Source organism: Uloborus diversus, chromosome 2, assembly GCF_026930045.1.
Source record: "Uloborus diversus isolate 005 chromosome 2, Udiv.v.3.1, whole genome shotgun sequence".
NCBI classification, from domain to species: Eukaryota; Metazoa; Arthropoda; class Arachnida; order Araneae; family Uloboridae; genus Uloborus; species Uloborus diversus.
The window spans coordinates 181,973,870-182,118,048 of NC_072732.1; the positions used below are offsets into that span (position 1 = coordinate 181,973,870).

Here is a 144,179-nt window from a genome sequence, read left to right on the forward strand (position 1 = left end):
GTAGATGTCATCTCACTGAAGTTGAGAGAATCAACAAAGAGGAGATAAAGTGAATTTATCTCACCAGCGAGTGTCTGCAGCATGGTGCGGTTCAAGTGGCAAATGCAATATTTAGAGCAGACTAACTGTACATATAAGCTATTCTCTCTTAATTGTAATGCGCAACATATTTATATTAAAACAAAAAGTCAATAACCTTTTTTTTAAAAAATAAGGATAAGTAACAGGAAACTATGTTTTAAATTTCAAAAATCTTCTCCTTAAATAAATTTCAAAATCAAAATATAGTAAAGCAAAATATTAAAAATGTTTTTGTTTTTTTTTTTGTTCATTCTAAAGACTAATTCTATAAGCTTGATTCGCAATAAAAAATCTTTACTAATAATAAAGCTGAAAGTCTCTCTGTCCGGAGGATGTCTGGATATCTGGATGTCTGTAGGATGTCTGTGACGCACATAGCGCCTAAACCGTTCAGTCGATTTTCATGAAATTTGGCACAAAGTTAGTATGTAGCATGGGGGTGTGCACCTCGAAGCGAATTTTCGAAAATTTGATGTGGTTCTTTTTTTATTCCAATTTTAAGAAAAAAAATATCATAAGATGGACGAGTAAATTACGAAATTATCATAACGTGGAACCGCAACATGGGCACAAGCCAATCGGCGAGATACGAAATTATCATAACGTGGAACCGTAAGATGGGTACAAGCCAACTGGCGAGAAAATTCACCATACATTATTTGTAAACATACAGGCGAACCAAAAGACCTTTTTATTTTTCTATTACGGGAAAAGCCGTGCGGGTATCACTAGTATGAAATAAAACGTGATTTCATGATCACAACTCTCACAGAGGGAAGTTATTTTTAATATCTCCATATTTAGGATAATTCCAAAACAGCAAAACAAAAAAAAATACAAATTTGAAAAAAAAAGAAATAAGCGGCATACAAAAAAGAACGAATAGTTTTTACTACACCGCATACATTTCTTAATCTCTCAATTTTTAATGAAAGCAAATTTTAAACAAATTTTCTTACTCTATGCAAACGGCAGTGAAACAAAAGTTAATAAATCAAAAAAGCATCTTTTAGTCCACACATTTTCTAAAGCACAAATTACTCTTCTTCGCCATTGTTTTAAAACTCCCTCCCGTTTTTGTGTAGAGGACGTGATACATTTCATTTGATTGTTTTTGAAATTTTCAGTGCTGCCATCTCTGTCACAAAATAAAAGGTTTTATGTATTCGGAATTATTGAGCGAATAGGGAACGGAAAAGTTGTCGTGAACGAGAAAGGTGAAAAGTGATAAAATTTTCAATCAAAAAAAATTATATTTTAGCTTTTCGAACTTTAGAATACTATCCTACAGAAGTGGATTCTGAGGAACCGCCGACAGGATTTATGGGCTCCACTGCAACTTTTTTTTGGACCACTTACTTTATACACTTTTTCACCAAAAATATTGGGACGCTTTCAAAACTTCACCTTTTTACGTATTTCTTGAGAAATAAGAGACCGATTTATCTGTAATTTTTGTCACATTAAAGGCATGCTCCAACTGTCAGTTTTCAGTAAGAGTTAAGTCATCCATGTGTTCTGGAGCCAGTATCAAATTGAGAAAATAAAAAAAGGGTTGAATCATCCGCCCTCGTAAAAAGCTGGGAATAAGCTATAAATTTCATAAATAAGTTTACGAACTATGTAGAATTTATTTTTGTATTTTCGGGCGATTCTGGAAAAAATGTCCCGTGCGTAACGCTAAGTTTTTTATTTTATTCATGTAACTATTAATTAAAAATAGAATTAACTTTTATGCTTTGATATTATATTAAAGCATGTATTATTCCCCAACAGCATTACTTTTTAAAGGGTTTGGTTAGCTGGAAAAAATGAAAAACTTTGCGTTAAGCACGGGACATTTTTTCGAGAATTACCCTTTAGTGAAATTATCACTTATATTCACAAAGATATAAGCATTTCTTTTAAAAATACAAATTTCGCTCGCAGGCTTATAACTTGCAGAGTTTTTCATCAAACCTTAACCAACTTTCGGAAAATTTGGCAGCGTACAAAAGAAGTATAATACTGAAAGTTGAAATACACTGGCCTCAAAAAGTTAAGGTACAACCGGCTTTTTGCGTCTAATTTGCAAATGAATGAATGCAGAAACAAAAAAATGGAGGATGTTATGTTCTGGTTCGAAATGAATATACTTGCAAAACACAATGTGGACTGTATAAAAGTTAAACCAACACACTTTATTAGTCGGAGCCACTACTCCTAATTAACTTCTAATAATACATATGAAGCCACTACTTCAAAATAAACAACGCACGAAGCCACTACTTCATTAGATGCAACAACACTTTTGCAATAAGAAAGAAAAAGAGAACACAACAATTATCAAAACTGTTGCCATAGAAAACAATTAAAAAATTAAACTTTTCACGAGGTAACATTTTCTGGAGGAAGTACCAAACATACCGCTCCCCTTGAAATCTCATTAGGTTTCAACATATATTTTTTTATGGAATAATTTTTTTTTAGAAATAATAAATGGCAACAACTAAATTACAAACTACAACAAAGAATTTAAATAAATAAATAGTTAAGTTGAAATTGGAAGTAAATAAACCTTATTTATGCCTCTTTTAAAATGTCCGTATTTAGTATACACAGTCACTACTCGGACGCTTCCATCAGCTCCGGGAAAAAGTTCAACAATCCGACCAAGAGTCCACTCTAGTGGCGCGGCATTTTCTCTGTGAACTAGAACAATGTCCCCAACCTTCAAATTTGGCTGCCCCTTCCACCACTTGGAGCGAGGTTGAAGGGTATGAAGATAATCTCTTGACCAGCGGTTCCAGAAATCCAGGCGAAGTCTCTGAATGAGCTTCCATCTCTCAGAGAGAGAAGAAGCTCTAGATGAAGTACTTGGCTCAGGAAATTGGTGAATGGGACCCCCAACAAGAAAATGAGCTGGAGTCAGGGCACTGAGGTCTGATGGGTCGGATGATAATGCGGTAAGAGGTCTGGAGTTGAGACAGGCTTCTATTTGAAGAAGGAGCGTGTAAAACTCCTCAAAGTTGAGAAGCGCAGAACCGGACACTTTCACTAGCAATTGTTTAGTACTTTTAATAGCAGCTTCCCACAGTCCTCCGAAATGAGGTGCATATGGAGGAATGAAGGACCATTCTATTCCTTTCATTGAACTGAAATCTTGCACTTCTGCTTCACGGCACAATTGGTATAACCTTTTGAGAACTCTTGAAGTTCCCTTGAAATTTGATCCATTATCTGATAGTATTTTACTTGGACATCCTCTTCTGGATATAAATCTGCGCAATGTTGCTAGAAATGCAGCAGTCGATAATTCTGAGACAAGTTCTAGGTGTACTGCCTTGGTTGCTGAACAAATGAAAAGACAAATGTAAGACTTAAACTTGGTAACTGATCTTTTATGAGCACATTTTGTGTAAAATGGTCCAGCAAAATCAATTCCAACAATTTCAAAAGGACGAGTTTGCTCAATCCTTGACGCCGGAAGATCTCCCATCACTTGAGGAGCCGATTTCAAACTCAACTTGAAGCACTTCAAGCATTTCTTAAGTTGTTTTCTAACAACTGATCTACCATCAACAAACCAGAATTTTTGTCTTATTAAAGACAACGTTTGCTGCGGTCCAGCATGGATATAAGTTGTGTGATAGTAATCTATGACCTTCTCTGTAAAACTGTGATTTTTCGGTAACAGCATGGGATGCTTTTGATCGTACGATAAGGATTGATGTTTGGAAAGTCTGCCTCCTACACGAAGAATGCCGTCAGAGTCAAGAAACACATTTAGAGGAAGCAATTTACTATTACGCGGTAATGGCATTCCTTTAGTTAGCAATTTTCTCTCGGACGTGAACTCATTTTCTTGAATTGTTCGCACCACACAAAGCACTGAGTTATGAAGTTCTTTGGATGTCAAACAACCAGAGATTTTGGTACGACTGGAACAGCTATTGTTCAAATATCTCAAAACCCATGCACAAACACGTATCAATTTTGTAAACGAAGATATTTTTGCCACGAATTCAGGAACAGATTTTAATTTAGATGCGCACGTAATGATTTTTTGCTTCTCTTCTACAGCACATTCAGGAAGAGAATATGTCTCTGTAACGTCTAATGGTATGAAACTACTCATAGGTTGACTTAACCAGTTTGGACCTCGTAACCACATGTCATTGCTGATTAATTGAGACGGAAGTAAACCTCTGGTTCCTAGATCCGATGGATTTTCAGTTCCACGGACGTGAAACCACTTGACTGATGGGATGGTTGTCTGAATTTTAGACACTCTGTTTGCAACAAATGCTTGCCATTTATATGGTTCAGTTGCAAGCCATGCGAGAGTTATTTTGGAATCAGTCCATGCTACAGTATTCTGAACTGGAACTTGAATATTTTTCAAAACAGCAGCTAACAAATCAGCTAGCAACAATGCTGAGCACAGTTCCAAACGAGGCAGAGACTGAGTTTTCAACGGTGCTACCTTTGTTTTCGCAGTTAGCAAAGACACACGAAAATCCGAATTCGGTAATAAACATCTCACATAAATTGCTGCACAGTACGCTTTTTCTGAAGCATCACAAAATGCGTGCAACTCTATATCTGCATGCGAAGAAGTTAGAACTAATCTTGGAATTTTCATTTGTTCAAGGAGATGCAGTTCTTCACAAAATGATATCCAATTCCTATTTAATTCTTCGGGAATGATTTGATCCCAAGAAAGCTTATACTTCCACAATTCTTGAAGTAACACTTTCATAAACACTACACAAGGGGAAAGCAATCCCAAAGGATCAAATACACGGGAAATCTCAGACAGTATTTCCCTCTTGGAGTATTCTAGCTTTTGTTTCACAGACTCAATGCTAAAACTAAAATAATCAGCTTTTGGACACCACTGGATACCAAGAACCTTAACTTCAGTTTCTAAGTTTGCAGCCTCTTCTTCATCTAGGAATTCTTTAATCACGTTGGTGTTATTAGATTTCCACTTACGAAGATTAAATCCTCCCTTTGCCATCATAGTCTTTAACTGCTTCACAAGCTCAGATGCTTCTTCTTCCGATGACGCACCACTTAAAAGGTCATCAACGTAAAAATGATTCAATGTAGCGTTTGAAGCAAGGGGATAGCTATCCTTCTCGTCTAAGGCAAGCTGAAGTATTGTTCTCGTGGAGAGAAATGGCGCACTTGCAGTTCCATACGTTACCGTGAGCAATCTGTATTCTTTTACCGGTTCTTCTAAATTACTTCTCCACAAAATTCTCTGCCAATCTACGTCTTCAGGATGTACCCTTATTTGTCGAAACATTTTCTCCACATCGGCACAGACTGCAACTGGAAATGTTCTGAATCGAAGTAGAATGGGATACAATTCCAACTGCAAGCGTGGGCCCACCATCAATAGATCATTTAGGGAGTATCCTGATGATGATTTGGACGATGCATCAAACACCACCCTCAATTTCGTTGTTGTACTAGACTCTCTCAAAACTGGAAAATGAGGAATGTAATATGCTTCACTCTTTGCATAATCAGTTTCGGGAACTGGTTGCATGTGTTTCAGTTCAAGATATTCCTTCATAAAATCCTGGTACTGTTTATATTTTGCCGGGTTTGAGCTTAAGGAACGTTCAACTGCATTCAACCTGCGTAAAGCATGCTGTCTAGATTCACCTAATTCTGTTGGAGAGGTGTGGAAAGGCAATTTTACTATGTATTTTCCATCTTCAGCCCTAGAATGAGTATTTTTGAAATGTTCCTCACAAGCCTTCTCAGCACTTGATAGAAAACTAACAGATGGCACCGAGTCCAACTCCCAAAACTTAGAAATAAGTTCATTAGTATCAATATCTATATTATTTAACACAAGTGGAACATTATCCCTAAATAAATTGACAGATCCTGAAATGATCCAGCCAAAAGAAGAACGAACTGCTGAGGGATAACCATCACCTCCGTTGCTAATTTCACCTTTTAACACTTGAAGGAAAATATCTATACCAAGCAAAATGTCAATTCGAGCTGACTTATGAAAAGAGGGGTCTGCGAGTACTAGATCCTTGAAGGCTTCTTGAATTCTAACATCAATTGATGTGTGCGGTAGATTTCCCACAATTTTATTCATTACAAATGCTGAACTTTTAAGCTTTGGCTTAGAATCGAAATGCGGAGAAAACTCCAAGTCTACAAGACCATTAGTACGAGCGGCAGTAGCGCCAAGGCATGACACCGCTATGTTTGCCTTTTTTCTACCTAATCCAAGTCGATTAACACAATCTTCAGTAATAAAATTAGCTTGACTACCAGGGTCTAATAAGGCACGACATAACTGAAACCTCCCAGAAGAATCTAAAGCCTTGATAAGAACTGTACATAGCAATACTTCTTTATTTTCACCTCTAGATACTCTTTCTTCCACTTGAAGAGAAGTAGTACCTGTGTAGATGCTAGGAAGGTCACCGGAAAGCCTAGCGTTATTTTTACTTTCATCAGAATTGCACATTTTTCCTGGAGTAAAAGATTCAGCTTCAATAGAGAGGGTACTAGAGATTTGTTTATTGTCCGAATTCACTGCACTCATACCTTTATCACCCCTATCAATATGCAGTATAGAATTATGCGATTTTCCGCACTCTTTGCATTTTTGAGGACATTTACAGAATTTTAACAGGTGAGAGGAAGAAAGACAACAAAAACACAGATTATTAAACTTGACAAAATTAATTCTTTTCTGAACAGGCACATTTTTAAATTTAAAACATTTCACCAATGCATGATTACCTTTACAAAATGTACAATCTACTTTTGCTTCAGTCAACAAAGATGTGACTTTGCAATTAGAATTTTTCTTTTCGTTAAAAGAATTTTTACTGTTCTGTAAAGTACGAGCTTGTACACGAAGAAATGAGAATAATTGCTCCAAGGTACCTAATTCATCTTTTTTTAATTCCCGTTCCCACCAACTTCTCGTATTTTTGTCCAATTTTTCAACTAATGCGTAAACAACCATAACTTCAGCAAATTCTTCAATTTTATGACCTATAACAGCCAAAGAGCTCACAAATTCATTAGCTGAATCAATTAAATTAAGAATTGCCTGAGGCGATTCATTAATTCTTTGTAAATTAAACAATTTTCTAATAAGTGCATTTACTAGTTCTCGCTTATCAGAAAACCTATCTTCAAGTAGTTGCCAAGCAACCGAATAGTTTGCATTTGAAATCGGCATAGAATTTATAATTCTTAACGCTTCATCTTTACAACTAGCCTTCAAATATTGCAATTTCATTGCATCTGAAATGCTTTTATTTTCATGAACACTAGTCGTGAATAAATCCTTAAAAGTTAGCCACTCTTCAATTTTCCCCGAAAAAATGGGAAGAGAAAGAACAGGTAATTTAACTTGTGCGAAATTGTCGCCATTTTCTTGTAGAACAAGTTTTTCGGTTTTCACACTCACACTATCTTTTGCGCGATTAATTTTTAAAGCAAGGTCGTCAATTATATCTTGCAGTAAATAATTTTCATTCATAAATTCCTCGATTTCAGTTTCCTTACACATTCCATAAATTGCATCAAAAATGGAATTTATCTCTACCGATAATTGATTTGTCTTGGTTTCAAATAACTTGAGTTCCACCAAATCGGCTTTTTCAACAGAATTCTCTACTTTTTCATTATGGCGATTTAATGCCGCCTTGGCGACAAATAATTTTATTTTCAATTCATCCATAGTTTGACGAAATAAAGTGAACAATAATTCTAAATGACTCACCGGCTAATTACTCAAAGCTCCGGTCTCTGGAGGACCATTTCTATGTTACGTTCTGGTTCGAAATGAATATACTTGCAAAACACAATGTGGACTGTATAAAAGTTAAACCAACACACTTTATTAGTCGGAGCCACTACTCCTAATTAACTTCTAATAATACATATGAAGCCACTACTTCAAAATAAACAACGCACGAAGCCACTACTTCATTAGATGCAACAACACTTTTGCAATAAGAAAGAAAAAGAGAACACAACAATTATCAAAACTGTTGCCATAGAAAACAATTAAAAAATTAAACTTTTCACGAGGTAACATTTTCTGGAGGAAGTACCAAACAGAGGATATGTGCATTAAATAGTTTTTTGTTGAATGCGTCATAAAAATTTGCATTAGTGTATTGAAAAAATGACTTATAACAAAAAAAAAAGCAACCTTTGCGGAAAAGTCCATTCTTGAAGAAAGCAGAACATCACAGTGTTATGTAGTAAAAAATGTCATAGAAACAATACAAAAATCGGTTCTACTTAGGAATCTGTCCCCTCTAACTTGAATGCATTGGCGGTATAGATTTTTCATGCTGTTTATTAAATTTGCGGACACCGGAATAGGAAGTGAAGACCAGACACAGAGTAAGCATTGTTCCAGCTGATTTAACGACCTTGGAGGAGGGTTTAAAGCAGCAACCTGTCTGCCAAGATAGTCCCAAAGACATTCTATCGTAATCAGGTCTGGAGATCGAGCTGGCCATTCTTTCGTTCCAAACTGTGGTCTTCAAGATACTCTTCAACAATCCTTTTTCGGTGAGGTCGTGCATTACCATCCATCAGAATGAAGTCATTACCAATAGCACCAGAATATGGGCGGACATATGGATCAAGGATCTTATCCCGATATTTCAGACCAGTCAGAGTTCCTAAATGGAACATATGCAGGTCAGTGTGACAAACGAGCGAGATCCCTGCCCAAACCATGATTGCACAATCTCTATCTGTGCCTTTCAACAGTGTTGGATTGATGGTATCTAGTGCGCTGTTCCCGCCAGATCAGTAGACGCCATGAATCACTCTCCAATGCAAATTTGGACTCGTCTGTGAACAGCACAGAAGCCCATGGCTGCTGGGTCCAGAAGACATGTTCTCTTGCCCAGCATAAGCTGATCCTTCGCTGTGGTCCGTTGAGCGGAACACACACAACTGGTCGTCTTGCATAGAGACCTGCATTGTGAAGACGCTTTTCTTCCTGGCTGCGAGCACAGTAAGTGGTTCTTCTCTTTCGGGCTGAAAGAACTAGAAAACTGTCTTCTACACGTGTTGTAGCTCGTGGTCGGCCTGGAGCAGGTCTTCTGGACACTGAATCTTCTGATTGGTATTCATCCCAAAGTCGCTGAACAACATTACGAGACATTGAGACGTCTAGCAGCACCAACCTGAGACAATCTCATTTCCATCCATCCAACTGCCCGTCACCTTAACAAATTCGGCAAACGACGACTCTGAAACATTTTCTAAACTCTATTGACTATTGTCACCGAAAATGCCAACAACAGTTGAAAATCAACACAATTAACACACAAAAGTACGAAAGCTGTATATTTGCATATTTTTTTCTCATTCATAAAGTTATGTTCTTTTCTAGAAAATAAAAGTGGCAGCTATCGTTTTTTGATAAATCGTTTTAAAGTTCGTTATTAACATGCATACAAACTATGCATTTTGTTGTTACTTCCATTTTTTTAATGGTGAGCTTTGAAAAACATGTTGTACCTTAACTTTTTGAGGCCAGTGTATTAAAATTTTGATCAAATATGAACGGTTAAAGCAATTATTTTTTCACTGCGCATGCGCCAAAGATAGCAATTTATTATCTTCATAATAAAAGCCCAAGAAGATACCCCAACTCATAGGGAAATTCTAGTTCAGTATTCTAAAAAAATCAGGAAGATATCAGCGATCTATGAGCCAAATTTTGATAATTCATGGACAAGCGCAGGAAACGAGTCGTGAGAGATCGTTCGCAAAAAATCTGTTTTTATTATGAATCACACTGAACGATTGCAGGCATGTTGCAAATTTGCGAACGACTCCTTACGATTAATCTCGTATTTCTCAAGAAATCCGCAAAAATGTCAATTTTTGAAACTATCCCGGTGCTTTTGGTGATATAGTGCACCTTAACTTCCTCCTCTGTTCTCAGTTTTCACATAAATATTGCAAATATGATCAATAGATATATATCAAAAAAAAAACTTTTAAATTAAAGTCCAGCTTTGATGTCGTTAGATGAATAGAAGGAGTTCAGAAATCTCTACTGTATTTTTCTTTTAAGTGAAATTCCAGGAGCTCAATTTTAGACGATCTTGGATAGTGTTAGGAACATGCAGGGTTCGGGGATTTCGATAGATCATTTGTTTTCGAATTTGTCGATATTCAAGTTCATGAAACGCAATTTTAGATGATCTTTTTGGTGATATTAGGAATGGAGAAATTTGGATTTCTCAACAGAAATGAAGTAGGAAACATTTGCGATCAAAATATGTAAACCAGCATGAGAAATAAAACGGTGAGCAATAAAAATTTGTAACAAAATCAAGAAACCTTTAAAATAAAATTATTTTTTAAAGCGTTTTAGAAAAGAGAGAAATAATTTTGGAGTAAGAAAAAAATATTTTGCAGAAAAAATTTTGATGCCGAAATAAAAAAATGACGCTACGAACATTGTAACCAAAAAGATAAAAAGACTTATACACTTTCGACCTTTCTTTTTTTTTCAAGCGATTTTCTTTAAACTTATGACTAAAAAGTGAATTTGAAGAAAAAAAAAATGACTAAATTTTTTTTAATGCATTTTAAATATAATTTCTACAATTCTACAATATTCAATAAAAAATAAAAGCGTTACCTAATTATTTCTATTAACACGCTTTTAATTAGATTTTTTAAAATTTTTAATGCTTATCAATTTGAAAAGTAATACGTTCTAGTTGAGACAATGACATAAGAGTGGTGTTTTTAAATATTTTGTGTCTGTTTAGGAAATTGTATACACTTTTTGAAGAGGAGTGCTTCTTCAAAAATAATTCCACAGATCTACCTCTAGAAACAACACTAGAATTCGTTTCTGTATGTATTCCTGAATTCAAATTAGTACCTATATTTTTTTTAAATCTTTTTCCTGAACTGCGCCGTTTGCCTCATTTTCATTTTTGAACGATGAAAATGCAAGCGTTCTTTAAAAATTCATTTGTGCTTTTTTTCCTTTTTTTATTGCACTACAGGTTGTACTTTTGTTTTAGAAACAAGCAAATTATTTTTGCCCTTGAAATTTGTAATTCAAACAGAAAAAAAATTTCTATAGTCATTTTTTTATTGATGACATCGATAGCGTCCCCTGAAGCTAAGGACAAACAGAATTTCTCATTTGTAGCCAGGAGTTTCGAAAAATTGCGGCATTAATTACTAGAAAAAGGACCAAGTCCCTTCAAACAAAATGCAAAGAAAAAAAAAAGAAAAATAAAAAAGAAAACAAAACAAACCATCCAGCAATCACGTCATTTTTCACCATCACGAATTGAGATAGGACCCTAGTCATTGAGTTTCTTGTTTCTTTAAAAGGAGTGGAACGGAAATGGGCAAGAAATCTGCATCCGTCAAATTCTGACTGGTGATTTTCTAGAACAGGTAATACGAAGTATATCCATCAAAAAAGAAATTGTATTTAGAATGCCAGAATAAAAATAAAAATTTTACGGCCGATATCCACCAGTAGACTTATTATAAGTAATATTTACAGCGTATAACGTTATGCATTTTTATTTCTTATTATTCTTAAATGATGGGAATTAGTAAGCAAGTTTTGAATTTTAATGAAGTTTTGCTGTTTAAATTCATCTACGTAGGTGCCTTTTTACAGGAAAAACATAATTTTACACACAAAAAAAACCCTTTTATAATGTAAAATCTGCTGAAGTTAAGCCTTGAAAAAAATTTAAATAAATCAAACCGTAGACGATTTGTAACTGTCACGACGAAAATTTCTCTCTCTAAATAAATATTAAAAAGAACCATTCGCAACTCCAACGAACTATAGGGGGGACTGAAGTCACTGTCTAATGGCGGACTTAAAAACTAAAACAAACGCACATGGTAACGTAGAAAATGCTAAAAGTGTTGTGATTTTTGTTCGTACGATTTTTTCGCTTATTCTTTTTAAATTAATTTTCAAAGTCTTGTGGATGTGTGTGTAGAAAGAAATGAGAATTCAAGAAGCATTACTAAACGTCAAAGATTAATGCAAACTACGTAGTTCGTAGTTCTAAGCAGCTATTTCCACGATGTTGAATTCGATATTTATCAATTCTTGATAAAACTAAATAATAATTGTGGCCTGACAAGAATAACAATTAATGCTAGAAAATTCAATATGAAATTACAAATTGTTATCGAAAGAAGATGATACTTTTTTGCCTTGCTTGGCTAGCGCTTATTGTTTTCCATTTGTAGCTGAGTTATTTCTCTCGAATTCCCGAATCGGTTAATTTAAAAATTTTCTGTTTCGATTTTTCTAATTTCTGAGTTACGATTTAATTGTGTCATGTTATGCAAATCATCAACAAAATTCTCACGGATATATGGTGGTAGTTTTCTTTTCAGTTGATTGACCATTATTTCTTTTCACCTATCGAATTCTGTAATCTTACTACCATTTTATTCCAATCATGATAAAAATTAAAAATGGTTTAACTAAAAACGCGAAATCTCGCCAAGGCTACTTTGCTCGCACTATACTAAAACTATAACCCTAAACAAATTTGGCGAAACCTTTCAGCTGAGAATAAAAGGAATAAAGTAAATTCTTTCTCGGTTATTCATTTTGTTCTACGATAATATATTCAAGAAAATATTTTGCATACTGTCCATTCCAACTAAATGCTGCTGTAAAATATGGTAAGTTTAATTAATTTAAGATTAAAAAAACCCCATATTCTTACAAATTCATACAAAACAATAAAAAATTTTACCTTGTATAACGTTATCCAAGTTTGTTAATCCAGAATTTTCGCTTTCACCAATTATTAAGGAAGTAATGAAAACTAACATTATTTTGAGAAGCTCGAGAATACTACTAAGGGACGAATTAATTTCTGTAGCTGAAAGCAAACTAAGACACATCGATTGCGTTAATAAATGCTCAGAACAAACTGCCTGTGTTTACGTCAACAGACAGACGTGGAACGCAACGTGGCAATGTTTTAGTTTCATTTGAAGTTTTGTAAATCACCGCAAGGTAGCGTATTCGAGCGCTGGAGTTCCGAATTGCCATGGCAATCTGAAAAATCAGAGAAACATCAACTTTGATGAAGAGAGGATAATAAACAATTCGTGATTATACAAAAAAGAAAAGGAAAAAATTTATTTGAATATGTGTTTTTTTCTTAGACCCAACTTCACGCCCCCTTCTCTCCCCCAATTTTTCACGGTCCCCTTCTCGACGGCTCTAGATAGAGAGTACTGATAAATTCGTCCAATGCAAAACACTTTGTTTTTTCAGTGTTCTAAATGTTATCAATTCCATGTTATCTGTATAACAGACACTCCTTTAGTATTCCGTCTGCTTGAACCTAACACAGAAGGAGCTTCAGAAGCCTTCAATAATATGCTTCTTAATACTACGCAAAAAAAAAAAAAGTTAGGCGTCAGTTCGTGAATTCAACAAATGAAAAACCTAAATAAATAAATAAATAAGCAATGTGAACTGCCCATTGATTTTTTTTAATTATTATTTCTTAAATCATCCCTTGCATCAGCAGCGTACGGCTGTGAAACTAATATGAGCTTAGAACGAAGAACATGCGATTGAATCACACTAGATTGCAAGGAAATGGTGTAATTGGCCTCGTCCATTTGTGTACTCTTCAAACATTGATGTACAAGGATTACATTGACCGAATTTTAAAACAAGTTTTTTTTTTTTTAAACACAGATAGTTTTAAATCTGCAGTTATCAATTGCGAAATCTTTAATTTGTCAAACCTTTTTGGCATTAAACTTTAATTTTATGTTACTTGCTTTAAATCTGAGTTCACGCGTTTTTCAGGTGAAGGGGGGGGGGAGGAGTAAAAGATGGACCCTTAAATACATTTTTTTAAAAGAAAACCAACAAAAACTGTGACCATTCAAATGTAAAAACTTTAACTTAAAAAAAAACAGGAACAAGCAAAAGACCCCCCCCCCTCCCCGCCAACGTAAAAAATCTTTTGTAAGTTTTCTGCGTTTGCATTCGATTGTTTGGCTTCTGCTGAAGAACATGATCTAATTAAATGCGCGCATCAATACTCTAAATCTAATATGTTTTGATGTTTTGTCGCGCGTTGAGTTTTAGTGCATACGTAATAAATATTTAAAAAAAGGGTCAAAAAGGTTGAGAAACGCTTCTATAGTAACTTTAGTATACGTGATACAGAATCAACTGAGCAGTTTTCTCTTAAGATTGTGTGCTTGATTACGTAACAAATACTTTAAGAAAGTTGATATCGAAATGATAAAATCGCAATAACGCAAATCAGCAAAGTCAACTTTCAAATGACTTGGCTGACAAAATCACTCGCTTCCTCAAATTGGTTTCATTTGAGACCTATTGCGCATAATTTTAACAGTTTGAGTAATAAGATCCTTCATTTTTTGCGGATTAGGTTTCGAATGAAGCCATCTTTCGGAAAGAGTAAGAGTAGGTTGGAGGGGGGGGGGGAGAAATATTATTAATTACAGTACATCTTCCTTTGAACCGGACTAACTAGGACAGAAAGCAATCCAGATAAGCAAAAATCCGGATAATCTTGGTAATATAAGTTATAAGCGGAACAAGTTCTTAAAAAATTGAGCATCTTTTATAAGAGCAAAAAACAATACTTTAACTAAATTGCACAGGATTGTTTCGCGCAAACACTTGATCATTTATAGTTCAGCTGCAGTGGTTTCGGATTGACGCTCCAAAGTACGTCATGATGAACGTTGGATTATTATGATTTATTGCATGATCTTTACTAATAATAAAGCTGAAAGTCTGTGTATCTGAACCTCTGTCTCTCAGAATCTCTGGATGTCTGTTACGCGCATAGCGCCTAGAATATTTTCCATGATATTTGGCACAAAATTAGTTCATAGCATTGGGGTGAGCACATCGAAGCGATTTTTCAAAAATTCGATTTTTTTTCTTTTTCTATTCCAATTTTAAGAACATTTTACCGAGTAAATTATCATAATGTGGACGAGTAAATTACCAAATTATCATAACGTTTAACCGTAACATGGGCGAGCAAATGAACATAGCAAGTTGGCGGGAAATTCAGCATCCATTATTGGTAAATATACAAATGAACCAAATGACCTTTTAATTTTCTTCTACGGGCAAAGCCGTGCGGATACCTCCAGCATCAAAATAAAAAGCAAACGTTTTGTGAACTTATAGGTCAGCTCAAATGATTTAAAATGATTTTTTATTTGTATTTTAAACTTTTTAAACATCTACAAATTCGATCCGGATATACCAGAGATTCGGGTGAAAGGGGGTCGGAAAACGAGGTTGTACTGCATTCGGGGTTTTTCGTAGCAGGAAATAAAGAGAGGTATCAATTGACACATGGATTCAAGTCTTCAAAGCTACAAGAATGAAATTTTGATAATAGATGTTATACAGTTAACTCTTGATCTCTCGAAATTTTATGAATCGAATACTACTCCTATATCTTGAAGTTTTAATTGGGTCCCAAAGACTTGAGAAGACAGCGGAACTTCCCATGAATCAAACTATTAATAACTCTAATGTTTTAGCCTGTCTCTTGAAACTTGGAGCATGGCCCCACTGAATGCGCTGGCGCTTACCAGGCCTTGACAATTTTTGACTTTCTTGTGTTAAACCGGGGCAACTATTTCTGCACTTGAACATGGCCACACTAGATGGAAAAACTTCAAAACTTCATATTTGCCCATTCTGACCGCAAGGAGGCGCCACAAGCCACGGTTGCATCCACCAATCAAAGACAAGTTTCAAAGCTTGTTTATTTTAATTAATAAATGGAACATGTAACAAACATCAATATTTCGCAAGATGCTCAGAAATATACAGTAAAAACCAATTCGAATCGAATTAGTCAAGTTATTTAGCTGATTATTTAATGCGTAAATGGTGGATCTAAAGTTGGTTAGGCAATTTCTTTTAATTTAATTTTACATGTTCATTTATAGCTTGTGTATCATTTGATGGATTATTTTACGCTTAATGGAGAAACATAATTATTCAGAGGATTATTTTTTATTTTAATGGACTTTTAGATCTTGTTTCTAGGGCTTATCGCTTCGCGTACAAGTCTTTGAAAAAGACAAAATAGTTTATGGTATCGCCAAATAAATACTTCATATGTAACTTGAAATAGTCCCCGACAATAAATAAAATTGAAACTAATCGCCAGATTAAAAATGCTCCGCTACGTACCTATCACGGAAAATTATCCCCCCCCCCCCCCCCCCCACTTTTTTTATTTTAAGAAATGCTAGATATTTAGAGCTGCTCCTAATGCTATACTATTAGAACAAGATTACAAAAATTTGTAAGCAGATCTTAGATTCCTGCGGATACTTGACGGTCTACTGTGTGTGTGTATTTTATTTTTCCAACAGAAAATTCATATCCTAATTTTCGCCAAACTTGGCGATCAAATTTCCTGCAAAGTTTCTAGTTCAAAGCTCCTTTCTCATTCATGCTTAAAGTATAGAAAATAGTTTTTTATGACGAATTCAATGTTTACAGGATTTTACATCGCTAAATATTTTAATTTTCTTAAAAGTACAGTAAATTTGCGATACTTCGAAGTCCGATAAATCGAATATTACTATAACTCGAAATTTTTATCAAGTCTTGACAACTTAGTCTTTAATTCCATTCTAATTATTCTGAATAACTCGAAGTTAACTTCTTTCAACTCGAAGTTTTTTCCAAGATTACTCGAAATTATTTCGAAAGAACGAAAAAAAGAAGTGACTATGGGAGAATAATTATTTCACCTTCACTTGCAATCCGAATTTGAAACGAATGAAGATGTGCACATTTCCTGAAGTAGAATCAGCTCTATTCAAGCGGTTCCAGCATGCTTTTGATTTTTTTCTATCAATACATTTGATTAAACTGTGCATATTGTGCTAAAAAACTTAAGTTCTGTAATTTTGTCTGTTATATGTACATATTAATTAAAGTTAAAGTATTCGATGGTTTTTAATATTAAAATATCAAAAACCAAAACTATCGTTAAGTCAAACTTTCAATAAGTCGAAGTTTTCCGTCGGTCTTTTTACATTCGAGCTATCGCAAATCGAATGTATGTTTAAAAATATCATTGAAATGGCAAGTAAAAAAAAATCATATCATTGTTTTTCTTTTGCAAGGACAAAATAAATTTTGTACGGAACTCTCCCCTGCTAGGATTTTACAAAATATTAACAGTGTTGATATTTTGTAAAATAATCTGTTCCCCATTTTTTTAAAAAAATTAGTTTCACAAATTCATGTGTAGATATTTGAGGAGTTTCTTTCCCTATTGCATGTATTTGTTAAATGTTAAAAATAAATTTTAAAAAATAATAATTTGAATTTTGGCTGCTTGATGAGTTCGAATTAAGTTATTCACGATCATGAATTGCGATAGGATCCTACTCGTTGGGTTTCTTGTTTCTACAAAGGGAATGAAATGGAAATGACCAAGAAATTTGCACCCGTCATAATATGACTGTTGATTTTTTAGAATAGGTAATACGAGGCCGTAAGAAAGATAAATATTTTATGGCCGAATCTGACCTTTATCATAAAAATTATTTACTGCGTGAACACTTTATAACAATTGAAAAATATATTGAAGTAATAGCACCTGGGATGCTTTAGGTAAGGTGGGAGCCTGGGGGTGGGGATAGAACCTGAGCTAAAGTGAACGCTCTCCGGTCTGTGCGCCTTCCGATGTGTGTGTGTACACCGAAACCTGTTTTTGTGCAGACTTTTTTTTTTTTGTGTAGTTTATAAAAATTATTTATAAAACGAGCGAAAATTATTTATCAAACGAGTGCTTGGTAGTATCATCAAGGGTCGACAGGGGCATCCGATGGGAAGTCACTGTGACTTTCCAAAGATTTCTTAATTCGGGAAATTTTTCGGGAGTCGGCAAAATTATCATCGCTTGGTTTATTTTGATTTCGTTTAAATATAATATTTTGGGTATTTTCTACGTGAGACTTTTTTTATGCAGTCCCTATCCACCGCATAAAAAAAAATTTTTTAACTCAGTTGCGAAAACTTTTTAAAGCTACTGGTGAAGTTTCAAGCATTTTTTTACGCGATTTTTTTATGCGGTCCCTATTCACCGCATAAAAAGAGGATTGGGTGTATATATATATACCTTTTTTTAATGCTCAAAGCGTGTGAAGCAACAGGGTCGTTTCCGAAATTTTAAGGTTTTTTTTTTTTTTTTAAGAACATTTTTAAAATCATAGGATCTGATCATTTTTTAAAATAACTTGACTAAGTTTAATATTTAAAAAAAAAAATGCATTAATCGGTGCGCTTTCATTGTTTACGCTTCTGCCGATGACATCACAAATGATGAAATGCCATTCACTGATGCCACTCACAGAGCACAATATTCAATTAGTTTCTTTACTCACAAGTGTTGGCAACTATATGATTGATAGTAAGCGTAGAGTGCAATATGTAATTCGCTTCTTGATCATCATAACGCAGAAACGCGGTAGACAGATGCGCCGAAGTACATCATTTGTGACGTCATAAAGACCACGCCTTATTTTCAAAATCGGACATTTAAAAAAATGAATTAAAAACTAAGCTTCGGGAAAATGAAAGTTTTTTCTAGCTCCATGTTATTTTTATTTATTTTTTGATTATGCTATGAATTTCCTTTTGTAAGAAAAAAAATCTGCACTTTTTCGAAATAGCTCTTGTGCACTAAGCGTTTGTGCATCTCTATGCGTATTGTGCACTAATATACTACTAAAATCTACACTAAAGTTATTATAACATGAGATGTGCTAAAAATGGAAGGGGAAATAGATAAATGACATTATTTTGGTGTCCGTACAATATTGGTGCGAGAACCACGGACCCGTCGTAGAACCATGTATTAGTCACACTTTGATTTTAAATGTTTTTAAAATTATGTTAATGGTTCATTTTCTTAAATTGCCATCATATTTTTAACTTTTCTATTGTTCTTCTTCATTTGAAAAAGAATATTCCTAACCAGGCCTGTCAAGTGGGGATATCACGGTGGGGAGGAGGCAATTATGACACCCCTAAATTTTACAAACATACCAAAATTAGGCATTTTGCTCGCATTTTGTTGTTTTTTCCCCTACACAAAACCTTTGCCCCCCCCCACGTCGTTTTTAAATGTCGGGCCTGTTCGTACGTTTTTAATTAGATTATGTTCGTTGTAAAATATATACTACATTACGAGCGAAAATAATGGCAATTGTTAACGTAAATTCCTATACCCCCCCCCCCCTCTAATCCCCATCAGGGTCAAAAGGGGCAATGAATGACCCTCTCAAGTTTTGAAAAATGAATGTGTTTACAGATTGCGGAGCGTGGGTTTTTTTTTTTTTTTTTCGATGTAATTTATTGAGCAGAAAAAATTCGCATGTAAATGAGCATGTAAAATTAGAAATGAGGGCTGCCTGCCATACATCATCAATCTTAGAACTGTTGTATCCAAAAAGGAAACCCCAGGGGATTTTCAATAAAAAATTTGAAAATTATTTGCAAAGCTTTCGAAAAAAAAAAAGTTTGAAAAATATATTAAGAATTACGCATTAATATTAAAAAAAAATCATATTTTTTCTGTGTTTAGTTAAAATTTTTTATTACACGTAATTTTTGATATGATATTAAAATAACAATAAGAAATGCTCTTCACCTTTGTAATACAATGTTTATTCAGCACTTTTTCTCTTCATTCCTTCTTTTGAAATTAAAATTTTCGTCAAATGACGTACGCTCGATAATAAGTCGAGAAATCACGTATTCACAGATGCCAAAACGCCAACGCTCACAATCACGCCAAGTGGAAACAAAAACAGGGGTAGCCAGTGGCGCCCTCTTTGTTGCCATGAGTTTCAGCGATTGCCACGGCCGTTAAGTATACAGTGGGGCCATGCTTGGAGTTATCAAAAGTTAACTGTGCAAAGTAGCGCAAAGTCTGAAATTCTGAATGGAAACCATTATTTTTTTACTTTCTACTTGAGAGTTTTATGGCCAAAAGCAGCCTGAGTACCAAGTTTGAATGCTTTCTGACTAGTAGAATCAAAAAAAAAAAAAAAAAAAAGGTAAACGGTTTTTAACACTGCGAAGCATATATGTCTGTTACAGGGGATCATATCTCCTACTAACCCATTTTTTGTTCAATTTTGCAACCGCTGTTTTATACCATCCGACTATAACGAGCGTTTTTTTTATGACCATGCGTGTGTATTTTAAATTTTAGATGGCTATTTGGTTTGTATTGTTTGAATGTATGTACATACCAAAATTTCATTGAAAGCGGTCCAGTAGTTCTGGAAGTAATTGACCAAATCAGAAAATTCTCATAATTTCTTACACCAGTTTGTATATATATATATATATATATATATATATATATATATATATATATATATATATATATATATGTGTGTGTGTGTGTGTGTGTATGTGTGCGTGTGTATGTATATATATATTTATTTATTTATTTGTTTCTTATCTCGGAAACGGTTATAACGATTGGATGAAATTTTTGATTTAGTTGTAGTTTTGAATTCTAATTTATCTACATCAGTGTTTTTTCTGTAAAAAAACGCGATTTTTTTACAAAAAACAATTTTTTAATATGAAGTCTTATTAAGTTAAACCTTGAAACAAACTGTGAATTGACACATAAGGCAGACGATTTGCAACCATAACAATGAAAATTTGTCTCTTCTCGCTTTAAATGTTTGAACTTGCTTAGGGTTGCCAGATTTGGCTGATATTAGCCACTTGGGCTAATTTCAATCACACTCATTTAAAAACAAATTCAAAAGCACTGTGTAAGTCGATGTAAGGCTTTTTTTTTAAGGCAAAACTATTACTTGATCATCTTATTTTATTTTATTTACTTATTTTCTTTTTTACACTTTAAATAGTTTTAATTGTTTTTTTTAAAACACGCATCTAAATTTTATTTCGAAAAAACTTATGTCTTGTGACTTTATATTTTGTTAAGAATGTTTATATTTTGTTGTTATAATTTGTCGGAGTAGTTTGTGGATTATCAGTTTTTATGGATAGTAAGCTATATGTAGAATTTTCTTGCGTAAAGTGACCAAATACACTAAAAGTACTTATTCCAAATGAAAATCTCGATTGAGATAATATCGTGAATCGCAACATAGTATGGAAGGAAATTTTGAGTTAAAAACCGATTTCACCATAGTAAAATTGGCTCCAAGTTCAAAATCTTCTAATTATTGACAGAAAATTATAAAGTGGAAACAAAAATGTAATAGATAGTTTAAAGCGAAATGGTGATTTAACTGCATTCAAAATCTTCTTTGTTTGTACTTAAGTGTTATAAAAGGGTCGCGGCGCATTTTCAATCCATTTTTTTTCATATTTATTGTCGCCATATTTGGTCTTAGAAACTATTTTTTTTTGGCAATTTCGTGCGTTAAATATATATACACAACCAGCTCAGAACTTTCCGAGGTGGATGTCTGTGGGGGAGAGGAAGCCTATATTCAGTAATAGGCTTCTTATAACTGAAATGTATGCTATGTGTGGACATGTATATCTTCCGTTTTTTGGAAGCATATTCAACGACTGGTGAGAGAACCTTAACATTTCGTTAACGTGATGCTTTTCAAGTGTATTTGAAACAGTATCGAACCTTAGAAAAACACGAGTTGACAAAAAATAGTTCCTTTAAACCTGATTTAATACGCGGATAAGATCATCATGTTGAAAAGGTTTGTGACGTAAGAAAAAAAAGTTTTTAAAAGGCAGCTCTTTCCCTCCAAAATTTTAATATTAAGTCTAGCAAATTTCTTTGCTATCTGTGAAAAGAAGGCGACAATCCGATTTTTTTTTTTGAATTATTATTTCCCACTTTGTCACCACTCTCACTTCACCTGTGACAATAAGAAATCTTATTGTATATGGGTCTGGTTTTTATAGGAATCGAAATTAACTGTTGTTCAAAATAAAATTTAGAAATATCTGAAAATACTGATTAAAAGTTAAATCACCTTGAAAAAAATGGTTTTTTTTTCCTGAAAATGAAAATAATTTTGTTACATTACTAAATGCAATAGAAGTTCATTAAACCGGAATTATTAGGATCAAGAGCATTTCGGATAGTTGAAAATTCGGATAATCCTGGAAGTATGGGTGTAAGCAAAGCAAATCCTCAAATGAGCAGATTTACCGTTCATTGCGATAGAAAAAAAAAGCAGATTACGTGAAAAAGTAACATAGAATTGTTTGCAAGGCCCTCAAAAATAAAAAAACAATTTTTCATATCATTTTCTAACAAATAATTGATTCACAACCTTCCGTTTTAAACAAATATGGGGTTTGAATGACGTGTTGGCCGCACACGTGCTTTATTATACGTAGAGGTCGTGGTGGCCTGATCAGTAAGGCGTCGGACTCAGACGAACGGTCCCGGGTGCGATACCAGTCAATCGAAGATCCTTTGTGTTCGTTAATAGTGACTGGGGCACGTTTAATACTTTGTGGTCATAAAGTCCCCCAAGTGAAACAATACCTCTGGGGGACACTGGATCAGGGATTGCTTGGCTTCTGGACAAAAGAAACAGCTGTCTTCAGGATCCTATGCATCTGGTCGAACCAGAAATAGTGGAAAATACAGGGAACCCTGAAGTGCAATGTGATATCATAAATGTATCAAAATTAAAAAAGCGAATGCTGAGTAGAGTGGTTCGAAAAAATCATTTTTTTTTAAAATTATTGCGTTACCTCTCAAAAGTGGCAGTTTGTTATCCTCAATTGGGGAAAAAAAAAATCTAACTTGACATCTTCAGTTCACGCATGAGGCTGAAAGCTTGAAAACATATGCTAAAAATTAATTTTCACAAAATAATAAAATTAATTTTTTTTTTGTATTTTTGTAACGCAACAACCATAAATTGTCAGTATATGCAGAGTTTAAACCTAAAAAAAAAAGATTTTATAGCTTTTTAATAAGATCTTTCGTTTGCGTTTACGCCTTAAATTAAGCTAAAATCTCGTGCCCAATCTAAGGCGTATGCGCGAAATACAAATCTTACGAAAAAGCTATAAAATATTTTTTAGGCCCAAAATGATAATTTATGGCTGTTGCATTATGAAAAAATACAAAAAACAAATTTAATTGTTTTTTGAAAAATTCAATTTTTAGCATATTTTTTTCAAATTTTCAGCCTTATGCACGATCTGAAGATGCCAACTTAGATTTTTTTTTATTTTTTTCCCTAATCGAGGATATTAAACTGCCACATTTGAGAGGTAACGCGTTTCCAAAATTTAAAAAATCGATTTTTTCGAAAAATTGTTGAGTGTATTTTTAGATACATATTTACTATCTTAATTTAAAGTTATCAATATAAATATAAAATTTAAAAAAAAAAAAAACGCTTTAAGTTGGATCCAGATAAATGAGAGTCGGATGAACAAAGTTCTAAAAGGTATACGTATTTCTTTTTGCTCGTTTGGAATAGTATTTAAATTAAGAGCGATAAAACAGAGTTTTCTTGCTACGTCTTATGCTGCCATCTTGTGCAGACAAATCGAATGGAAACCGAAGTGGTTGCATGGACTCTGAAAAAATCAGTTGGACAAAAATTGATGTATGGATTTATAATCTTTTTACTGAAAATAAAGTATGCATGTTTCAGAGATACAAAGAACTCCTTCACTAGCACTTGGCTGTATGCAGACTTTCAATTCTCTCCAACCGGATTTCACAAATACTAATGTTATATGTTTAAGTTTATAAATATTGAGAACATATGCATGTATTTCTCAAGTTTCTACGCTGAAAAAGTTAAAATTAAAACCTGACAATATGATAAACATAAATAAATAAACAAATTATAGCAATCTGAGCTCACATATTTTACTTGCTGTGCACAATTATTTTGTTCTGTGCCGCTAAAATGTAAAAAAATAAAAAAAATACGAAATTCGGCTAAAAGTTCTGTTAACATGTAAAATTATGTTCTAAAAAAATGACTAATTATTAAAAACTCCTTTAAAATTTGAATTACTCTATCAAACGCATAAAATGGATTATTAACATTAAAAGTTACTTTAAAATGTAACATAAATATCTAACTAAAAAGGTAAATTTAAAATTACACTAAAGTTAAAAATAATCCATGAAGTAAATAAAAAAAAAACCATTACGTATCTTAAAAGTTCAATTAAAACTTTAAAAATAATCAATTAAATAAATTAAACCACATCAAAAGATCGATTCAGTCAACTTAATCGTAACTGAAAATTTTCATTCAAAGTTACTGAATCAGTAATAAGGATTAAACTTTAAATTAAAGATAGGACAAAACTAGTATGTTGTTAGCCATCATGAAACTTTTTTCTATATCTTCCTTATGATCCTGATCCCTCCCTATGATTGACGAGGAAGCAATATTCCCAACAAAAACAAAATTACATATGCCAAAACTTTACGACCGCCCCAACTCTCGATTTATCTCAAAAGCAAACAAAGAATGAAAACTGAAAATCATTTTTAAAGCCTTGCTTAAAACAATTACAAACATTTATTTGTTAACAAACACAAGAAGGCAACAGTTAAAAAGTTTAAATCATCGCGATTTTCTGGTCATCTTCCAACAATTAAAATCACGCAAAATATGCAGACGACAGTCTATTACGATTTGTCTTTCTTATTGTTGTATTTATAAAGCTATTTTTATTCACACAAAAAAAAGTTTGTAATTAATTTGAATTCTGAAATTTTGAATTTAAATTATGTTTTTCGCAATCACGAGTTGCGACAGGACCCCATATTGTTTACTACCCTACTCACTTGTTTCTAGAAACGGCTCCTGTCCCTTCTCTTGGGCGGTTACTTGTGTACAGTTGTGTATGTGTAGGCCTGTGTGTGTGCGTAGACCTGTGTGTATGCATGTTGGCGTGTGTGTATGTGAGTGAAGGTGCGTGTGTGTATGTGTGTGTATGTGTATGAGCGTGCGTGTGTGTAGGACATGGACGCCACCGATCAAGAGAAGCGGCTACCGGGAGGATTCGCTTCTGTAGTTGACGGTGGATTGAAAAAGGAACCGGTCAAATTAAAACAATTAGCAATCATGATTGCTCAAAAATCAACCCTCCCATGGAACGATTGGCGCTAAAATTAAACCAACGCCTGTTTACATAGAAATTCCGATTATCTTTTATTCCAAATTTCATTCAGAACGTAGCATTACTTCTTGAGATATGGCATTCCCAATGTAAAAAAAGAACGTTCGATTGCGCCAACCCTTTTCAGTAATTGACTCCAAAATAGAATGAGCTTTTGTACCCTCTAAAGGCTACTTGTCGATAAATGTTTGTTTGATTCCGTTCATTATTTCTTGAGATATAGCAGACACAAATGACGACAAAAAAGTTCTATAGCGCAGCCCCCGTTTGAGCTATTGACACCAAAATTGAATCAGCGCCTGTACCTGTTAGGGGCAACATATGGACTAAATTTTGTTTGATCCCGTCAGTTACTTCCTGGGGAATAGCAGGCACGCATAACTCAAGAAACGTCCCATTGCTCCACCCCCTTGGAGGAATTCGCGCCAAAAATCAATGGGCACAAGTTCACATAGGGGCACGTATGTGTACCAAATTTCGTTCGATTTTATGCGGCAGTTTTTGCTGTAGAGCGGCCACAAAAAACTGGTCACACATACGGACACACAGACAGACATTTTCCAAAAATGGTCAAAATGGACTCAGCACACCTCAAAACGTTCAAATCCGTCAAAATTCGAAAATTTACACAAATCCAATACTTTCTTCTATATATTAGTTACAGAAGAAAGTAAAATCAAGAAGGAAAGTAGTACTTACTGCGATAAGGATACGAAATAATAATCCAGAAGATATGAAATAACCAATTTTTGAATGCGTAATTTAAAAAAACTGCTGAACCTTAAATTTTCCCAAAAATTATTTAAAGAATAATAATTAAAATTACATACTAATGAAAAATCTGATATAAGTAAACCACAAAAGAGTTGAAAACATTCCACGATGTAAAACTTAACAAAATGTATCTAAGTTCTAAAAATTGGAAGGTAAAATATTTGTTGCCAATTTTCAAAAAAAAAAAAAAAAAACTTTCGAGAAAAATAAAAATTTAATTCTAAAAAAAAAGTTACACTCAATTTAGAATGTTGCGCAGCGATGTCTCGAAAACTATGATTCGCTAAACGAATAGCGAATCAACTTTATTCGCAATTTTAATAAACTATAGGGGGCGCTGCAGCCACTGTCAGATGAAAAAGTTAATGGCAGATGAAAAAGGTAAAACAAAAAAATGCCGTAACTTATAGCTTGCTTTAACGCTTAGTGAATGGCAGTAATTTTTCATCGTGTTTGTGGGAAGCTTTCTTTTTTATTCTTCTAAAGTTACATTACACCATAAACTGTCTAAAGCCTGTAATTTACCCCAAAGAAAACACGTGGGATGGAAAGTTTTATCTTTTTCTTTAGTATTGTTAATCACCGCAAGGTGGCGTATTCGATCTCTGGGGTTGTGAATTGTATGGTTGACAAAATCGGTGATGCTCTGTTAGTTATGTAAGGTAGAGGGTTACCATAATAAAATATTTGTCGCCGTGTCCCGGTTACCGAAATTCTGCCAAGCATTCATAAAAAAAGAATAATAATAGTAAATTTTGCTCTCAGTCAAATGTTTAAATATCTTGAATTTCAGCCAGAAAATTTGAATCAGTGTGTTCTTTGTTTCAGCTTCCATTAAATTTTTTAAAGAATGGAAAATAAACTTCAAAGATTTTATTTTCTTTACATTCTTAATGCGAATCCAAAGAAGTTCATCGTTGCCTATTGATTCGCATGTCTGAATAATGTTTGACCACCGATTATATGGAAAGGCACACATCCAGTTTAGATGCGGAAATGGAGGCATCTATTGGTTTTCAGGGATTCCAGCTTTTGCAGATTTATGTTAGCCTATAAATTAAAAAGAGTGGAACATCGCATCAAATTTTTACTTGCTCCCCTCATTCAGATAGACTCGTCTTAACTAGACTTTTGCCAATTCCATATAATCCGTGGTCAAACTGTAATTGAATTATATTATTAAATAGGTAAGCCAGCCAAACCATTCTAAGAATCTTTAAAAACTTGTGATAAGTAAAAATGGCTCTGATATTTAAGCACAGTTGCAATAGAACAGGTTATTGGTAAATGTAAGCTATTACCTCATTATGGGCAATAGATTTATAACAGAATGAGGAGGGTACCGATTTGTTTTACAACAAGAATAGGTATAATAGTTATATATATTACACATTTTCAAAACGTTCACGTCAAATTAAAAACAAAAGAAAAAAAGAAGATATAAAAATGTAATTTGAATCTATTGAAGACTATTTCTATAAGTTTGGTTCGCACTAAGAGGTGTGAAATGTATGATTTCTTGATTATAACACTCAAAAGTAGCTCTTTTATCCTAAAATTTTTATATTTTGGTTCATTCTGTGATCGCAAATAAAATTTAAATTAAAAACTCGAGGGGATAAGAGAGGAGGTAAGCAGCATCATACGAATAGATTTTACAATTCTGTCTATATTTCTTCTTCTCTCTATTTTTAATTTAAATTTTACTGTCTACTTTGGAATGGGGTTGTTTCCTTCAGTCAAAAGTAATACTTTTAGTCACTGAAATTGATAGAAGAAGCAAAGAAAATAACATAAAACCAGAAAATTCTTTCATTTTTCCAACAGTTATTTTTTAATTATTTTTTTTAAATGTCCGATTTTGCAAACAAGGCATAGTCTTGATGACATCACAAATGATGCTCTTTGGCGCATTTTGTACCGCATTTCCACGTTATGATAATCAAGAAGCGAATTAAAATTGCGCTCTACGCTTGCTATCAACCATATCGTTGGCAATACACGTGAGTAAAAATGCGAATTAAATATTTTGCTCTGTGAATGGCAACACAGAATGGCATATCATCATTTGTGATGTCATTGGCAAGAAATGTAAATAATGAAAGCGCACCGATTTAAGTAATTTTTTAAAAATATTAAACTTAAATTATTTAAAAAATGGTTAGATCCTATGTTTTTAAGCATGTTTTTTCAGAAAAAAATTCTTTTAAAATTTTGGAAACGACCCCATTGACCTAAATATAAAGACAATAAGATTAACTGAAACTTTTGAACCCTTCTTCGGGGATATAATTGTTCGTAAACCCCAAAAAGGAACTTCATAACTACATCTGCTAGTTCTTTGTGTTCTTTTTCTATAAGAGTCCAGAAGTTAATTAACCTAATTACTGCAATACTTTTGTTTCAATTCAGAATCCCACGATATTGCTCACATTTTTACCACAGTTAAATTCTTGCAGTATCAATATAATTTTTGTACTTTTCGTAGTTAACTGATTACTTCTTACAGATTTTCGTGTAAATTAGGGTTACGCGTAGTCAACAGTTGTGAATCACTCACATAGCATTGATTTCAGTTAAATGTTTCAGAATTACTAAGAAGAGTAGGCGACAAGATGACGATTCGAACTCACATAGCATTGATTTCAGTTAAATGTTTCAGAACTACTAAGGAGGTAGGCGACAAGATGACGATTCGAACTCACATAGCATTGAAGGGTCAGAAATAACTCTTTCATGAGGTAGAGTTCGTTCTGCGGGAATTCGATGGCGCAGAAATTTTTTCCTTGGATACTAAACGCATAGAAAAAATTTGACTTAATGCATTTGTAGTCCATCTGTTAAATGCTGCAAATTCTCAATACCCAAAATCACTGATCGAGTAACGCTCTGGCGTGACCAACAATAAAACTCGCACCATAGCATGCGTGACGGCATTATTTCACTGTTGAAGCACCAAAAATTCAGTAATTTATTTATAATTTGATTGAGACAATAACTTTTCCCCTTCCCTGTTCTTCGTTTTAGTTCTGTTCGTATTTTGCCAATTTGTCAAGTTCTGTGCCATTTGAAATAAATAAATAAATTTATAATTTGATAATAATTTTTGGTAATATTTGACATGCAGGGAAATGCTTTATTTTGACAAGGCTGAACTGGATCCGGTAACTTATCTGCTTCAATGGTAAGACTCAATTTAGGAGAATGAAGAAATGAAAAAGTGGTCAACAATTTACGCTATATTCCTGGAGTTTACAATGAATTCACTGGAGTAAAAGATAAATTGTCGAAATATCACCAAACGGGCAATTGTTTCGTTCAAATGTAAAAGCAATTTTCACTCGAAAAATAGATTTTCTAGTGCAATAAAATTCACTTTTATAATGTAAAAAAACAACGTTGCTTCTTTGAAGGTTACAGCCTAGCATTGTAGGCTCAAAAGCTCTTCTGCATTGAAAAAAAGCTCTTTATTAGTAAAAAATGCCTAAGGAGCAATTTTTGTGCTGTAAACACCTTGATTTTATACTGAACAATCACGTTTCAAAGTATGTAGTGCACAAAGGGATAACCTGTGTGCTTTCAAACCCTCATGTAACGCCCACAACCGCATGAATGAACCGTTTTCGAGCTCACAATGCTATACAATTCCAAATCGTCATCTTGTGTTCTATTACAGAAACATAAAACAAAAACACTCTGTATGCACTGTATTTCTTGAGAGCCTATTTGGCTCAAGTACTCTCTGCCAAATTTAAATCCTGCTGCAATTCTGCATCCTTCTAGCAGGGTGCCTTCATCTGGTGTAAAACTGCGAGTAACAATTATCTTGTGCCTTTGACATCTACACCTTAATAATGGCACATAAAGGACGGGATGCTATTTCAGGGGATCGCATTAGGTTTTCAAAAAGCTGCGATACTCATGTCGTCCGTTCAGAACGAAAGAAGAATATTTATTTACAGTTCGTCGGCTAAAAAAAGCTACGTAATCAGCTTTTATACTTCGAGAAATATTGGCAGGAAAAAATTTCTCCAAGCAAAATACGTAATCGTTGCTTAACGAAGCAGATTTTCACCCGATAGTTTTAATGGTCACATAAAGTAAAAACGTAGTACTCGTAATTAGAAATTGGTTCGTAAAATGTTTAGCTTAGCTTTCTGCCGGTTTCAAGATTTTCTGTGTTTTATCTGTTTTTTATCACTATCTCAATCTAAATGAGCGTTTTGATTCCAATATTATTTTTACCAGAGTTGTTATTATTTGGAAAATAAAAGAATTAACATTGTAAATGTAAGGAAATTCATTTATGTATCACTAAAATCTAATTTGTATATAGCTTATAGCTAGGAATTAAATCAGTTCACTCAAAATGGGTAACCTATCAACCCTCAAGATCCATGGAGAGCCATTCTGGAAGAGGTTTTGCAGCACCTGTGGTATTTCGGTGATTCACTGACACGAGGTAGTAGAGGGAAAAAATAAAACATTACTGAAGATGCATGATTTCGGGGCCAAAATGGCGTTTTCTCCGTTACCTTCTGGTTGCGCCATCTATCGGCATTCTTTATCCCCATCCCACGTGTTCTGCGCTGCGGATTTCTCTCTCCGTGGAAGGATGGCGTGCTAATCGATCTCCGCATCACCCACATCCGGATAGCTGGACACCCCTATGTAAGTACCTTAAACACCCTGTGCGTACCCCAGTCCGTACCCTTTTCTGACCACGTCCTGGATAACCACCCATTCCGAAAGCTGGCACACAAAAGTCACAGGCCTCCATTTTTTTCGCTCCGGATTTCCGAAAAACTCGGGCGGAGGGACAGGTGGTGTTCACATTTATCGATCGCGCCCCGTGGTGCAGCTGTAGCACATCAGATTCGGTCTTTTACCCAGAACGCCCTGGTAGTAAAGATCTGCGCCGTTTCTCAGAAATTCGAGTCGCAGATCATAAGCAGACACATTCGAAATTTGGAAGGTCACATCTTGAAATAGCACGAAATCCGTTTTCCTGTCACTTTTGAAAAAATTATATCTGCAGAAATGAGAAGAAGAAAAAGTCGGAAAAGGTCATAAACTTGTGTCATAAAACTAGAAATTATAGATACAGAAATGTTTTTACAGAGAACAGAGTACAGGCAAAAAGCTAGGGAAGGATTTATCTATTTCAAGGCCAGTCACAATGCATTTTTGAGGCCCTTTTGGATGACGTAAATATTTTTTAACGTAAGAATCAATTCAGGGGCCTCTATGTATGGAGGAGGGGAGCACCACGTATTTGGGACACGTGACATGCTAAACTCACCACTGAAAATAGCAAGTCTCACAGAAGGATAAATCTGAACCCTTTAATGCATGGTGAAGCTTAAATAAATCATACCCATTGAATTCAACACACAGAACATCACAAAACTAGATTATCTGAGTGGATTTTGTCTTAATAAATTCGTATTGATGTGTGACTGTTACGTGTTGTCTTTAGCATTCACTTGAAATTTCTTAATTGTTAGTTTCAGTAAAAAACGGCATGATTCAATTATGCTTTATTGTGCACTGAAAGGTTGAACCTATTTTTAAATCGAATGATAAAATTTGATTAGAGTAAAGAACTTTTGCTACGCTTAACGCTATTTCGAAGGAACCAAAACAAAGGTCAACTAAGCTTCACACGAATCAAGTATAAACAAAACACCTGCCCTTACGCAGACACACTAATGGTGCTATTGTTATTTAAAAATAATGATGTCATTAAAATACGCTCTTAAAGCTGATTAAATGCCTTGCGCATCACCAAAATATGGTTTAACGTACTAATCTGGCAAAAATAACTAGCGTGACGTTTGTAGCTGCGGCCTCTTATGTCGTGCGTTTATTTTTATAAGATAGGGAGATGGTGGAAATAAGGACTTTTGTACCAAAACGATCAAGGCCCGATCCTCGGCATGGATCAAGGAAGTGATCCTACCTATTTGCTGCTGTATGGCAATGAGGCTTCATACTAAAAGGTAGGGAGACGGTAGAAATAAGAACGTTTGTTCTAAGACGATCAAGGCCCGATACCCGGCATGCATCATGGAAGTGATCCTACCTATTTTGTGCTATGTGGCAATAAAGCTTCATACTGAAAGGTAGAAAAATTGGAGAAATAAAGATGTTTATTCCAAGACAACTAGCTTTCCATTCCCGGGTTGGGTTACTCTACTGAACCCACAGCCTCTTTCTATTCGGAAACTTAAAAAGGCTTCGTGCTTAAAGGTACTGCTTAGCTTAAAGGTTTAGTTGCAGATTAGCGCATTTGTTCCCTTCTCAGATGTTTACGAGTTTACATTCTTAGCTCTTATTAATGCATGACTCTGTAGTTTTAGATTCCGCCTCTCCAAGTCACACACATACATTTGTTTTTCCCACATGTGCATTAAATTTTCTAAAATTAGTTACTAGAAAGTTTCGGTTTGGTATTTGGAATGTTATAACATATTTTGTTTGAAAACATTAATTTCAGAACATACATACCTTTTATGTAGGCAAAAAAAGAAAAGAATTGGTTACTGCGAAAGTCTCACCGAATTCATTTCGCCCAGTTTGTTAGGCGTTATGTTTCTTCAAACCATTAATGTTTTACAAGCAAAAGGAAGAGCAATTAGAAAAGAGAAAAAATAAAATAAGAACAGGAAATATAATTGGTTAAGCAAATTATATTTAAAAAAAGTTAGGGCACCAATACTTAAGCACTTTTGATAACAAGAGGCAAGAATTGCAGAAAAAAAACAGATCTGGAAAGGATTTTTCCCCTTTTTGCTTTTAATGTTTAAATGATTGATTCTTGTAAAAGAAAAAAATGCACAAGGTTGCTATACCTTTCAAAACTCTTAACAATTATAGATCAGTCAAAATGCATGCAATTCTAATCAGTATCCTTCTCATTGCTTTAAATTGTTTAAGTTGTTAAGTAATATGCCGTGATAGCCACAAATTTAATTTTTAAAATTTAAAATCACTACATTAAATTTTCTGAAACAATACCATGAAAATAGTAACTGAGTACTTATGTTTCAAATTTCATGATGGGATAAAAATGGGCGCATAGGAGGAATATGAGTTCATTTGGAAATGACACTGTGACAAATTTTTACTCTCAAATTTCTGCAAAGAGACACTGTTTGCCTTTTATGTCAAAGTTAAGCTGTAAACAAGTTGGTTAATGTTTAAATACAATCAAAATTTGCATTGCACTTATTTTACTGCAAATAATGTAAAAAGTGGGAAATTTAAAGCTAATTAATTCAATATTCAACAATAACAAATCTTCAGGAAATAATAATTAGTTCCACAATATTTATACTTTAACCGTTGAAGTTCTTTTGCTATTCGTTACAAGTTCTTCGTAATCCGTAAATTTACTGGAGAAACAGCATATGAAACAGGACATCTCGTTTTCTACGTATTGACAGTACGCTGGCAGAAAAATACGTTTTACAGAATTCATTCGTTTTTACGGGGACCTAACTAATGCAGAGTTTCTGAAAGTGTAATCTGCAAACCCCCTTGGGGTCCGTGATGCTGGGTACAAAGTAAATAAAAATACTTGCTATCACAGGGTGAGTACCTCTGTTTTATTTTAGAGGTCTATTTGAGACTCCCTTTAAAAGAAAGAGTATTTCTAGCCTCTCCGAAAGCGAACATGAGACGAATTTAGTTACTTATATTGAAGTGGGACTTGGAAAGTTAACAGAGAAGAAAATGAGTAGTGTCGTTTTTAGTTTCTTGACCAGTCTGACATTAAACGATATTTTATTTTATTTTTTTTTTGCAAAGGAATTTTTATTGCTTTTGCTGACAACGAAATTGCAAACGATTATAGAACGTCATACGTGATTTATTTTCCCTTCTTTAATGATAGATTTTCGCAAATTTTCTTTGCATTTTTTTAACATTTAAGGAAGGTTGTCATTATTGTTATGGCATTTTATTTTGTTTTAATTCTTCCTTGTTTCCAAACGTTTCTATAGACGCTTTACGTCAAACGACAACTTGAATTGAGCAATGGCGATTCCTTAGGTTCTTGATAAAGTGGACTAGTTAAGCCATCTACCGATAGTATACGCCTCGCATTTGGCAAAACAAGTTGAGAAACCTACTAAGGGGTTACGGTCTGACTTTTTTAAAACTTCATATGATAATAATAATATTAATTATTATAATTAATAATAATAATAACAATAATAACAATAATAATAATAATTGTTATTATTATTAACATTATAGTGACTAGCTGATCCGTGCGAAGTATTCGCGTTTGGAGGAAGGAATTTAAAAAACTCGTTTTTTGTTTGCTTGTTTTTAATAGCAGCAAAATAGTAACTGATTGGTTTACTTTCCGCTGATGGCAGTGAAAAACCTTTAAAATGATGTCTTACTTTTGAAGTTTGATGAAGTATTACGGAAGTTATGCCTACCCACGAAAAACACTTTTGAGAAATAACATATATGCCACGTTAAAACAGACTTTCTTTTTCTGATTTCAATGCATCAATATAACTGATTTTTAATCCTTCTTCCAATAAGTTAAAATTATACAGGGTGTTCCGTTTTAACTTGCAAGACCTTTATTTTCGCAACCGTTAGTCCTAGATATAAACTTCCGATCGCAAAAATGTTCAAAGTCAGATGCAGGGTTAAGACATTAAAAGTTTGAAGCAAAAATTAAAATGGGTCAAAAAATACAAAATTTAACTTTTTACACGGGTCCTAGGTTCCCTAACTTATGTTTAGGGAAATAATCTCCATTGAAAACTATTACTGACATAAAAAACTTGACATTTGTGCGATCAGAACAAGGAGATAATTCAATTCAAAGTTTTAAGGGACCATGCAGAAGATGAGTTTGGAACTTATCGCCCTTTCAGAAGAATGACAGGTCGCCAAAGTAAGAAAAACAAATATAGTTTTCATTGCTATTCAAAAATAAATGCAAATGTTATGCCGTGATACGTGAACACACACTACAAAACCTCGAACAATTTGAAAACCACCCTCTGTGCACGCATATCATTTTAAACTCTTGTTAACCGCTATATTTTCCCCCAATAGGTATTATTGACGGCTAGTGAAAAGTGGTGTAAGTCACAAAACGCTGCGTTTCATATCTCCGTGAATATTGGCCGTACTGATTTCAAACTTTTTGTGTTGGAATTATTTTTCAGTGGAGATAATTTCCTTGACTATAAGTAAGGAGACCTGGGGTCTGCATAAAAAGTGAAATTTTGTATTTTTTGACTCATTTTTATTTTTGCTTCAAACTTTCAATGTCTTAACCCTGCATCTTTTTTTGAACATTTTTGCAATTGAGAGTATACTTCTAAGACAAACGGTTGCGAAAATAAAGGTCTTGCAGTTTAAAACGGAACACCTTGTATATTCAAGGAAATTTGAACCAGAATTCAACTATGGAAGATTATTCATTCAAACACTACATTTTCTGGTCTCTGGGAGAACCGATTCCATGACTTTCGAGATATTAGCAGAACGCTTTTATCAATTGTGCTAATGAGCTTCCCCGTCGGGATGATTTTCACTAAAGCAATACGTAACAGAGCAACGAAAGAAATTGAAATCGATGTTGTCATAATATTTTTTAAAGTTATATTGCAATTCACCATGTTAAAGTTAAAGTTTTATTTCCCGACTACAAAACTGTAGCTCAGAATCCAACAATGAATTAAGATTGTATATTCATAGAAATTCAGATTAGAATTCTGCTGATGAAAATAAGACATTAAAACAATATATTTTGACCGTCAGATATTCAAATTCACAACCTTCGCATTATTAGCATGACGTTCTAACCAACTGAGCCAATACGTCTTCACTTCGAGATGCTATTCATTGAAACAATGCGTAATAGAAAACAACAATTTTTTTTCCTTCTTTTGACAAAACAACCTAATTGTGAATTGTCTCTTTCTTTTTTACGGAAAGCGGTGAAAAAACGCCTTACTTAAAACGTTTGATACAGTATTGAGAAATTTATGACGTCCCCTCCCCCCCCAAAAAAAAGAAGCAACTTTGAGAAATAATAATGATTAAAACCGATGATGCTGATGGTGGTAGTCGTCGAGGTGGTGAGGTACTGATCAAGTAATAATAATAATAAAATTAGTAATAATAATACTAAATAACAGTAACATTAATATTATTAATATTAATATTATTATTCATTATTTCCATTACCATAAATATCACTGCTGTTATTATTATCTGTTTTCCTTCCTGAAAATGATGTGATGCTTTCAAAATCCTGCAGGGCAATTCCACAAAAAGTGGTCCTGGCACACCCAAAAATTTTTTTCATATAATACAGAAACAAACCTTATATTTTGACAAAGAAATATCTGCTCTTTTAAATTCTAGCATCAATTTTGAATTTAAAAATATTTTTATATCAGATTTTAGTCTTATTTCATACCTTTTAGACGAAGTCAAAAAAAAAAAAAAAACTTTCTTAGTGAAATATAAGAGCCAAGTTTTTTACTTAATCATTATTTTTTTTTTGTAAAAATTATCAAATATCATGAACACAGATGATGTACTACTATAATTATGTCTTAAAATTTTTTTTAATAAAGACCTTTTGATAAGTTCGTATACCCCCAAAACATGCGGTCACTTTTTATTGGTCACACACGTAACGCAAAAGGAAGGTAAGATTTCCTCCAAGGTCAAATAGGGGGACTAGAAGAAAAATATCTCATATCATAAATCAACTTGATACGTAATACCTGTAACCTGACTTTCATCTTCAAATATTCAGCAGAAAATGTTTTACGGTGCTTTTTGAAAGATGTCATACACGTAACGCTCCTATATGATTTTCATTACGAGTTGGATCTTTACATTTGAATGTAAGGGAAACAAGTACTTTTTTTTCTATATAATTCAACTAAAAATATTGTATGCTGTCCTTGAAACCAAGACTCAATGAGTGTTAAAAAAATAAATAATAATAAAAAAATAAATAAATAGAACAAAGTAAAAATTGTTTATTTTCATACCCAAGGAACAATTTAAACTAAGTATTCGCAATCTGCATACTTTGAGGTCAAAAGTACAATGTTCTATTTACCTGAAAGTGCATTAAAAGTTTTAAAAATAATTTTTGGTTTTTGACAAGAAGTGAAGTGAATAAATTCTACAGATGATTTAAAACATTCTAAATAGTTTTTAAACCACATAAGTAAGCGTTAGAAGTTCGTGATAGTTGAGCTTGATATTTATTATTGAATTCGTATGCAAATAAAAACTAATTTCATCTTCATTCTTTATTTTGTGAATATATCCTTTCAATTTAAATATTTACTAGCTGCGTTGCACGGTCTACCTTGAAAATAAAAGTTGTGTCAAGTGACACATTTTTAACAATCAGGCTTAAATAAAAGAAAACAAAAATTAAAATTTTCCATCAATGTGCAGAAAAGAGCAATTTTATGCCTCAAATTTTAAAGTTAGGCGTCTTTGGCTTTTTTTTAAACTCAAAAAATGTGATCATTGTTACTAATAGGCCTAACTATCCAGTTTCACGGATTTTCTGGCAAAATCCCCCTGAGGTGGGTTGAGCCCCCATAGGAAGCGAAAATACCACTATTTGAATTCTTGAGCATCAAAGAATCTATGAGCCAACTGTGGCAAAGAAACTGTGTAAACTGAATTTGAAAAAGGAATGAGAGGTCATAGGTCCCCCCCCCCTATCCAGGGGGACAAAATCCCCATGTAGATTCCCGAGCACCAAAGAACCCCTCTGCGTAATATGGCAAAGAAAGAGCCGACGTAAACTGTGGATTTTCATTAGGAAATCCCTCGTAACTGTGCTGCACGTGACAGACACGTAACGCTAATAACATATTTTTTATCGCTATTGTACGAACTTTAGAAGAAAAATATTTGTGGAATTCTTACTTAGTATACTTAGACACATGCACAAAAAGTACTGTTCATTAACCTTTTAAAACTTCACAGGAAATTACAAAATAACATGAGGTATAGCTTATTTTAAAATTTTCTGAGTTACACACGTAACGCTGCATTTAAAATTTTATTAAAATAATTATAATTATCCCATGAAAAAAAAACTGCAACCTTACACATCTTGTTACTACAATAGGAACTATTAAGAAATATTTTGAAATTATTATATTGTTTTTATTGCTATTTGCAAAGAAATGGTGTCAAAAAGTCACACACGTAACACCTGCAGCAACTCTGCAAAACGAATTAATTCTGTAAAACGCCTTTTTCTGCCAGTGTACTGTCAGTGCGAGGAAAACGACATTTCCTATCCGTAACTGCAGTTTTCAAATGGTTTTTTCTTTTTCATATTTTCTTGTCTGAATTTCTTTTTCTTTTCTTTTTCGTTGCAAAAAATAAAAAAATAAAAAATCTACATTGCAGATTGTTAAAAACCTGTGAATATGTTTTTTTTTTTTTTTTTTTTGCGGCACGCTTGCTTACAGGAGACCTCATAGCACCAACAGCCTTGAAAATTTGTACAAAATTACTTCGTGCCCAAGGGGTTTCCACCTCGTTTTTCTTTCGATTTTTTTTTCTTTTGTAATTAGTTTTTTCAGGAGGGTCTAAAGCTGTGAAATATGAACAAGTTAGTTTGAACCCTGGGGTGGGGTGCTCTTTGAGGCGTTTCTTCAAAAATAGTTTTGTTATACGTATTTTATCAAGTTCTTTTTGTTTCGGGCTGGAATGGGATTTTAATATTCTTATAGAGTTAATGAGCTTTTTACTGAAACTATTTTCTACGGAAAGGAAGGAGCGATATTTTTTTTTTCTTTTTTTTTGTTCTAATGGAAAAATGTATTTTAATCTGATTCATTTAAGGAAGCACTGTAAATCTTCGCAAATCAACCAAATAAGATTGCAAAGCAATCTTCGAGTGTTTGAGAGCGACAAGTTGGTGAGCAGTTGGAGATTCGAGGACTGTTAAATACTAGTGAAAAATTAGGGACTAAGGGTTTTTTCATTTTCACAAAATATAATAATAATAAAACTTTGCTTGGTTTCATAGAACTCTTACAAAAAATATTTAAATGCTAAGGATAAGGTAAGTAATTATTGTCATAATTGTAGAGAAGTACATAATAAACATTACCGACAATTCATAGAAAAGTACAAAAATTATTCACAAAGCTCAAGTAAAAAATGTCGTACAAAACATTTGCTTTCTGTTATGTTTCCCTTTTTTTTTTGAAAAAGAAAATTTTTTAAGACGTGAACGAGCAAAAATCTTTGAAGACCGGTCAAATTGTTCTGCGGACTATCGGTTGAGAATCGCTATAATACACAGATTGTATGTTCAGTAAGCTTAGGGAATACAAAGGATTTGTAAGTGTAGCAACTTAACTTGACTGGTTAAAGTGTAAATACTGTGTAATTTTTACATACTTATATTAAGTTAAAAGAATATGGGATGTTGATAACCAAATGTTCCTTAATTCGTCAAACGTACAACACATGAAGCAGAAAAGAAACTTAAATTGAATAATATTTTGTTTTTAAAATATTAAACAGTGTTTTCCATAAGGCTGCGAGACCTGTATTCAGTAAAGAGTATCACGAAAAAGTACGAGACGACTATAATGTACACAAAGCCCGATCATTCTGATATTGGACATGAGGCTTGTTTGTATTTCAGGCCCCCCCCCCTCCCTAGAACTTGAGTAAGATTTTTGAAGAACATGAAACTCATTTTGTTCCTCCCTCGGTCTCCAAAATTTTTGCTTATTCTGAAGCTATAAAATATTTCGATACTTGCGTATTAACACAACCATGCTAAATTTGGTGGTAATCTGCGCATATTACAACGTTTAAAAAGTAGAAGAGATATAGTATACGATAGTTATATAAGATGGGGTTAAATTTTGCCAGTTTACCGTAAATATCAAAGGTATTTATGATATAAATTTTAATAGTAAATACAGACTGAACTTGGAGTGGTTTTGAGATCTGCAATGAGATCAATTTTTTAAGGGAAATTTTTATCAACAAATAAAGAGATTTTTTCCTTGCCTTCGCTTTTGCAAAAATATCAATGACATGACTGTACTCTAGATTCTGAGTAAAATCATTATTTATTTTTAATTAGCATGATAAATTAAGGAGATTTTTAGCGTCCCCTGAAATCTAAGAGCAGGGGCCTGTGCCCCGCACCCCCCCTGCGCTAATCAGGCTCTGAATGTACAGTGCTGGCCAAATTATTAGACTAAGACTGTTTTAAAATTAAATTCTTTATTGATTACATAACTATAGACACATTAACGAACAGTGAAATAATTATCTAATATTCAGTATGCATTCCCTTGTTCTTGATGAGCATTTTAAGTCTTTTTGGCATACTTTTCACAAGGTTTACACCATTTCTTAACTTTTTAAAAAAGGAGGTAACAAATTGTTTATACTCACTATTATACATACTCCTCAATACACATACTCACTAATTACCTAAAACTAACTTTAAATAAAACGGAACATACTAATAAAAAGAACTAGTGAACTGTTTCAGCTGATTGAGGTTATGTTCCTGGTAGGTAGATGAACAAAGAACATAAACAAAGCAGACAGTGCTGTCACCTGCAAACATTAAATAATGCTAAAATAACGTAATAATCAGTGCACAGTATGTACTGTACTTTAACAGTGAAATAAATAGTATTTTAGTACAAACAGTGTTCAAAAAAAACCTTTTTAGTCTAATAATTTGGCCAGCACTGTAAATAGTATAGGAAACTGGTTTAAAATACGTCCCCCCCCCCATTACTTTCATACCGATAATTGCGCAACGTTTCAAACAATTTGGTCATCTGAAGAGTTCACTAAAGTAGTTTGACGTCTTAAGGCTTCATCCGTTTCTCCAAAATGCCCGTCCTTACTTTAATTGGTAGTCCTTTCCCGATTTACTTCATTTTTACACTTTTTTTTTAGAAAAGTTAGTAGCCATCTGTTAAACATTTTCCATTAGTCCTAAAACAACTTTAAACTATAATATTTTCATTGATTTGTATTTTCTTTTAGAGTGCACGGAACATATAGATAGGGAAAATTTCATTTCAAAAAGATATACAATGGAGATACGTAAAAGAAATTTTCAAAATCCCTTTTAATAAGAATGAAAGTCAGTAAATTTTTTTTAAATAATGTTTTCTCAAAATAAAATAAAAATAAATATAGAAAAGGACCCTAAATCGAAGATTTTAATTTAATTAATTGAAACGTAAAAAAGTAAAAGTCGTACGTAAACATTTTTTTTTTTTGTTATAAGTTAGTGTAAAAAATTTTGTGTACATTTTGAGATATATCTTTGTTACGACAACTTAATAATTTATCCGAAGTTTTTAACCGAAAGAGGATAATATTAACATTTTCCTAATAAAAGCACTTATTAATTGAAGAATTGATTTAGCACTATCTAAATCTGAGAAATATTTACTCTTATATATATATATATACATACTAGCTGACCCAGCCACGCGTTGCTGTGGCGAAGTAGTTGGATTAAAATATTCTTTTACTCAATATTTTGATACATTCTAATTAATATTTTTAGTGAAGCTTAAAATAGTCTAGCTAATTTTAAAACATATGAGATTGATAATGGGCGTGTTAGGCTGAATTAAGTACGTATTGAATTTAGTAAGTACTAACTAAATTTTCAACGGCAAAAGAACTATACTTACGCTCAGTAAAGTTTGCAAGTATGACTTCGGCCATAAATCAAAGCAAAATAACTCGAAAGTGCTAGAAAATATCGAAAGTGCTAGAAAATATCGAAACTGGTTGTAAAATATCGGAACTTAAAAATTAAGCATAAACCCATACACACTTTTAGAATTTACACTACATTTTATTCATCTCAGATTTCTCTATAGTTTGTAATCAATAACTTCTTCACAAAATACATTAACTAAAATAAAAATATATAAAAATTAAATTTATAAATGAGGTAAATAACATTGACTTCGATCTATTGTTTCTATTATTTGAAAACTGAAAGTTATCTAAGCACTAAGTGTGCACAATATTCTTGTTTAAAATGTGTTTTGCTAACGCGAATAGGTGTGATAACTTTCCCACTTGTGAGTAGGCGATAGATAGTTAGTTGCCCATGAGAGAAACATGTATGTTTCAAGTTCAAAACGAAAGTAGACATTATTTGGTCTTGAGATCTCTTTATGGTCTTTTCAAAAGTCAAACAAATCGGAAATTGAAGCCTTCCAAATGTGTTTGAAAACTATATATGGATTACGTGGCAGCGCGAAAATTTCTCCTTTATACTTCTCCGTCAAAATTGTTGAAATTTTGATGAAGAAACGGGTACCGTTACATAATCTAGGTGGGTTGTGAAAAAGAATAATTGGTGAACCAATTTTCAACCGGAAACCGTCTAGTGGCATTCCTGGTGTATCCAGAGAATTTAAAAATTCAGTTGGAGTGTTTACGGCTTTGTTTTTTTTCGACAACTGTATAGCCTTCTTCAGCATGAACGGTCAGCACAATCTGATTATGGTTCTTTTTTCAGCTTTCAGTAATGGCTCATTAGTCACAATAATTGTAGCTAAGACAGCGTCATTGCACTGTTTTTTCTCGTTGTAAATCAGTGTTAACTAAGTCGGTGACCAATCGATCAGGTGATATCACACCATAATGACTAAACAACAAATTAGAAATTGAAATGCATAAATCTTCAATAAACACTAAAACTTCATTATACCTCTTTGGTGTAAAATCTTGATTTGAACATCGGTGTGTTTTTTTAACTCTATGGAGTACATCTTCAAGCATAAAATTTATATAGTTTTCCCTCAAAAATGATGATTGTGTTGGATATTATATCCTCAAAATCATCTCAAACAGTTGACAAATACTGTTTCTCGTTATGCAAAACCTGCATTAGAAAATGCAACTCCCATTGATTGTGTGCTACCAATAATTACAATTCGCGAAATGCATCGTGATATGTATTAAACACTCGACAATTAACGGTCCGCTAATGTTCCCTCTGTTCGGGAATGTTTAACGAAAACAAATGCAAAAACAACATTCGTTTTGTTTTGGATGCACAGTTTTGTTTTGGATGGAGTTTTAGTCCCAATGTATTGACTTTAATTTTTAATTATGTCCGAGATTGATGAATGTTGTGTTCTTTGTTTGCGTGACTTCCATGATTTTTTTGATTTTATTCAACATTGTAAAACAATTAAGAAACGTCCTGAAAAATAATGGGCACCGAATACGCCCAATTTTTGCCTGTAACGTATCTTGCAAAAAAAATAGGAACGTATCCCACTAAAAGTGAGAAACGTTCCTAAAATCATCCTGAAGTCTTTCTGAAGAATTCCAAAACCTCTCCGATTCGAGACAATCATTTCTCTGAAATCTTTAGAGAGAATCGAAGTAAGATTAAAAATAATAGTTGTCACATTTTTCGACTCACCAAGAAAGTACCAAAACCGTTATCGCTACCATTGTCACTGCTAAGATGAATTTGCTTGTTATTCTTGGAAAATTACGGAATCTAGAGACTCACTTCCTCCCATTGGGAGTTACGTCAATCTGAACGGACCACGACGACGGTAGTGAAGCCAGTTCTTCACTAAAGTTCATTAACCTGCCTGAAATTATCCTGGAATCTTTTTCAAGAACTCAGTACGATCCTAGGCTAAAAGCCAATGGTGTCGCTGGACTATCAGGAAAACTTAGGCAAGTTGAATACAAAGCTTGACACCACTCTACAATTTCCAAGAAAGCTCCAGCAATATTTCTGCAAGCATGGCGAAAGGTAAGACCAACTTGCAAGCAAGTTCCGTAAGTCTAACTCGCCTGCGATTCCTGGAAAGCTACGGAATCCGAAGTCTCATTCACTCTCTCTATGAGCTATTAGGCAATGCAAACGGAAGGTAATTGCCTTGAAGCCGATATACTTAATAAATATGCTCAGTTAATCTTTAAACTGGGAGCTAAAATATTTTTCGCAACAGTGAGAAGTTTGCATTCATGACGTTTGTAGCAATTCAGGAAACGTTTTGACGCAGATACTTGATTTCCAAATAAAATTGTAATGACCTATGAAATCCCAACATGTTCCTCGGAAATAATCAGTGACATTTCGGGTTTTTTTTGCAATGCATGTAAAATAGCGTGGAACATTTCTAAATAATTTTATTTCTGAGAATCGAGCCAAACACATTAGGTTTTAGACAATGCAAACAAAAAAAAAATCAGGGTTGTTTTTTGTGGTTCAAATGCTATTCGTAGAAAATATCTTCGGTAAAATATACTTGTTAACCGTTTTCAAGATGCTGTACAGAAAAATCTATTTCGTATATGGAGAAACTAAATTATGCCAGATAGCTTCATTGCTGCTTACATATCCACTCATACGCATTATTTCGTCCATATCTCGTACTTCAAATGCGACCTTATAAGGATATTGAATACCGTTTTTTTACAAAGTATTTAGTGGATTTCACGGAACTGTAAAACTCGACATTTATATGAGCCTCATACGTTTTTAAAAGCAGTGGTGAGTATGGAATTACCCTCTGCTTATCAATTTCAATTTGATTTGTAGAATTTGACATATGCATTGAAAAGTGTGGCCTCAGTACTCCTCCTTTCCAAGGCGATATTGTTGATAACCATCAATATCCGTAACATAGTATCACACACACATTTGTAAGTTTTAATTAACTCAAGAATAAAACTTTTGAGGATGAATTAACTTACAGCGCCATCTATTAAGAATATACAGAACCAAACAATTAATACACATTATTAATGTATAATAAACATTTCATTTGCAATACAAAATTATAAAAACCATCCTATCTTTTAAGTTGGACCAAATTACAGATACGTATGAAATTTGATAAAAATCGGTTCAGTAGTTTCGGAGTTTTTCCCGAACAAACATCGTGACACGAGATTTTTATATATATAGATTTATCTATTTACAGATGTTGTTCTGTTCAAACTTCGTAAATTGAATAGTTAAAAAAATTCAATAAACTATCAAGTGTTTGAACCGTTCTGTTGAAAAAAATTTCAGCGACTAAAAGCACTTCTTTTGACTGAAGGACAACAACCCCATTGTTTGCTTTTGCCCCTATTAGCAAGGCCATGGCTGAAGTACATTAGCCCTTGGTCTTTGGCGTCCACAAATTTGGCGACAATTGGGAAAATTGCTAAGACTCCTAGCTTTTAAACTCTTCCCGCAATTTCTACATTGTCTGGGGGAATTATCATAACGTAGATCGTAAAATATGCAGAATTGGCGAAAACATATCCCCATTGCTTAAATTCCGTGGCGCCAAGTTTGTGGACCTATAAGAAATTAAAATGAAGCGAAGCTAAAAGACGTAACCATGGCAATGCGAAGCAAAACATCAGTAATTTTAAAGGAGATTATATTTATTCGAACTTGATTTTTAACGGCTTGTAACTTTTTTCCTTTGGAGATAGAAGGTTACTTTTTTGACCGTAGGTCGAGATATTTCTGGAGTAAAAAAATGTCGCTTTTTTCAACGGTGTCAAAAAGAAAACTATTTAACAATTCCTTCACTTTTTATTAATAGATTTAATGAAGAAAGTATTGCCAAAATTTCAGCTAAGCCTAAACAAGTTCGAGATTAAAACGCAAATTGCTCTCGTCGTAATGAAGTTACAGCATTGAAACAAATTGCTTAGAACGCGGAAAATTCTACCTTTTTCAACGATATAAAATATTAATATGTGCAAGTTATTTTTCACCCCTTAAATAGCCAATAATAGGCAATTTACGTGAAATTTGAGCCTAAGTTGGAATAAAAAAAAGAACTATTTATCGGATTTTTTCGAATTATAGCCTATGTTACTCAATAAGAAAGCACCTTTCATATAGTGAAAGAATTTTTCAAAAAGTTGCAATAGTTCCGGAGATTACCTCGAACATATAAACGCACAAAAATTCGCCCTCTCTCTCTCTTTATAATATTAGTATAGATTTCAGTTTTAATTAAAAAAAACATATATTTTAAAGCAAGGTTTTTTTTTAACTTTTTAATTTTTGTTAAAAGCATAGCAATGAATGGCTGATTTATTTGAATTTGATATTTATTGAAATTTTAAGTTGCCTTGTTTTACTAAAAAGTTAAATGGTACAAAGAAGTCATTTCTATGCATACAAAAATGAATTGCTACAATTCTTAAACTTCACTGAAAAAAGAGGCAAAAAAAGTGCTTAAATTTTAGTAATTAAAAGGAATACGAAGGTTCGAAATTGATCATTGAAAGAAAAACAGAAACTCTTTGTTCTAAGACAATCGTTTACTTTTAAAACAAATTTCGTCACCGCGTTTCTCGCTCGACTAATTTAATCGTCTCCAGTTCGAAATACTTCTGCTGTTACGCTTATTTGGTAATTAAATTCAGCCACGGTCGTTATTTAATTAGCCTTACTTCATCACTAATGAAAATCAATCGTGTTTTGAAGTGGGTGTAAATTCATTTTACAATACAGCTGCTTTTTTAGCCACTCGGTTTTACAATTATTATCAACGTTTTGAGGCTTTTGTAAAGCAAACATAACTGTGTTTTAAATAATTAAAACGTAGCAAACTACCTTAAAGACGTCCATTTTTTAGTCGGAGAGTCCAATGGGGTTGTTTCCGAAATTTTACAATTTTTTTTATTTCTGAAGGAGCAATGCTTAAAAACATAGGATTCAACGATTTTTTTAAATAACTTGACAAAGTTTAATACTTTTAAAACAATTATTTTAATTGGAGCGCAGATTTAATTACTTTTTTTTTAACTTTTCTACACATAACATCACAAGTGATGAAATGCCATTCACTGATGCCATTAGCGCAGAGTACAATATTTAATTCGTTTCTTTATTCACATGTACTGGCAACGATATGGTTGACAACAAGCATAGAGCGCAATCTTTAATTCGCTTCTTAATTATCATTATCTGGAAACGCGGTAGACAGCAAGCGTAAGCAATCAGCGCACCAGTGGATTAGCGTGTCAAGTTCATCACTTGTGACGTCATAAAGACCACGCCTTATTTGAAAAATCGGACATTTTGAAAAATTAATTAAAAATGAAACGTTTTAAAAATAAGGTTTTTTTTTCTCGTTCCATGTTTTTTTTTTTTTTTTTTTTTTTTTTGCTCATTTTATCAACTTTAGTGAATTAAAGTAGTACTTTTGATTGATAGAAACCTCATTTCGATACATGCCCAAAATGGACCAGGTTTAAAAGCCCAATCACATCTAAATGTCAGGTTGGTGAGAGTGCCAGAAATAGGTCACAGCAACTTAGTTTTTTTTTCCTACTGCATCGATGAAAACTTAATAAAGGAGTTATCTTTCACGATTTTGGGGGACATGAAGACTTAATTTAAATGCTCTTGAAATACTATTTCTAACTTTTATTTAGTTAGTTTTGATCAAAAGTTTCAGCAAAAGTGATGCAACCTATTTTTTCTAAATTTGCAGTTCGGGTAAAGTTTTTAGGTTCTAATGCCATATTTTGTCCCTATACTCAAAGTCCCCCCCACCCTAAGTTTCTCTTGTTTGACACTAGGTGACGCCACCAGTGATATAGTACTTATAACAATTTTTGAAAACTTGAGTTATCGTCATACTCATTTTAAATGCCTTTCTGATTGATTAGGAGGTGTTTGATTAGTTGTGTTTGACATATTTGTATACGGTAAGCCACGAACTGAATGATAAGATCGTTTTGCTTTGTTAGGTTCATTTCACGTAAAACAAGAAACCACCATAATGGCAAATATGATGATCCTATTTTTGTCCCTTACAAGATTGGAATAAAAGACACTGATTCAGAGTATCTCATGTGCAAAAAAGGTTTTTATGAAGACAAACATGGTGGAGAAAGATTAGTACGTTGCTCTCAAAGCACCTCGTGGAAAACAGAAAATGTGCTCCGAGCCGAAGAAAAAAAATATCATTTGTGACACTTAATTGGAGGCTTGAAACATCAATCTTTATTTGTTAATTAAATATATTTTTAAAAACATTCAAAATTTGTGATGTGCTTCTTAAATACATTGGGGTTTTCTCCTTCAGTCAAAAGTACTACTTTTAGTCACTGAAATTGATAGAATGAGTAAAAAAAAAAAAAACATGAATCCAGAAAATACTTTCATTTTCCAACAGTTATTTTTTAATTAATTTTTTAAAATGTCCGATTTTTGAAAACAAGGCGTGATCTTTATGACGTCACAAATCATGCAATTTCGCGCATCTTTCTACCACGTTTCCTCATTATGATAATCAAGAAGCGAATTAAATATTGCGCTCTACACTTGCTATCAACCATATCGTTGCCAGTTACGTGAGTAAAGATGCGAATAAAATATTTTTCTCCGTGAATGGCAACACTGAATGACATTTCATCATTTGTGATGTCACACGACAGAAACGTAAACAATGAAAGCGCACCGATTTAAGTATTTTTTTTAAACAACAACACTTGAACAAATTATTTAAAAAATGGTCAGATCCTATATTTTTAAGCATGATCTTTCCGAAAAAAGTACTTTTAAAATTTTGGAAACGACCCCATTCTTAAAACATATTCAATATTATTACCTGATTTTTAACCCGTTATGACGTCTTTTCGAAGGTGTATTGGAGAGGGGACGAAATAGGGTAACAATTTTTAAGTCTGGTTAAATAGTCCAGTCATTTGGTCGGAAAAAAAAGGGGTTACCTGGAAAGTTTTCCGGGAGTTTTGAAAATTGGTAATTTTTTAGATTTTGATGTGCTCTTTTCGAATTTCCACTTTGCTACCTCGTATCTTTGCCGCTCGCGCAGCCATATTGAAAAAATGGCGTCTAAAAGCGGTATTTGGATGATATCTTCGTTCTGACTTATTTTACGATAAAAACATATTTTTACAAAATTAAACTAGAGAAAATTTCCTACAATTTATGTCACAACAATTTTTTCGTAAAATAAATAGCTTCGGCGTACGAGCGCCGCAAAGTATTATTTAACACGCGTTATCGCAGAATGAGTATTTCCACACTACTTTGAGGCTTAGTTATCATAACACATCGAGGAAACGCAGAGTTTAATTAATAAGCATATAGTACAAAGACAAATTCATTCGATTTACAAGTTAATTTACTAACTGCATAAAAACTCACAATCCACAAATTAAAATTCTTTTTGTGGTAGAAATGAGTGAGAGGGAAAAGGCAATACGGAAACCAAATTCCATTTCAGTTATTTCTTACTATCTGCACTGAAACACCGAAATAGACTCTTCCAACCATGCACCACGATGATTCCCCCCTCTCTCCTTTTCCGAAATTTCTACCGGTAGAACTCAATAAAATATTTTAGTCTGCGTCATCAGTATACTTGCTACGAAAAAATTATTGAAAAAAATGGCGTCTAAAAGCGGTATTTTGACCATGTCTCCTTTCTGACTTATTTTACGACAAAAAAATCATATAAAAAATTAATTTAGGCATTATATATATTAATTTACATACAAAATTAAACAAGAATTTTTTTTTTTTTTTTGCAAAATAAATAATTTATGCGAACAAGCGCCGAAAAGTGCTATCTAACAGCATTTTTGCGTAGATATTTTTGATCGACCAAGAGTTATTGGTTCACCGTCTTCAGTATCGATTGAGACGTCATGCAATTTCTTTGACATCATCTGCGATGGGATCATCAAATTCATCATGAGCTTCTTCATTTTCTATTCCATCATTCGTTTGCTCGAAAACCGTCTCCGTTTCTTCCTCTTCATCGCTATCATGTGATAAACTTTGCGAATTCTCACAATTACCACCTGTACGATTAGTACACATAACGGAGTATTTTAACCCGGCTTTTCTGCATCCACAGGCTTTTTGACATCTTTTTTTGCATTTGCAAGAAATAAGTCTTAGTAAGGCTTGCGGAGCTGGAGGGTCAAGCGTCATAACAGGAATCAACCTATTCTTACTTCTATTCTACCCCGACTGCTCTGGGTTTTTTTCATTCCTACACCACTGCTGAATCTGGTGATAAGATCGAAAAGAATGTTGTCTTGCTGCTGCTTCTGTTGGAGGTAACGACGAAATATTAAATTTACTTTTATATGCGGATTTTACAAAGCACTCATATCTGTAGGCGTTTAAAGTCATGTTTTTCTTGCTTTTTTTACTTTTCACTTCACTGAAACCGTATAAGTCAAGAAAGAAGTCTTCTCCAGCTTTAGCAATGATCTCTGGATCAGCATTTGGATTTTTAAACGCTTTAATAGATTCACTTAAATTTGGATTTTTTCGTAGTACGTTAATAAATTCCGTTTTTCCTTGATTGAAAAGGGCACATGTTGTATCACAGCCACTAAAGGCATGCAAGAATAAAATATGATCTACGGCTGTCTTATCTATGATACTGTCAGTTGTATATATTTGTTGCGAAATTTTTCCTTTTCCTGGTGTGAGCATATATATGTTTGATCGCTTAGATAGAGCTGTCAAAAGAATAAGAAGATCTACATCTTCGCCTACAACAATTACGGAATCGAATGCTGAAGAGACACTTATCGCAGTATTGATTATTAAAGTGTCTGCATCTTCTGTGGCTTGTTTGACCACAATATTAAAAAAAAAAAAAAAATTCATGATATAAATTGTAGGAAATTTTTCTTGTTTAATTTTGTATGTAAATTAATATATATAATGCATAAATTAATTTTGTATATGATTTTTTTGTCGTAAAATAAGTCAGAAAGGAGATATCGTCAAAATACCGCTTTTAGACGCCATTTTTTCAATAAATTTTTCGTAACAAGTATACTGATGATGCAGACTAAAATATTTTATTGAGTTCTACCGGTACAAATTTCGGAAAGGGAGAGACGGGGGGAATCCACGTGGCGCCTGGTTATAAGAGTCTATTTCGGTGTTTTAGTGCAGATAGGAAGAAATAACTGAAATGGAATTTGGTTTCCGTATTGCCTTTTTCCTCTCGCTCATTTCTACCACAAAAAGAATTTTAATTTGTGGATTGTGAGTTTTTATGCAGTTAGTAAATTAACTTGTAAATCGATAGAATTTGTGTTTGTACTATATGCTTATTAATTAAACTCTGCGTTTCCTCGATGTGTTATGATAACTAAACCTCAAAGTAGTGTGGAAATACTCATTCCGCGATAACGCGTGTTAAATAATACTTTGCGGCTCTCGTACGCCGAAGCTATTTATTTTACAAAAAAATTGTTGTGACATAAATTGTAGGAAATTTTCTCTAGTTTAATTTTGTAAAATATGTTTTTATCGTAAAATAAGTCAGAACGGAGATATCATCCAAATACCGCTTTTAGACGACATTTTTTCAATATGGCGGCACGAGCGGCAAAGATACGAGGTGGCAAAGTGGAAATTCGAAAAGAGCACATCAAAATCTATAAAATTACCAATTTTCAAAATTTCTGGAAAACTTTCCAGGTAAAACTACCAGATGACTGGACTAAAAGAGCATTTTTTAAAAACTTTTTTGTTTAGCAGAAAACAATGCCATGGGCAGGCATACTTGGTGCTGTTATAAATAGGGTAGACCGGGGCACGTTTACGTGGATTTTTTTCAATGAATTTTCTATTTTTTATGTTTGAACTTAGGAAATTTAAGACATCGCGATTTTATGAAAAAGTTAATGGAGTCAAAATTGGTACATTCAGTTCTTGCTCAGTTTGTGTTTTTCACTGTTAAAAAAATTATTTTTGAGTCCAAGTCGGATGCGTAAACTTGGCCCGGACACGGGGCACGTTTACGCACATTTATTTTGACACCTAACATGGTTCATTTAGTGTTTTAAACATATGTCTTACCATTGTTAAAATAAAGCAAACTTATTACGGACTGCATAGTCATAGTGTATAAAGTAAGAGCTGAATGGGCATGAAGACAGCACTATATGATTGCAACCTACATGATGCGAGTTTGTAACTCAATTACAAAATAAATGATGATTTTCAAAACTGAATAGCCTGAAAATATTAAAAAGGTTTGAGACAATTTGGAGCGAAAAAAGCGTTAGGGCACGTTTAGAAGTAAAACACCGTAAGAACTTGAGTAATGGGTGCTCCGACGTCAACGCGTAAACCTGCCACGTTGCCAAGTTTGAATAACATTTCAGTTCATACAAGTAATATTCTCAGAAAAAGACCAAATTCTGCTAAATTTTATATATTTGTTCTTCCTTAACTAAGTATTATTTATTCACAATAAGCTTCAAAACGTTCAACACAAAACTTACTCAACTTGATAGAAAACAGATTATTATTTCTGCATGCTAGACCGAAGCTCGACGGATGCTCAAAAAACTTGTAAGAATACATGTGCTAGAGACCAGCATCAATCTGTTATGACTGTCGGCTTTCCAGTTATAATTCGTTTTGAAAAAAGGGCACTGCGTAAACGTGCCCCTGTCTTCCCTACAATATATTTTTGGATTAATTCATCGTCACTTATGTTACTCAGAGGCCAAACAGCTTAGGGGGAGGAAGTGTGACGACTTTACCCCACCTAGTTGTTTTACTCTGCCGACGTCATAATCTTCGTACAGTCATGGAAAAGAGAAAGATTAATAAAATAAAAAAATGGACTTTTTGTTTCGAAGAAGTCAAAGTTCGGGCAATACAGTGTTGCAGTCAAACTTTGAATCCTTTTTTCTACGATTTTTAAAACTTTTTTTTCGATTTTCGTTGCTGTTATATTAATTACTCAATGCTTCTACAGACGCTAGTTTGAATTTCTCAAGAGGTGTGCGAATCTTATACTGGTCACACAAACAAAGGATTCAACAGACCTTTAGATTATTCGCAACTCCAGCGCTCGAATACGCTACTTTGTGGTGATTTATAAAATTAAAGAAGAGGGTAAAACATTACGTTCCACGTGTGTCTGTTGGTAAACATAGGCTGTTAGTTATGAGTATTTATTAATGCATTTGATGTGTCTTAGATTGCTTTCAGCAATAGAAATTGTTTCGTCCCGTAATGGTATTCTCGAGCTTCTCAAAATAATGTTAGTTTTCATTATTTTTCTCTAAAAAGTGTGTTAATTGTCGTAAATGGCGAAAGCGTAAGCACTAGAAAACTCTGGATTAACAAACTTCGAATTTGCATGAAATTAAGAACAAATATGCTTGTCTGTTTGAAGCTTCATTTTTTTTCTTTTTTTGAAAGAGGATAACGTTGTGCCAGGTGAAATTCTTTATTGTTTTGTGAGAATTTGTGGCTATATGGGGTTATTAAGCTCTAAAGAAGGATTTAATAACATTAGTAGAAGAATTCGAGCTTTCATCTCCGCCTAGCTTAAAAATAGTTAATTTAACTAACCTTATTTTACTGCAGTATTTAGTTAAAATGAACAGTAAGCAAAATATTTTCTTGAATATATTATCATAGAATGAAATGAAAAATGTTTAACCGAAAAAGAAATTTGAACTAGCAAAAACAAAAGCCGAGAATTTTCATCGCCAAAATAGTATGCCAACTTTACTTTATTCCTTTCATTCTCAACTGAAGAGTTTCACCAAAGATTTGTTTAGGGTTATAGTTTTAGTACGTGCGAGCAAAGAACCCTTAGCGAGACTTCGCATGTCAGTTAAACCATTTTTATTTTTTATAATGAGTGGAATAAAATGGTAGAAAGATTACAGAATTCGATAAGTTAAAAGAAGTAATGGTAGATCAATTAAAAATAAAACTACCACCATATATCCGTGAGAATTTTGTTGATTATTTGCATAGCACGACAGAAATAAATCATAATTCAGAAATTAGAAACATACGAAACAGAAAAATTTTAATTTAATCCATTCGGCACTTTGAGAAAAATAACTCAACTACAAATTCAAAACTAATAGCGCTAGCCAAGCAAAGCAAAGAAGTATCATTTTCTTCTTTTGATAATAATTCGTAATGTCATATAATTAAATTATCCAGTATTAATTGTTATTCTTATCAGTCTCATGGCCACATTGAAAATGTAGTTCCATCAAGAATTGATAAATATCGAATTCAACATCGTGGAAATGGCTGCTTAGAACTACGAACTACGAATAATTTGCATTAATATCTGACGTTTAGTAATGCTTCTTGAATTCTCATTTCTTCCTATGTGGACCATAATATCCACATGACTTATTAAATTATTTTGAAAAGAATAAAGCAAAAAAATCTTGCATACAAACAAAAATTACTAGGCTTATTAGCATTTTCTACGCAACGGCATGCGTTTGTTTTACCTTTTTCATCCGCCATTAGAAGGTGACTGCAGTACCCCTATAGTTTGCTGGCGTTGCGAATTAGATAGAACACATTTTTAAAAGTGAAATCAATGTTAGGGTTATTGCAAATAAAGAAAAAATGCAGTGAACGGCTTCATTTCATCAGGAGGTTTAATAAGTCGGAATGCTCATAATTGGAGTTGGATATATTTTCTGAAAACCCAGTGGCAGCGATGGGGGGGGGGGGGCACCCCACTTTTAATGATTCATTTATTTATTTCACTCTTCAATTCAAGAACTAAAACTGGAAATTATTTTAAAAAACGAGCTGATGTGTGCATCATATGACTTCTTTTTACTCCTTTTTTAAGATAATAGTGCCTCGGAGTGAGCAAAAAAACTTTTAAATACTTTCATTCCAAGTCTGTTGCGAACCGAAGCAAAAAAACATTTTATGCAGATAAGTTTTCTCAATATTGGCAGTTTTAATGTGATTCAATGGTTAACTCTCTAAATATGGACAAATTGAAACCAGATTTAAAAAAAAAAAAAAAAAAAAAAAACCTCCAAGTTCGTCACCAAGTTGGCGATAAAACTTGGCTACCAAAAGCTTGGCTATGAATTGCCAAGTGTTTGCCAAATTATAGCACCGCTTGAGTTTACATTGAAATCACGGGGCGCGTGAGCGTCCCGCCCCGCCAAGGAAACCGAACGTCAGCAGCCAACAGAAGCAAATCCACCGCCACGGACGAAAGGAAATAAAAGCGACCAAGACCAAGATTACACGACAGAACAAGTTGGGGTTTTTTGGGTTTTTCACCCCTATGTATCTCAGCCCCATGAAGACCCCCGGAGTTGATTTTTGGTACACTCAATCTCTAGTGGCCCCTAACGCCGTAAACCAAAATACAATCCATTGGACCATCAGGGGGAGGAGGTATTAAAGTTACAAAATAGCTGTTCAAAAAAGTTTTCGCTTTCTTTGACAGGGCTACAGCCCAGACGAAAAAAGGAATCAAGCTGAAATTTCGCACACACATTCCTTGTGCCCTACTGATGTGCATTTTGTGCCATTTGACCCCCCTCCTCTTCCACCCTCGTTTTTACCCCCCAAATTGTACCTTCCCGGGGTTCTATCACAGCCCCCCGGGGGGCTACGGCAATGGTTTTTTGTATACATATTCTTGGGAGGGCCATTGAGTACATATGCAAAAATTCAACCCCCAGGGACATCATGGGTCGGAGTAATTGAAGTTTGAAAATCACTAATTTTCCCTAAATTATTATGTACTTACTCTCAGTATAGGGTTTGTTTATCTCGGACTGCAATTGCAAGGTTGGAACAGATCTAACAGTTATTCCAAAGTTGTCTTAGGAAATGAAATTCAATCAAGACTAAAACATATTCAACTAGACGTTAAATCGCGGATATCACAAATTTGCCACAGCGACTGCGCATGCGCGCATACTTAGCTCATTGGGCTTTCTGTTTTCAAATTCTATGTTGTTTGTTTATACTTAAGCAGAGAAACAAAGTAATGAATGAGATTAGAATGCTGTCCCCCCCCCCAAAGTTTTGCCGATACGAAATTTCCTTCCCCCTGTTTTTCAGTTTTTATATATTTATGGAGGGAAGAAATTTTAAATGTCGGCGCGAAACTGGGGTTAAACCATTACAATATTTTACGTGACAAATTATATGAAACTGTACGCATATGAATACAGCACATATAACTTTTTAATTGAAAGCGAAAAATAGCACTTTTTTATTGGTTTGCTTATTTTCTAAATAATGGATTTTTCACAAACAACACATAATGAATTGCAAATATATGAAATACGTGTGTGGATATCCGTGATTTGCAGTAATTTGTTAGCTAAAAAAATTTTTGCAATTAATTTAAGCAAGACTTTTAATGAGCTTAGTCCGCGCGCAACATGCGCAATCGCTATGGCAAATTTGGGATATCCGCGATTTGACATCGAGTAAAGTTGTATAGATCTTCTGACACATTCAAATTTAAAATATTTAATGGCTTAGTTTTTTTTTTTTTTTTTTGCTTGGTGATAACATGCGTTATTTCGTTTTTTAAATGAACTTTTAAACAAAACTAGGTATTAAACAAGACAAAGACGCAAGAAAAAGATAAATCACCAAACAATTAAAATTATCCCATAAAACGTAAAATAATCTACGATTTAAGAAAAAATGTTATTAAACAAGAAAGTGAAAAGCAAGATTAAAATAGCCTTCAAGCTGTAAAACATTTAAAGAAACCTTCATGAAAATGTTGAATAATATGTCAAATAAAGAAACTGTAGTAGAATTTATTGCGAAGTTGTAAAATACTCGAAAACAATATAATTTAAACTATAGTATTTTATTATCCAAGAAGTTTTCTTTGTAACAGAGAGGATACAAGAATTGCAATAAAATTTAAACCGTCCAATTCTCGCAAAATGAACATAGAATCTTAATAGTCAGAAAATAACTTGACGTAAAATTAGGCTAGCTATTATTGTTCCTTAAAAACACAAAACAGCGTTGTTTCAATTGAAAATTTTCTGACTTGAAGTTCTCAATTCTAAAAATACAGACAAAGTAATAATATCAATGCAAAAAGATGTGATATCTCATCAAAAACAACCCTGTTGTAAAAATTTCCCCGCCAAGAAAACCTTTAACTTTTCCGCACAAAAAAGAAAACCTGTATCCTAAACCCAAAAACCCTCAGCCATAAAAAGTTATGATATCTAGTTTGCTCGCCAAGTATCTGCCAAACTATCATCCTCCCTCTTCTCCTTTTTCAGCACAGCTACTTCCATTAGAACCTCCTCATACCTTCAACTCCTCAGAAATATGGATAGATCTTTTAAATTGTTTATCTTGTTTGGCGGGAAGATTTCAAAGTGAAGTGGTTGCTTGATGAGCAAAAAGCTTCCCGCCAAACAAGATAAACAATTTAAAAGATCTATCCATATTTCTGAGGAGTTGAAGGTGGGAGGAGGTTCTAATGGAAGTAGCTGCGATGAAAAAGGAGAAGAGGGAGGATGATAGTTTGGCAGATACTTGGCGCGCAAACTAGATATCATAACTTTTTATGGCTGAGGGTTTTTGGGTTTAGGATGCAGGTTTTCTTTTTTGTGCGGGAAAGCTAAAGGTTTTCTTGGCGGGGAAATTTTTACAACAGGGTTGTTTTTGATGAGATTAACAATGATTTTACCCCAAAAAGGTGTAATAGACCGCCTTTGGAACATCCGAATGCAACGCGAGATACATGCACACATACGCACATACATACGTGCATACGGACGTCACAAGAAAACTCGTTGTAATTAACTTTGGGATCGTCAAAATGGATTCTTAAAGTGACTTTACGTTCTTAGGCATGTATCCACGTGTGGTCGGGTTGAAAAAAAAATCAATATTCATTCGGGGGCGAGCAAAATGGAAATTAAGGTCGATTTTTGAGTGAAAATTTTTTCGCGAATACAATACTTCCTTTTGTAAAAGGAAGTAAAAAGCAGAATTGCCAACATTTTCGGAACACAATCATCTGTTTATCTGTTTACGAAACATTATTTAGCACAATCAGTAACTCTTAGTTTAGATATTAGTAAATCAATTGTTTTGCTTAAAAACAAACCATACTTGTTCAATGAAAATATTACCAACTTTTTGGGACATCTCAAAATTCTTTGTTGTAAATAATGTAAGTCTAATTTCGGTCTGTGTTTTTCTTCGGGAAAAGCTATTGTGTATAAAATTCATCAAAATTTTAATAAAAACGTAAGTTAAGTTGCTAGATTTACATCAATTACCACTTATCTACTCTGAAAACTAGCCCTAGCAAAATTTTATACTTTTTTTTTTCTTTCTCTCTTTTTGGTGCCGCTAAAAGTCAGATGGCTTTTAGTTGTAGGTTCCCCCCCCCCACACACACACTTTTCAGCCCCAATCGCCGCCTCTGGGGAAACCGCATTAAATCGTTCAACTTATTCATGCTAAAGTGAACTAAAGAGCCGGTGAGTAGTTTTTCCCTGAGAGCAATGAACAATGACAGAAATGAAGGGCACGTCTTCCATTCCTGAGAAAATAGAGTGCGGCTATCAGGATTAAAGTGGAGAGTGTGGTCAAGAAAGGAAAAATACTGCGTGTCTGCCCTTTTTTCACCATTACGATGAAATTAAATTACTTCTTTGACTAAAATTTGTAGAAGCACCATTACTGAAAACTTATTTGACTGAAAATTAGACCGTTCAGTGCTCTGTTTGTCTACTGAGCCCTTGGTAGTGGTCAAGAAAGCTTTCGTGTTTACAGTTCAGAACTAACTCCAATGCTCTCTCTAATCATATTTGCCTTAAGAATTTTCAAAGTAGAAAAGAAAAAGAAAACTAGGAACTCTCAATATGAAATCAAAAAAATGTAGTGAACTCTTTGGGGCTCGGTGGGGTGAAAAATGCTCCACCTATTTATTTACGATAATGCATGGCAGAACAATTTTTTAACTCACCGCAAAATACTGCAATATTTGCATATATTTAGCTTTATTTTTAGACTTATTTAAAACGGCGAGTAATACCATCCAAACATGATATACACGTGTTCCCTTGGGTTGACAAATTTCAGCATGTTAGTATAGTCTTGTGATACATGACCCTTGAGCAAGAAGTAGTAACTGGAGGGAACAAGTTCAATCATTGGCTTAATCATTGGCTAGGAAAAGCTGAGGTAAAGATCCCAAGTCATGTGAGTTAACTAAGACGAATGGGTGACACGTTTAGAGTAAAACAAATGATAGAAGCCTAGATTTCTCAATATACTTTATTTCTAATGCTATCATGAGACTTAGGATGATTGCTTCAAGAATAAAAGGCTTTAGTCTGCACTTTTTATTTTTAAAAACGCATGTCTTTAATTTAAAACACAATAAATGTCCGTGCAACCCTTGGGTCTATTTTATTTTCGTAAATCAGGAACATCTAAAGAAAGAAAATAATTTTAATACAGTAATTGCGGAGAGATAGCGTAACAGAAAGTTAAAAAAACATTTTGAAAGTAAAATAAAAATGTAAGTATTAATACATAGACTGACTCCGACAAAATTAGAATTCCCGGGACTCTAAAAATGAATTTCTAATGGATGCTAATGAAATTTACTGAACATTTGATCTTTCTAAAATTCGGCGCAAGTCACTCTCCTCCTCTCTCTCCCCACAAAGAATTAAAATAAATATAAATGCATGAATCTCAATAAAACCGCAAAATGAATTATTTCACTGCTAAATTAGAGCCTTTCAAAATTAAGCTGCATCAAAACTGTCCGGTTTTTGTCCTTTATCCCTCTTTCTTCGCTAAAAAAAAAGAAACAATGGGATCGTTTCCGAAAATTTAAAAGTATTTTTTTCTGAAAGAGCATGCTTAAAAAATAAGATCTGAGCATTTAAAAAATAATTTGACCAAGTTTAATATTAAAAAAAAAAATTTTTAATCGGTGCGCAGGCTCAATTAATTTTTTTACGCTTCTGCACATGACATCACAAGTGATGAAATGCCGTTTAATTCGCTTCTTTACTCACATGAACTGGTAAACAATATGGTTGATAGCAAGCGTAGAGCGCAATATTTAATTCACTTCACAATTATCATAACCTGGAAACACGGTAGACAACCCAAGCGTAAACATTCAGCACACCAGCGGAGTGCGCGCCCAAGTTCTTCACCAGTGACGTCATAAGGACCCCTCTTTATTTGATCAATTGGAAATATAAAAAAAAATTAATTAAAAATTAAACTCTTTGAAAATAATCTTTTTTTCCCGCTCCATGTTTTTTTTTTTTTTTGCTCATTCTATCAACTTCAGTGACTAAAAGTAGTGCTTTTGACTGATGTAAACAATCCCATTAGAGGTTCCTTAGTCCGTATCAAACCATCTTTCTAATTTACATTATTTTTCAGGGCTTTTACTAGCACTAAAAGTGCTGAAACTTTCCCCCAGAAAAAAAAAAAAGAACACAAGTACGCGTCTTTGAAATTTTGCTTCCTTTCGTTTCGGTGTGTGTTTGCACAGTGATGTTTTTTAAATAAATTTCTGATTTTTGCGCAGAGGGGAAGAGAGTGAGGCGTGCTCTAAACTTTCGCCCCAAAGCGAGCACCTTCTCTTCACATCTCACTGAAAAACTGCTGATGCATGAAACTGAAATAGTTGGTTCTTTGCGTTTACATGTGTTTTACATCTCTCATTTGTTCTTTTACTCTTATGGACACTACACTCCGTAAAATCGATTGCTCATCGAGGCTGGCAAAGAAAGACCAAGCAAGTAAAATGGTTGAATTGCAGTTTTCTCTTTTTATTCCAATACTCAAAAAATCGAGGTATGTGACTTAAAGCCCTGATATTGACCAGAACGCTATTAAATTACTAAGATGGCGCATGTTCTTGTTTTTTTATGAAATAGAATAAAGAATATACTTTTGAGATATTCGTTTAATGCTTGTAAACCAAGAGAGTAAGACGTGTGTTAACTAGGGGTCTACACGGAATTATTTTTCATTTCTTTCTGTTGGAAATTTCTCTGAAAAGGGTTTTTGGCATTTATAAGGAGGTTGTTTTAGCGCAAATTACTTCGGATCTTTTTTGAAGAATACATTTTTGCGATTGTGATTTTGAGAACGACTAGCTCTGGATTACAGAAAAAAGAACTAGGTATCCGTACAACCAAATGCCTCCATGGTTATATCTTGATCGATAAGTTAGTTTATATGGATTGAATTGTGGTTATTGGTAAGAGTGAAGTAAAGGAATCGATGCACCACAAGGCAACCACAAATTTTTCATACCTACATATTTCAAACGGATTAATGCATGAATATGTTGGAAAAGTATGATCTGTATCTAGTAGTGCAAATATTATTCACTAAGTCGTGTAAATAATTATACTTTATGGTTTCAGTAAATGTAAGCGGCGTCGTTTTTCAACTAAAACCTTCCAATTTCAATTTTATTTTAACTAAAAAATAACACAAAAATCACATCATTTTTTTAAGCTCATTTCATACTTTTTTATATTAATATTAAACTGTTCACGCTGAACTTGTGCCAATCTTTTACCGTAACGCCATTTTATCATTGATGAAACTGATTATGGTAATCCAAAGCCTTCCTCGAAAATACGCTTCCTTTTTGCCCAGAGTTTCACCAATTGCTAACTATAACGAACTTCAAGTCATTTTTTAAAGTCTTCTGATTTATTAATTTTAAGTCTAATCTTTATTCATAACAAATTACTAAGTTCAACTGATGATTTCAAGATTTTAATAAAATGAAGATCTAATGATCAATTGTGAAATCAGACGCATGAACGGGAATGTTTCTGATAGTGTTATGTTTATTCTTTCAGGATCTCCGGCCGCCAGTGAGTGGGTGGATAATGGAGGACCAGTCGGGGGACAGTGGCGAGGACGGAGACCACCTGTGGGCCTACATGACGGCGGAGTGCCTGAACCAGTGTCCAGCCAAACTGTCCCCGACGAAGCGATTGCTGATACTTGGCGATGACGAGGCGCACAAAAAGGCACTGGTCGCCAGGCTTCACGGAGTCTCCCCCAAAGTTGGACCCATCAACGGTAACGGCCTCCAGTACAGCTTCTTGAACGTGAGGGACGAACTTCTGGAGAACCAGGCCAGGCTTGGGATATGGATCCTTGATGACGATCCTTCGTTCGGAGCACTGCTCAAGTATGTGATGAGTGCTGAGCACTTGGAGGACACGACTGTGCTCCTTCTAGGATCTATGACGACGCCGTGGAACATACGGAACAAAGTAAGCATGTGGACTAGGCTGTTGCAAGAACATATCGAGAAATTTCCTGATACTATCCTTTATGAGCAGAAGGCGAAAAACTTGAACAGATTTCGTGAGTACGTCGAGCCGGGACTGAGTATCTACGGCAGCCTCAACGAAGAACAGAAAGATATTGAGATCAATTTAGGGGTTGACATCATCGTGGTGATCACACAAACAGACCATATGAAAGTGCTGGAAACCGATTACGGCTACGAAACCGAGCACTTCGATTTCATGCAGTTAGTTCTTAGACAGTTTTGTCTGTCATACGGAGCTTCCCTGTTTTATGTTTCTCTAAAAGAGGACAAAAATTGTGATCTTCTGCTGAAGTACATCCTTCATCGAATCTATGCCTTTCCTTTCCGGATTCCCGCCATTCTCCTGGAGAGGGACGCCATCTTTGTCCCATCAGGTTGGGACAGCGAGAACAAAATACGAATCCTTGCTGAGTCCCTCAACACCATACCTTTGACCACTCCTTTCGAAGACGTTGTCTACCAACCGAGGAGGACTCTTAGTCAACAACATCGAGCAGAAGTGGTCGCACAATACGATCAAGAGTTCCTCTGTAATCTGCAGAACGCCCTAGCTCGAACTGATCCGGAGACACCCCCTTCAGAAGTGAGAACTGAAGTAGTGCAGAGGGCAGGTCCGACCCGTAGGCCACGCCCCACAGCAGTTCCCAAAAAGCAAGCTTCAGTGGTTGTGCCAGGAAATGGTGATACAATCTTGCACACGTTCTTCAAAAACTTACTGGATAAGAGGAGAAGTCTTCCAGCCGATCGGCCGGATGGACTTGGTGGACGTAGGGCGTATGACGAAAGCAGTGAACCAAAACTCGAAAATGGGGAGCATACGAGGCAAAGCCGGGAATTTCAGAGAAGCATATCACACGCACAGAGTTCCTTCGCCGAAAATGAATTAGACTACGAAACAGAAGACTCAGTGGAAGAACAATCAGACGATACTCAAGATTCTAAGGTGCATCCTTTACCAGAGTACTTTATGAGTGATTTTGGGGAAAGTATTCAGGAAAACAACTCAGAGGAACATCTGGACCGTTACCCTGCTTCACGGCAGAATTCGGAGGACAAAGCTTTGCATTCGACGAAAGACCCTGTCGAAGTACCTCCGTTGGAAGCCAAGCACAAGTGTGAAGAGAGCTCGTCTTAGTTATCGTCTTCCAAGCTCGTGATATAATGTATGCCTTCGTAAACTGCTTATGTGCTCATATCTTTTTTCTGTTTCATTATCCACAGCTTAGCAAGATGTCGGCAAAACTCCTCAAATAATGTGCACACAATGATCTCTTTTTACGTTCATCGTACTCTTGGTTTCACCCTTAGGCTACCAACAAAACATACATTATTAATGAAATGTATTATAACTACCGATTGAACTTCATTAACTCTAAAACTGTCTATCTGAGGTCTCAGTTGATCTAAGTTCTGAGAATTAACAGTTAGACCTACTAATCCTTAATAGTAGTACGACTAGGAAACCTAAATATATCTACACCTTACAAGACATAATTACTATCAAACTTGACTCCATTCTAAAGTACACTCTATATGCACATTTTGGAGGAAAAAGAGGGTTTCACATTTAATAAGATTTCTAAAATAAATATTAGATGGTAATCTTAGGGTTTAAAAACATCCGATTTCTTAAAGCACGGAAAACTCGAATCAATGAAGTAACAGTTTAAGGTTCAAAAATTCAAAAAAAAAAAAAATCATTGGTTATAATTTTGATTGAAATACTTCACGTCCAAAGACCTTATTAAATTGCTAACTTATTGAGGTTCATAAAAAATAATTTAAAAGAAAATTGTGAAATGTGAATTCACTATAAATATTTGTTGAATAAGTCATTCATTTAAGTTGTACTCTATACAGCCTCTCGACGACTTAAGTAATACATGCTATTGCAATAAATTTATCGTCATAAACAGAAGTTGAACACTAAAAATGTCGATGTTTATATTCTTTACCTTCAAAACATTTTTATAATTTTCTTTAACTTGTCGACATCTTGCACATCTATATATCTATGCAAAGCGATGTTTGTCTGCTTATTTTTTTTAAAACTGTTCCATGTTTAATTTGAAAAACAAATGGATAGCCAATGTTTTAAAATCGACTGCAAAAGTGATAAGCTCTTTTGCGCTGCTTTCTGGCACACATGCAGTACCCACGCTTCAATGTTTGTGGTCGCTATCAAAGGATATTTGAAACCAATTCTATATTCTTTCGCTGTTACCGAATATACGAGTGTGTCAACCAGTATTGTTTTCTAAATTCTACCCATGATGCCCAGCACTCTTTTGCTAAAGACAAGATAAATGCAGCGACTAATAAATTTCATTTGGTAAAGACATGGATGTGCGGCATGATTCCAATCGCAGAATCCAAGAAGAGACGACGGAGCTTCCAAATAAGAATTGTTTGGGGAAATTTTTTGGTCTTTTGTTTCCTTTGGTAAATTGTCCATCAGATATTTTTACTTATTTTTAAGAGTTGACGGTGCTCTGAAAACAAACATTAATTTTAAATAAATTAGGTATTGCATCCTCTGCTAACAATTGCTTGTTGCTGATGTTCAGTTATTCGTTCAATTCTTAAAAATTGCATTCACATAACTCGATCCCAAAGATTATCAATTACCGAACAAAAGCAGCAAACATATTTCATCGCCTTGCTATTAATCTAGTTCAGCTTTTTTTTTCTGTGAGGACGCAGTGTGTGTAGATGGTTTTTCTTCAATCCTTTATTTTCGCCGAAAGCGTGCGAAAAATTATTTTAAGTGAATAAATTATTCGCCTCTTATAAATCCCCAGTATTCCTCCTATTTGTAGCAAAAATCAAACTATGAACATTATTTTCTGAAAATTATACAATTATAAAGGGACAAATGCAGATTAGATGTACAAATTAAATTGCTAATACTTATTTCTAAGTGTAGAATTGTGTAAATAAAATGATGTGATGCAACAAACAAAGAAAGGTGTGGAACTTTTTACTTGATTTTATTGTTATCATTCAAAACAGAAGTGCTTACTTTCATTTTCAACGACAGCAACTATTCAAAGTTTTCTCCCCCCTTGAATATATCACAAGGTAAGGTTGAAACTGAAAAACACGGGGGAGGAAATTTCGTGTCGGCGAAAAGGTGGGGACATCATTCATTTGCAGATTCTTTATTTCACATTTTTCTTTTCCTTCCTTTAGGTCTTTAGTTTTTCTTTAACTTTTTTAAATTCATTTTCTTAATAAATTTCTTTAACTATTCCATGTGCTTTTTTGCTTCCAAATGTTTCCCTCTCTTTTATTTTTTTTATTGACTTTTCAATCCCTTCATTTTTCTCTTTTTTTTTTTTTTTTTTTTTGATATTTTAGTTTTTCCTGCTTCTTTAATTGATTGGGAAACTTTTTGACAGATGGCAGCACGTTTATATACATATCGGATTGTCTGCTGTGACAAAATATTCGTTGCTGTTCTTTAAAAATATTTCTGTTCATTTAGGTGCTTCTGTTCTACTTTTATTTTATATATTTACTATCAAAAATACCCGGCGTTGCTTGTGTTAGCAATAATTATGAGAAACAATCGTTACTTGCATTTGTTTTCTGTTTTAAGTGAAAGAACTTAAAACACACCTTTTTGACGTGATTTAAAATATAGCTTCTTCCTTACTCATAAAACTAAAGTAGCAGTAAGTAAAAAGAGCAAAATAGTATTTATTTAGAAACGAAAACACGAAATTTAAGCGTATACAAATTTGAAGAATTTCCGAAATATGAAATTAAACTTCACATGTTTAAAAAGATTTATCAGTTAATACTTATTTTTTTTTTTTACATGGAGTCTTACCTTCTCTGTATGTCTATTGAAGAACGAAATGTTTAAAAAAATTTAGCCACGCGCATGTGATCCCCTTAAACGTGCTTTAATTATTTTGGAAAATTTCAATTATTGTGGGTTCTTGGTGCAATTTAAAATGTTGCCGAATTTGCGGGAATCGTTTTGGGGTACCTTGGATAATGCTCCCCCTCCTTACTTTGTAAAACGGTATGTTACTAATTTTTGTTAAAGAGATATTGTCGCCATATGCTTAGATACTTTTGGTCACCATAAAATGGCGCTAAACAATTCTATCCGAAATATTTCCAAAATAAGTAGTAAAATTTGGCGATGGTTTGAATTTGTGCACAAACACACATTAATGAAAGTTTTTGTGCTGTTTATGGATTTGCCTAATTTAGTTGCTGGATTATTTTACAGTAAAAAAAGTTTTTAGAGATTCTTTGATTGACGATATTTTGTTTACATGGTGAAAGCTGACAAACATTATTACGTAGTCTTTGACTTCAAAAACCGCGACAGTTGAAAAAACTGCCAAATGCATCCGCTAATGAAATCTTTCTGCATAAATTTTGACGAGGTTTCTGCTGTTAGATTGGATAATGATTAAAAAATCCAATCAGCACAAATAATAATAAAAAAAACATTAATTACACTAAAGCTCCCTTTAAATGGAAAATAATCAACCAAATCTAGTTATTATTAGCCAATCTTGGGGAAAAAACGTTACTTTAAGATTTGACTTGAGAAAAGCCTCAAACAGTCAAACGAAGCACAAAAACATTCTACAATTCTAACTATGAACTGGGAGTTGAGGTGATACACTAAATAATGAATTGGGTTGAGGAAAGCCTTCGAACATGGAACAAAAAAAAAAAGCTCATAACTCGTTTTTCATACAACTTAGAACTTTCTAACAGATGCCATCTTCAGCAGAATAATAAAAGCGTGTTAAAAATAAGCGCTTTCGATGAACACATAATTTTAATATGCACGTATTTTTTCACTGTCATATTGGAGCATTTATGCGTAAATGTGGACAAATTAGAATAAAAAAGGAACTATCAATCGGATTTTTTTCGAACTGATCTACAAACTTCCCCAGTACCAAAAAGAACAAACGGTGAAAGTTTCAGCCAAATCTGCCGGGTAGCTTCTGAGATCTTAGAGAACAAATTTACCAACATCCATTTTTATATATAAAGATTCACTTTGTTTTACACTGCACTGATTTTTGAGTATATATCACCTTTACGTTTTTCTTTTTTTTTTCATTTAAACTTTTTTCTTGAGACTGAATAATTTTCTGACTCCCTAGTTCCATAACCCTGATTGATGTAAAACATTCTGCTAATAACGCCATGTATTTGTAATTTACAAATTCGCCGTTTCTAGCTTATGGTCTTTGTCTCAAAATTTCTCGGTGATTTACAATTAATGATCTTCATGTAGAATTATTTCTTTTTTCGTGGAAAAAAGGGTTCCTTTAACCCTGAAATGGATGTTCAAGTTAAGTTTCAAGTTTGTGCAATAAAAGTCTCAGACATTAAGATTCGACTTTACGTAAGAATTAAAAGGCTGAAGAATATGGATGGATGCTGATATACTGCGATAAAAAAAGTTACTTCCCAACGGCTTCAAATCATTACAGTTTAGATTTAGGTGCTCATTATTACGATCATCAAACCGAATTTTTTACAGTGCTTTGCTCAGTAATTTTTAAGTATTATACACATAGAGGAAAAATGGAGGAACTTTTGGCTTAACCACTTTTTTACATACTCTTAACATTACCAATATATTCTTAGAAATTTGAATTCGAGCAACCCGTTCCTTAAACTAGCTAGAGTGTCCGTTACTACCTAGAATTAATTTAGAAATACCAATCCCTAAAAGCACTAAAAGGATCTAAACGCAAGGCGCTCCACCACTCGGGAAAATAAGGATTTTAAATTTCTCACAACTGACATAAAAGGGTAATTTTCTTGACTCAGCCAATAATATGATCACAGTTGTACAGATAATGAGCAAGCAGGAATGGATTAACGTCAATTTACGAGCGGGGCCAAACTTAGAGATAACGCCCCACCTAAAATATCGGAACTCTAAATCGTGTCTCCGTTCAACCTCCCTCCTCCGTCCTTTCCCAGTGACGAGTGATGATTTCACCCCCTCCCCCTTGACTAAATCAAGGATGGGAATATTTTTTATATTTTTCTACCATGATGTTCGAGGGGGAGGGGGGCGATTCGGAAGTGATCCCTCAGAAATTTTTCAAAATGAAAGCTTTAAGAGCCATTATTTTGAAATTCAGACAAAAAACGGAAATTTTGGCAGTGACCATTTTTGATTTTCCTAATTTTTTTATATGTTAAAGTAGGTCATGAGAAGTGAACATTCTGAAATTTTTAGCCTTCCAAAAATTTTCTTTCGCTCGTTAAAAATTCTCAAAGTTTGAGGTTTTGCAGCGCTTTTTTACAAAAATTCTATAAGTCGCATTTCAGTGCCCTATAGCTCTTTACAGAAACAACACCTCACGGTTATGTTTATACTTATTGGTTGTATTGTATCTAGTGATGATGACTTCATAGTTATTTTGATTGGGGATTGTTGCTTTCTTCAGATAAGGGGTCGCAAAGTAAGGATTTTATCCGTTTTCACGCAAGTTTAACCTGCGTTATTTCCCCCCATAAAGATACCCCCCGAAAAAAAATGTGACATATACTGAAAGTTTATACTATGAAGAGAGTAAGTAGCACAAAATTTGTTTTAGGTTTAATTTTTTTTGGAGAAAAATGCCCTGATATTTTTCAAATTTTCAAAAATTGGGCTTTTTTGATCGCAATTAACTCAAAACAGCATCACTAGGGAAAAAAACCTTTTATATATTATGGTACCTGGCTATGTGTGAAACATCATGAAAAAGAAAACAGCATGGGATCTCTTCTTGTTTTCTAGAAAATGATTTTTTTTTGTAGCTCATTTTATGCGTTTTCTCGTGCGTAAAACGTGTGTCCAGTATGCAGATTAGATCTGCTAAAACTTAAAGGATGTAGTAAGAATGTATATATGTATGTATAAAGAAAGAGAAAAAGACTAGCACTACTTTATTTTTCTGATTTTTACAAATTGATGGTATTTTAATTGCAGGTAAATCAGAAAACGATAAATTGATATCATATATATATATATATATATATATATATATATATATATATATATATATATATAAGGATTGAACAAGAAAGATTGAACAAGAAAGTCCTTTAAAAGAACGAAAAAATGAAAAATCCCAAAATACCCTGGAACCTCATCATGGGGTACTCCCCAAGGGTATCTACCCTTCGGGGATACTATCTATCCCCAAGGGGTCTACCAGTATCATAGAGCAGTCTATGGCGCTTATTGAACTGAGTAGTGAAGTTCATTTTGGTTGACTTGTCCAGATTATAAATACAGTATGTGATAGTGTTTCTTTGTATATATATTGATTTATCGTATCAATCCCAAAATAATTCTTTCTTATTTATTTATTTATGTCTATAGCAATGGAAGAAATTTCATGAACAATGTCTGCTTCACTTTCCTCTAAATGTCTATGTTTTATAATATCTTCAAATACCTCTCAAAGGCTGTCGGTTCTTGATAAATCAGTATTATTTGCTTTTTTTTTTTTTTTGCTTTGTATATCGGCTAAAAGCAGCTTGAATTTGACCTTTTGTCAGATATTGTTCGGTTGGAATATTTTTATGTCTTCAATCATCTCTGTTCTCATTGCATGTTCTACTTGGTCGGGCGTCTGATTTCTCCCGGTTTTCTCACCATAAAAGAACTTTTCTTAAAGAAACTCTCTTTGTTTCATTGAAAATCCTGTACTTTTACGAGCTGGGAGACCACCCCTCACATGAGATTGACAAAATGTTTTCTTCTTTGTTTTCTCCTTGTTTACTGGTAGATGCCTGACCAAGACCATAAGAAACAGAACTCTGAACAGGTATTTGAAGATGACATAGAAAATAGACATTTAGAGGAAAGTAAAGCAGATATTATTCATGAAATTTCTTCCACTGCTATGGACATAAATAAAAAAGAATTATTTTGGGATTGATACAATAAATCAATATATATATATATATATAAAATAAAATGAGCTACAAAAAAAAAATATTCTCTAGAAAACAAGAAGAGATCCCAAGCTGTTTTCTTTTTCATGATGTTTTACACATAGCCAGGTACTATAATATATAAAAGGGTTTTTTTTCTAGTGATGCTGTTTTGAGGTAATTGCGATCAAAAAAGCACAATTTTTGAAAATTTGAAAAATATCAGCGCATTTTTTTCCTAAAAAAAATTAAACCTCAAACAAATTTTGTGCTATTTACTCTCTTCATAGTATAAACTTTCAGTATATGTCACATTTTTTTCGGGGGGGGTGGCTTTTTGGGGGGGAAATAACGCAGGTTAAACTTGCGCGAAAACGGATAAAATCCATACTTTGCGATCCCTAATCTGAAGAAAGCAACAACCCCCATCCAAAATAACTATGAAGTCATCATCACTAGATACAGTACAACCAATAAATATAACCATAACCGTGGGGTGGTGTTTCTGTAAAGAGCTAAAGCGCACGGAAATGCGACTTTTAGAATTTTTCTAAAAAATCGCTGCAAAACCTCAAACTTCGGAAATTTTTAACGAGCGAAAAAAAATTTTTGGAAGGCTAAAATTTTCAGAATGTTCACTTCTCATGACCTACTTTGACATATAAAAAAAATTAGAAAAATCAAAAATGGTCACTGCCACACCTTGTCTGAACTTCAAAATAATGGCTCTTAAAACTGCAATTTTAGGCCATCTACGGCGATTTAACAGGAATTGTTAGAATTAAAAACTCGAGCCGGAAAGTTTTCGAAATTGAAGTCTTACATACGCAATTTTAGGTCATCTTCGATGACGTTAGAGGAAGGGATGAGTTCTCGGCCACTCTAAACCACCTTCGAAAATAAAACTCTTGATGAACTTTAATGACGCTTGTGAAGGGCTAAAGTAGGGAATCTAGGAAATTTTTTGAAATTGAGGTCCTAAACCGCATTTTCAGACATCCTTTTCTGATGCAAGGGGGATCGGTGACTCAAATGCACAAGACCACAAAATAGTAGGATGTATTTTATGACGTTAGTGGAACGGATGGAGTTTAGCTATTCTCTACCAGAACGTTTCGTTGGCGGGAATCTTTGTAAAGTGAGGTAGTTGCTTGATTAGCAGAAAGCTACCTGTTAAACAGGATTAAAAACAATTTAAAGGATCAATTCTCACTGGTAAGGAGTTTGTGATGGGGTGGGGGGGGGGGGCAGGTTCTAGCGAAAATAGTTGTGATAAAAAAGGAAAACAGGGCGGATGGTAGTTTGCCAGATTCTTGGCGGGAAAACTAAATATCATAACTTTTTAAGGCTGAGGATTTTTTGGGTTTAGGATGAAGGCCTTCTTTTTTGTAGGGTAGAGATACAGGTTTTCTTGGCGGTGAAATTTTTACAACAGGGTTGTTTTTGATGAGATATATTTTATTGTTTTATTTTAATTTGTCGCTGCTACCAATAATGCATTACACAACCATTCCCCTAAAATGGTTTCATACTTTCCACATCCCCCTCCCCATCGGCATGCCTCTTGAGATAACTTGGGGTGCGCACCTTTTTCCGGCCCCAATCTGACATTGCTGGTGATTTATTAACTTCATTTTTTCATCATATGTTATAGGTGTTTGTAATTTAGTTGATGTATTGAAGTTCGTATTTATTTTTCTTTTCCTGGACAAAACTATGATATTAAGAGGGTTAAAAGCTCAATCATATGACGTGCCCAATAAAAATGCCATACCTCTCTGATGGTTAACCGGTATCAGCTTTTTGCTACCGAGTTGATGTACTCTTTTCGAAAAAAAATTATCTTCCATGATAAATATAAATACTTCATTTATACAAACCATATTATAGCAACTCACACCCATTCTCATATGAGTGTCTCCAATAATCTCGATCTGAAAATATCGTCAAACGATTAAGCAATATGCCAAAAAAAGTCAGGTTTCTGTTCACCCTCGCTAGAAAAAATGGCTACTAAAAACACAGAAGCTGTAGTTATAATAAAAAATTATTAAATAAAAACAAAAAACCCAACTGTGTAAAAACCAAAAAAAACTAAAAAGAAAAATGTATAAGCCCAGTAGTTTAGAATGTTATTAAGTGCTACTGAATACCGTACACTTTTATAACCGTACACAGATAAGACAAATCATAAATTCAAAAGCAGAATAGAAGGATCAACAGTCGGGGCTCATTCCTTTCTGATTCAAGGAACCCCGTAAAATTTGAATGGGCCCCGACTGTTGATCTTTCTATTCTGCTTTTGAATTTGTGATTTGTCTTATTTGTGTACGATTATAAAATTATTTCAACCGTGTAGTTATTCAGTAGTACTTAATAACATTCTAAACTACAGGGCTTATACATTTTTCTTTTTAGTGTTTTTGGTTTTTACGCAGTCGAGTTTTCTGTTTTCATTTAATAATTTTTTATTTTACTCTTTTTAGTTAATTTTCATTGACTTACTTATTATGATTATAAGACGGTAAATTTCGCAACCTTGTCATTTCATTGAGACAGTCAGTTTGTATCGTGAGTTTTATTTAGTAACTTGCGGTGGTCTAAACTACTGATAATTAGTCCCTCTAAGGACCTAACTCGGCTTAAAGCTACATGTGCTTGACCTTCGGCAAAAATGCGCGAACTTAAGTCAACCGCAGCACAGCTATATAAACAGCCTGTATAACTCATGATGACGCAAAATCAGAAATGTTCCCCCATCAGTCAAATCTTTCTTGCAAAACTAGAAAATCCTCTCAAGAAAGTACACGTCGCGAAACTCAGTCCCTTGAATCAAGGCGAAAACAAATGCAACATATGTTAGAGATGAAAATCGAATTAATGGACTTTCTTTCTTTTGATGCTCATTTCCCGGGTTTATTTTGATGAGGACTACAATCTGAGTGTCTTGCCTTCGTTACGCAAAATATATTTTTATTACACTACAGAATACATATAAAGAACACATGAAAGAATTTACATCAGAAAGAGGGGAAAGTACATCCGGAGCGAGGATGTCTTGACTCACCGCCTCATGTGGGAGAAGTAATCGCTTAGACCACTCGGCCATTGAGACCCTAATTAGTAGACTTGGTAAACAAAAAAATTGAGGCAGCGAAAACTACCTGCATTTGTCGCACGCAGGTAGCGTGCGACACAGTGTGTGACACCCAGCGTGCGAAAACCCCAAACTGACGAAATGGCAAACTGGTTTTTGAAATGGTACTTTTGATTACTGTCATGTGTTTAGTGACACTCCCAAGGTTAAGACAAATCGATTGACGTAAGAATTACCCAAAATCGGCCAAGGCTTTAAGCCTGTAGAACACCACATAGGAACAGACTTATATGCATAGACTGATAAACAACATTGCCCTCCTTTTGCGTCGCACACGCGTAGTCGGGTAAAAACGATATAAGTGATATAATCTGTACATTAGGGTAGGCAGAAAAAAAGAGAAAAAAACCTATGTCGGAATCTTGTTTTGAAATACCCGTCTAAAGTTACGCGTCTGCAAGTAAAATATAAGTATAAAATATTATCAAGTTTGAACAACTCCTTAAAGCCTCGACTAACGCTTGAACTACTCCAAAAAAAAAAAAAAAAAAAGAAAAAATACAGTCAATTTTCAAAACTTTTTATGAAAATTAAAATGTTTAAAGTTTTTATTCTAATAAAGTTCAATGGCTTCCTTTTAACACTCTTTTTACGTATTTTTAAAGTTTTTTTTACATTTCTTGCTGTTTTTAGTTCGCAATAGAAGTACAGTTTCTCGAATTTAACTATAAAATGGACTTTTTTTTTAATTACTTTTTTTGCACAATGCAAAATATTTTATTTAATAGCTAAGTTATGCTTTTTTTCAATGAATTTGCTCAGGGCAGTTTTAGATGGAAACGCAATTACATTGTAATACAGTAACAGCCCACAACCCATAACAAGGAGGTGGCTGCATTTCGTGTACCATTTTCGTGCACCATGATAAGGATATGGCTGTACATACCATCTACCCAGCCACGTTATTTACATATTTACAATTTTATGATTCCACATTTGAATTCTGCAGTGTTCAGGTTTCTACTTTTGAATCAAGGTTTGAAGTTGGACTTAAGACTCAGTTTTGGCATTGATGCTCGCGGGTATAAATTTTCATATAGATCCATAGCTTACTTTTCCCCTAAACACTAATCTACTGACTCACCAGCCTGTTTCATAACACTTTTAACAACCAGACTGTGAAGAGGAAAATTTAATGAATCATTGGTAAAGATTTAACTGTTTTTAAACAATCAACTGTTTTTAACTTCAGAACTCGATCAGAGGATATCGAAGTTTTAAAAACTCATTTAAAAAGCGAGAAAAAGTATTTGATACATGTGTCATTGTAATGCAGAAAAGAAAATGTGACCCTGAACTTGCTGTGAAAAATCCATGAACTTTTAATTATTATGTTTCGTTAACGTGTGCCAGTGGAGTTATAGAACTGTATGTTTTTAAGCTGAACTACTACAAGATACTCGTAAGTAGAAGTGCGACATCGATGGCAAAACATCGATGTTAGAAATTAAAACATCGATGGTATTGATACATCGATCAAAAAACAGAGATGCTTCTAAACATCGATGCTTTAAAATACCTATCTTTTTATTAATGATAACATACATTTTTGAATATACTACTTTAATTTAAGCAGTACAAAAGAATACGTACCAGACGAATATATTCAAAATACTGAACCTCAAATCATGAATATAATTTAATAAGAATAATTTCGCAACATCTTGGTATTATAATAGGACAAAAAATTGATAATAAGACAAGCACCGATTAATACAAACTAGTTCTAGTAATAAAGAAATATTTTCAAACTGAATGAAACTAAATGTAAATTTACATCAAAAAAGAATCTAGCACTTACTGACGATGAGAAAACGTTGAAATCGTTCGTTGAACCGTTCAAAAGAATGATGAGAAAACGTTGTGCTAGTATTTTAAAAATACAAAATTAATTCTAACAATTATTTTTAAGAGCAAGGAATATGTATTGTACTGTTAGTTAATAATTAAACACAAATTGTAAGTAATAGAGGGACAACTTGTTGGGGGAAATCGATAAGTATCCCCGAATATTGGTGTTGACAGTTTGGTGAAAAAGAAGTTTGTTTACTTTGTCCCCCAGAAGCAAATTTCTCCTTTCGCAGATTATCCCACCAGTCAGAGAAACATCTCTTTCCGATGGAACAGAGAAGTTGCCATCACTATCAAATACTTTAAAGCAACTTTTACCAGCTCTGAATTTTTAAAGTTATAATTTTCGCCGTAGTAACGTATAGGATTTTCCTTTAGTTTAAGAACTGAAGACTTAAAATAGACTGCAAGTTCTGGCACCAGACTACCAGTGTTAGATTCTTCCAATAGATTTGACCTCTTCCTCACTCTCTAGTTAATCTTCCTCTATCTTGTAGTGATCTTCCCAAAAAACATCCTATACACAGAAAAAATTATCTTATAAAATGGGTGCAAAAAAAAATGATTTTTTCTTTTTTGGTAACTCCATAAGTAAACTTAATTACTTGGCGAGAAAATTGGAGAAAATTTTATGATAATTTTCAAATAAAATGCAAAAACATCGATGTTTCGGAAACATCGACATCGATGTCGCACCCCTACTCGTTAGTAATGCCTCAAAAAAATGATGCTTTAGTATGTTTTGAGAAAATAGAAACTAAAAAAAGAGAAAATAAGGATCTTTTGTCATTTTTAGAAAGTTATATATTTTCTAGAAATCACAAACTATCATTTTTTCATATCTTTAAAAGGGTGAAAAAAAAACACGTTGATCAGTATTTTAAATCTTTCGAGGCTTTAAAACTTAATATTTCAGAAAGGAATTCTCTAGAAGAAAAGGAAAAAATCTATAGAAGTTATAGAACAGTTTTATTTATGGATTATCTTCTGCCTTGTACGCCCTTTTGTCATTCAACTCCTTTAAATTTTGACTGTCGTCCACACTTGACTCCTGACATCCTCAGAGACCCCCCGCGCCTACCAATTGCTCGGTTTATCGGTTTTAATAGCTCGGCTAAATCTAAGCAAGTGGATCCGTAAGGAACTTTATTTAAATGTATCTATATAAATTACATTATTATCAGTTACAATTTTGACTCGCTACTGACAAAAAACTCTGGCAATTTAAAATCAATATCTATACTAATATTATAATGAGAGGGGGCGGTTTTTTGTATGTTTATATGTTCGAGGTAATCTCCGGAACTACTGCACTTATTTGAAAAATTCCTTCACTAAATGAAAGGTGTTTTCTTACTGAGTGACATAGGCTATAATTCGAAAAAACCCGATAAATAGTTCTTTTTTTTATTCCAATTTAGGTACAAAATTGGGAGTGAAAAATTACTTGCATATATTTATATTTACTTATTGTTGGAAAGGGTAGAATTTTTCGCGCTCTAAACTATTTGTTTCAATGCTCTAACTTATTTCACGGCAGGAGTAATTTGCATTTTTAGCTCGAACTTTTTTAGGGCTTAGCTGAAATTTAGCACTACTTTCTTCATTAAATCTATCAATAAGAAGTGAAATAACTGTCCCGCAGGTTTTCTTTTTGACACCATTGGAAAAAGCGACATTTTTTACACCAGACCTCTTCCAACCTATGGTCGAAAAACTTAGTTTCAATCTTCAAAAGAAAAAAAAGTTACAAGTGTTTTTAAATCAAATTAGAAAAAATGTCATTTTGATTCAGGTTGTCAACCATTTTATTTTCGCGTTCCCACGGTTACGCTTTTTGAATCCATTGTTTCATTCCTTATTTTGCATTTAATTTCTTAAACTTATTTTATTTCGTGTTTCCATTGTTACGCTTTTAAAATCCATAATTTGCATTTTAATTTCTTAAAAGTATTTTAATATCTGTCGTCATTGTTTGGAAAGGTAATTTTGCATGCTGTTATTTTTTGCTTTTATTTAAGCCTGATTGTCGAATATATGTCACTTGACACAATTTTTATTCTCAAGGTAGACCGTGCAAAGTTGGGCAATGCAGCTCTTAATATATACATATTTGAAAACTGCTCTTGATGTGACTTTATACTTTTTTGTTTGTTTGACGAAACATTTATCATTGCCAAAGAAAGAACATCCGCTTCACTCGCAAAAGGGCTGGGTTCCGGTAGCGTGGTCGCTCGGCACGTTAGATGCTGAGCAGTTCAGTCTAGAATTATTGCTTTAAAGCAGCCGTAAATGTAGTTCATTGTTTTAGCGAATTGTTTTGAAAGAAAGGAAACTTCTAATTTGTTTTTATCGGAGTGATATGTACGACATTTTCTCCTTTTTTTCTGACGATGATTTTTGAATGTTCCACTTTTTTTTTTTTTCGTTGGATGGATTATGATAGCGTGATTACTGGCTTGTTTTTCAGATAAAACGATAGAGTTGCGGAACTATTTTACATTTGAAAGATATTATTTGATGTCTTTTTTTGTTATTTGGCGAAATATTCTAAATTGCAGTAAAAACCGCTTCACATCGCTAAATAGAGTTTTAAAGCACCTGTAAATCTAATTTAATGACTTGACGAAAAAGTTTAAATTCCAAAGAAACTTTAATAGTTTTTTTAAAGGTGTGTACGCATTTTATACAAAGAAAAATGATTATTTGACATTAGAGGGGGAGAGGGCATCAAATTTTTTTATTCAAACGAACTTCCATTAAATTTTTAGCACGGGCATCGCTGTGCGGGTGCTGCTAGTATGCAATAAAAAAAGACAAAAACAATACATAAAACTTTACAATAATACAATAAAACATAATACGACACAACTGTCGTCCACAGCCATGGCCAATAACAAGTTCTCAAAATTGGTAAAGTAAGCATTTCTTTGAATCACTGGATCCACAAATTTAAGGAGATTATAAAACAAACGAGTTGTAGAATGTGTAACTTTCAATATGTGCAGAGGTCCATGTTTCAAGGAGGTTTTTTTTTTTTTTTTAATGTTTATTATTTTCCCGAATCATGCTGAAGCATAATTTCTTAAGATACAACTTACGACCTTACGAGTATCTTCATATCATTAGCTAGTTCAGCTTGAAAATAATACAATTCTAGAACGCCATCATCACACGTTAACGAACGTTAATGACTGAAAGGTCTTGAGTTTTTGACAGCAAGTTGGGTCCTTATCTTATTTGGGTCATTTGGACTCCTTATCTTAAGAAAGATATAAATGTATTGGAAAGGGTTCAAAGGCGGGATACAAGGTTAATAAATAGACTTTCTCATTTAGACTATGAATCCAGGCTTAGAAGGCTAAAAATGTACAGTCTTGAGCAAAGAAGAGACCGAGGGGACATGATTCAGTTGTTTAAATTTATTAAAATGAAAGATGTTACGGGGCTGAAGTTTAGCACTGAAAACAGCACAAGGGGTCATTGTTTTAAGCCATTGAAATCTCAGACTAACAAGGATATTATGAAAAATTATTATTATAGCAGGGTAGTGGAACCTTGGAACAGCTTACCGGAAGAGGTGGTAATGAGCAAGGGAGTAGATAGATTTAAGAGCGCCAATGATCTTCACTGGGGATTGTAAATTGACTAGGACCAGTCTAGCTGGGCCCAGAGCCTGTTGCTGGTCGTCACTTTTGTATTTGTATAAGTTCAGAATCACAGTTTCCGTTCTGTATGACATTGACGATATACATCAAATACTTTTTCTCACTTCAGTCAGTTTTAAAACGGTTTCTCCATTATGCAAAGCGAATAAGCATGGTTTTTTTCTAATGTAGTTTAGATGAATAAGTAATTAAGAATTTTTGAAATGTCTACTAAAATATTTATTTACTTAACTTGGAATTTTTGATTAAGTTCCATTTGATCTAACAGTCAGCACCAATTTATATTTGATTGGACTTAGTGATTAAACCCTTTCTGTATGCTTAAATTTCTGCTACTTCAAAATATCAATTGTACAATAAACTAAAATGAGAAATAGAACAACCCTTCCTTGCAGTCAACTAAATGTATATAAACACAGCACTAATCTCAAAATCGAGTAAAATTATTTCAAGCTTAGCATGTGTCTTTTGGATCTAGTAATATAGAAAGCAACTCTGTAATTGGCTCACTGAGGAATATTTCTTTTTATTGTGAAATTCATTCTTTTGGAACATAATTGTTGCTTTCTCAATACGATATTTTTTTTTTAGTCTGTACAAACTATTATTTAACACTAAGGTTATAACTAGTAAAAGAAGAATCCAGCCTCAATTCATTTTTTAATTTTCTGTGGTTAAAATCTTTTTAAACATCGTCTTTTCATGTATGCATGAAATGGATGCATAATAAAAATTCTGAACCAGATTTATGCTTTTTAATGCAGCCTAGACAAATGCTTTATTTTCATTCATCTGAATGTTAAGGTTTAAGTTCTGAAATTCTAGAGTCCCCCACGCATATGCCATCGGAAAACTCAAAAATTCATTCCATGTCACGTGTCTGTCACGTGACGGGAACTATACACGTCGTCCGAAATGAAGTTGTCCCTTTTATGGATACACGATTTTTTTTCCGGGCGGTTGGAGCGAACCGCCAGACACGTTCCAGCCAACCCAAAAAGTTCTATAGAGGTTTATCCCCACATCCGAATCGTTCTGCTCCGGAAAACAGAACATCCCAATTAACCTCCTCGCCTCTCCCCTCCGGGATGGCCATCACCATGGCAACATGTGCCCGAGGAGAAAGGTGCTCCCAAGAGAAGGGCGACCCCTGGGGGTTGGAGGGGAAGCGCCTTCTTTTATTAGTTTGTTTATTTTCGGGAAGGAAACAGCCAGGAGAGGAATTATCCCGATTATCTATTCTAACCATACTAGGAGAACTGGAAAGAAACACATAGGTAAAAAAAAATAAACTTCATTAATATAAATAAGTTTGAAAATTCTCTCTTACTTCACATCCAAAACATTTAGCATTCAGTGCGAATGTTTTTGTAGGAATGTATAATGAAATGGGATCGAAATTTCCCCATCAACGACTCTCTCAATTTTTTCAGAAATTTTCTTTGAAAGTTATGCTACTTTTGCAGCGATAAGAGTAATTACGACTAGCAGAAGAAAAGAAACGAAAGGAAATGACGCTTAGAGTGACGTCATCAATTAAAGCTGTCGGAATGGCTTTTTGATTAATCTGAAATAATTACAAAAACCTGCTTTTCGGTAACTTGCTATTTCCAAATATTTACCTGTCTTGCAGAAAGTATTTTTCTTAGTTTTTACTTTGCTTGCTCTGTTGTTGGTAAGGGTGGGTCGGTGAAAGAAGCATTTTAACCACTGCCAAAAACAAAAATAAATAACAGTAAATATAAAGTTTTTTTTTTTTTTGTAATAAAGTTAACATACTAATTATAAGACCGAACTTAAGCAAGCATGAAATTTATATGTTTTGGACTTTTGAAACAGGTTTTTCAGGTTGTAATACAGCAGGCTTTCGAAGTTTTCCTTGATTTAAGCTAAATCATCATTTTAAAAGCCTTTTTATTTATTTATTTTTTATTTATTATTTATTTATTTATTTTTTTGCACAAGCCAAGCAAATTTAAACATGTTTTACTTTTTGGTCTGTAAGTTAATTCGTTACAGGTATTCGTTTACCAACATGGGCTTATATTACAGCTATAAATGTTAGCTACAATTTAAAATCAAATACATTTTTAAAAACGGTTATATATAAGAAAATAATGAATGGTATTGTAATCGTCGCGTCGGCAAACTGTTTCAACATGCCTTATACTGAGGTAATTTGAACATTGTGTGGGATAAGTTGTTGTTTCGTGCCAGCTAGGCTGGCAATATTGGGTGCGCTGCTTCCCTTTTCCAACTGTACCGTAATTTGGTGCGAAGTCCGATTTCCACAGTACACACATGCCATAAAGATCCGTTTGTAGGGTAGGCAACCATTCACGGCATAACAACACACTTACACAAAGAAAGGACAACAACAGGAGAGAGAAAGTACATCCATGCACGAGCCGGGATTTGAACCTGGTACCTCCCCCAGCGCAGTCAGACTCCTCTGGTCACAAGACAGGGCGGGCAGCGTGGGATAAGTTGAAACACAATTAAGAAAGCTACAAAATAGGGAGAAAGTATTCAATAATCCAAACATGAAGTTACAGAAAAAACCTAACCCAACACTCTGATAGTGGCAGTGCTTTGAATTTTTACAAGTAATAAATAGTCAAATCATGTGGAAATACGAATTTTCCAGCCCACGTGTGTTACCAAACTCACCAACTGATTTAATAGGAGAAAGTATAAGGCAAATGTCTTCAAAAGAAGCATGATCTCCGGCCTTCTTTTTCAGGGCAAAAGGGAAATTTTCTCGGCTGTGCCTTTTCAGAAAAATTAATTTCATCTTCATCATCTTTAACTATTTCTACAATGCCAACAAAACGTAAAATTCTCTTTTAATTAACAACAAATAAAAATATTAAATTAATGAGCTTTCTTTCTTTGTTGGCAATAATCAGGTATTTACCAATGGCTTGAATAAAGGCTTTGAATTCCACTTAAAATTAACCTAAAAAGCTTAGAATTCATGTTCTATAACTTGATAGCTCTAAGCAAGTTCTATCAGACACAGAAAAATTCGTTGTTTCTACTGGCATTAACATTTTAAATGTGTGAGGAAGTGTTTACTACGAATATTGTAAAAAAACTACTTTCATGGTTTCGTATTAATATTTTTGCCAATTAAACTCCTACAAGGATGAGAACTAGCTAAGAGTACTCTGCATCAAGTCACCTTTTGAGCAAAAAAAGTTATCAAACTTGATTCATACAGTGAAATACGTTTAACACGAAAACGCTTAACATGAAAAATCGGTTTACGCAAACTGGTATAACGATCCGGACTGTATACTGCGCACTTAAATATAAATCTTTTAACACGAAATTTGTTTATCATGAAATTTTTTTTCGGTCCTTTCAGCTTCATGTTAAACGTTTTCAAGTGCATGTTTAGCAGCTACGATGCCGCACAGATACACACATAGACCCATTAAACTTATAACCCTTCCTGTTTGCGTCGGGATTAATGAAAAATGAAATTCAGTAAATAACTACAAATAAAAAAAAATGAGAATAGGGTTATGAGATGGAAAATACTATCAGTTGGTCTACCAGCGTGTCTGTCCCTCTTTCTTTATGCCTCTAAAAAATTTAATCCTTACCTTTTGAGCGACTTTTCAGATTTGAAAAAATATATTATGAAAACTTCCTCTTTTCTTTTGAGGGACTTTACATATTCGAAAACATATCCTGAGAGTTTTACGAAACTTGAAGACGTCAACTATAACAAGTTGTTCATCTTTAAAAACATTGGCTTGAAAGGGCTGAAAGTCATCCAGAACATTCTACAATTCCTTTTTAGATATGTGTAACGTTTAGGCTATGAATTTCATAATTATTACTAAGAAAAACATTCACAATGGAAAATGAAAAATGTATGCGAAGAGTTATCGCTAAATGCAAAATATATTTCAATCTCTGCGTATAATTTTTAAAAAATCTGTGAAAGTTAACTTTGTGTGTATGTGTGTGCGTGCGTGACTCCGTGATGTCTAGAAGAACCCATAGCCCCTGCAGCGTTGAAAATTGTTATAAATTTAGTTCGTGCTTCACACGTGTGCACCTCAAAAGGTTTTTTTTTTCAATTATTTTTTTATACTTTTTTAAGTTAAGTTTCACATTATTTCCTTATGAGGGAGGTGAAAAAGCTCCCATAACCTCTCGAATTTTATATCATTCGAAAGAGCTTTTTTTTTCTGTACAGAATAAAGTTCGCCCCAAATTTCTCAATTTAATTTAGCAGGAGATATAGGGCTTTTTCATTTAGCGAAATCCCTAGGCTAAATTTAATTTAAGCTCTGAGCTACAGAGCAAATATTTCTTGACTTACTAGGTTAACTATGAATTTTAAAACGGCTTTTGAAATAGTACGTACGGCCGCTTTGCTGATTCCAGGATTTAGCACCAACAGTCTTGAGCTTCGGTACACGCTTAGTTCAAACCCCAGAGGTGTACACTTTTAAGCGCTTGAATTTTGCGATACATATTTTAATAAAATTATTTTTCCTTCGAGTGGGAGCGGAATTTTTATGTTGTTCCAATTTTTTCAGTTCTTTAACTAAATTATATTTTCTACGTGAGGCATAGCAGAATTTTCATTTTGTTTTAACCGTAGCACATATTTTAGTTAAAACCTTCGTAGCAGACAATTTATCGCGATACAAATAAGATTGCGAAGCAATCTTCGGGGGTTGGTGAGCAGGGTAGGAGCCTCTTAGTATAATGAAACAAATTTTCTACAAAGACAAAATTGATGAAAATTAAATATAAAAAAGAAATATTCTCAAATTTACTATAAGTTTACAAGCAAAACACTACACGCAGAGGTGCTAATCATAGCATCATACATCGAAACATTAATAAATGATACCAATCTATGATCATTAAAATGAAGTTTTTAAGGGGTAATTCAAAGTATCATTATTTTCTTATCAGACATTAATATATGACATAAATCTATAGTTATCGAAATAAAGATTTTAGGGTAGACAAATTTTTCAAAGTCTCATTATTTTTCTTATCAGACGTCACTAAATAACATCAATCTGTGATCATCAAAATGAAGATTTTAGAGAAGGCAAATAGTTCAAAGCATCATTAATTTCTCCAAAATTTTGCAGTACGTTTCAAATAAAAACGAGTTGATGTGTGCCATCATATGACTTCCTTTTACTCCAATTTAATGATAATTGTGCCTCGGAGTAAACAAAGAAACACTTTAAATAGTTTGACCACAAGTTTGTTGCGAACCAAAGCAAAGAAAACGTTAAAAACAGATAACTTTTCCCAATATTGAAATTTTTAATGTTATTCAATGGTAAACTCTCTAAATATGGCCAAATTGAAGCCAGTTTTAAAAAAAATGGCAAATTTGTCGACAAAACTTGGCGACCAAAAGCTTGGCGATAAATCGCCACGTGTATGCCAAATTATAACACCACTTGAGTTTGCATTGAAATTAACAATGAGTTTCACCCAAAAAGTTGTAAGAGACCCCCTTTCAAATATCCGAATGCAACCACCGAAAGGAGTGGTGCACAACTAGACCCCACTAGGAGTCTACGTACCAAATTTCAACTTTCTAGGACATACCGTTTTTGAGTTACGCGAGATACATACGAACAACTCACACCTGCACACATACGCAAATACACACGTACATACGGACGTCACGAGAAAACTCGTTGTAATTAACTCGGGGATCGTCAAAATGGCTATTTCGGGTGTCTATACGTACTTAGGCATCAATCCACGTGTGGTCGGGTTGAAAAAAAAAAACTCAATATTCAGTCGGGGGCGAGTAAAATGAAAATTAAGGCCGATTTTTGAGTGAAAATTTTTTCGCAAATACAACGCTTCCTTTACTATGCAAAAGGAAGTAAACAAGAAAAATCTTTACAAACTATGCCTACTTTATATTATTAAACATATTTCTTTATTTTACTCGCGTAAGCGACAGAACCATTTGTTGCACCAGCAGAATTCCCTGAATTTTTGGAGTAATGGGGCAGCAAAGGCGTCATTGGAAGGCGTAAGCTGCCGTGATGCATAAAACAGACGATCTTATCCATCATTTTCAATTGCAGAGGAAAACATCCCATATGTATTCCCTATTTTTCACTGGGGAGCACTGAATCCTTAAAAGCAATGCGCCAAAAATATCGATCAGCTTGAATTCTCCATGATTTGGATAAAACGGTCTCCAATATTTATCCCCAACTTTAATGTGATTCCGTTTTCTACGATGGAAAAAAAAAAAAGAAAAAATAAATTATCTGAACACGATTAGTGCCGAAGAAGAAATGCGAATTTCTATTGCAACAAAAAACGTTTGGGCATTAGAGATTGGAAATAGAGAATCATTTTTTAAGACGAGAAAAAAATAATATAAAAAAAAGAGCACCGTTATTCTTTGTGACATGTCATTTGTCGATTTGAATTTATCGTTATTTTTCTTACTCATGCATCTTTAAATTATTTATCTCGATTAAACTGTTTATTTAGCCTTTTGACTTACACTATAAATAATTCACCACTGATCTTTTTGACCGTATGAGATGAAGTTTCTTCAAAATACCTTATTGAAGTGAAACTTTTTATGCAAGGGCTTTGAAACTCTACTCTACTTACTAGCTTATCGTGTGACGGAAATGATGTGTTTTTTAACTGTTGTCATAGACAATGATACATAAAAGTAATTATCAAGTTAAAATACTTCCACCTTTTAATTGTTGCCAAGAGCAACGAAAAGTAATAGCATTCATAAAGTTAGTTTTGTTAATAAATTTAATTAATTTCAAGTCTGAGCTTACACAGCATATATTTGTAAGTTTGGACTTTTCATATACTGAAGGTTTTCGAAGAGTCCTTTGATTCAAGTCAAGTCATCAAATCAAAAGAGTAATCAGGTATCTACATTGCTTAACCCCAGCCTTGAAATTAATTAACTTTTATGAAAAAAAATTATTACTATTATTTATTGTTTTTTCTGTAACTAAAATGCGTATTTCGTGCATTATTTAGTTTTCTCCGTTGCTTATAATCTATTTTTTTCATTAAAATATACAGTTTTGTTGTGAACATGCCTCAGTCAGGCGCAGAAATAACTAGAGCGCGTCATGTGAGACAACGTGCAGGTGAAGTGACGGTTCAGAATGTTAAAAAATAAACAGATAAAAGTTTCACTTCTATCGTATGTCGTTATGACACATTTTTCTCTTATTACAGTACATTTTTTTCTATCTTGTATAAACATTTTTTTTCAAAAGAGCAAGTGCTGTTAAAAATGAAGTAAAAAATAAATTAGATCATCAAGTTAATATTCTGTTGAGAAACGAACACGTACAATGTTAGTGTAAGTTCTGTTACGCAAGCTTTGCTACTTGGTATTTAAGGTCTTCTATTTCGGGGAAAAGGAAGTAACATACGTGAAAACGGATGCATAATAGCGACTAATCACTCATTTAGTCATTTGAGAGTATGTGCCAAGAGTATCAGATTGTAAAGGGTGTTTTTTTAGAGGTATAGAACTTTCGGTTCAAACAAAACACCGTTAAATGATATGTATCGCCATGAATTTGGCTTTATTCGAAAGATCATTCTTTGCCATTTTTATTTAAATGTGATTTCTGATATATGGCCACTTTGGCCGGCTTGGAGAACGTCTAATCGGGAAGTTCGATTTTCTATCACTTTTTGCTGCAATGGGAGCCGTATGTGAGTGATATGTGGCGAATGTTCTTGTCCAAGGCGTCAATCGTCTGTGGCTTATCGGTGTAGAAGACCTGAGACTTCACACAGTTCCACAAAAAATAGTCCATCGTAGTTAAATCGCATGATCTCGCAGATCAATTCACGGGTCCATTAAGCGAAATTATTCCTTCACCAAAAGTTTCTTACAATAAATCAATTGTGACACGCGCTGTGTGGCGTGTTGCACCGTCCTGTTGTCTATTCATGATAAAATGGCAAACCAAACTAAACACAAAACAAGTGACAACCATCAAAATGGCCCACAGATCAAACAGTGTTCCCGACTTAGAGTTCTATACCTCTAAAAAAACACCCTTTAGTAGAATGATCATGACGGGCTTGTTCTTCTCTATGTAACAACCTCTGTTACTAAAAACTTTAGTTGAGATTTTTTGGATAGTTGCAAACAAAATGAGTAGCTACTTACCAGCGGAACCACGCGAGTTGTGTAATAACAACGAAAAATAAATATGCATCAACCGAAAGAGCATAGTGAAATATCTTTTTTGATGTACGAACTATTCGACCTCGTCTCTCCGTTTTTGAGATGATGTGAGGCCTTAAAGTAAGCTAAAATTTAAAGAAAGGTCGCTAAATTTAAGGACTTGGAGAGAAATGGAAGGTACCATCACGTAACTTCCCGGTCTGTAAAGCGTATGACACATGTCTTCTATTTTTCATCGAAACTCACTAAATTAAGTGACTTTTCTGAAAATTTTGGCAGAATTTAAAACTTTTGATGTCTTGATAAAGGGAAGACGAGAGCAAGTAACTGATGCGTGCAAAAACATATTCTAGTAACTTCTTTCGATTGCTACTTATTTATTTTTTTTCCTTTTTGTTCTGTTTTTGAATGTTACACTATCGCATAGTTTCCTGGTGAGAACGATTACAAAATAGTTCAATTACTAAGAAAATTTAGGAATGCCTGCTCCCTGAATTTGATTGTTACTTTACAACTTTCTGCTACTTAAATGCAAAAGCAGTAAGAAAAGTAATAAACTAACAAAATACATCTTAATGTACTCAATACGCAAGATGTAGCTAATTTGTAAAGTTGTAATTTTACAACGCCCCCACCCCTCCTCTTTTTCACACCAGAAGAATTGCACTTTTGTATTCAAACATTTTGTAGGGCGTAGGGCGTACATAACAGATTTTTGAGTATATCTATGTCACTTATGTTATTTTTTCAGTTATATTTATACAAATAAAAATTTTCGACTGAAATCAAGTTCGAAATTTGCATAACGTTAGGATTTTACAGTTATGCTTTAAAAAAAACCTCACCCAGTTAAAGGTTAAGCTACATATTGCTTCGTTATGTAGTTTTTGTGAGGGAAAAAAATAAAATCAATGCCTAACTTAATATGAAATGACTGACATGTAAGGATATGAGGTAATGCGAAATTCTTCTTTATGTCTGTTACATTAAATTACAAAGATACCTATTTCATATTTAATGAAATTAAAATATTACACTAGTGAAAGAATACTTTTCAAACTTCTTGCAAGCAATTCACCTGCAGGAATATCGCAAAAAAAAGTCATAATTCTTCCATTTTTTAGAAAATGCACAGCACGCGCGAAAAAATATATGGTGTTCGTTTCACCTAACTTCTTTCCATTCGTTCGAAATGAAAGAACGCCCAGAGTGATATAACCAGTTCAACATAACATGCTTTCGCTAAGTGACTTCAGGCACGTTTTCGAGTTCTGCAGTGTACAACCGACTGGTATCCTTTTACTTTTTCACGAGAGAGTAGCTTGGTGATTACGTTACAAAATTAATTTTTTGAACAAATGTCGTCATTTTCGACGTTTCTTCAGTCACCGAGTCAGAAACACATGCACAAATTTCGCGAATGTTTTGTCAATTTAGCGAAAAATGTACCGAATTTGACTAAAATTTTAATCGGAGAACATTTCTCACAAAGCCATTTCGTCAAACAAGATGAAAATTCCGCGAGATTTGAGGATGCTTTCCTCAGAGCATGGATAATTCTATTTGTCCCAAATAGAACATCGTCATGTTGGCATTCATGAATGTTTCAAAGAATAATAAAATGCTGTTCTGGGATGTTTTTGTGTATTATCTTGGAAAATTGTACGGGGAATTGTTTCAACTTGTTTGCGCAACATTATTTTTCCATTATTTTTTCGCTAATCGTTTTTGTTTTTGTTGGCAATTAGTGTTTGTTTAGTTTCCTTGTTTTTGTAATCTTTACTAATAATAAAGCTTATAGTCTCTCTGTCTGGATGTCTGTAGTATGTCCGTGACGCGCATAGCGCCTAGATCGTTCTGCCGATTTTCATGAAATTTGGCACAAAGTTAGTTTGTAGCATGGGGGTGTGCACCTCGAAGTGATTTTTCGAAAATTCGATTTTGTTCTTTTTCTATTTCAATTTTAAGAACATTTTCCGGAGCAAAATTATTATAAGATGGACGAGTAAATTACGAAATTAGCATGAAGTGGAATGGGAGAGCGAATGAATATAGCCAAAAGCATTGGCGAGAAATTCGCCATCCATTATTTTTAAATATACAGGCGAACCGGGAACTGATGTAATATACCCCACCCTTGGCGACTTTTTCCTGTTGGCGCCAAGAAAGCGTCGCCAAGAAAACGATGTATGACGACATATGTCATACATCGTTCTTAGCGATGCTTTTTTAGCGCCAACAGGAAAAAATCAGATAAAAAAACATGATCAAAGCACTTCAGAACACAATATATAAAAAAACAACATAAAAGCACAACAAAAAACATCACAAATATATGCTTCAAAAATGTACAGGTTCGGGGTTTTTTGTAAACATATTAAAATACAATGAAATAAATTATTGTATTAATTACAAGTCGAAATTAATGCATTAATTTTTTTTTTCATCATTTCTCCGGGATACGAGCTCTCGGTCTCATAGTACTTTCGTAATGAGACCTCGGCTCGCCGGCTCTGCCTCGGTCTCATTACGAAAGTACTATGAGACCTCTGGCTCGCCAGGACCTCGCTCCGCTCGGTCCGTTATCCCTCCGATTGTTAATATACATTACAGTCGAAGTATGGTTACAATTATGTATATTTATGTATATTATGCATATTCATATGTATGTACACCCAAGGGTGGCTCCTTCCGTTCAGTGTACAATAATGACACAGTTTTAAGTGCGAAATATGCACCATTATTGTGCAGATTTATTAATAAAATTCAGCATTTTTAAGAGTACAACCGAAAGAACTTTCAATTGTTAACATAAAATTCAGTACCTAAAGGAGGCACGTTAATGTCTAAATAATTCGTGGCATCGATAAGAATTAACTTTTAGAACAAAATAACCGAACTATTTTTGTAAAATTAATTAACATACAGTAAAAATAAAGATAAAAGCTACAAGAACCCCTCAAGGATTTGTAAAAAACAAAGAATTTCTGAAGTGAGAATTTTTATGTGAATTCTAAAATAAAGAACTTACCTTTTTATGGTATAAATCCTCACACTCAGTCCAAAACAAAACATCATCTGACAATGGCGCGTTACAGATACACACCACGTTGGAGTTAACTTTTAATTAACCTTCAAGTTTGAAGAAACTGGCATTTTCTAATGTTTTTACTTCAAAACACAACTACTGAATCTAAACTAACACAAAATAAGCATTCCTGTAAGGTATATTGCACAAAACAACACGTATCTCTCCTGCTTAAAACCAAGTAAAGAACCCAAGTAAACAAGTTCGAGCAAGTTTGCCTTCGCGTTGCCAACCAGAGGTTAGTTTCACCAGGGATGCCATGCTTAAAAATTTATCGCCTCATTGGCGAGAAAAATATTTCAATTTTGTGCAAAAAATCGGATGTCGCCAAATGGGGGGGTATATCACATCTGTACCGCGAACCGAATGAACTTTTAATTTTCCACTACGGGCAAAGCCGAGCGGGTACCACTAGTTTTCTACATAAAATATTTATAATATCAATAACAAATACAAACATCCAGAAGTAACTGTGTTTTATTTTACTTTTTTTTTTACTGAGCAATCACAAACTTCTTATTATCCTCACTTGACCAAAGTTGATGTTGCTCTGATTTTTTTGAGAACCATGATGACGGTTGGTTTCAATTTTTATTTGGATTGTAAAAAAAGCAAAATGAAACTTTTATTTTACTTTTTTTTTACTGAACCATCAGAAATTTCTTATTATCCTCACTTGACCAAAGTTGATGTTGCTCTGATTTTTTCGAGAACCATAACGACGGATGTTTTAAATTTTTATTTGGATTGTGAAAAAAGTAAAATGAAACTTTTATTTTACTTTTTTTTACTGAACCATCAGAAATTTCTTATTATCCTCACTTGATCAAAGTTGATGTTGCTCTGATTTTTCAGATTATTATGACGACGGTTGTTTTTAATATTTATTTAGAGAGTGAAATTTTCATCGTCATAGTTACAAATCGTCTGCGGTTTGATTTTATTGATATTTTGTTCAGGACCCTACTCAAGCAGACTTTACGTGTGAAAAAGTGTTTTTTGTGTAAAATTACGTTTTTTCAGGAAAAAACACCTTTGCAGTTATTTTAACAGCAAAACTTCATCTTAATACAAAATTTCTGGATTACTAGTTCCCATCATTTAAGATTGATAATAGAAAATACATGACCTTATGCACTGTAAATGATCATACGGGAGGGGGGGGGATATCGGCAGTAAAATCTTTCTTTATTACCGCGTTTTAATAACCATTTCTTTTTTTTATGGATATGCCTGGTATTACTTCTTCTAAAAAACTACCATTCATAATACGACGGGTGCAAATTTTTTTTGGTTCTTTCCATTCTATTCCATTTGTAGATACAATAAACCTAACGAATAGAATGCCATCGCAATTCGTGATTGGAAGAAAAATAATTCAAGACGTCAAAACTCAAATGATTTTTCTTTTGGTTATTATCTTGAATTCAACAAACCAAACAAATCCGAGTTTTTCAGCGACAGATGGTAGACATCCTATGAAATCGTAACAACAGAAATGAAGAGTTAGACTTTTTTTCTCCAATCTCTTAGCAATGCCTAATTAAGGATGTAATATAACGAATGCTTTTTAATTTGGAGACTACTTTCCCTACAAATCTTCTGATAATATGGCATTGTTGACAGTTTCTGGTGCCCTTTCGACTCTCCAGTCCGATCAGACAGACAGCCATCAGATCTCACGCTCACTAGGGAAAATTGAATATGGAACAGGGATTCCCGGGATTCCCTCTCTAATGAGTACGACAGGAAAATCCACTTCGTTTCCATGCCGACATCACACACTTGTTCGAGAGGGGTTGTCCCGTCCCTCTCTCGCATTCTGCTCACGCCCGACCGGGATTTGGAAGTCTTCGGAAAGCTAGGCAGTAATTTATGAGCGGGAAAATCTTCGCGCTTCTTCGTTCGAATTCCAGACTTAAAAGTGCAAAAAATCAGTTGGAAACGGCAATTAGCTGTCACTTTCCAGAGTACTTCAAAATTATTCTTAAAGCAGTTTTTAAACTAGAGTTACATGAGTATAATCAAGGAAAAAATCTGTAACTTTGTGTCTTACTTATGTTCCCTTTGTTTAAGGGCACAGTCAGAGCAAAAGTAATTAGTACTCACACTTAAATTCCAGTATTTGCTGTGTCTCTAGTATTCAATTTTAAAAGCTTTTTATTTGCGGGAAAACTCGATAGCTCAGACTTTTAATATACGTATGTGACGTATAAATTTTCAGAATTTTCATAGTGAGTCAGCACACTAAGTATTTAATCTCATTTGAAAAAAAAAATCGACTCTGAAAAGCAGTTGAAAGTTACCACTGACTGATATGTACGAACCAATAAATTTACTGTAAAAAAGGTTTTTATTATTGAGAAAAAACAGCTGAAATAAGAGTGATCAGTAAAATTTTAAGCTTTTTTTTTTTTTTTTTTTTTTGTACTTTTTCGGTAAAGTGTGCTAAAGATAACCTGAACCGAGGTATTACCATTTTAAAGTTAAATGGTTATTTTCATCAGAAGCTTCACAAAACTGTACAAAAGAAATTCTGCTTGAATGAACAAATTACTGCCAATAAATTTTATGATGATAACTATCTGGTAAAAAAAATGCATCAAATATTGCAAGCAGTAATTTGTATGCTATGACAATGACAGTGTTAAAAATTAAAACGACGGTATTAAAAATTAAAATGACGGTATTAAAACTTGAATCCGAGAATAATTCACTCCTTTTCCTGAACTAAACTACGCAATGTACCATCTGCGCTTTTACATACATGTCCCATACGTTATATTACAATTTCCTTGCTTTTAAAAGCAATTTCTTCGCGTATCGCACCACAGATTGTACAAAAACTTATGCATGGAAAATTCGCAACTTTTCTTTACTCAAAATTTATTGAGACATATTTATTCTTGAAATCAACAAAAGTTAAATTTTACGAAGTTTATAATTTGAAAACTTCAAGTTAACAAAAATAAAACTAATAATGAAACCAAGTAAGTGCAACAATAACAGCCGCAAGATAACGGTTATTTTGCACAAATAATCCTTTTTTTTTTTGCTTTTCATGATTACAAGCAACTGAGCAAGCTCATAATTAATCACACTGATTTCTGCTTATGAACTTTATGCTAAAATTTCAACGCTGAACAGCTTTGAATACGAGAGATTCAACTGCTAAAGATCAACGACATTTTCAGCTAATTAAAATCAATGTTATAGTGATTCATTTTAAGTAAAGCTTTTAACTAGAAACGTAGAACAAAATCTTCTTTGTTTCTAACTCACAGAAACCCAGTAAAAAAAGATACCGATCCATTCTTAAATGAAAAAAAAAAGTACATATTACTTAAAATACATTACAAATGGCTTCAAATTCTAACTTAGTCAAGAAAAAGCAAGTTGGATGCACTTAGAACAAAATAATTTTCAATCGCAATTCGATATCAAATAAAAAATAACCGTTGCAGACAAATTGTTAAAATGGATTAAGTGCACACGTACCTTATCAAAGAGATTGAAGCTCGAGTTCCTGAGAGCACTGCAACAGTCATAATGAAATTTGAAATGTTTACGTCTAGCATCAACCTAGAAAGAACAAAGTGCGAAACTACATTTTGCGAAATTCTGTAATTCAACTCCACTTCTAGGAGCTCATTGATTAGAGTTATTTAATGAAGATTACAATCGCAGTACCCCCCACGCCTTCCTTGTATACAATATATTTTTATTCGTGCAAAGCATATGAGGTACGTTCGGGAAGGGCCGGTTGCCTCGATGGCACCGGTGACGTCACCTATTAGCTTTCGAAAGCGCTGCGGTCTCTCTCTGACGGTCTATCCGGTTGCAATCGCTCACGCCGCCGTCTCGACGTAGTTAGCGAGATCACATGATACATTTTGATCAATTCGGTCGTGTTTCAAGATTTACTCTTTGATCGTAACCCATGTGACTCTCCCATCACGAAGGGTACGCTTTGATTGGAGTGTCGTTGCTGATGAATTAGAGCTACCGCGCCGTAACCGCGAACTTTCAAAAGTACAGCTGTTCTATTGAGTTCACCGGAAAAGTACTAGTGACGTCTCAACCGCCACCTGACTAACCACACGGTGTAACCGGTGTATTGTTTCCGAACGCAGCCATACTGCAAACACTTGAAAGAATTCACTGCCAAGGAAGGGAAAGTATATCCGGAGCAAGGATGGGAGTCAAACCTACCGTTTAAAGTGTGAAAAAGAATTGCTTAGGCTGCTTGACCACAGGTCCCTTCAGATTGAACTAGCACATTATACAGTGAATATAAATTCACCTAATGGGGTTATAATTTCAATAATCCTGTTTTGACCTGTTTAGCGCTCGTTATAATAAAGCGGAAGGTATTGATATTTGGTTTATAAATTATTTCGACTGTGAGAAAATGTAATTTTCAGGAATACACACACTATTTCAAGTTTTCACCACTGGAAAAGAAAGGTGCATATAAAGAAAAGAACAACTGTCAAAGAACAAAAAAACTTTATTTTGCCACAGGTTTGGCTCGATGGGCTTTTCTTTTGCATTAACCACTTGCTCAAAAAATGTTAGAGTGCGGGCAGTGCTGAAGTGTGAAAACGATTTGCCTATCAACTGCAACAATTTGGAGGCAAAAGTTACATTTGACAAAAAAGCCACGAAAATTTCAGCTCTAATAGTGGCAAAAAAATTGTAGTAGTATTTTCTCATTGCATTTAACGCACGTTACATTACACTCCAGAATCTCTCGTGCCTTTCACTAGAAGTGGTTTATCAGATTGGATAGGACCCTGAAGAATATTTTGCTTTTTGATCCAGACCAGGAGCCGGGGTACGGATCCATTACGGAGTGAAAACGGAGGATCTTCGACCGACTGGCATCAAACTCGGTACCTTCCATTCACGAGTCCAACGCTTTGCCGATTAGGTCACCTCGGCCCCATTTAACACACATACCTAGTTTAAATGACATGATCTTATTATCTAGATTCTAGAACAAGCTTTCTATTTGTCGAAATGGAGCAAACTTTTATAACTGCCATGCATTTCGTGAAAAACGAGTGAAATACAGTGAAATGAACAAGAAATTGGTTTAATTCCCTTTAAAAGTGTGAATAGTGTCGTGACATAAAGAATAGCAAACGTTATATTTAACCATTTAATTAGCTCATAATTCGAAGTATGTAGCTTAGAAATATCCCGGAAAGACCTCGCCACTTGCCATCTGTATGCGCTAATAGTAGGGTAACATTCCTAGTAATTGGCAGGTCACCAGTAATTGGCACTTCCAACATAAATGTCATAAAATAAGATTCCTATCCAATCTTTTAAAAGTAGAAGGCTATATACCAACTGAATGTACATTTACTTTGAAGATTATAACCTGAATTCATATTACTAAATGGTAGCACTGCATAGAAAAGAGAAACAATTGTGGCTTGTGTCGAATCAACCATTTTTGTTGCAAAAGCTTCTTCTCCGGCTTAAGGGAAGCATTCACATCAAATCATTAAAATCTGACTTAAAATTCATTTTAATTTTTGGTTGTCAAAAGTTTTGTTTAGTTGAAAGGTGTTACTTTGAGTGAGTAGAAGAAAAATTGTCTCTTTTCGGGTTTTTGAAGAAATGATGGATGCCATTTAGTGGTGCTTCAGTTTTGCTGGTCCCCAGTAATTGGCACATGTGCTTATAGTCCCTAATGTGTTGTTCAATGAGTCACTAGCTTGATTTCTGATCCATCCTCCTTGAAATCCTCCAGGATCTACTGTTTAATTTTAAAAATAAATAAATAAATAAACAAATATGTGTTGCCATCACAGTCAGATATTGTGACTGTTGAGAACAGTTTCATTTTTTTTATCCCTTTGAATCATCGGTTCAATGTTCTTTTTTATGTGAAAACAGCTGCTGCCCGCCTTGTCTAGTGGTCAGAGGAGTCTGACTGCGATAAGGTGGTCCCGTATTCGAATCCCGGCTTGGGCGCGGATGTACTTTCTCTCTCATGTCCTAGTCCTTCCTTTGTGTGAATGTGTTGTTATGCTGTGTATGGTTGCCTACCCTATAAACAGGTCCCTATGATATGTGTGTACTGTGGAAGTCAGACTTCACACCAAATTACGGTGCAGTTACAAAAGTGAAGCAGCGCACCCCAAATTGCCAGCCTAGCTGGCACTAAACAACAACATGTGAAAACAGCTATAATTCTTAAAATCAAAACTGCATGCCGGCTGATGGAACAGCGATAATCACGATTTTTTTTCATGTAACATTCCAAATTTTTATTTCTTTAAAATACGTTTTTAACGTTAAGATGTGTAATTTAAGATTAATTTATGTAAAATTATCAACTCTAAATTAACATTAGTTATGTTTTTTATGTTGATGAAATTTGTATGTAATCTAAAAGTGAAAAATAAAGTGGTTTTCCTGTTTTATTAACATGTGCCAATCACTGGATCACAAGGTGTCATACATTGGGTTATCAGGTGCCAATTACTGGGGATTTTGGTAACTTTTTATACAAACATTTTTATAAGAATATCGATTCAAATATTTTTGCTTTTAGTGAACTGAATAGGTGCATTCTTTGATACAAAAATATTTACAGGTAAATATTTATTTTCTAAGAAATGAAAACAGTGGTAAGTTTAAGGACAAACTCTTAAAGTGCCAATTACTGGGGTTGTTACCTTAACACTCCGTCGGGCGCAATATGTTGTAGAACATGATCGGGCGCATTGAGCCTGGGAAGCACACTTTGATCTACTGATCTTTTCTACGCATGTTCACATTTTCTTACGAAAAAAATGTCAACTACAAACACCAAAGAAGAGAAATAAAAGTTTTTCATGATTTTCGAATGTAACAAGTTTATTTGAGAAAATGAATATACATTTTTCCATAAGCTATTGAGGGCGCGTGGCTAACTAAAGAGTTCGAGGTGTGCCTAATAGATCAGTTGCGCCCGACGGAGTGTTAATTGTTGCAAGTTAAATCTGTCGCGTTCACAAAGTCCTCCAAGCTTCAATAAAATATATGCACCTCTGTGCGAGTTGGACCAGAGGTTGCTCTGCTCCTGGCTTGAATCCAAAGACTAAGCTGTTTTTAAGGCTCTGAAGGCTCCTATCCAGTAATCACTTACCGATAAGGTGCGGAGGACCCTGGAAGGTATGAGTGCCTGCTAGCCAGAAAGAAGTTGTATTATTGACGCCAGACGTGAAAGATTCACTTTTCGGATAGCATGGGATGTTATAAAATAAAACTTTCGTTACCATTGCTTTGTGAAAAACTAAGGTTCAGACCTTACTCGCACTATTGCGTACTGATCAAATTATCAGAAAAAACATTGGGTGCTTTTGTTCGTCATTTAATTTCAAGTACTTATTTTTCCCCAGCACTAAAAGCAAAAAAAAAAAAAAAAAAAAATCATTTATATGGAGTACGTTTTTTTTTCTCGTTCTTATTGCAATGAAACATGCAACTCTTCATTTTATTTTTATTCACAGATAGCAATTCATAGTTTTGCATCTAGTGCTGATTTGTCCATTTTGCAACAGGTTCCTTGGCTACATGCCATCCGATGCGCCTACTGTTGATTGATTCCGGTACCCATTCAATCAATAGCAGTAAATTGCTTATTATCAAGAGACATGAAAATGCAAAATGTAGAAAACTTGGACTTCTGCCAGAAGAAACGTTTGTATTGATCAAGGAGTAGTTTTTCATGAAGTTAATGTGAGGAAAACTAAAATGCTTTATAGTAAAAGTAAAAGCAGAGAGCGCTTCAGTTGCTTTGATTTATTTTTTGTAAGTTTAGAGTTTGTATGATTTATTGCAACACTCTCAAAGAAGAAGTATTACCAGTTATTGTAAGAAGGTGCCTTAAATAATTTGATTGCACTGCCAAATAAATAGCATCATGACTAAAGTGTAATTAAACGCATAAATAACAATAAAATTACAGACACGTGTTTCAGGATGAACGAAACACTATTTTTTGCATAATATTATAAGCTTTGAAGGGAAAAAAAAAGATTGTACGCGTTACACGTTGCCTGAACTCTTATGATTTTCATCCCGAAGCTATCAATTGTATGTGGAAGGGGTTCTAATGTGATAAACAAAACATGCGTCTGTAACTTTACTCTTACTTGTGTATTTAATAACGTTTATTTTCTCTTTTTACCTCTTCCCGCTCTCTCCCGTCACAATCTTGGACTGAACTTTTGTCTCCTATATCTTGTGTCCTTGATATTTCTGGAGTAGAGTGTACAAAGTTCAAGCTAAAAAAAAATCCAAAAACAAAAAATTAATGCAAACAGTTTTTTTTAATGATTTTCATGAACAAAATAAGGTTTTTATAACCGTTTTCTTGAAAATAATTAGATAAATGAGAGAAAATAATTCTTTAATAGGTATTTACTTAGATTTTTTTGTGTTTAATGTCGGAAAACTTTCATAACGTTGTGATTAGAGAGAGCTATTTTCTGTTAGCCTTAGAAATAACAATGCCAGATTTCGGATAACACAGCTTAATTTAAACTCAAAGGCACTTAAGAACAAGTTATGTTCTAAATCACCAGGTGATTCGACTCTCTCTCAGACAGAAGACCGATGATACCCTCAGAGACCTTCGCACCTACAAATTGCTTGGTTTATCGTATTTAAATAATCAGATAAATCAGAATAAGTGGATTCTCTAAGAATTTTATTCAATTTGAATCGAATACATGGTATACACACAAAAAGTTCCAATTTTGCTTCCTTAACAATAGAAAATAGAATGTTTAGACTATAGGGTAACGGTTTCAGTAACAGACATGCTTAGGACGTCGCTCTCAGGTTAACTCAATTTTCTGAGCCTTTTAATGTACACTGCTCAACATTGAAAATGCAACACTAAGAAGGAGTGTTCAGAAATTTATGCAAATTTTAGAGTAGACGTACATCACTGAGTTATGTAAATGATGTGAAATGGGCACTTCTCCGACGCAAGTGAAGTAAGGGGGATTTTCTCCGACGTAAGGGAAGGAACTTGCAGAATGTGCAATATTCGTGTCGTTATTTCTGACTGAAGAATTATCGAATAAATTTTGTTTTTGTCTTGGAGGATACGTGTAACACGAGAGAATGCCAGGCCGCCGTCAACGAAGACACTTCCAGCAGATCGACGATTTTACGAGGGGTATGGTGATCGGACTGAGAAGGGGAGGTTGGCCCGTGCGTCAAATCGCAGCTGATACCCACATGGATGCGAGCACGGTGCATCGGCTGTGCCGAAGATGGTTGGAACAACGAAATGTGGCAAGATTGAGGAGTAGAGGGGCAGCCAAAATGACATCAGAACGCGTGGATCGACGCATCCAATGACAAGCTGTAGCAGATCCACAAGTCACTTGTTCCTCGATTCTGCAGCAGATGCAAGATACCCTGAATGTTTCCGTGTCAACCAGAACCATTTCCCGTCGTTTGGTCGCACGTGGTCTGCAATCACGGCGTCCGCTAAGAAGACTGCCATTGTCCCCACAACATAGACAGCAACGTTTAGTATGATGCCGGACTAGAGCGACGTGGATGATAGAATGGCGAATTGTCATATTCTCAGATGAATCCCGCTTCTGTTTTTCCAGTGATAGTCGCGCATACATGTGTGGCGTCGGCGTGGAGAAGGAATCTAATCCGGCAGTAACTGTGGAACGTCCCACTGCACGACAACGTGGCATAATGGTTTGGGGCGCAACTGCGTACAATTCCATATCACCTCTAGTTCGTATTCAGGGCACTATGACGGCCCAAAGATACTTGGATAATGTGCTGCGGCCGGTGGCAAACCCTTATCTTCAAAGGCTACCTAATGCAATTTTTCAGCAGGATAACGCACGACAACACAGTGCTCGCATCTGCCAACATACTCTCCAAGGCACATAGATGCTTCCCTGGCCACCATACTCTCCTGACCTGTCACCAATCGAACATGTGTGGGATGTGATTGGACGCCGTTTGCAGACTCTGTCCCTGCCTCGTTCAGAAGACGAACTGTGGCAAGTGGTTGAACGGGAATGGAGAGCTCTATGCCTAGACGTGTTTCTTCGTGTATCGCTGTCCGCGGTGGTCCTACATCCTACTGAGCCGACGCCGTTCTCGCTCTGTATTCTGCCTATCTTTTTGAAATTATGATCCTTTATTATTTCTTGCTGTCTCTGTCCTTTTCCCAAATTTCATCTTTTTCTGACCACTCCTTCTTGGTGTTGCATTTTCAGTGTCGAGCAGTGTATTTAGACTTTTAAAATATTTTTCTCTCATGCAACTACATCTCATCTAACGTTTAATTGTTTCTGAATTAGTTAATTATATTTTTATTTACTCGATTTCGAAAAAAAAGTCCAACTCCTAAGTAACATACACCGAAAAATCTGATGATATCCAGTAACCAGTGGTTGGAAGTAGCGCGCTACAAGTAGCGACGCTACTGTAGTAGCTACATTTTTTAGTAGTTTGTAGTGTAGCGCACTACTTTTGAAAAAAAGTAGAGTAGCGAGTAGTTCACTACAAAAAAAAGTAGTTTGTAGCGATTTCTAAAAACTACTTTTAAATAAAGTTTCCAAAAAAAATAAAAATAAAATAAATAAATAAAAAGAAAGAAAGAAAGAAATTAAAAACGAGGATTCAAAAAACCTGACTGATGCAAGTCTTACGCGAGTAAAACTTGCATCAACCAGATTCGTAAGTCTCTGAAAAATACGAGCTGACATCAGACATATTTTGACGCCATATGTTCTATCTGTTAGACGCCATTAGTTTGTTTGGCATCGAAATGTTCACATTTCCCTAATTTTTTCCTTCAGCAGAGCATGGCTTAGAAAGAAAAGAATAATAGATAACTGTCAAGTAGTACTCCGTTTGTGTTTTCTGTCAGAATAGCAGAGAATGTCCCGTGGATGAACATTTTAGATATCAATGAGATTATTGAGCCAATATCCTCCTAATGTGGAAATTACTGTAAATGTTATAGAAGAGGATGACAGGGAACTGCCCTCTGGCCGGCTAACAATAAATATTACAGTGTCATAGAAATGTATAATAACGGAAATGTTTCCGTTTCGTGCAAATATGCCTGTTAAAGAAAAGGTATTAATGTCTTCCACATTTACACTGAAATCTCAACTTACGCTAGGGATGCGACTCCCCACTTAGGTTGAAATTTCGCGTTCAGAAAAAGAGAATTTATACGATTTTTTTTAAAGAACATACCAATTACTGTAGACATTTGTAAACATTCCTCAAACTATTTTAACTCATTTCATAACTTCATTTTTCCCAATTTAAACGTAGAGAACTGAAATTTTATTGTACTAAAAGAAAAAGCTGTGTTATTCAATAAAAATACGGCTAGGGTGCACAAAATCAATAGGAGAGAATGGCATAAAACAGCGTTTCTTAATTTCTTTTATTAGTGGAACCCTTTTTAATGCTCACTTTTTTCGTGGAGCCCCTGGTGTTTCAATAGTTTGCAGCCAGTATTCTGTTTCGGAGAATGCCCCGTTCTTACCTCAAAGAGACTATCACATTAACTATTTGTCATTAAATCGCTAATGAAATACATTTAACTATAGAGCATTTTAATTATTTGAATGATTGCTAATTACTATTTCTTATTGCAAAATACCAGTACACTCCTATTTGTGATTCTGATAAATACTCAGAAATTTTAAAAGGGACAAATATCCTCAGAATTTATGCATGTTGTATGATTGAAATATCTTCTTAATTAGGAAAAGAAATATAGATGTACTTTACCTACAAAAGTGTTAATAATTCACTGAAATGTACGTAGAAAAAGTTTTTAAACTTAAAAATTTTTAAATATCTCTTATTTTTTAACATTTTTTTATTTATTTACAAATTAGAGTTTTTGATGTCACTGTGTGTTCCCTCAGACAGAACTAGAGTAGCTGTATATATAGGGGCCTTAGACAGAACTAAACCATTTAGACCCTCGTGACCAGAACTCCTCCTTAAATTGGTCATCACTCGTTAAATGCTTAAATCGTCCTTTCCACTGCTGCCCTAGATACTTTTCACTCCAGAATCTCCCGTACCTGCCACTATTAGTGGCTTAACCAGTTGCATGGAACCCTGAAGACAGCTCTGAATTTTGGAACCAGACCGGTAACCGAGCAATCTCTGGTCCAGCACCCCCAGAGGTATCGTTTCACTTGGAAGACTTTGTGACACGAGCATATTTAACGTCTCTCAGTCACCTTCACCATTAATGAAGACTGTGGATCTTCGACCAGCGAGTATCGAACCCGGGAACCTCCGGTCACCGATATGCCTTACCGATCAGGCCACCACGGCCTTGCCATAGATACTGGGAGAACGGCTAGTATCAAGGGCAAAATATTTGAAATTGATGTCAAAAATCGTAATTTATGGCAATATTTGGTAATGTTGTAAGAGAGAGATTTGGGGCGCGTTCCAAAAATTTGTTCACCATTGAAGTCACTTTTAAACTATTTTCGGGGATATTAGGGAGTTAATAGCTTCTTCCGAAACTTTTTCAAAATTGAAGATTTTAACACCCAGTTTTATGTTATCTTTGGGGACATTAGCTGAAAAATAGGCGTTTTGGGATTGATCTCGATAAAATTTCGAAGTTAAAACCTTAAAGATACTATTTCATGCTATTTTTGATCAAAAATTTGCATTATTTTAGGCGGGAAATAAACTTGTTCTCATAGTGGCTATTCCAGATGAGTAATAATGCTTAGATTAGTTGCGAAAGTGACAATTAAATGTATTTTTTGAAAAGGCGTTATTTTTGTCGACTTTTTAAGTGACAAATTTAAAAGGTGCAGGAAGAAAATATACAAATCTCATGGAACCCCTGAGAGAGCTCCGTGGAACCCTGAGACTCCGCGGAACACAATTTAAGAAACGCTGGCATAAAATAAAACAGTACAGTACGTATTAAAATGAAACACTACAATAGTACAGTACAGTAGACACAGTAATTCGACGCACTTTTCAGTCGTTCAAGAATATCGAATTTTTTTTTTATTTCTTTAGTTGTCCGAAACTTTCTATTATTCCTTTTAAAACGAGAGAAAAACAGCCCGCTTATGTGAAATAATGTTTCATCAACTTTATTTTAAGAATGAAAAAGATGCGGAGTGACGATTTGTAAATTAACAAAGGGATGTTTTGACTAGTGGGGTACTTTTGCTTTCAGTGATGCTAAAAGGAAAGTTGATTCACGAAACTAATATGTAGTACCCACTAAAGAAGGTGATACTTAAGCCTTGCGATTCCCTTCCGAAAATTTTCGTGTTACGGGGTGAGGAATTCGCGTTAGCTCCAAAACTCGTTAGCTCGCTATTCAGCCATTTCGTGGTAGTCGACACTTGCACATTGAAGTAAAATAAGCATTCTTAGTTATGTTTCATATTTTGGATATTTATTAATATTAGATTATAAATACTGGTACTGTTTGGGATATTTTTAGAATTTCTTTTTTTAAACTGATTGAGTGTTGATGTATCAACAAAACAAAAGTCAATCATTAAATATTGTAAGTTTTCAAGATCATTTGGTAAAATTGAAAAATGCTCTTATTTCATTTTATTAGTTACGTAAGAAAGGAGATGGTGTCCAGGTCCGGACCCCTAGCTTGAAACTCAAAATCAATTAACTAGTTTTTACAAAAAATATAAGCGCCTGTAAAATTAACTTCTATAGTGAAAATTTAAGTTTTTCTCATTCGTTTAAAGATGGTTTTAACCGTCTAAATCAATTTTATGTACATATATGTATGTCTATATAAAATTTTAACCAAATTATGACTGCATACTGTATCTATTAAATTTTCAAGTAGCCGAGTTGCACTTCTTAAATGAAATATTCACTGTCAGGAAAGGATTAAAAACTTGAAAGTTGAATTCCTTCAACTTTTTAAATCCTTTCTTGTATCGAATATTTGTCGTAAAAATCGTAAAAAATGTTTGGAATGACCAATTCGCTTGGTAAAGGAATGAAACAATAAATATATAATTATTAGTAATATTTCATTTTCAAACGAGTCAATTTATTAACCTAAACCAGTTTTTTAATTTTTTCGTTCAATCCTCAAACGGTGTGTATGTGTATGCTTTTTATTTATTTATTTTTTAAAAAGTAGCGAAGTAGCGACTACTTTTCAAAAGTAGTTTGTAGTTGCTACATTTTGAAAAAAGTAGTTGTAGTTGTAGTTAACTACATTTGTAGTAAAGTAGTTGTAGTTGTAGTTCGCTACAAAAAAAAAGTAGTTTTTCCAACCACTGCCAGTAACAAATAAAATAAGGAAAGTATGAGTAATGGATAAAATTCTCTTTTTCTCTTCAAAATGTGCAAAAGTTCTATTTTTTTACTTCCTTTTACAAAAAAGGAAGTATTGTATTCGCGAAAAAATTTTCACTCAAAAATCGCCCTTAATTTCCATTTTGCTCACCCCCAAATGAATGTTGAGTTTTTTTTTCGATTCGACCACATGCGGAAAAGTGCCTAAGAATGTATAGACACGCGAAATATCCATTTTGACCATCACCGAGGTAATTACAACGACTTTTCTCGTGACGTCTGTATGTATGTGCGTATGTGCGTATGTGCGTATGTGCGTATGTGCGTATGTATCTCGCATAACTCAAAAATGGTATGTCCTAGAAAGTTGAAATTTGGTACATAGACTCGTAGTGGGGTCTAGTTGTGCACCTCCCCTTTTGGTTGCTTTCGGATGTTCCTAAGGGGGTCTTTTGCACCTTTTTGGGGGGAAATCATTGTTAATATCAATGCAAACTTAAGTGGTGTTATAATTTGGTAAACACTTGGTGACGTATCGCCAAGCTTTTGGTCGCCAAGTTTTTTCGCCAACTTGGCGACGATTTTTTTTTCTTCTTAGAGCGAACATCCGGATCTGATTAGCTATTTGGCCTATAAAACCCTCCTTAGGGCCCTCTAGTTTCTGGGGCCCTCGAAAATATTAGACTATGTAGAGAATTATACCAAAATATGACTTCGTTTTTTTTTTACTTCCTTTTACAAAAAAGGAAGTATTGTATTCGCGACAAAATTTTTACTCAAAAATCGACCTTAATTTCCATTTTACTCACTCTTGAATGAATATTGAGATTTTAGTTAAAACGAGTTTTCTCGTGACGTCTGTATGTACGTTAGTATGTATGTGCGTATTTATGTCGCATAACTCAAGAACGGTATGTCCTAGAAAGTTGAAATTTGGTACGGAGACTCCTAGTGGAGTCTAGTTGTGCACCTCCCTTTTTGGTAGCATTCGGGTGTTTCTAAAGGGATCTTTTGACCCTTTTTGGGGGGGGGGAATCATTGCTAATTTCGGTGTAAACTCATGCGGTGTTATAATTTGGTGGACATTTGGCGATATATCGCCTGTCTTCTTCGCCAAAAAACTTGGCGATTTTTTTTTTAATTTTTCTATTTGGCCACTGTTGGTGAAAGAGAGGGTAAACTATTGAATCACATTAAAATTGCCAGTAATGGGGAAATGACATTAAATTGGAGTAAAAGGAAGTCATGTGATTCACACCCCCCCCCCCCCCATCAGCTCGTTTTAGAACTAAATCCTTATTAAATGTATCTAAATGTGTAACACCATCTGACTTCTTGGTGGTTGTTCATAATCTTCTAATACTGCCTTGTAAGTAACAACTAGCTCATAAAACTCATTTTGATATTATTAGATGGTTGCACCGTTTCATGGGCTACAGCAACATCAGTTTTACCCGCCTAAAATTCTTATTATTAAAATCCAAACTTACGACTTGTAAAAAATATGGTGTGACTACTAAAGAGATCCGTAAGTCCATTTATTTCGATTTTCCAAGAACATTTATAAATTTTTAAGCGATGTGTCAATTTGTTAACAGATAATTTGCAATATCATGTATAGTTATTAATTTTTCTGAGCCCAGTCAGTATTTTAATGTATGGTGTCTTTAAATAAACATTAAACCTAAGACACCATACATTAAAATACTGACTGGGCTCAGAAAAATTAATAACTATACATGATATTGCAAATTATCTGTTAACAAATTGACACATCGCTTAAAAATTTATAAACGTTCTTGGAAAATCGAAATATAAATGGACTTACGGATCATAAATTTTAATCCAGTGAATGCGAATTGATGTCCTTTGGTCGAAACACAATGATGGTCCCTTTTATTTTTAATAATGAATGATGAATTTCTCGCCAATTTGCTATGTTAATTGCTCGCCCACGTTACGGTTCCACGTTATGATAATTTCGTAATTTACTCTTCCACGTTGTGATAATTTGCTCGGTTAAATGTTCTTGAAATTAGAATATAAAAAGAACAAAATCGAATTTTCGAAAAATCGCTTCGAGGTGCACACCCTCATGCTACAAACTAACTTTGTGCCAAATTTCATGAAAATCGGTCGAACAGTCTAGGCACTGTGCGCGTCACAGAGATCCAGACAGAAATCCAGATATCCAGAAAAAAAAACGTATTTGGCGGATCAAGCAATTGAATAAATCAGACGAAGTTCACTTTCGGTGATCGTTGTTTTGATGACATTGCAGTCCTCGTTCGAGAGAATTCCAAAGATGGATCACTATTTTCAACGATGGACTACTATTTAATACATTTGCAGAAATTTGGAAAATCATTTCCCATCTTGAAACATATAGGTGCCTGACATTTTTGGCCTGGCATTATGCCTGGACCACTTTTCCTCTCGAAAGCATCAGGCGATCCGCCGATGCGAATAATTTAATTTCTTCTCATCACCACCTTCTGGACATCATACAAACACACACAGCAGACTAAAATACAGGAGACCACTCTCGACAGCTGAATTTTTCAAAATCGCACACCTAGCATTTTTAGGGGTCTGTATTTATGCCAAATAATTTTGAATTAAATGCTTTCGGCACTGGTGACGAGGGACGAATCAAAAAACAGCTCTCTCAGTGACGGTTACCCATGGAAGAGAGAGATTCGTTAGTTCGAACTTTTGTGCAATTGAGGCGAAACAGAAGACATTGACAGATATTTACCGAAACATTTGCATCAAGAATGAACGTTAAACAACAACTATCAGAAAAATCCCAGTAAATCTCCCAAAGAATCCTACTTGCCTGTTACAAAGAAACGATTAATCAATATATTACCAGTAAGTATTTCGTTGGAAGAATATGGCAAATGAACATATTAGAAAACCACAAAGAAAGAATAATGTAACGGATCTTTTCGTTACACGACTGCCTGTTACTGGACTCTTGTCTCTTATTGGTGCTGTTACCTATGTTTATTTCAATTTTATCCAAAAGAAAAATAGATCAACATGACAATATTTCGAATAAAGGACAGTTGTGAGAACATTATTAAATGTGAAACATGTTTAGATAAGAATGTTATAAATAATGATGATGAACTTGTAAAAGTTACAAATGTTCTTGAAAGATTTATCCTTCTTTAGAAAGAGGTGAGAGAATTTAATAAAATTTATTACGACAACTTTTAACCGATAAAGCCGCAAAAGTTTTGTGAGTTGTAGTTTATAAGTTATTCCCACCAATGTGCAGAGAGGAGATTAAAGGAAATTTAAATAAGAGTAATGTTCAGGAGAACCTAATTCTCCACATGACCATTTAAGGAAATTTAATTACTCGAATTATAAAAGATAGGTGGGAAGGGGACCGTGTCCAGACAGTATGACTGCCTCAAAACAAGTAGTAATTCTTTGATGAAACTAACATCAAAGAAATATTCAAATGCCCAACAACATCTGTAGGCAATTCGTCGATCGCGATCAAGCGGTCGTTCTCGAGCTCGTTTTCAGTCAATCGCAACAACATTCTGGAACTTTTTTTTTTTTTTTGACAGTACCATTAAAAAACATAATTTTCTGTAAAAGACTCAACTTCTAAAACAAAAGTTATTCAAAACATTTTTAGAACTTTTTACTGTCGCTGGAAGTGTCACAATTTCTAATGTTAAAGAAAAAAAAAACCATATTTTCGACTTTAGTTTCTGAAAAATGGTCAGAAAAATACTACAAATTTGCATATGAAACTAGGTTTGAATGTTGTAGACATTTTTAAAGTAGTAAATCACTGTTTTGAACAATATTTTACCAATGTCACAGAGAGGGGAGATCCCCCCTCCCACCACCACCCTTTCCTGAAGTTGATCTTGGTGTACTTCAAACTTCGAAAGTAGATCGGCACAGAATTTAGGTTGCCGATCGCTGCCCTACAACCTGTCTTACCCTCATTTCAACGGTCGGGGAGAGTGTTGTAACTTGGAACACTGCTAATTCCTAAGAATCTATTTTTAGCAGCCATGTTCTATGTAATCTCTAGTAGTAACATTCACCGCAAATATCGTATCTAAGCTATTAATCTTGAAAATTAATCAAAATAGCGAACTTGTGAAAAATTAAAATTCTTTATGTACGTAAATGCAGAACAAACTTTCTTAAAACTTCGATCAAAATTTTTGAAAATTTTTCGAGTTACATTTTCTTGGATGTTATTAGGGGAAACGATATTATAGCCAAAGTTTTACCTTTGCTAATAATAGCGTTATATATATGGTGTTTTTTCTTTTTTGAGCAATCACGATTGCTTATTGCTTTCATTTGACTGTTTTTGGCGTCTTATCATTTTATTTTCCCGCCGCCACCCTCCGCACCATCACCGTCGACCGGCTCCTCACGATGCTGCTCCTATAGCGAAAGCCGTCTCCAGGTTGCATCCATGTCCTACACACACGCGCATACATACACACACACAAACATACATACACCTACACATACACACAAACATATGCACACACATACAAACAACTACCCACACATTCATGCCTGCACACAGACACTAATACATATGCCTACACACACATACACATCCCCCCCCCACACACATTCATACCCACAATTACCCACATACTTATGCCAGCACACAGACACAAACACACATGCCTACACACACATACACATACCCCTACACACAAACACACATACCCCCCCCACACACAAACACGCCTACATACACACACTCGTGATTGTGAAAAACATAACTTGAATTCAAGATGTCAAAATTCAAATTAATTTTATTTATTTATTTATTTTGTGTCAAAGTTTGGAACATGGTGCATTTTTCAAAAACCTTGAAGTTCTTGAAAGAATTTGATAATTTTTATGTCAAGAGCTGAATATCTAAACGAATTTCAACACCTGAGTTAAGGTTTATGATTATTTTCGCTGGAAGTTATTCATGAACCACATGACTTGTATCTACTAATCACAAAAACAATAGATTTGAGCAATTTTGGATAAACGCCAGGTTTGGGAAAACTGAGGACAATAAGCAGTATTGATTGTTAAAAAAATGCTTTCATTATAGAATGGTTGCTTTGGATGCTCCCAGACGCTTAAATCGATATAAAGTCATTTTAAATCTTTATACGAATTTTGACTTTATCCTAAAAGAATCCTGATCAGATCAAGAAATGACTTATCATAAAACTCAGCCCTTGTGGCTGTCACCGCAATACATTTCCCTCAGCATGCCAAATAATAAGAGAAATCAGTCGAAATATATTCAACGTTATTACTGAAATCATCAGGACAAAAAGAAAAAAAAAAGATGAGAAAAACTTTTAAAAAGTCGTAATCGAATTCTTGTCAGTCCGGTGGAAATGAAGCGAGAAAACATTCATGATTTTCCATTTAGAAAATGGAAGATGTCATTTCACTTTCAACGTAATCGCACCGGAAGGATTTTTTACGTAAATGCAAGTTGAAAAAACGGGGATTTTTTTTCGTCTTTAAAAAGAAGACGTCCGAATATTTATTATTTTCTAAAAAAGAAAATGGGGTGGCAGCTGTTACGAAAATCGTAAGAACATAGAACGGATTTTATACACATTATTATCGGATGAAAATGGATCATAAAGTGAATGCGGTGATTTCTCATATAAAAACTTGCATTTACTAATAAAGCATTCGTTCAAGATATTAATATTCTTTATTAATATCGATACATTTCGTTAAGTTATCATATCATCGAAATATGAAAATATATTTAAAACTTTGGCGTCAAAATGCGAATGCGATGATTTCGTTTACAAAAAATTGAATTGTTGACGCAGTCCCATAAAGATCGCTGCGCAATCGCAGTCCGTTGCGCTCGTTCACTGGTCACAACAATGTTTAACTTATTCCCCAATGCCCCTTCTCTACTTTTTACAGGAATTACAAAATTTAAATATGATTCCTATGTTTGCCAAAAGGCTCTAAGCAAAGGTATGTTACAGCTAATTAATAAATTTAAATGCATGGCTATTACACGAGAAGCACCTCGTGGAGGTTGCCATATGTCGTTTCTCATGGAAGTTTTATTTATGGCAGATCCCCTTGCCTACTGCCGATTTCAATGATTTCTTTTCAACATTTACACAATACAAAATCTGTATTAGTCACCTAAAACTTCTTTATAGACACAATTGGAAATGTGCGAGTTTGTCGTCACCACAGAAACATATTTAAATGACTTCACGCACGATAACGCAATATATCTGAACATAGGTTGACCAGGGCTGAACATAGGTTTGGGCAGGATGACAGTGTTTCTCAAAAAGTTGCCCCTGAGATTTGTTGATTGCCATACAGAAAGGTAAGCCGTACGGCAAACGTTGTTGAAAACGTGTTAGATCTTTCTGAGCCACATCAGCTAGATCTAACACGTGACATTTTTGGCTACAACCATTGGTTAATTCGCTAGGGTTGCCAGTCGATGGTTTGCAATGAGGTCTTTTTTAACTTCCACGTACCGGGGTTACACATATATAGACATATCTAAAGAATTTGTTAAGATATCACATCATTAAAGTATGAAGAAAAACATGAAAAATTGCGTTATAAAAAGATAAATTTATTCTGTAGTAAAACCAGTGCAGTAGTAATGGGGCAACAAGCTGAGGGCCTTTACAGATTCAAGCATACGGTTAATAAAATCGAAAAGAGTTTAAAACTTTTAAAAACGGACTAGATGCTCGAGAAAAACAAAGCAAGTAAGGAGAAATCGTCTTCCTTTGGCAGCACCAATGACCAAAATGTACTAAAAACCATGAAATAAAGGATTTTGATGCACAGTAAAAGGTTTCATAGATTCGAAGATTAAAACTAAGATTTCCAAATGCCAAAGCGTAAATAGCAAATGAAAGCTTATTACATCCTTCTTTTCTGTACTTAAAATTTTTCTGCTAAATTTGAATAAATTAACACCCAAAAATATACCGTAAAAGTCGTATAAGTCTTTATTAGACTTTAAAAAATAATTTAACATAAAGACTCGAACATTTTAATTGCGGAAGAAACTTAAACATTTATGTGCACCAGTTATATATTCTTACGTTCAAGAAAAATTAGAAACATCGTACTTTATATTAATATATTTTTTGTAAATTTCAAAACTAAAAAAAAAAGTACTTTTTTGAAATTCTTTAAAAAAAAAATATGTTTCTCAGGCAAAATTTTGAAATTAGTATTTTTCCATTAAGTTTGTTTATAAAACGTCCAAGTAAAAACATTTATGTCTCAATGTCTTCTTTGTTTGGGTGTTTATGTTTTAAAAAATAAGTAGTGTTTTATACAAATATATTTGTTTTCAAACATACAATATTTCTGTGAATAAAATTGTTCTTCTATTTTTTTTCCTTTCATATTAAGAGGGTAAGGTGAAAAATTCTCGGCCTGACGATAAAAGGCTGCAATTTTCAGTTTAAATTTTTTTTTACTTTTCCTTGACTTCAACATTTCTTTCCAACGTTACTCAAACATTAGTATTCCTTTCCGGAGTAGTAGTAAGAGTCTGGAAGACTGAGAAAATATTCTCCTCCTGCACCCTCAAGCCCTTCCAAGAAGCAAATTTCATCAAGTTTTGTAGCAGATAAAAGTCTGAGGGTACAAAGAGAATAGGAGAGATGCCCGAAAAAATCTTACCTCAAATTCGGCAGGTACCAATCGCCAACGCACCCTTATGAACTGCTGCGTTATCCTGGTGAAAGTTTATTGTTTTCTTCTTGAAGCTAAGCCTCTTCTCTGGAATTTTGACCTCTATCTGATCCAGAAGGTTAAAGTAGTATTTTTGTAATTTGTTTGGCCTTTTTAAAGAAATCAATTAACAGGAACCCTTTCGCACCCTAAAACACGCCGGCGAAAACATTTCGAACAGATGGTTCGACTTCATTATTTCGGCGCTATATACCAATTTCCATCCACTGTTTCGATGGTTGCTTCGTTTCAGGCATGTAGTGCTGAGCCCATGTCTCAACCGTGGTGACAAACTGCTGCAGAAATCTGCTCCGAACCATACTGAAACAGTTGAAACATTGCTGTGAAAATCATTTGCACATCTGCTTTTGGTCGGCATTCAGCAAATGTGGTAACCATCTTGCGTCGAGCTTTCGCATCCCCAATTCTTTGAGCAAGATGCTTCATACCTTTTTTTTCGATATCCCCACAGCCTCGGCTTTCTCAATTACCTTCACTCGCTTGTCCTCCAACACGATATTAATACAATTTTCGATCATTTCTGTGGTGTTTGCAATTTTTAGCAGTGATTCACATTGACCACTTTCGAGGGACGTACAAATACATTTAAATTCAGCTGCACACGTTTTAACGATTGACATGGAAAGAATGTAGCTGCATCAACGTTTCCAACTCGGAAGGAGTTTCCTAAGGGGTTAATCCATCCAAAACGAAAAACTTTATGACTGCACGATATTTAAGTTTATCCATTCTAAAAAGAAACATGCAGGACATCTACTACAAAGATTCGTGTGAATAGACTACGAAAGAGAACGAACTGAAGCTTTTCATACAGACTAATGACAAGTGCACCCAGACAGGAAACATAATTTTTGCTCTTTGGAACGCCATTTTTGTATCAGGCAGAAAACGTTTTTCCTTGCCCTCGTATCACACATTCCATACCTCCAATCTCAAAAAAAAAGAGAGAGAGAGAGAGAGAGAGGTATATAAAAAAAACGTGTAAGTGATAAAAATAAATCAACTTCCGTTTATGGAATGCGTGATATTATTCGTAATTCATAAAATATTTGAATGTATCACTACTAGAAATCTTCCAGCAGGGGTTAATGCACATTTAAATTACTAGCTCGTATGATAAAAGAAAATAAAATTAAAAGATCTAGATAACCAAAAATTTTTCAGACAGGGCTAAAAGCATGTACATGAATCTTGGAAAAGGAAAATTTCAATCTCGAAATTAAATATTTATTTTTGAAATTTCAACAGCATTAAAAGTCAGTAGACCAAAAGCATCCGAACTTATCAGTGAAGATAGAAAACATTGAATAAATAAGTTTACGTGTGAGCCGGCCAAAGAAGCACAACACGGAAACCACCTTCTTTCAAATAAATATCAAACATCAGACTGCTCCAAGAGTTTACGTATGACTGAGATGAATCCAGGAAAAGAAATCCAACCGATATTTTGCTGCATCGCTCTATAACTCCAGCAGAAGAAAAAAATGAAGAACCTTTTGAGCCACATTGGGTCGGGATCAATAGGAGGATTGGATGGCGGAAGAGATTAAAAAGAGACCCCCAAAGCTAAAAGTGAGCCTCGCCAAGAACAATGAGAAAATCACCTCCCAGCGGACGAGGTAGAAAAAAAGAGAGAAGGATGGAGCACATCGTCCGAAAAGGGCGCGGGGCCTTGGGGTGGTAGGGATGAAGATTTTTTATTTCCTTGCATCAATGATTTCCTGCTCCTTTAAGTGATTAAAAGTGTCCTGCGGCTCCTCCAGACATGAGATGCAACATCGGATTTTTAATGCGTACATCAGACTGTTACAAGTCCTTTGTATATTGGCCAATCTTTAAAATCACATTTATTTTTTTAATTAAGCTCAATTATCTTCGAGGGAGCCATTATTAAAGAATGTATCACCATTCAAAATGGTTCCTTTACCACCAGGAGATTTTTTTTGTTCTTGAAATTGTTTTCAGTCTGTTTGCTGCTGCGTTCTTTTTGTCTTTGTTTTTCTTCCCTACACTGTTAATTTTCTCAAAATAGCTGGGGAGATATTCAGCTACTAAATAGTTTTATCCTGCTAAAAACATAAAATTTTGTGTTCAAGTTTTTTTTTTTTTTTTTTTTTTTTTTTTCAGCACCGTTCCAGTTTAAAGAATAATTCGTATGTCATATCATCGGTGTTTAAGCAAAAACATTAAGTCTAAAGCTCCAGCTCTGAGGTATTATCAATTTAAACTTTCCAATTTCTATGATAAACAGCAAAAATAATTCTTACAGAAGTTTTTTTTTAGATAGCTTTAAATTTGTATAAGTGGTTTACATCATGAAAAATCTGCTACAAAATATAACTTATTGCAGTCATTCATCTTTCTTTCGCTTTGTGTGTGTGTGTGGACTTAAAGACACTTTCCAGAATGCCGATGGTGTTTTAGAGTCAAATATCATTTTCAAACTTTTCCAGAGGATTGAAATAAAAATAACATATAGAAAGTTTATTTCTGAATGCGAAAAAAATTCTACCGAAGTCCATGATGATAAGTTTCACTACAATCCATAGCTGCAAGTCATACTGACATCAAAAGTAATTAGAAAGTGTCTAAGCCACTAATCTTTATTTTCACTGGAAAACTTTAAACCGTTATTGCAGTATAAACTTTAAAATATTTTTGAGAGTAAGAATGGAATATTGCTTCACAGTTTCTCAGTATTTAAACTTTTGAAGGTCAGTTCGTTGTTGCGCTGAAAGTCTCACCTCAAAATATTCACACGAAATTGAAAATGCTCAGTGTGTGAAGCAAGAAGGAATTTTTAAACGTCATTAATATTAATGACTTTTTTTTTTCACATTTCCGATGTGCTCCTTTGCAGTTCGCTTATTTAGGCTAGAATAGATAATTCCTAGTGATAATTCCTCTTCAGACTACTTCCTTCCCAAAAATAAACAAACAGCAATAGCAGGGCAGGCCTCTCGACCCATCCCCATCCCATTCATCCCCCCTCTTCAGGGTATGGCGTTACCATGGCAACGAGCAACCTGAAGAGTAAGAGGTGAGGAGGTTAATTGGGATGTTCTGTTTCCCGGAGCAGAACAATTTGGATATGAGAATAAATCTCTACAGAACCTTCTGGACTGGCTGGCACGTGTCTGGCGAGTCGTTCCAACCACTCGGAAAAAGTTCATGTACTCTTAATCGACTGCTTCAATTCGGATGGCAAGTGAGTTTAGCATTAGGGTAGACCGGGGTTAGTTGTTACACGGGGTAAGTTGTTACATTCGAATTTGAAAATAACCGCCAGGAGAAGCTGACTTTCCTTGCAGTAGATGATAGCACTCACCCATCTGCATTCCCTGACAATCTCTGGAGAGCTTGCAGTCAGTAGCACGGAGAGTGATCAAGGAAAACGGTTTTTTGAGTCTGGAAGTAATTTTTCTTTCCTCTGTTATTTTTCTACTTGTGACGAAGCCGTTGCAGATAACGAATTTATTTCTATACTACGTGAAAGCCTACATTTTCAGGTAAGTGGTAACATATTTAAAAGTTTTGTACAAAGATATAATACCAGTAATATGTGCCAAGAACTAAAGTAGCGTCGTAATGGGCAAGTTGTTACAATTTTGTTGGGGTTAGTTGTTACAAGTAACAACTTGCCGCATGTAAGTTTTAATTTAATATTATGTTTCTTTTTAAATGTGATATGGCGGGGGACTATAAAACCAAGACGGACAAGGGCAAAACACCTAAAGAATCATACCTGGGTGTGACTAAAGAAGTAATTGTAGGTAGTTCATTACGAAAGGCAGCCGATGACATTCATGACACTGGAGAGATTCTGCACGAAGATGAAAAATGCTAGTGGTGGTAAGTAGTATTTCTGATAAGTTTTGTTGCATGATTTAAATCATATAAAGTACTGTAGTTGGATGACGATAGTAATAATAATAGTAATTCTGATCTCTTTCATTCTATGATTTAATTTATTGTTAATGTGCATGATTGAATAAATAATAATAATAATTACAGCAATGATAATAATAATAAATAATGTATTATTCGAATATAGGCCTTTCTCCAACGCTGCAGACAGGGCAGAAGTGAAGACGGTCCGCAAGCGGAAACCGTAGGTTAGCACCACTTTAACAGATACACCAGTAAAAAATGTTTTGCAAGCCGAAGCTGGGAAACAAAAATCTGTGAAAAGGAAATTGTGTCTAACAGAGAAGAAATCAACACACACAAATGTAAAAAAAAAAAAAAAAATGCAGAAAAGTGCGTCCAAACAGTGCGTCCTTCGGATGAAGATGATGATGTCTGGTTCTGCATAGAGTGCTCTAAACCGTACTCAGAATACAAAAAAACCAACTAAACTGCTTTAATGTCGTAATTGTGACAAATGGGCACATGACCGATGTGCTAAGTTTGATAAATTACATGCTTGTGAAAATTGTAATTCGCGCGCGCGCGGACAATGATAATGATGATGATAGTTTATTAGAAAAAGTCATTAACGAAGTAAATCTGTAAAGCCAAAAAGTTTTTGGTTTTTAACGTGGTTAAGAACTTTCAAAATTTAACAGAATAAACCAGAAAATGTGTAAAGTTCATTTCATTGCTAAAATATATCTCATGTAACAACTAACTCCATATACTGTAACAACATGCCCCGTGGTGGGGTAAGTTGTTACAATCTACATCTATTCAAAAAACTTGAAATATTTTGGAGTAGTGACTTCAAATCATTTTTTAAAAAATATCTCATGAATGTTAAACAATTTAGATGCATTTTAAAGTTTCATGCGTGTAAATAATTGAAATAGTTTAGAGTAGAAAAAATATTGAAAAAAAAGTAACAATTATCCCCGGTCTCCCCTACGTGTTCGATACGTCAAACGGGAAAAATTCAAATCTTTTACCACGCATAGCGACGAAGCTAAACGACCGCTTTTAGTTTAAGGTTGAAATTTGGCTATGGAAATTGCAAATCGCTGACCTTCAAGCAAACGTCATTTATGGTATTCTTCACCAAACAATTCAAACATTTGTCAGACATTGTAACCACTGATCAAAGTCTTCTTACGGTCATATTTAGTAGTTGAATTGAACTTCAGTCAGACCTCCTTGAACCACAATCGGAAAGCTTCAATCTACTGTTCGGGAGTCTTAATGAGGTTTAACTCTACTGGCAAACATCTCCGTTATTGGTTGAAGAAGACTTCAAATAAAGGCACGAGTGTCTGACTGATGGTTCGAACTGATTACGAAATACACGAGCATAAATTCATGAAAAATATTTGAGAGGGTACTGTAGTTAAATAGAATTTTAAATTTCATAATATAATTTCATTGGAAAACTTTTAAGTAACACCAGTGTAACTTAAAGTAACCTACTGTAGCAGTTCGATATCTACTCAGTGGTTTAATCAGATTATATAAAGAAACATTTAAACGGAATATATCTAAACTCTAGTTTTGACCTTGTTGGTTTTTCTAGAAGGCCGTTGTGCTTCATTTTCAAAAATTTCATTATAATGACCGATTGCATTAGTCAGAAAACTAGTGAGATGAGGCAGCTAATTTTTTGTTTATACCTGAAAATGAATGGAAAAATTAAGGCCTGTTTTCTAAAGGTTTGCTCAAAATCCTCGCACGAAATTGGAAAAGTTCTGGTTGTGAAGTTAGAAAGACTTTTCAACTGCCATTAATATTAACGACAACGATCACTCCGTGTTTTAAATTATTTGATTACTAGCGAAAATACCCGACGTTGCCTGGGTCAGTAATAATTATGAGAAAAAATCTTTACTTGCTTTTGTTTTTTGTTTTAAGTGAAAGAATTTAAAACACATCTTTTTGACGTGATTAAAAATCGAGTTTCTTCCTTACCCATAAAACTAATAGCAATAAGTATAAAGAACAAAATATACTAATTTCGAAACGAAATCACTATATTTAAGCATATACAAATTTCCAAAACATTAAATTAATCTTCTAATGTTTAAAAAGATTAATCTCTTGATACTTTTTTTTTAACATGGAGTTTAAAACCTTCTCTATAACTATTGAAGTACGAAGTTTTAAAAAAATATAGCCGCGCTCGTAATCCCCTTATACTTGCTTTATTTTGGGAAATTTCAATCATTGTGGGCTCTTGGTGCGATTTTACCGTATTTGCTTGAATCGTTTTGGAATACCTTCAATGATGCTCTTCCCTTCTCTAATTACTTTGTAAAATGATATGATATTAATTTTCATTGAGAGTATTATCGCCAGTTGCTGAGATACTTTTGGTCACCATAAAATGGCGCTAAAGAGTTTCATCCGAAATTTTTCCAAAATAGGTAGTAAAATTTGGGGATTGTTTGACATTGTGCAAAAAGGAAAATTAATGAAAGTTTTTGTGCTGTTTGTGGATTTGCCTAATTTAGTTGCTGGATTATTTAACACAGTAAAAAAAAAGTTTTTTTAAAGATTCCTTGATTGGCGATATTTTGTTTACATGGTGAAAGCTGAGAAACATTATGACGTAGTCTTCGGCTTCAAAAACAGCGACGTTGAAAAAAACTGCCAAATGCATCAGCTACGGAAATCTTTCTGCAAAAATTTTGGTGATCTGCTGATTGATTGGATAATGAGTAAGTGTTTAATCAGCATAAATAATATTAAACACCATTAATTACATTAAAGTTCCGTTTAAATGGAAAATGATCAGCCAAATCATGTATTATTTGCCAATCTTGTGCAAAAATCTTACTTCAAGATTTGACTTGAGAAAAGCCTTGAACAGTCACGAAAAGCAAAGATAGTCAACAATACAACAATTGCCGCTATCGACAGGGAGTTAGGATGATACACTAAATACTAATGAACATTTTTTGGGACTGTTGTCTATATCTTTATAAATATTTTTTGGAACTCTTGCTCATATTATAATGAATAGTTTTTTGAACTGCGGTTCGCAGTCTATTGTAGATTTTGGAAGGACTACTTACGTTATTTTGAAACTGCTGTCCTTATTTTATTGTTTTTTAGAGATTCGTGTCCTTATTCTGATTCCGACTTCTGTCTTATGGTCTCTAACTGATAACCTTATACTAGTTTAGATTTTTAGGAACTGTTTTTATTATTATGATGGGGATTTTTAGAGGGATGTCAGCGTTGTTTAGAAACTATTGATCTTATTTTGCTTTGAACTCTTAGGAACACTTATGTTGGCTGTAATGATGATTTTTGTGACTAATTTCACTGCTGTAGAGGATATTTTTAGGGTCTGTTTTTTTTTCATTGTAACTGAGGTTTTTACGGACTGTTTCATCTACAGTGGGTGGTCAAATTATTAGGGACACTACTCAAATTCTCGTATTTTCTAGTTCAGGCTTACTTTTTGAAGAAATAAACCACAAACCACAATTTATTTTTACTCCGAGAGGTTTCTGGTATCATTATTATTGCTTTTTAGGAGTGGCAACACTACCAGTCTGCGTCATTTTACAAATATGTGAGGTTATTCGTGTTTTTGTCTCTAATGTGAAAGAACAGCTGTTGTCGTGAGGTTATACAGTGGTGGACAAAATTATAGACTCAATTTTTTTTCTTTTGTTTCAATTACAACATGAATCGGTTTAAATTAGTTTCATTGAAGTAAAGATGAATAGTTGAAGAAATAGTTCTAAAATTAGTACATCTTATTAGTTAAATTACAAAATTCATAAAGTTAGAAAATTTGCAAATTTAATATTTTATTATTACGTGAAACCTGAACAAAAGTATAAACTCAAAGGTAAAAAATCCAGGATTACGAGAAAGTTTCGTTCGAAAATGTTAATATAACGCCATAGAATGAAAAAATGTTGCCATCAGTGATTGCTAAAAGTTTTGTTTTTGGAAATTTATGAGAAGCATAGAAATGCACCGCTGGACAAAATTATAAACTCACTTTTTTTTTCATTTTTTCAATCATAATTTAATTCAGTTAAAAATTTTTTTGTTCCAGTAAAGATAAATAACTCTCTCAGCATGGTAAAGCAGGAAAGGCATTTCTTAATGGAAGATAGAACGCTGAAGATTACCAATTAATACTGGAAGATCGTCTCTTACCTTTTGCTCATCTGATTCCTGGAGGTAACTGGTTATTTTAGCAAGATAACGCGAGTGTACACACAGCGAAAAGTACAAAAGAATGGTTCAAGCGCTGGGGTATCAAAGTTATCAAATGGCCAGCTCGTAGTCCGGACCTTAATCCGATTGAAAATCTTTGGGGGACCACAGTTCGCAAAGTTTATCATGATGGGCAACAGTACCAAACCACAGAGGAATTAAAAAGGCAATACTTTCAGCATGGAACCATATGCCACTGCAGCTGTTGGAAACTCTTGTGAAATCTACATGATCAGCCGCATGTTCGAGGTAATTCAGAAAACTGGGGGCCCAAGTCGTTTTTTAAAAGTTTGTAGTTTACACTAATGCCTAGATTTAATGCAGTGTTAATTTTTAAAACATTTCAAATATTGTTTTTTTTTTCAATTTTTCTATGTTAATAGCAAAATTACATTTTCCTAAATCTATGCTTTTGTTTTACTGAAGTAATTGCAAATGTAACTTAATTAAACTCAAAAAAAAAACAAATAAATAAATAAAATTTTGTCAGCTTATAATTGTGTTTATGCAGTATTGTAAGTTTGTAATTCAGCATTGGTTCATTTTTGGTTATTAAATGATTAAGTATTTGAATAAAATTCTACCAAACTTTAGAGTTTCTTACTTTTGAGTTGATACTTTTGTCCAGGTTTCATGTATTATAAAGATATTAAAGTTGAGATTTTTTTAAATTAAAGTATTTATTTTATAAAGTTTATGAGTTATACTGAATTTAGGACTATTTAGTCCGTTATTTATCTTTACTGGAACAAAAAGTTTTTTAACTGAGTTGAATTATGATTGAAAAAATGAAAAAAAAAAAAAAAAAGAGTTTATAATTTTGTCCAGCGGTGCACTTATATGTTTCTCATTAATTTCCAAAAACAAAACTTTTAGCAATCACTGATGGCAACATTTATTCATTCTATGGCGTTAAATTAACATTTTCGAACGAAACTTTCTCGTAATCCTGGATTTTTTTACCTCTGAGTTTATACTTTTGTCCAGGTTTCACGTAATGATAAAATATTAAATTTGCAAATTTTCTAATTTTATGAATTTTTTAATTTAATTGATAAGATGTACTAATTTTAGAACTATTTCTTCAACTATTCATCTTTACTTCAATGAAAATAATTTAAACCGATTCATGTTGTAATTGAAACAAAAGAAAAAAAAATTGAGTCTATAATTTTGTCCACCACTGTATTAAGTAATCTATAAAATGTTCTCTGAAAGTTTTGGTGTTTGCTATAGTTAATACGTAAGTAACACTTATTAATAAAACATTGTTGCTACAGTTTGCGATTAAACTTCAATATTTGATTGATATTGTCAAAATTAATTAATTTATTTATTTTTTTAAAGAATGGGTAAAGCTTTAGACGCCCCCTAGAAAAGTGAGACAAATAAAAGCATTACTACTCTCCTCCTTACATTTCTACAGAGCTATTTCAAATTTGAACAGGTGTTTTAAATTCAATAATAGTTGCGTATAACAAAAAATTTAAAATTTAAAAAGTCACTGGAAGAAGATCCCGTCGGCAAATGTGGCAAAAAACGCATCAGTACTCCTTGTACCGGCGATAGAATCAGGGATATTCACTTTTTCAGACAGTAAACCTTCTATACAAAACATTCGAAATGAAATAGCACCCCCAGATGGCGTGCAATTCCACCTGAGGGAGCAGAGATAAAAGAAATGTTTGTCGACGAAAATGCCAAAACTAAAGTCCTCGAAGAATATATAAAACCTTAAACTAAATCAAAATAATAACATTATTTGATAATAGCAATACTTACAAGTAGTAATTACACGATTTCAGCCCTCAACACTTTTTTTTTGGGGGGGGGGGTGTTGTGCCCAGTGTAGAAGTTTTTTCTTAGCCTCGGTGCGGAGTTGTTTTTTGACGAGCCGGCGACCCATTGGTTCCTCTTCAACCAATCGCCTCTAGAGTGGAAACTTCTGTAATACCCTGTTCCTCCATCATCATCGTCGTCGTACGACAGGCTACAGTCCATTTTCAATTTTTGAGGGAAATATCACTGATTCTATATCCGATACGAGCACTGATGATGTGTTTTTTGCCCCATTTACCTCAGCAAACCCCTTCCAGAAGCACGTTTTGGTCCCTCTTTTAATTTGGATATGTCCAACTAGTGACCTAAAAACAACTGTTATACTTGCAATATCTCTCTAGGTACGTGAGGATGGGAGTAGCAATGTTTTTATTTCCCTACAATTTCTTTGGGACGTGTTTGAAGATTAGCTCATTCTTAAAATATCTGTTTCGACAATATCAAATTATAATGTGAATCTAATATTAAGTTCAACCACAAACTGCAGCAAAAAACTTTATTAATAAGAGTTACTTGCGTATTGACAATAGCAGATACCAAAACTTTCATTGAAGTATTTTTGGAATATTGAATATGACCTCACAGAAACAGCTCTTATTGCTCAATGGTAACTAAAACAAGAATAACCTCATTTTTTGGAAAAATAACACAGACTGGCAGTGTTGTCATTTTTAAAAAAACAATAATAATGATATCAGTAGCAATGTAGAATAAAAAGAAAATGTGGTTCGTGGTTTATTTCTTCAAAAAGTGAGCCTAAACTTGAAAATACGAGAATTCGAGCAGTGTCTCTAATAATTTGGGACTAATGAAGAATTTTACGTTCTGTTGTTATTTTCTAAGAAATTTTTACTAAATTTCTCTTAATTTGTTTAGAAGAGTACATTGAATAATTATCTACAGAAAACACTTCTTTTTCCGCCAAGAAAAATACAGTATTCAGGATAATCTAAGCAGCGCAGTGGGATTGTTATGTAACTTACAATAAAAAGAAATATTTAGCAAAATATACGAATTCCAAAACAAAAAGCTTCTCTTCTTGATTTGTAGGAAAAACGCGCTCCCAATGTAAACAAAGAAAAAATTGTTTTTTTGCGGATGTCTACCTTTTATCCACAAATGGAAAAAAAACATGAGAGTCAAAAACGGTTATGTGATGGCATTTACATTTTACATTTTTTTGTCTATATTCCTTCATTTGGCCTGTCTGAAGTTGAAAAAAAAGCGATTAGAGTGGGGATGATCAGCCATCTTGAATCGCAACATTTGATAGTACATACGTAATGGCAAAATAAGCTGAGGTACTTTTTTTTTAATTACAAGAGATGATTTCAAAAAAAATTTCTAAAGACTGCAAATCAGTTTAACTTTTTGTCGGTGCTGTCATTTCTGCAACGTCATTTCGTTAAAAAAACCTCACATTTGATCTTTTTAAAAGAGTTTGCTCTGAAGACAAATCCCGCCCAAGTCGCTTTCCGCTGACGAGAAGTTAATCGCTTTAAACAAAAAGGAAATGATCGTTTCAAACAAGATATCTCATGTCTTCGATTTGTGGTAGGTTATTAGGCTGCAGTGTTGTCAAAGACATTCAGATTAATGTATATGCATTCAAATGTACATACATACGCCACGACAAAACTCGCCAAACTCGAACTCGAGGTGATCAAAATAGAGTTAATTGTTTCTAACACGCTCGTGCATACATAAGTGCGTCCAGAAGCCAGGAAAAATTGAGTCGACATTGGTTCACAAGTGATTAAAATAAAGATTTAGGTTTAAGTAAATAGAATCCTTACTTTTACTTCGTACAAGAAGGAATGAAAACAAAATTATGCCACTGTCGATCGCGTGTTACATTAAATACATATTAAGTCACCACACGAAAAAACAAAAGAGAGAAGAAGGTTGAAAGCAAGTAATATGATTAAAAATTCTGTGCAGTAGACGGAACTATAAAATGTATGCTAAGAATAGTTCAAATTTTATGTGTTAACGTTTAAGTAAAAGGGTAGCAATACAGATATGTTAAAATAGCGTTTTATAAATTGTTCACGAGAAGAAATAAAAGTCAGTGGTGATGAACTAAACGAGCTCTGGAAGAGAAATCGCAAAATATGAGATAAAACAACTTTAACAACTGTTATAAGAAAATTAGAAACTAAAAATAAATTTCACCTCACGTAAAATAATCAGCGCAGTCTATTGGTGCAAAATTTTTAAGTGTGCAAGTATGTTTTCGCTTCCGCGCTGGTCCCAGAAGAGTGCTTTAAATTGAGTTAGAGAAAGAGCAAATTCAAATTAAAAAATAATAATAATAAAATTAGTAATAAATACGCACGCATCAAAACACGGCTCAAGTTACCAGAAAGCAATGTTCAGGACTTCTGGGATTTTTCATCCGACCATCAGGTTATCGGCACTACTATAGGTACGCCTCTCCTTCCCCCAATAAACGGACAGACGAACTCGGAACGATGCTTAGATGAAGAATACGAGATTGCAAAAAAAAAACATACTAAGTTTCGTATTTTTTTTCCCATACTTGATATTGCACTGTGAAAAAATATTTGTTCAGCGGTAAACTTTAAGGGATACGCAATGGTGGAAATTATGGAAATCACGTTTCTGTACATTTTATTAATGAAATATAAAAGACGGTTCAAAAATTCAAAACAAAAAACTATGGTCATGCATTTATCTACTTAAATCTGCTATGATGAGGTTCATAAATCTTCAGTGGCATACGTTCCAAAAAAATATCTGTCCAAACACTGAATTTCTCATCGAAGCAAAAATCTTGCTGCCATTAAAATCTATCTTTCCTTAAAAGTTTTTCAGGCAAACATTTAAAGATGGAACTGCATTTGGAAAAACGACATGGCGCACGCAAATATCGAAAAGAAAAAGATAAGAAAGAGAGAGAGAGAGAGAAAGGGAGAGAAAACATCTCACCGTGCTCTTCGTTTCGAGTTACAGAACATGCAAATGGTTCATATTCCAAAGAGTACTAGAACGAAAAGAACTAACCTTTTCTTTATTTGCAGTTTTACATTACTGCGGAGGAACGAATAAAAATGAAGCGATAGAAAAAAGGAAATTTTCTCAGAAAGCAAATGATTCCAGATTACTGTTTTTGAGTTCATTTTAGCTGCGAGACATCATTTAACCAGCAACAGCGGCAGCAGGTTGTTCATTACGCTCTCTTTCGAATCAAGTTTGAAAACATCCTTTTCGAATTCGAAATGCATCGCTTTGAATTCAGTTTGTTTATTTAATGTAAGCTAAGTGACGTTATTTTACAATTACATTTTCAGAAGCACGAAATAATCAATTTTGGTATTGACATTTATACGAAATAAATGTTTCTCTCATTATTGTAATAACTAGTTGACTCGTTTGAAGCATTCGCGCTGGACAGAAGAAATTTGAAAAAAAAAATAAAAAAGGTTATTAAAAGGTATTTTTAAAGGTTTGTTATTACAGTTTTTATTAATAACAGCAAAAATACGAATTGTATGCTTATTTTCCACTCATAGCTGGGCAGAAATCTTTATACTTACTGAAAATTTTTGGATAATTCATTTTTAGAAATACACATTCGCAAACAACGGTGGATTGCAAACCACTGATTGGTTTCATGTTCAGTTCACGATTTTGACCAATTTTCCGTTTATAGAGATTTTTTTGCAATTTACTGTACTTTTAATGGGGGGAGGGGCAACTACAAAATGTGATTTTAATGTTCTGTATGTTTGTAAATGAAAGATAATTTGAGTACAGTCGTGAGGCTTTTAAATCCTAACTTTCGCTTATTACACTTTACTAGGAGTCAAACCCAGCGTTGCCTGAGTTGTAATAATATTGTGAAACAATTTATACTTTCCTTTATTTATTTTTAGCTGTGTCCAGTGGTTTCACCCGCATTAATAAAGCAATAATGTATTAAAAATGTACTATAAATACATCACACTATGATATATATATATATATATATATATATATATATATATATATATATATATATATATATATATATATATATATACGTATATACATAGTAAAAAAATACATCCCTTATCTACATAGATGTTTTCCATTAAATAAAAAAATCGAAAAAAAAAACTGAATATAAAATAATTAAAAGCCTTTGACTTATAAATAAATTAATTTTTAAATGAGCAGGGTAATAAATGCAGAAAATCTTCCCCGCCCGCAGCTGGGTTTGAATCCGAGACTCTAGGGTTGCTAGCCCAGCGCGTTACCGATTGAGCTTTTCGGGCAACAAAAGTTCCGAGCCATTGATGCAACAAAAAATGCATCATGACTATTATTGATTTAATTTCAATTTATAGCTACTACACTCCTATTAGTCATAGCGTGATGTTATACAGCCATTAGCCTTCCTCAGTAAATTAACTGTTCAACATTAAAAAAAAAATATTTTCCTTTCGAATCAGTAGTTACTGAGATAGCACGTTCAAACAAACAAAGACTTCATCTTTACATTATTATGTAGTATATATTCCCTTTTCAGTCCTAAAACATGCTTTACACCTATAGGAAAATAGCATTTAAAATTATTATCTGTGAAAGGAACTGTCTAAGCGAAACTACAGTTTGAAGTAAGTTTCAAAATACCCTTCATTGGTAGATTCAAAAATAGTCAAGTCAACTAATTAGGACGAAAGAAAAAAATAATTTTCCATGTGAAAATCATGTTATTTTTGTAAATGTAAAGCTGCAAATATTAAAGTATTTCTAAAAACATTTTTTGTATCATGAAATAAATAGTTTTCTCTGTAAGTTGTTTCCAAGAGGTAGGTTGTAGTGTTTTAAATTTTGAGAACATGTGAACCAATAGAAAAAGTACAGTTTAATTTAAAAACTTCGACAATCGTCTTACTATCAGTTATTCTAGGAAACGTTTTGAGTTTAATTCCCAACCTGCAGAAAGGTACCAATCTTTGTTAACAATCACTGAAAGAGCAAAGCGTAATTCTTAGCAGATTATATAAAGAATATGAATTCTCTGAACAGATTTTAAAAAAAAATCCGCATCAACAATGATTTTGTTTCACGCCTCTTAGGATTAGCTCCCTAATCTTCTGAGCTTGAGGTTTTTAAAGTATTCAGAGAGAGGGTAAAAAACATTTTTAATCGTATAAAAAACTTTCTCTTGGGAGTTTTTTTACAATAAATATATTTCATTACGTATTTTTTTTCCTTTATTTTTTCTGCCATTTTTAAGTTTTCATATTTCTTGTGAAAAAAGATTGAAGGATTAAAACCATTCACAGTAAAACAGGATCATTGGCGCATACAGTGTTAGTGTAATCTTCTCGGAATCTTTTTGTTTGGAAAATGTGGTTTTTACTTCCAAAAAAACATTTTTTTAAAGAATATTTCCTACTTACGCCATTATTTATTTTTTTTAAAATATTTTTACGGCATGAACATCAATTACAAACATTGGCATTTTTTCTGGACTATGCAACCGTCGCAATGCACTTTTGGGCCTTATTGAGTGTCGTTATTGCGGAATTTCGCAATTTCCTAAACCCGTTTATATGACAGTCATCTATCTATGTTAACTTCGTGGGGAAGGAAATCAGTTTCCAATTACCGTCGACTCCGAATGAAAAAAAAACACTGAGTATTTTATTCACTATCAGATAGTTATAGAGTTAAATTTTCAATTTCAACTCAATCTCACGATTATAGTCTTACCTGGGAACCTCTTTTTGAGTGTAATAATTAAAAAAAGATCATAGATTTCGAAAACGGGGTCACGACGGAAAATAATTTATTCGTCCAGAAACATGTTTTACTATGCTCTTTCGATTGCTACTTAAATACTTTTTTTTTCATTATTACATATCATGTGGTACCCACGCGGCTTTGCCTGTAGTAGAAAATTAAAAGGTCATTTGATTCTCCTTTATATTTACAAATAATGAATGATGAATTTCTCGAAAATTAGCTATGTTCATTTGCTCGTCCACGTTATAGTAATTTGCTCGTCCACGTTATGGTAATTTACTCTTCCATGTTATGATAATTTGCTCTATAAAATGTTCTTAAAATTGGAATGAAAAAGAAAAAAATCGAATTTTCGAAAAATCGCTTCGAGGTGTTCACTCCTATGCTAAAAACTAATTCTGTACCAAATTTCATTAAAATCAGCCGAATGGTCTAGGAACTATGCGCGTAAGATAAAGAAGGTAATGTGGTTTCCTGACGTGAAGCAAGGCTGCGGAGTCAGAGTCTTGGAAACGGACTGATTTTAAGGTAAAGGAATCGGAGTCGAAGGCTGAAAAACTCCAGGAGTCGGAGTCTGTCATTTCCCTCCGACTTCACAGCCTTGGTTAGAAGCAATGCACGGAATTTTATTTTTCAATTAAAAGGACAGGAAGGAACTGAAATTAAAACATTAAAATTTTGGTTTCATTTTCCTTTACTGACGCAAAACCGAAACATGGAAAAAAGCACTGAAAAATATGACTAAATGATTGAACATTAAAAAATCAATTTGTTCACATGTAGATACACTGTACAATAGAAGTTCTATATGAAAAATTGTCATATAAGCTTTGTGCTACAATATGATTAAAGTGAAAAAACAACGTAAATGAAGCAGAAATATTGGAGAATATACAACATATAGCTATTTCAAGGCTACAATGGAGCCTCTTCATCAGTGCAGAAAGCTCACCAACACAACCAAAAGTTGCGAGAGAACTGACAAGAACCAAGTGGTACCGGTATTTATACCAAAGAGGACCAACCAATAAGAATACAGGAACAAGACATCAAACAACCAATCAGCGAACAGCATGTACACTCCAAGTTCAAAGCAGGGGGGAGACAACCAATCAGAAGCCATGAGACAGAAAAAGTGCGAGACAGCGATGAAACAGGAAAGGCAATTATAGAAATTGCTTCCATATATCATGAAAAAATGGAGTGCCGGAAAAATCATTGACAAGAGAATGAGAATTTTTCCAAATATAGTAAGTTTCCCAGAAATCGAGGTCACAAACCGAAGAACATTTACAAATAATCTTTGCAGATGAAAAATCAAAACAGTGACCAGAAGTCCAACAATGCTGAGCGATGGAAGAACGAGCAAGTTCTTTATGTTTAACATAGTTTTCGTGCTCTTTCAGACGGTGCTTGAGAGCACGTTTGGTCTGTCCAACGTAACCAAGTCCACACTTGCAGGAGATGCTATAAATACCCCAGTTGCTATGGCAATCAATGGGGTCCTTAAAGTTTGTAAATTTTATCTTATTAACTGGAGAAAAAGCTGTATCGAAACCAAATTTCTTCAAAATCTTTGCAACTTGATGACTAACTTTCGGATAATAAGGCAAAACAATAGTATACGAAGCATTAGAAGCAGAAACCTTTTCAGAATGAGAGCTCTTAATTAACTTATTATAAATTGAATCAATGATGCTAGGAGAATAACCACGATCGAAAGCCACTGCTTTAAGATAAGAAAGCTCAGCATTTAAAGAATTGGAGGAAGATCAAATGTTCAAAGCACGAAGAACAAAAGCCTTGAATGAGGCCAACTTTTGGTTTGGAGGATGAGAAGAACATTTGTGAGGAGGTAGTGTAACAGCAAAAGGCTTACGAAACACCGAAGTCATAAATTCATCATTACTTTTAGTAATAAAGACGTCCAAAAATGAAAGAGAACTATCAGTTTCCATTTCAATAGTGAATTGGATGCAAGGATCGAAAGAATTTAGAGTAGAAAGTAAAAGTTCATTATCAACCTGGTTTTGGCCAAGCAAAACAAAGCAATCGTCAACGTAACGAACATAGAACGGAAACGTTATGGTTTCAAAAAGTTTAGTCTCAAAATAGTGCATATAAATGTCACTTAAAATTGGACTCAAAGGATTACCCATTGCTAAACCTTCAGACATGCGAAAGTAAGTACCATTGAACACAAAAGTATTCTACTCAAGACAAACACGAGTAAGTGAAACAAGTTCATCAATGCCAAAACTAGAAAAATGATGCTCTTGGAGTCTCAATTTAAGACAATCTAATGCCCCAATAACCGGTACATTAGTAAAAAGTGATTTCACGTCAAAAGAAGCCATCGTTAAACCATGAGGCTTAAAATAACGTAACTTCTGAACAAAATGAACTGAATTTCTGACAGTAAAAGAGTTGCTAACCAAAAGAGAAGAGAAGATTGAAACTAAATACTTAGCTAGTTTATATGAAGCAGTACCAATGTTTGGAACAATAGGCCTAAGAGGAATGTCGGGTTTATGAACCTTTGGTAGGGCATAAAACCTAGCACAGTGTGCAACAGAAGGAGTTAAAGATCTTTTTGAAGACTCACTGATGATAGGAAAAGATTTCACAACATTTTTAATAAGGTTAAACTCTCTAATACTAGGGTCTTTGTGAAGTGTCGCATAAGGAACAACCTCAATTAGCTCATTACATTTATCTAAATATGAACTTTTGTCAAGAATAACAATTTGGCCACCTTTGTCAGCCTTAGTAACAACTAGATCAGGATCAGAACACAAACCTTTGATGGAAGAATTAGCATGCTTGCTAAAAGTTTTTGAAGTCAATTTGGAATTAAAATCCACAGTATTGGCAATGATATGCCTAATAGAGTCCTTTTAAGAAGCAGTGAGAGCACTAAATCTAAAGGCTTTCTCAATTGGAGCAACCAACTTAGGAAAAGAAGGTTTTGAACAATAAGCAAAATTGTTATTAAGTTTGAGAGCATTAAGCTGATTTGAAGTCAAGTGTTTGGAAGAAAGATTAAGAACAGCATTCTGATTCACCTGAGGGAAAACATCAGAAGCATTATCAGCATTATTTGCGGAAAGAGATTCCAACTTCTTATGAAGAATAGACCTATGCTTAGAAGTAGACTGAAGAACCCTATTCCAACTTTTTCTGTCAATCAAATCAAAATTAGAGATGGAATTCGAAAGTTTGAGATGTAAAGAAAACAACTCATTTTCAATAATTGAAATTTTCTTACGAGTTTCCTGAATAAGAGCTCTTAACAGAGCTAACTTGGAGAGAAAAAGCACTTTGCTAATTTTAGGAGATGAAGAAAGATTACATTTCAAAGAAATAAACTTGGGAATAATTCTCTTTCTTGCTTTATTTACGTTGTTTTTACTTCCTTTTACAAAAAAGGAAGTATTGTATTCGCGAAAAAATTTTCACTCAAAAATCGCCCTTAATTTCCATTTTGCTCACCCCCAAATGAATGTTGAGTTTTTTTTTCGATTCGACCACATGCGGAAAAGTGCCTAAGAATGTATAGACACGCGAAATATCCATTTTGACCATCACCGAGGTAATTACAACGACTTTTCTCGTGACGTCTGTATGTATGTGCGTATGTGCGTATGTGTGTATGTGCGTATGTGCGTATGTGCGTATGTGCGTATGTGCGTATGTATCTCGCATAACTCAAAAATGGTATGTCCTAGAAAGTTGAAATTTGGTACATAGACTCGTAGTGGGGTCTAGTTGTGCACCTCCCCTTTTGGTTGCTTTCGGATGTTCCTAAGGGGGTCTTTTGCACCTTTTTGGGGGGAAATCATTGTTAATTTCGATGTAAACTCAAGTGGCGTTATAATTTGTCGGACACTTGGCGATATATCGCCAGTCTTTTGGTCGCCAAGTTTTGTCGCCAACTTGGCGACAAATTTGGCGGAGTTTTTTTTTTTTTGGTTTCAATTTGGCCATTGTTGGTGATATTTAGAGAATAAATATTGAATCACATTAAAATAGCGAATAATGGGGAAATGACATTAAATTGGAGTAAAAGGAAGTCATGTGATTCACACATCAGCTCGTTTCAATTTAATCAATAGAAGTTCTATTTACCGAAATGATCGGAAAACGGACCTTCTTCAGTAAATCCAATGTTCCAGATAAAAGAGTAATTCAAAACGACTATGAAGAGAACGGAGGAAATAATTTTAGGTTCAAACATGTACACATGAACAAAATAGCTACTAAAGGGGATGTTTTTACCTGTATTACATTATTAAAAAACAAATATTTTTTCAATGAGTGTCATGTCAGAAAATGCAGTGTAAATTCAAAGAGACACAAGGCAGTAAACTTTAACTTTTTTTTTCTAGTGACTCTTTTTTTGAATTGTTTTTTATACTTAGATTACAAGTATAAATACGTGGTTTAAAAAAAAACTATTAATAAATTAGTAGGGCTGGTTGGGAGAAGTGGGTCACCCCCTTAAAACTGAAATATTCAAATGGTTTTCATTCTCTGATCATGTCATATTTCAACACAATGATTGGTTTTGCATATATTTGTGTTTCGTGGAAATGTTTTCTGGGTCATAGAACTCAGTTAAAATAAAATCAAAAAAATATTTTTTTGCGAGTTTAAGCAACATTTTTCCATGTTAGTTTTTATTATTTTTTTATGATCATTAAATTTTCATGCATAGTTTAACTTAAAGTGCATACTGCAACAAGAATTTTTGTATAAAATAATTATTAATAAGTGTTTATGAGGAAGGTTCCCACTTACCCCGTAAGTTTTCGCTACAAGGAGTAAGTGGGCGCCCCCATACTCCTATAATAGTGAGGATCTGAAAATCAAAAGCAACTCTGTTGAAATATTTGTATAAGTGAAATACAAGATAACTATGATGACCTAGTAAGAATTGATATTTCAGTGACAAAAAATTCTAACGCTGGTGGTTATGTATTTGTAAAACTTACATCAAAGAAAATCATAGATTATTTATATAGGTCTAATGTTGGAAGTTGATGATACAATTTTTAAGTTGCTGCTGCATTTACAAGATAGAATAGAGGGCTTTCAGTAAACTTCACAGATGTAATTGTTTGTTTTTTGTTTCAAAAACAAAACAATTACAAACTTCATGCATACAAATTTAAAAGACAGTAAATATCCCTTAAATGGATGCAATTACAAAAAAAGTAGTTTATACTAAAAATTTATTCAGTACTTTGTCTAGTAAAAACCCTCTTACACCTTTTTTTAGATATGCTTGATTTAAATTTAAACTAACGAGGGGTGATTTACTTACCCCTTATTATGGCGTAAGTGAGACACCCATCTGATTTTTTTTAATATAATAGTTAAGACTATTTAAAGCATTATTTTAGAAAATGATGATGAACTTTTGTTCATTAATAATATCCAAGATAAAATAAGACAATAAGCTAAAATTTTCTTGTTTCAAAACTTTTGTATAAGGTTTCAAAAAGGAACTGTTCTCAAAAAAGGTCCCACTTACCCCAACCAATCCTACTTTACTCTACGATTCGATGCAGCAGTCACCTGAAATGCTCAAAATACAAATCTCTGGGGGAGAAAAATCTTTTCCCAATGTTCTAAATGCCAGCTACATCAGGCCACTCCCAAACATGTCTTGGACTCAGCAGAGAGGAGAAATCTACTCGTCTTCTCAGTTTGCCATCAACCAACTTAAAGTCAACAGTTTATTAGATCTTGTAGTCTGACTAGTGCAGACCAAAGAGATAGTAAAAAGGAGAAAATTCAACGGCTTTCGAGGTTAGTAGAAATTCCCATGCTAGAATTATTGTGTTCTAAACATTTATTTCCCTTGTAACTTTATCTTCTGCCCATTCTACTGCTGTGTGACTTCTTATCTTTTGACCTTTTTTGAAACTCTGTAGTTCATTTATTTATTTATTTATTTATTTATTTAAACCCCACCAATCACCACCTTAACAACCCTGGTGTGGTGATTGGGAGGGGCGTGACAGAACAGCTAAGGAGCGACCAAGCATTCGCTGGAACAATTTTGATGTAATACGGAAGCACATAAAAACATTAAAATCAACTAAGCATAAAAACATTAAAATATACTCAGAATACAAGTAAAAATGAAGTTAATAGAGGCTGGGATGGCTAGTAAATGGCAATAAAAATTACTTGAAAGGTATTAAGCCGTATATTTGAAGTCTTCTGCTCGTGATATGAGTAAGGATGTATATTCTTACGTGAAACTGGATGAGACAGAACATGTGTTATACTTTTGTAGAAAGAAACGTTGGAATTCCGTAGTACATAGATAAGCATCTGATGTGTTTTCAATTTAAAAAACATCTCCTAGTTGGGTTTTTGGGAGAGAAAAAACAAAAGTGGTTGAAATACGAGGACAGCTCGATCTTTACTGCAAGAGTGACTGCCACCGGTGACCTTGAAGTGATTTTGCTTACTTTAAAAAAGAAAAATCATGAAAGTGAACGTCAGTTAAAAAAAAAGTTCCGATTAAGAGAATTTAGGATAAACGAGGCTTTACCATAAGTGCAATGTATAAGTTCCCCACCTAGTACAAAACGAATAGTTCAAGCAACAGGCAAGCATGACTATAGACACATGATTTTATAAGCGATGGACATATCCTCCAGGAAGCTGGAAGCACACATTATTATCATCATCACTGCCTCGACAACCGATTGTGGCTCTTTTCTGTTTCCATAAGTTTCGTTTCTTACAGTTAAATCTATTTTTGCCTGACTTGTATAATTTGAGGATTTGGTAGTTTTGAGTCCTTCTTCCAAGCAATCCAGCCATCTAATTTTTGGTCTTCCTCTCCGACGATTAGCAGTTGGTCTTCCATTTAGGATCTTAAGTGGGATGAACTCAAGGGACATGCGAATAAAATGTCCTGCCTATCTCATTCTTTGCAATTGAATGTATTTTACTACGTCTATATCTCGATAGTATCCGTACAGTTCAAAGTCATACTTTTTTCTTCGTACTCAAATTATTTCTACTCCTCCAAACATAGTACATATGAGGTAGTGAGAAGTAGAGGGATGTAAGCGGACATTTTCAAGTTTTGAGTAAAACGCGTTTAAAGATAACATTCTAGGTAGGCTTTCATTAATTTATTTTTTCTAAATCATGCTGTACAGCAGCACCTATCGGGGCTACTAGTACTATATCTTGCCCCAAAACACCGTAGAGGAACCCCTGCTATTTGTACTGATTATCTCCAAATTTTTTAATTTGCCACTTACATCCTTTTGTTTCTCACTGCCTCATATGTAGAATTCTTCCCTTCGAAAACTGACAAAAGCGACCTGTGCGTTTTGTTCACTGCCCGTGTCTTGTAACCATCCTCATATATATAATAGCATATTCACTGATATAGTAACGCTCCTGACATCAGCTACAATGAAACTCGAGCCACAGCATGAAAATTTGATAATATTTTTTGGTAATGTTTGCCATGCTTTATTCTGAAAAGGCTGAACTGGGTCCGATAACTTAACTTCTTTACTTTTAAATCTATTATCTCAGGAGAATGAAGAAACGAGCAAGTGGTCAGCGATTCACGTATCTTCTGGAGTTGAGGGTGAATCATAGAGTAAAGAAATTACATAGAGAGGCCCTGCTATACTAAGAAATTGAAGCCGTAAGTTGCACCGCTGTATCTCAAGATCCTTAGCTTCCTGCCAAATATCTTGAGATAATCAGCCAGCTACTTTATTCGATCTCTTTGCGAGATTGGTGAAAACTATTCTCGCGAAGCGATCATGTTATCATAACTCCGCTCATCATTGCACCGCTGTATCCTATAATTCCGGCTTCAATTTCATCTCCATTTCTCCTTTTTACCATAGACGAGACCTCTCTATGTATATTTCTTAGGGTTACAATTTCAGCTATCAAAATGTCAACAAACAGGCAATGGTTTTGTTCAAAGTATAGTGCAGCTCTGGTTACTTGAGCTGTGACCTTGATTATGTTTACCTGTTTTAGGGGAGTTTAGTGAAAAATAGAGGTGTTATTTATTGGCTCGGATTTCAGTTGGAATATCTTTGAAAAACCATTAAGAAAGTTTCTCAACTCAACTTAGCGCCAATTACCCCTCCTTATTTTCCAAAACAGAGGTAAACATTGTCGGAGTCAGAGCTCAACTTCTCAGAGCCTCACAACAGAACGATTCGCCTAATGATGGTTTTATAAAGTAAAATGTTTGATTTTGTTTAAAGCTTCGTCAGAAGTTCAGAAGCCGGAAGCACACAGGTTAAGAAATATATAAATGTTACATTTAATCTAAAGACATCGGATGAGTGACAAACAAATTTCTTTAACTAATTTCAGTGCCCTTTCTGATCACATGCCATGAGTTTCCAAGCTCTGATTAGATATACAAATAGACAAAGAGGAATAAAATCCAAAGAAAATGAAAGGCGTCATTGTGCGAGGGGTTTTCATTCCATGCATCGTGCAAGGATATTTGTAGCGCCTGTTTGAGGAAACGATACCGATAACGATCGCTCCTCCATCGGGTAATATCGATGGAACGCTTATCGCGCCGCTTCTTAATTGGATGGAGAACAAGCACGCATCGCATCGTCATTCTCTTCGTAGCGGAGGTGGAAGAGGGGAGGACGCCCACGGATTAGTTCCCACTGGTGGGAGAACGATTTGCGGTGGCGCGGTAATGACTGGGGCTTCCATAAACGAGACGCAGCGACAATCGTTTACGGGTGATTTCTGCATACATGGCGGTAGACAGGAGGTTATGATTTCTCCGATCACGAGCCCCAAATTTGGGGCTCAGAAATCATCACAATGAAAAGAACTATTGTATATATGCAGTATGTGGGGGAGGGCAGTCCACCCTGACGTCATTCACTTAGGGGGGGGGGCTGATACCCAAAGTGGAATTACTTTTTTTAATGCTGGTAAAATGCATTTTTAAGACTACAAATTTGAAAATTTTCGGAGCGAAACCCCGGGCCTCCCACTTTTATTTGTCTTTTGTACATTTGCCAACTTAAAATTTCGTTTCAGCACAAATGTAGTCGTTTCTGAAAATTGCATAAATTTCATGTTTCCATAAAATTTTATTTTTTTCCCTTTGCGTTTGTAGGAGGGGGGGGTGACGCCAAGAATTACCACCCCGGTCGTCACACATGCTAGGTACGCCACTGAATAAAAAACTTTAGATATATGTTGGTCAATTGACCCCCCCCCCCCCCACCTGATTTTAGAAAATTAATGAATTGACATGAAAGTGGACATGCTTTTTGATGTTCTTTTGGCTTATTTTCCATTAAATATGCCCAGGCTTGTCAGTTTAAATTTTTCCAGGTTGAAAGGAAAGATTTGTGTGCAATACATTTTGTAGGGGAAAAAACTTCAAAATAAGAATAAAAAGGACTAATTTCATTATGTCTTTAAAATCCTGGATGGGTGGTCACTTGAAACCCCTGATTGCCCTAATGACTGGCCTACTGGCCTGAATATACCCGTTGCTCCCCTTCCCCCACCTGAAAAAACTCTTATGATGAGCCTGATTGAAGTGTATATTTCAGTTATTTCATGGAAGACTAGGGTATTTCATGAAACAAACTAGACGTTAGTTAAAACATATAATTGATGAAAAAATATAAACGTTTTATGCTTAACTTATAATTATTACATGAAATAGCAAACGATAGGCCGTTAATCCCTTAGCTCCCGCTACGTATTAAGCATACGAAATGTTCTTTTTTCTCTTTATCCAAAAGAGAATCATATCTTTGCAAGGGCAGTAAAATTTTCTTATGTCCTGTGGGGGAGAAAACGATGTTTTTTTTTCCACATGGGATCGCGGTTTGCATCTGCACGTCTCCCTGAATTGTCTTTGCTTTACTGCAAAGCCTGGTAGCCAGGAAGTTGTCCGCTTCTTTTACTCGAGGGGTTCGTGTAAAAAATTTCAAAGTTATTTTATAAACCAGCTATGTTAAAATCTCGGAAAATACATTTTATACCTATTGCGGTAGGTTAATCCACACACACACACACACACACATATATATATACACTTAAGAGCCAAAACATTATGACCACCTGTCAATAACGAGTTGGCCCACCTTTGACGCGCAACACAGCTTCAATCCGCCTTGGCATGGATGCCACAAGTCCTTGGTAAATGGCCGGAGATAGATTGTACCAGAAGTTTAAGCAATTGTCACGCAAATCCGAGATATTGCGAATTGGTGGTCTTTCAACTCTGAGCTGCCGTCCCATGACATCCCAAATGTGTTCTATCGGATTGAGATCCGGTGAGTTAGGCGGCAAGGACATTAACTGGAATTCAGCAACATGTTCCTCGAACCACTCCAACACAATTTTAGCCTTGTGACACGGGTCGTTGTCCTGTTGGAACATTAAATTTCCAGCTTGAGAAACAGAGGCCATGTAAGAGTGCAACTGGTCCGAAATGATGTTCAGATACCCTGTGGCATTCAGGGTCTGCTGTACCTCAACCATGGGTCCCATAGACGCTTAAGAGAACGTCCCCCAAAGCATAATACCGCCTCCACCGGCCTGTGTATGACCTACTGTACATTGAGGGAGCAACTGTTCGCCCGGAAGACGGCGTATCCTGACACGGCCATCGCCGTGATGCATAACAAAACGTGATTCATCTGACCAGGCAACTCTCTCCCACTGATCCATGGACCAGTCGCGATGTTCCCGGGCCCAGCGCAGGCGCAGTTGGCGGTGACAAGGCACACAAGTGGGACGTTTGCTGCGTAGCTCCATATCCGACAGTGTCCGCTGAACAGTGTGCTTCGATACTATTCTACTAGGCCCTGCATTGTATTGGGCTGTCAGCTGAGCCACTGTCTGGCTCTTGTTTTTCTTCACCATGCGAGACAGTCTCCGACGACCTTTCTCTTCGATAATGTGTGGAGGTCGAATACAATGTCGTCTACTGCTGGTTTCACCGTCATTCATCCACTTTGCATAAGTACTAACAACTGTAGGTCGCGAACAACCCACTAGTCGCGCAGTTTCTGAAATACTTCTTTCGAGCCTTCAAGCCATTACAATCTGCCCTCTATCAAAGTCGCTTAGATCCGCAGCCTTTCCCGTCACACACAGAAGTAAGTGAAAGAATGATTCTTCAGACTCTCCAGCAGCAGTTAAATACCACTTCCACCTGATCACGTGCCATCCACGTCATCCAGGCGACTTCATTGCAAAATGCAGGGCGGTCATAATGTTTTGGCTCTTGAGTGTATATATATATACTTGCTGACCCAGCCACGCGTTGCTGTGGCGAAGTATTTGGATTGAAATATTCTTTGTATCAATATTTTGATTAATTAATATTTTTAGTAAAGCTTAAAATAGTCTTGCCAATTTTAAAACAAATGAGATTGATATTGGCGTCTTTGGCTGAATTGAATACTAACTAAATTTTCAATGGTTAAAGCACTATACTTACCCTTAGTAAATTTTGCAAGTATGACTTCGGCCAAAACTAAAAGCAAAATAACTTGAGAGTGACAGTAAATGTCGAAACTGATTGTAAAATATTAGAACCGTAGAAATTAAACATAAGCCAACTTAACCTTTTAGAATGTAAACTACATTTTATTCATCTCAGATTTATCTATAGTTTGTAATCAATAACTTCTTTACAAAATACATTAGCTAAATTGAAAACATATAAAAATTAAATTTTATGGATGAGGTAGATAACATTGACTTCGATCTATTGTTTCTATTATTTGAAAACTGAAAATTGTCTAAGCACTAAGTTGTGCACGATATTCTTGCTTAACCTGTCTTTTGCTCACACGAATAGGTATGATAACTTTCCCACTCATGAGTAGGCGATATATGGTTGCCTTAGAGTAAAACATGTATGTTTCGAGTTGAAATCGAAAGTACACATTGTTTGGTCTTGAGATCTATTTAGGGTCTTTTCAAAAGCTGAACAAATCGGAAATTGAAGCCTTCCAAATGTGTTTGAAAATTATGACGCTATTAATGGCTTAGGTGGCAACACAAAAATTTCTCCTTTACACTTTTTCGTCAAAATTGTTGAAATTTTAATGAAGAAACGTGTACCGTTGCATAATCTAGGTGGGTTTAAACTGTGAAAAGGAATAATTCGCAAACGAATTTTCAACCGGAAATCGTCTAGTGGCATTCCTGGTATATCTAGAGAATTTAAAAACTCAGTTGGATTGTTTACACCTTTGTTTTCATCGACAACTGTTGTTTAGCATCAACGGTCAACACAATCTGATTATGTTTTTTTTTTTTTTTAAGCTGTCAGTAATGGCTCATTATTCACGATAATTGTAGCTAAGACAGCGTCATTGCACTGTTTTTTCTCTTTGCAAATCAGTGTCAACTAAGTCGGTGATCAATCGATCAAGTGATATCACACCATAATAACTAAACAATTTTGAAATTGAAATGCATAAATACTCTATCTAAACTAAAAACTCTAACTAAAGCTTCATTATACATCTTTGGTGTAAAATCTAGATTTGGACATCGGTGTGTTTGTTTTACTCTATGGAGTACATCTTCAAGCATGAAATTTATATAGTTTCTCCACAGAAATGATGATTTTGTTGGATATTATGTCTTCAAAATTATCTTAAACAGTTGACGAATACTGTTTCTCGTTATGCAAAACCTGCATTAGAACATACAACTCCCAATGATTGTGTGCTACCAATAGTTGCAATTCGCGAAATGTATCGTGATATGTATTAAACATTCGACAACTAACGGTCCGCAATTATCCCCGTCTGCTCGGGAATGTTTACGAAAACAAATGCAAAAACAACATGCACAGTTTTATTTTGGATGGAGTTTTGGTCCCTATGTCTTGGCTTTAATTTTTAAATGTGCCTGAGATTGATGAATGTTGTGTTTCTTGCTTGCGTTGCTTCCGTGATTCTTTTTTTTTATTTTATTCAACACTGTAAAAACAATTAAGAAACGTCCTAAAAAAAAGGGTAGCGAATACGCCCAATTTCTGCCAGTAACATATCTTGCAAAAAAAAAATAGGAACGTATCCCACTAAAAGTTAGAAAACTTCCTAAAATTATGCACAAGTGCCTTTCTGAAGAATTCCGAAACCTCTCCGATTCGAGACAATCATTTCTCTGAAACCTTTAGAGAGAACCGAAATAAGATTAAATGTAATAGCTTGGCACATTTTTCGACTCACCAAGAAAGTACCAAAAGCATTATCGCAACCATAGCCAATGCTAAGTAGGACTTTCATGCACGCACGAAGAGTACTACTTGCTTGTTACTATTGGAAAGTTACGGAATCCAGAGACTCACTTCCTCCCTTTGGGAGTTACGTCAATCTAAACGGGCCATGACGACGGTATTGAAGTCTATTCATCACTAAAAATTCATTAACCTTCCTGAAAATTATAATGGAATCTTTTTTTTTAAAGAATTCAGTAATCTTCCTGGCTAAAAGCCGGTCGTACCACTGGACACCCTCCCCTCTTCCGAGAAAACTTAGGTAAATTTAAAATAAAAGTTTGACACCTGTCTACTTTTCCAAGAAAGCTCCAAAAGTATTACTGCAAATCATGACGAAAGGTAAGACAGAATTGCAAGCAAGTAACATGAGCCTAACTCGTCAGCGACTCCTGTAATGCTACGGAATCTAGAGGTTCATTCACTCATTGGGAGTTTAGTCAAGTAGACTGAACGTAATCGAACTGAAGACGATGCACTTAATAAATACGCGCAGCTAATCTTTAAACTGGGAATCAAGAATATTTTTCGCAACAGTGAGAAGTCTGCCTTCATGACGTTTGTAGCAATTCAGGAAACTTTTTGTAGCAGATACTTGATTTCCAAATAAAATTCTTGAGGACCTGTGAAATCACAACATGTTCCACGGAAATAATCAGTGACATTTCGGATTTGTTTACAATGCATGTAAAATAGGGTGGAACGTTGATAAAAAATTTTATTTCTCAGAATCACGTCAAACACATTAGGTTTTTGACAATGTAAAAAAAAAAAAAATCAGGGTCGTTTTTGGTGATTCAAGTGCTCTTCATAGAAAATATCTTCGGTAAAATATGCTCGTTGACCGTTTTCAATATGTAATGCAAGATGCTGTACTTTCTGATCTCTTTCGTATATGGGGAAACTAAATTATGCCAGATAGCTTCGTTGCGGCTGTTATGTCCACTCATCGCGTTAATGGAAAAGAGCAAGTTTCGTGTAATTTCCCCATTAAATGTTGCCCATTGTTACAAATTGTGTTGCCTTGTAACAGTAATGTTAATAATGATCATAATGAAAATTTTGAATCAAGGCATCTCCAGAGCAAGAATGAAATTTATTCAGTCGTTGCTTTCTTGGGGTTTTTATCTTCATCTACGCCAATAATCGATAACGGGGCTAAGTAAAGAGGTATATTAGGATCTGTATCGCAAGTAACTTGTATGTTATGAACCATTCCTTTTGCGTATATCGCAGCACCTAGGCCACTTAGAGACTTCGGAATTTCACTAAATGATTTGTTTAATCTTAAGGTACAACTTAAATTCTAAAATAAAATTTTGTTTGAAAACGAAAAACTTTAAAATAATAGATTTTTTAAAAAAATACTAAGCACTTTCATAATGTTCTCAAAAGGACAAAATAACTTTTCTGGGTCAGAAAGCACAATTTAAGTATTCCTGTAGTTTTCAATCATTCCAAGAAAAAGACTTCACAAACGAAGAAAAGAGCGCTCAAGTCATTTCAAATCACTTTCCCATTAAGAAAACTAAGCATGTTTCAGTACTCAAATTTACGATTGAAAGCTAGATAATGATAAGAAATTCTCTACATGACTTGAGCCACACTTTTCTTTGTTTGTGAAGTCTTTCTCTTGGAATAATTGAAAACTACAGAAATACTTAAATTGTCCTTTCTGACCCAGAAAAGTTATTTTGTCCTTTTGAGTACATTATGAAAGTGCTTAGTATTTTTAAAAAATTCTGTTATTCTTCTTTTTCTTCTGCTTTTGCGACAACCGACTTCCTAGGAGGAATCTTCTTTGGCAATTATTCAAATACAAATGTGACGACCAGCAACAGGCAACCAGACAACAGGCAAACGGCCGACCAGATCAGTAACAGGGCCCAGCTTGGCTGAACTAGATCAGTTAGTCCTAGTCTCTAATGAAGACCAATAGCCCTCTTAAAGTTATCTACCCCTTTACTCACTACAGCCGCTTCCAGTAAACTGTTCCAAGTGCCCAAAACCCTACTAAATTAATAATTTTTCCTAATTTCCAGTTTAGCCTGAGATTTGAATAGCTTAAACCAATGACCCCTGGTGCGCCTTTCCATACAAAAATTTAAAACCCATTAATATGTTTCACATTGGTATATTTAAGCAACTGAATCATGTCCCATCTGATTATCCTTTGCTCCAGGTTATATATATATTAAAGCTTTTAAGTCTGGCACCAACATCTATAAGTACAAAAGTCCTCTTACTAGCCTAGAAGCCTTTCTTTGAGCCCTCTACAATGAAAAAATACCTTTCGTCGGATAGGGAAACTGAAACTCAACAGCATACTATTTACTAAAGATGAGATCTTACCAAACTCATTATCTTTTAAAGCAGCAATTAGAAGAATTGACGTTGATCTATCGGAGCCATCATCCTATGCTACATTTGGAAGATTAATTCTTATTTACGATGTAGAAGAAAAACCTTAACTTACATAATTGTGTTTTTCTACTTTCAAGTTGTTTATATGTAAAAACAGCGTCTTCATTTATATTTGAAGTAATAATTTTAATGGTTTAAAATAATTCAAACTAAATGAACTACTTTAAAAGAGAGAGACAACCAACACAACAAAGAACGTAGTTGATACCAGCGAGCGCAAGAAAGTGCGCTGGTAGAATATGTGCGATTAGTGCGCTTAATACACGTTCGAGAGCAATTTTGCAATCGCCTAGGTAATTTAATTAACTATGTATTAAGTATTTATTTATCAAGAGTTTCATTTGAAACAGACAAAGTCGCAAATGAGAGGTAATTATATTTTATCATTCTATTTTCGCCAGCTAGGTGAAAAATCAGGC

General features: G+C 34.3%; 2 protein-coding genes across 2 annotated transcripts; one reads left to right on the forward strand and one right to left on the reverse strand.

The window, feature by feature from the left end:
* Positions 1-3,390: 3,390 nt before the first annotated feature.
* Positions 3,391-6,646, reverse strand: LOC129216695 (uncharacterized). The gene is made up of 2 exons (XM_054850911.1): positions 4,976-6,646; positions 3,391-3,411 (listed from the first exon to the last, which is right to left on the reverse strand). The coding sequence occupies exons 1-2, from the start codon at positions 6,644-6,646 to the stop codon at positions 3,391-3,393; spliced, it is 1,692 nt and encodes a 563-aa protein (XP_054706886.1).
* Positions 6,647-30,702: 24,056 nt separating this feature from the next.
* LOC129217534 (cytoplasmic dynein 1 light intermediate chain 1-like) lies at positions 30,703-65,295 on the forward strand. Its single transcript, XM_054851851.1, has 2 exons — positions 30,703-30,742; positions 61,784-65,295. Exon 2 carries the CDS (start codon positions 61,814-61,816, stop codon positions 63,401-63,403), a length of 1,590 nt encoding a protein of 529 aa, XP_054707826.1. The 5' UTR covers positions 30,703-30,742; positions 61,784-61,813; the 3' UTR covers positions 63,404-65,295.
* The last annotated feature ends 78,884 nt before the right edge of the window (positions 65,296-144,179 follow it).

Bases quoted from the DNA above. Each gene is read 5' to 3' on its own strand.
- LOC129216695 (XM_054850911.1), bottom strand. From the start codon at position 6,646: ATGAGTGCAGTGAATTCGGACAATAAACAAATCTCTAGTACCCTCTCT. The intron at 3,412-4,975 runs GTTCTTGGTATC...TCATTTGTTCAG, and splicing joins ACTTAGAAACTGAAGTTAAG to CAACCAAGGCAGTACACCTA.
- LOC129217534 (XM_054851851.1), top strand. From the start codon at position 61,814: ATGGAGGACCAGTCGGGGGACAGTGGCGAGGACGGAGACCACCTGTGG.